This window comes from Eumetopias jubatus, unplaced genomic scaffold, assembly GCF_037043125.1.
Source record: "Eumetopias jubatus isolate StellerSeaLion01/CBP00866 unplaced genomic scaffold, mEumJub1_p1.0 scaffold_7, whole genome shotgun sequence".
In the NCBI taxonomy this organism is placed as follows: domain Eukaryota; kingdom Metazoa; phylum Chordata; class Mammalia; order Carnivora; family Otariidae; genus Eumetopias; species Eumetopias jubatus.
This window is the reverse complement of record NW_028274813.1, coordinates 8,367,654-8,489,549: the sequence shown is the minus strand read 5'-3', so window position 1 is coordinate 8,489,549 and position 121,896 is coordinate 8,367,654. Positions and strand designations below refer to the sequence as shown.

General features: G+C 44.3%; 1 protein-coding gene across 6 annotated transcripts; it reads left to right on the top strand.

The window, feature by feature from the left end:
• Positions 1-8,393: 8,393 nt before the first annotated feature.
• Positions 8,394-66,489, top strand: PAPOLA (poly(A) polymerase alpha). Of its 6 annotated transcripts, none has more exons than XM_028099043.2 (22): positions 8,395-8,609; positions 23,149-23,322; positions 23,727-23,793; positions 27,321-27,402; positions 29,213-29,322; positions 29,771-29,824; positions 32,757-32,868; positions 33,567-33,656; positions 33,747-33,885; positions 35,420-35,492; positions 36,818-36,938; positions 37,892-37,976; positions 42,928-42,981; positions 43,500-43,619; positions 45,129-45,238; positions 49,212-49,333; positions 53,254-53,396; positions 56,064-56,161; positions 56,390-56,610; positions 60,263-60,325; positions 62,187-62,261; positions 64,328-66,489. In XM_028099043.2, the coding sequence occupies exons 1-22, from the start codon at positions 8,602-8,604 to the stop codon at positions 64,421-64,423; spliced, it is 2,217 nt and encodes a 738-aa protein (XP_027954844.1). In that variant the 5' UTR covers positions 8,395-8,601; the 3' UTR covers positions 64,424-66,489. The 6 variants fall into 6 exon arrangements, with proteins under 6 accessions (XP_027954875.1, XP_027954844.1, XP_027954835.1 ...); XM_028099034.2 differs by having other exon boundaries at positions 56,061-56,161; XM_028099060.2 differs by lacking the exon at positions 60,263-60,325.
• The last annotated feature ends 55,407 nt before the right edge of the window (positions 66,490-121,896 follow it).

The following is a 121,896-nucleotide window of genomic DNA, read 5'->3' as shown; positions in this document are numbered from 1 at the left end:
GGGAGTGTGCTGGGGTACTGAACATTTTCTGTCTTGATTCAAGTGCTAGTTACATGAGAGTGAGTGTGCAGAGGAGAAAAATCCATACAGCTCAATAGGCAGTATTATGGGGGGTAAACACAAAAGCCTTCATGCTTGAACACGTTACTGTATAATTGTACTTTAATAATCTTTTAAAAAGGAACTGGTATTCTACCTTAAAAAAATGAAATATACCATGTACCCTAAACTAAAAACAAAACAAAAAGCTAAAAACAAAACAACATAACTCCTTAAAATGTGGACCTGTTCATAGCCATAGAGTTCCTGAGATCCACTTTGGGAAAGAAAAATACCATTTGAATTCCCATTAAGAAAAATTAGTCTTTTATGTTAAAAAATGGAAATTAATCAAAATGCCATTCAAATTATTTAGAGTATTTTGGGGTATGACACAGTATTAGGTGTTAGATACAAAGTCAGTTTGGTTGAGAAGGAAGGCAGACTCTGCAATGGCTCCCAGTGATCTCCGCCTGATGGTATTCATGCCTTTTGAGTGTGGGTGGAACCTGTGATTGGCTTCTATCCAGTGGAATTCGGCAAACCTTAGGTTACCTAAGACTGTATGAGGTCATGCTAGCAGAATCTTTTGCCTTCTGTTCTTAAATACTTTGATGAAGCAAACTGCTCTGTTGGAGAGACCCACATGGCTAAGAACTGAGAGGGCCCTTAGCAAGCAGCCAGCAAGACACTGATACCTTCAATGCAATAGCTCTGAAGACCTGAATCTTGCCACCAAATGTGTGTGGAAGTTAAGTCCTTCCACAGTCGAGCCCTCAGATGAGACCCCCTCTTCTCCCAGCCCACCATAAACGTAGCTTTGCTAGAGACCCTGAATCAGAGGACCCAGCTAAGCTGTGTCCAAATTCCTGACCCCCCAGAAACTGTCAAAAAATGCGTTTTTTTTTGTTTTTTGAAATGTGTTTTAAATAGTTTGAAATTTGTGGCATATTGTTACACAGCACTAAATAACTAGTATCATTGAACATGCATCATTATTTTCTAGGAGTTAGCAACCTGAGATGATCATTGTTATGGACTGAATGTTTAAATGTCCCAAAGTTCGTATGTTGAAGTACTAACCCCCTCCATGTGACTGTATTGGAAATGGGGCCTCTAAGAAAGTAATTAAGGTTAAGTGGAGTCTTAAGGGTGGGGGCCATGACCCAGTAGGATTAGTCTCTTTAAAAGACACCAGAGAGCTTGTTCTCCCTCTCTGTCCCTCACCTTCCCTTCCCTCCCATCACCTCTCCCTCACTCCCTCTCCCCACCATGGGAGCACCGTGAGAAAGTCGCCATCTACAAGCCAGGATAAGTGTCCTCACCAGAAGCTGGTCATGCTGGCACCTTAATCTTGGACTTCCCAGCCTCCAGAACTGTGAGAAATACATTTCTATTGTTTTTTTTTTTTTTAAGATTTTATTTATCTATTTGACAGAGAGAGACACAGCGAGAGAGGGAACACAAGCAGGGGGAGTGGGAGAGGGAGAAGCAGGCTTCCCGCGGAGCAGGGAGCCCAGTGAGGGGCTTGATCCCAGGACCCTGGGATCATGTCCTGAGCCCAAGGCAGATGCTTAACGACTGAGCCACCCAGGCGCCCCTACATTTCTATTGTTTAAGCCACCAATTATTCTGTGGTATTTTGTTATGGCAGTTCATGCTAAGATAATTACCGACCGTTTTTGTTTCAGCCAGATTAATTATAGAATTGAAAGTAACTGAATGGAAAAAAAATAACTGAACGGAACTACTGGGCAAATCTAAGTTGCCTTTAAGGAATCAGAAACAACTTAATTCTTAAGTACCAATATATGCCAAGCATGGTTTTGTGCTTTGGGCTTAGAATAGTTTGAACAATACGGTTAGGGTTCCTATCTTCATGGAGCTTAGATTTTAGTAAGGATGACAGAATAAGTAAAAAAAAAAAAAAAATTAGTGAGGAAGTTCTGGTTATGTGATGAGGATTATAACGCAAGTAGTTTACATAAGGTGGTCTGGGAAGGCATCTGGGAGGCAGTGACATCTGAGCTTTGACAGGCTGAGAACAAGCCAGCCATGGGAAGGGCTAGGGCAGCAGTGTAGAGGGGGACAAGCATGGAGGCTCTGAGGCAGCAAGGAGCTGAGCATTTTTTTTTTTTTTTAAGATTTTATTTATTTGAGAGCATGCAGGGGGGAGAGGGAGAAGCAGCCCAGCTCCCCCTCCCCCACCCCAGCCCTGCCAGCGTGGGGCTCCATCCCAGGACCCTGGGATCATGACCTTAGCCGAAGGCAGATGCTTAACCTACTGAGACACCCAGGTGCCCCTAGGAGCTGAGCATGTTTAAGGAAAAGAGGCCAGTAGGGCTGAAAACACAGGGAGGAAAGGGGCAGAGTTTGAGATGAGGTTAGAGGGAAAATCAAGAGTCAGATCACCCAGGCCTTGTAAGCTACTGTCAAGTTTGGCTTTCTTCTTCTTCTTCTTTTTTTTTAAAGATTTTACTTATTTATTTGACAGAGAGACAGTGAGAGCTGGAACACAAGCAGGGGGAGTGGGAGAGGGAGAAGCAGACTTTCTGCTGAGCAGGGAGCCCAACGTGGGACTCGATCCCAGGACTCCGGTATCATGACCTAAGCTGAAGGCAGAGGCTTAACGACTGAGCCACCCAGGCGCCCCTAGTTTGGTTTTATTCTAAGAGTGATGGGAAGCCATTAAACTGGGTTTTATTTATTTATTTATTTATTAAATATTTTATTTATTTATTTGAGAGAGAGAATGAGATAGAGAGAGCATGAGAGGGCGTAGGGTCAGAGGGAGAAGCCGACTCCCTGCTGAGCAGGGAGCCTGATGTGGGACTTGATCCCAGGAGCCTGGGATCATGACCTGAGCTGAAGGCAGTCGCTTAACCAACTGAGCCACCCAGGCGCCCTAAACTGGGTTTTATGTGAGAGCATGATAAAATCTGAGTTTATGTTTTCAAAGTCCAGCTGCTGTATGGAGGATGAATGGAAGGAAAGCATAAACAGAAGCAGGAGAAGAGCACGGAGGCTGCCCCAACCACCCAAACTAAACAAGACAGTGGCTGGGACTAGGGTGGTGGCAGAGGAGATGGAGAAGGGGGTGATTTCTGATGGATTGTGGAGGTGCAATTGACAGGAGTTGACGGTGGTTTGTCTATGGGTAAGCGAGAGATAGGAAGGAATTGAGGAGACTGACTTGCTGTTTTGGCTTCAGTCTGGAAGACCTTTGTGTTGTTGACCTAAAGGCAGAGACCAGAGGAGGCTCAAGTTTGGGCCACTTCTCATCAACATGCTATTGAGCTTCTTCCTTTCATGCAAATGGTAGACACATTCTTTTTTTTTTTTTCTTTTTTTAAGATTTTGCTTACTTATTTGAGAGGTGGGGGGAGAACACAGAGGGAGGAGCAGACTCCCCACTGAGTGGAGAGCCCGATGCGGGGCTTGATCCCAGGAACCTGAAATCATGACCTGAGCTGAAGGCAGACGCTTAACTGACCGAGCCACCCAGGCAACCCTAGTAGACACATTCTTTAAAACATAAACTAATAAACATCTAAAGGGAATTTAAAAGAATTTAAAGAAAAGATAGCTCAAGGGTATAGTACTCATTAGATGAAAGTGCATGTGCTACTGTTTTTACTTGAGGGACTCATAAATCTGGTAAATCTTGGCTAAAATTTTTTTTCCAAATTTTTATTTAAATTCTAGTTAACATATAGTGTAATATTAGTTTTAGGAGAATTTAGTGATTCATCACTTACGTGTAACACTCAGCGCTCAACACAGGGGCCCTCCTTAATCCCCATCATCCATTTAGCGCATCCCTGCCCACCTCCCCTCCATCAACCCTGTTTGTTCTCTGTATTTAAGTCTCTCGTGTTGGGTAAAAAATTTTAAAACGTATGCATCATTAGTCGCCAAATGAATCACTGTAGTTTATTACTGGGATAAAAATCTCTATAGCAACACAGTATCTCCAAGTATCACCTCCTAAATGACAGACTGAAGCACAATCTAAGCTAGTTCCAATATGTGAAGAGGACCTGTTCTGAAAAACATTTCTGTCCATTTCTTAAATTTAAATGCACTGTGGACCTATGAGAACCAGCTTAGGAATTTTCCCCCCTACTTATGACATTGTTCTGTGGAAAATGCAATCTGAATGATCCTTAAGATAGCAGTAGGAAATGTCTTCCCCCATGGCCACAGTCAGTAGCACACAGGCACTGTGGTAGGGCGAGGGCTGCGGGGATGGGGCGGCAGTTGGAGGGAGTGGGCTGAGCTCTGGGGACAAGCAAGGCAAGGCTAACAATAGGGATCCTGTCTTAACCAGTACACTCACTGGTCACTGGCTTTATCTCATGCTCCACTTTCCTTGGCTCAAGTTATATCCTTAAGTGGATGCTAAACGTTGGGGATACGTGAACACCTAGCTCATTACGCACTCGTGAAGTTTGGGTTGGATTAGACTGTAGTTACCGAGTGTATGGAGGGCCTTTCCTTCTGTGCTGAACTGAAACATGACTCCAAGATACAAATCTTGTTTCCAGAGTTTTAAAATCTCTATCTCCAGGGACGCCTGGGTGGCTTAGTCAGTTAAGTGTCTGCCTTTGGCTCAGTTCATGATCCCAGAGTCCTGGGATCGAGTTCCACCATTGGGCTCCTTGCTCAGCGGGGAGTCTGCTTCTCCCTCTCCCTGCTCCTCCCCCTGCTTGTGCTCACGCTCTCCCTCTGACAAATAAATAAAATCTTAAAAAAAAAAACCAAAACTCTATCTTCAGGAGCTGACTTCTCAGCTCCTGAAACATGTTTTCCATCACCTGACAGGCATTTCTAAAGGTCCCACAGGCACTTCAAAGAACCCATACCAAATGACTCTCATGACCTCATCCACTCACCTAGTTAGTTAGCCTTCTGTTTCCTATTTACTGGTAGCTCCCTCCACTCTGTCGCCCTCCCTAGAACCTTTGAAATCTTGTCTTCTTCCTCTCCCTCCTCTCTCACATTCAGGATTAACTACATCTCCTAAATCTCTCTGAAATCAGTCCCTTTCTTCATTTCAAGCGTCATCATCTCTTACCTGAACCACAGCAAGAGCTAACCTACCCTCCAGCTTCAAAAGCTCTCCCAGCTCAAATTCGTTCCCTACCCTTTTGAGTGATCTTCCCAGAAATGCAGATGTGATCTTATCACTGCTGTCAAACTTTCGAGGGTTCCCCCATTCACAAAAAAAAGATAAAATCTGAATCTTTCAATGGCTCCAGGTCTCGAAGGCCGGTCCTTCGAAGGGAGGCCTTGTTTGGCCACCTTACCTAAAGTTGACCTCCCCCCGTAATTCTATTACCTGGTTTATTTCATTCATGGTTCTTAATTCCCTTGTCTGTTTATGGGTTTACTATTTGCCCCCCACTTCCCAAGAACATAAGGTCTAACTGGGGCAGGGATCTTGACTGTTTTTCATAGTGGAGAGCAACCTCCCAGCTTGAGCACAGTGATGGTGTGTAGCAGGTGTGCAACATTCTGCTGGACAAAGGCCCCTCATTGTCCGCCTCCCACTCCTCTGCAGTTTCATTCCCACCGCATATCTGTGGTTTAGTTACTTCAAAAGTCTCCCTGTTTCCAAATAAACTTTAAATTATTTGTACTTTCCTTCTTTTTGAAAAGTTGTTTCCTGTTACGCCCTTCTCCTCCTGTCCTCTTACTAAGTCCTAACTTTTTTGTCAGCGTTTTTTTAATTGTTAAGCTTTTTTTTTTTTAACATTTTTTTTTGCGGGGGGAGGGCCTGGGTGGCTCAGTTGGTTAAGTGTCTGCCTCCGGCTCAGGTCATGATCCCAGGGTCCTGGGATCGAGCTCCTCGTCAGGCTCCCTGCTCCGCGGGGAGCCTGCTTCTCCCTGTGCCTCTGCTGCTCCCCCTGCTTGTGTTCTCTCTCTAATACATAAAATCTTTAAAAATAAAATAAATAAAAATTTTATTTTATTTATTTATTTGAGAGAGAGAATGAGAGACAGAGAGCACGAGAGGGAAGAGGGTCAGAGGGAGAAGCCGACTCCCCGCTGAGCGGGGAGCCCGATGCGGGACTCGATCCCGGGACTCCAGGATCATGACCTGAGCCGAAGGCAGTCGCTCAACCAACTGAGCCACCCAGGCGTCCAAAATAAATTTTTTTTTTATTGATTTGTAGTTGACAGTGTTATATTAGTTGCAGGTGTACAACATAGAGACTTGACATCAAGACATTTCTATCCCTATTTTTTAAAAGATTTTATTTATCTGTTTGAGAGGCTGAGACAGAGAGAGCAACAGACAGCCTGAGTGGGGAGAAGAGGGAGAAGCAGGCTCCCCACTGAGCAGGGAGCTTGATGCGGGACTTGATCCCAGGACCCTGGACCCTGGGATCACAACCTCAGCTGAAGGCAGACACCCAACTGAGCCACCCAGGCATCCTATACGACATTTCTAAAGTCACTTTGGGAAGTCTACTTTGATTCCAACAAATATACTTCCTTTAACTGTCTTCAGAAAGTAATATGGCATCTAGCACATTCTAGGTACTAAATAAATATTCGTTAATTGTGCTCTCTAGCTGCCTCATTCTAGAGAAGGCGGAAACAAAATCGGTGTGGAGCACCTGGAGACTGAAAGCACAGAGGTCTCATGACCATGTATCCTTCACTGCCTTTTGAGATGCCAGGCAGAGGACAGCCACGAGCTCAAAAAGTTCCCATTCTTTAATTCCTAACATACATCATCAGTGCCTAGCTTTATGAGCAAATTTTAAGACCACAGCCTTAATGTATTTTATTGATTTCTCTGGATCTCAGATTTTCACTTTTAAGGGCAGGCCTGCTACTGGGCCCCCAACCAAAACCACCTTGATGACAAGAGGGTAAGGGAACAAGTAGAAGATCTGAGAATCAAGGACAAGTCTGTCTCCCAATCAGTGCTGTTCAACAGAAATGAGGGCCATACATATAATTTAAAATTTTCTAATGGCCACATTTTAAGAGAAGACTGATGAAATTAACTTTAGTGAATTTTTTTATATATCCCAAATACTATTTCAGCATATAATGAACATCAAACGCATCAGTTAGGTATCTCATTCTTTTGTTTCTACTGACATCTCTGAAATCTGTATTTTGCACTTACAGTACATCTTAAATGGACTTAGCCTCATTTCAAGTGTGCTCAAAAGTCACATGACAAATGACTATTGTACTGGACAATGCAGGTTTAGGTCCTGTGCTTCTCCCATTGAGCCTTTAGTTCTAGACCGCTTTGTCCTACTAGATGTTCTGTGCAAACAGGTAAGTCCTTTGCCAAATTTCTTGAGGCTAGACACGTCCATGTTAATCTACTTAAATAATTTAGAACTGGGAATTTATCCTTGCCGTATTTATTTCCTTCCCGCCCCTCCATAAACCTTGTGTGACACTTTAGAATGCGTTCTAATTAGCAGAGGGAAGGAATGAATTATCAGAGTCGGGCTCAAGCATGAAGACTCCAGCTTTTGCTGAGGGTGGGGAGTACACTCCTAGGACCCACCCCAGGGATAGATCAGGGCTGCAAAACACAGCCTTTGCTAAAATCCCAATGGTTACTGCCATCGATCGTTCTACGTTAAGTGCAGCTTTACCAGGAAGTTCCAGGGCACCACCTGCTAGTAAAATCAGCTCGTGTTCCAGAACTCGCTGTCATCACAGTGCTGCCCCGCAAATCTATTCATTCAACCATCACTTCTTGAGCGCCTCCGTACACCCTTTGGTGGACAAGTCAGCCGAAAGCCCAAGAGGGGGAACCTCAGTCTAACAGGGGAGGGGGAGTCCCAACAACCAGCCCGTGCTAAGCACTCCTGCATCAACCAACCCATACAGCAGTCGACACGACCCCAGGGAGCAGGTCTTACTCTCACTTCGCAGAAGAGCAGGAAGAGGCCGAGTAACTTGTGGCCACCGAAGGCACCGACCCGAGCGGTCGCGTAAGCCCCGCGTCGGGCGGCACACCCGGCACGCATGGGCGCCTCGGTCCCCGCCGAGCGCCTCCACGGACGCCGTTCAAGGGGAAGCGCGGCCGCCGCGACCTCGGGCGGCGAGAGCGGCGGCGCATTGTGAGGTGCCGCGTGGTGCTCACCGGCGACAGGAGCGTCCCCGCTCGAGGAACAGCCAGCCGTCCGCCGCCTCTCGCACCTCTCCTGGCAGACACCTGACATCCACCGCGGAAGCGCTACGGCTTTGGGGCGGAAATTGTCGGAACGCCGGCCGCCTCAAGAACTACCGTTCCCGTGAGGCTGCGCGGCGCCGGGCGGCCTTTGCGCAGGCGCGCGCACGGCGTGCGTGGCGGCGTCAGCAGTTCTAGAACGTTGCTGTGGTAGCGCTCGGGCGCCATGTTAGGACGAAGGGGAAGGAGGAGAAGAGCTTAAAGCGGCGGGAGCGGTGCGGGAGTGGGGTTGGACCCAGGGCTGAGGCAGGCCCCCCCCTCCCTCCCGCCTCAGTGGATCATGCCCAGGGCGGCAGCGGCGGTGGTTGCGGGGGGGAAGTGACTGGGCGGTGCCGGCGCAGGAGACGATGCCGTTGTAAGTGATTTGTATTCTGTTTTCTCTCGCACGCCGGCGGGGCCTTGGGGGCGTCCGGGGAGGGGGGGAGGGGGTGGCGCGAGAGCCGGGCCCTCGCCCCGTGGGGGAGGCAGGCGGGAACGGGGCTCTTCCTGTTTCCTCACCCGCTCGCCGCCGCACTTCCCCTTGTGCTCGGTTCCCGCTTCCCCCCACCCCTTCCTGGCTCCGCGGCCGTCGGGCCGGGGGCTTCCCCTTCCGGAACGGCCAGGGGAACCTGAACCTTAGTGCTCCCGCTTCTCTGCCCCGTCCGGGGAAAAAAAAAAAAAAAAGAAAAAAAGAAAGAAAAGAGAAAAAACAACGCCCGGCGGCGGCGGGGAAGGAAGGCCCCGCTGGTTGCGGGGTCTGCACACGGCGTTCAGGTTCACTCTCGGCGTCTCCCCGGCTCATTTCGATGCTTCGCTTCCTGGTCTACCTCCGCTGCGTCCCTCTCTTCCTCCCGTTTCCAAGCTGCCCAGATCGTGCGGCAGAGTTAACCCACTTCCACCCCCGAGCTTGCACGAGCACTAGCTAAAAACCCAGTTTTGAGCGTCGAGCCCCGCTTCCCCGCTTGAACCAGTCCTCCCCAGGCTTCCCACCGTCAGCAGAGGGACACTTGCCAGGGTGTCCTTCGCAACGCGTTGTGTTAGGTATTGCTGTCTGTTCTGTTTTGAAAAGATAGTCGGATGCGTTCCGCTTCCTTCCCCCTCCCATCTCTAGTGGTACTTTTCATTTTTCTGATTATAGACTTAAAGCTAGTGCATCCTTGCCTTCTAATCTCGCTAGGTCTGCGTCTTATACTTTCCCTTGTAGCGTTTTTAAAAAGTTTTTCTATTCTGTCTGTTTCAAAGAATGAGATGTAATCTGAGAACTCATTGTTGGGATCGAAAGTAGATTACAGCTTTTTTTTCTGCGTGTATCCAGCAGTGTAGAGGCCTAAATAGTGAGACTGCATTTCTTCCATTTTTTTTGAACATTCCAGTGTAATAGTGCTCTTTTGAGACGGGGGACCGAATTTTCTTCTTTGAAGGCCCCAAACGAACTATGTAATTGACACTGGAAGTTTTACTTATGTGCAAAATAAAGGTTTTGTGATTTCTAGACACCTAATCCAGCACCTCAGATTTATCTTTTTTTTTAAGTAAAAACAGTTTCTTTTTCGCAAATATTACTGATTACAGTTACCTATGTGTATGTGCATGTGTCTCTTTACAGGTGAGGCTCTAACTTTGACATAGGCTTCAAGATACCTATTGCTTTTTACACAGTATTTTTGAAAAAAATTTCATGCTCCTCCTCACCCACTCCTGTCATTTTTAAGAGACCTATCAGCAAATTTCTGTAAATGAGACTATTTCCTAGTTTTAATTAAATATGCAGACCTAAAATCTTAGAATCTGCAAGATCCCTGTTAATTGATTTATTCATCCTTTTATGAAATGGTAGAGACACTAGAAGCACTGATTTTGGGGGCATTTTTCAGTTCAGCAATTAAAATGTTTTAGTGATGCCATGTGACTTCTTTGTGTTAGCTCACATATTATTGCTGTGCTTGAAAAGCAACTTTGTGATAATCATGTCAGTATTAAAATTTGATTAGTGATAGGAAATGTACAATTTAAGAGGTTTTAATTAAAAATAACATAATTGTATCTTTTTGTCTAGAAAATGAAAATACTTTTATACCTACTTTCTCCCAGCTTTCTTTGAGGAAGGGAGGTGTACATTTTCTTTAAAGACCTAAGCATAAATTTTCTTGGAAGTTCAAGTATATAAAATGGAAGACAGAGTTTTGGCTTTCCATTGTGTTTTTTGACATGTGAGCAATATGCCCAGTTTTTCATTATATCCCTCTCATTTTTAACTCTTAAGTGTACTATACTTTTAAGTAAACAACAAAAAGACCAGACTGCCTAGTTAAATAGGCCTATTTCCTCATTGATTGGCTTTCTTTGTTTTTCATATTCTGGTGTCACAATTGCCTTTCATTTTGTTTCTTTGAAGTTTTGAATTGTGATTTCCAGGCTTAATGTGCTCGATTTCCACTTGCACCTTAGTATGCTGTCCTGTTAAAGTTGGGTGGGTGGGATTGAGTTGAGCTGTCAGAATGGGTTAAATCCAAATAGGTTATTGACGTTTAAGTCATTACAACATTGTGAACAAGTGTTAATATTTTGTCTAAAACTCATATGTAATATACGTATAATTTTGAAAGGCTGGTATGATTTAAGAGCCATGGTGATCAAGCTTCCAAAAATATTGGTAGTCTTTAGGATCCATTAATACAGGGTTTCTCTGGTAGGTACTGTTGACATTTAGGGTCAGATAATTCTTTGAAGGGGGCTGCTTGTGTGTTGTAAGGTGTTTAACAGCATCCCATCTCCTTGTTGAGAATCATTGCATTGATAAGAGTATAACGCCTTTCTGGGAACTGTATTCTGCTTTCTGCCCTACTCTGTGCTGGACAGATCCATTATTTGCATCAGCTCAGTTCTGGCTATCACAAGTGTAGTGAAAAGATTTTGAGGAGAGTAACCATCATCACTGACCTAGTGTTCATACCATATTCGTAGAATGTTGTTAAAAGTTAGTGGAAGAGATAGTTAGCAAGACTTGGGGGAGGCAGTAGCTTTTCTCCCAAATATTTGGGGCTGTCAGAAAAAAAATAGTTTCATGAAGTCATTCATAGCAGGTAGAACTGGGACCTCTTGGTGGGTTGTAATGGGTACCAGATCACATTGTGATCTGTGGAACTCCGGGGATCTCTAAGGAGTACATAAAATTCAAACTATTTTCATAATAGTGCTGAAATGTTATTTCTTTTTTACTCTGTGGACGTTTGCATGATGGTGTGAAAGCAGTTGTGGATAATGCTGTTCTTGCCTTAGGAAAAATTGAGGCAGAGGCACCATATTGTACTAGTAGTCATATATTTCTTCATCACAAGCATAACACATATTTTAAAAAGTTCTTGATGAAACAGTAAAACACATTAATTTTAATAAATCCTGACTCTCGAATTTATGTCTTACATAAGCCATGATAAAATGGGAAGTACACATAAAGTGGTCTACTAAAAAGGAGCATGGTTGTTTTGAGAAAAGCACATGTCTGACTGATTTGTGAGCTAAACTAGTGTTTTTCTCGTAGAGCTCTTTTATCTGAAAAAAACAAATGATGAACCGTGGGTATTGACACTTGGACCATTATTTTCCTGAAAATGAAGTGAGCCTGTCTCTTTAAGGAAAACAGCTGACAGCATTGGTGGCCAAATGATAAATTTGAAGATAAAAACTAGAATTTTGGAAGGCTTGTTTCTGTCATTGTGAGCTTGACAGCTTCCTAGTAGTTAAAAAATGTTTCTGATAAGATTGGTAGTGATATTGATGATACCATTTTTTAAAAATAATTTTGTAATAATGTGTCAACATTTGGAAGATAAGCTTAATTTTGATGTAATAAAAATCATACATCGGTAAAAGGTACATTCGAAGTGCAGTGTTGATCAATGGATTTTTTTTTAAGATTTTATTTTTAAGTAATCTGTACACTGAACATGGGGCTTGAACCCATAACCCTGAGATCAAGAGTCACAGGCTCCGCCTGCAAAGCGCCCCTAGACCAGTGGATTTTAATGCAGCAGTATAAGGGGTTTATTGATGGGGTTTCAGCTTTGATACTGTAACTAATCTTTAATAAAACACTTGTGGAGTTTTGGTGTAGTATCATAGAAGAATATCCACAATTATTTGAAAAAGCTATTGAAATACTCTTCCAGTTAGGATGGTGTGATACCAGGTTTTCTTCATATGTGTCTACCAGAACAGCTTGTCAAAAGGATTCAATGCAGAAGCAGATAGAGGAATAGAGCGATCTTTGATAAAGCCATAATTAAAAAGATTTGCAAAAATGTAAAACAGATTAATGTCACTAAATTTTTTTTGGAGAACAGTTTTAAAAAATTATTTATGTTAACATGTAATAGATTTCTTGTTACTCAAATACATAAACATTTAAAAATTTATCCTAGTTATAATTCCAATGCAGTAAATATTGGCAGATATAATCCATATAAGCAAAAGATCTTTGGGTTCCTCAATAAAGCTTAAGAGTTGTAAAAGGAGTCTGTGACCAAAAAGTTTGAAAACTTGAGAATTGCCGCCTTACAGGAACAGCTAACTGCTGTGCCAAGCTGCTATTTCCAGTGGTGGTAGCGTTTCTGGGTGGTTTTTGGACAGTCTGGATGGATGGACACACATGTGGTTTAAAGATTTTTGTTGTTGATGCAAAACAATGCATTGGATAATCTTTAGGGAAGATAACTAATAACAGCGATTTTGGTTTTCAGATTTTAGGATTTAGAGATTTTGTAATGAATTGCTTGCTGCTAAAAATATGTTGGCTATGGTTTTGGAATGTGGTGTATTACCTTAAGTCTGTTCTCAGTTATGCTTTTTTGATGGAGAAGTTAGGAGATAAGGTATTGGAATTGAATAAATTTATGAGCTAATTCAGTTCCTATTCCCTAGTCACCCCCATCTCCTACCTCGCCCCTCCCAGGTGAAAGCCTTCTGGCCAGAATGAAGCCATTTGGATTCTTAGTATTTCCCATTTTGGTGGGGTGGGAGGCATGTTTTTTTGTTCTGTATGTTCATTGTTCTGATTATTCAGCAGCTTTTAAATAACTGCACATTCCCAATTTATGATATACAAAACAGCAGCATTGCAGGAGGTATTCGTTCCCTTGAAAGGTGGTTAACTTGAGGGGCACCTGGGTGGTTCAGTCTGTTAAGCATCTGCTTTCAGCTCAGGTCATGATCCTGGGGTCCTGGGGTAGGGCCCTGCATTGGGCTCCCTGCTAAGCGGGGAGTCTGCTTCTCCCTCTGCTGTTCCCCCTGCTTGTGCTCTCTCTCCCCCCTCTCTCCCCCCCTGGTCAAATAAATAAATAAATAAAAATAAAGTTGGTTAAATTGAGGCTTGAAGTACTCACTTTCCAGGGTCTTAAGGGTGCTTAAGTTGTAGATTGGGGCTTAATTCAACTATGGGTTCCATGTTCCCTTCTCATTCTAGTACTATACCATCTCCTGTGGACTTTGTTGGGAACTATGTTTGATCAGCTCAGTTGGAGTCTGTTTAAATGTCTTAAGTAGAATTAATTTTGAAGATCATATTTCTTGTGTGTAGAATATTTGAATCTCAAGGTATTTTTTTTTTTTTACTGGTGACATGTATTATATACGTATAGTATATGTAAAGCGTACTATACTGCAGAACCTAAGATCTTAGAATGTATTTTTAGCTTTATTTATTTAAAACCATGACCAGATTTATCACTCTGTACTCTCATTTTGTGACCACTGCCTCTGTGGAACGTGTAATTTTTTAATTTTGGGGTTGTAGGTCTGCAGAATTATATAACAACTCAATTGTGGAAATTAAAGATTTGGGAAAGGAAAAAATGTAGGGATTTTGCTAGATATCTTTATTTTCTACCTCTTCTGTTACAGAATTGTCTTTCAAATTTGTATCCCCTCTGTGTTTTGTCCAGAAACCAGCTTCTTGCATTTTATGATGGCTTTTATAGTTTTGGGGTTCTTAAAGAGTAGTGTTCTTGTCATTTTAGTCATCAGAAACATCTTGCATTTCCTGAAGTTAATGTGTTGTAATACTATGACAACATATTTTTGACTATTCTTTTCTAATACATTTTTATACTTTTTCAGATTCTCTATTTTATTTACATTTTCTTTTTCTTTTTTTTCAAATGAAAGTATTTATTTTTATAAATGTTTTCTCCAGCCAGTTTATCTCAAATTGCACAAGAAACAGGAAAAAAAAAAAAAGAAAATCTGTATTTAATCTTGTGAAAAGTTAAGAGAATAACCAGTAGCTTCCATTTTTGTTTTAGGTTATTATTATCATTAAATTATATTCTTTTTATAAAAATATGTTTTAAAAAACCCCACACACATAAACAGGCCACAAACTACCAACGTAGAAATGCAAACACAGCCAACACAGACACCTCAGGTGACACAGGAACGGGGTTCCTGGGGGGTCAACAGTGAAGGACAGTAGGCACTGAAAGGAAAACGGTGCCTCAAACATGGTCGATCTGCATTTTTAGCACAGGATAACCTCCCATCCCATGGTACACATTTCACAAGATCGAAAAGCAACACCTGACTTTACTTGATTAAAACCAGGGCGGGTGGGGGGGGGAACGGACAATGTTTATGGGGACAACAACTTACAGACAGTGCGGGGAATGGGGCCCTTTTCCAAGTCTGCCGCAGAAGGCGTGACGACCAGCTGCCAAACCTTTACCTCGCCCAGGTACCAAGAATTTACATGAGTGGTGAACGTATGTCCCTCTGTGTTAAACATGCTCCAGCGATGGTCAGTTTGGGCGCTCCTCCCGAGCCGCGTGCAGGAACGGTTTCCAGATTCAATGAAACGGCCGGCCGCTTTTCAGGTTGTACTTGACAAACTGATAGATGAGTACTGTAGTCTGGCTGGTTTTTTACTTCTAGCCCTTTGGGAGAATGAGGGCAAGGGGGCAGTTGAAAGTGCCCTTAGGAAGGAAGGAAGAATAACTTGGTCATTTTTATAACTGAGTAACAAGTACCCTTCCTCTGCATAATCAGCCTTGCATTTCCAAAGTTTGGCCTTGGGATTCATCATAATTTGGTCCCCTTGAGCATAAATTATTACTGGGCCCTCTGCTGCTGCCTACTAAATACTGGCTGATTGACCTGGAATACGTATTTTAAGAATATAGCGAGATTGTAAATATGTTTGGTACCACTTACACAGAACACATGGCTGGTGAATTAGTGATTCTTTGTATAATTTCTTAGTGATCAAATACATTCTTTTTTTTTTAAGATTTTATTTATTTATTTGTTTATTTGAGAGAGAGAGAAACAGCATGAGAGAGGAGAGGGTCAGAGGTAGAAGCAGACTTCCCGCCAAGCCGGAAGCATGATGTGGGACTCGATCCCAGGACTCCAGGATCATGACCTGAGCCGAAGGCAGTCGCTTAACCAACTGAGCCACCCAGGCACCCCAAATACATTATCTTGTTATAGCCTGGACTAAGCTACTAGTAAAATTAAAACATCCTATGTTAAACTTCTTGTGAAAGAGATTATATTTCTGTTAAGAATTAATACTGAATGCACATTCAGACCCTTATTCCTTTTCTGTCTGGTGTCCTTTCTTTCCTGCTTAATCCCAATGGGCACATTATGTTTAAGATTAAGACCTCTTTACAGCAAATTATATTGTGGTGAATTGTTACATTAAATATGTTTTTGTGCTTTATCTGATTGCTTCCAAAGAAGACTATCAGGCAAATTAAGCTTTCAGTTTTAACTTGAATAAAACTAGGAAGAAATGATAAAGTGTTTTCAGTTGGCTGGTAGCTATGAGTTTTGACTTTGTTGATAGCGTTAGGCCACAACATATTCCATATGCCCAATATGAGGAGGCAGGGATTCATCAACAGTATGGGCTTTGTTTAAATTGGGATGCAAAGTCATTAAACATTCACTGTTTGGGAAAACACCATTGGTGATTTGTTGTCCTTTCCTTATCTGTGTTTGTCATCTTCCTAGACTGCCCTCCCTTCCACCCCCCCCCCATCAAAATCGTTTGGAGTACATACCTCCTTAATGATTTTCTTTGGCATAGCCTTGATTCTTTGTTTCTGTAGTATTTATTTTAAGCATTTACTTAGCACTTACTTGTTTTTTAAGGATCTGAATCCCAGACCAAATCTGAAATTGTCAGTGAGAGCAGAGACTATCTTTGTATTCCTGATTTTAGTGTTGGCTTTCATACATATTTAGGAGTTCAGTAAATTTCAGCCTAATAAATGCTATACTTTCTGGCAAAATTAAGTTAAATGAGAAAAAGGTACTTTTAGAAAAACTGGATTGATGAATTTTGATAACCTTGAATGCCTTAGCAGTTTTCTGGAGCAATAAATAAAGCATGGTTTGCTACTATTTCTTTTTCTTTTTTTTTTTAACATTTTATTTATTTGACAGAGAGAGAGCGAGAGAGGGAACACAAGCAGGGGGAGTGGAGAGGGAGAAGCAGGCTTCCTGCTGAACAGGGAGCCCAAGGCCGGGCTCATGATCTGAGCCGAAGGCAGACGCTTAACGACTGAGCCACTCAGGCGCCCCATGCTTTACTACTATTTCTAATTGCAGTATTGCGTGGAAAAAAAATCCATTTTTTTAAAGTCTTGTTTATTTCACTTTAAGATAATGTGCTTTGATTAGCATAAACTGATCTTTTAAATCTAATATTTAAAAATTTTTTTAAATCTTCATTAAATCTAATAATCAAAATGTTAATTTGTTTTGAATTGAACATTTATTTGGTATCCCTTGCTGCCAGGGAGTAATTTTAGGGCATGATTTTGGCCTCCTTACTATCCTTACTAATTTAATGGTGAATAAAAAGTAGAATTAGATGATGTTCACCTTTAGTATGACATCATTAATATTTAATTAAAAATAATTAAACAATTTGAAACAAACCTTTATGAAGTACAAAGTGAAAATTGTGTTTTTATGTATCTGAAGACATAAAAATAAATAATTTTTAAGTATATAAAACTATGTATTGTGGAAGATGTATAAAGGCACTTCAGCATAGAGGTTAGATGCCTGGGTTCTTATCCTGGCCCAGTGAACTTAGATAAGCCGTTGTTTCTCTACTTTATTCATCTGTAATATGGAGACAGTTAATAGAGTTGTTAGGAACAATTGGGAATATTGTAAAGTGCTTGACATGCTACCTGGAATATGTTGGGGTTTCAGTAAATACTATTATCATAATTATATTCCACAGTTCTTTTCAGCTAGTATATTATGGGCATCTTTCTATGCTACTACATGTAATAATCCCCTGATTCTTTTTATATGGCATAGTGCTATGTTGTAAGAATGTACTGTTATTAACCAGTCCTATATTATATTAATGGATATTTAGGTGGTTTCCAGTTAGTACATTGTATACAGTGCTCCAGTGAACAACCTTGGGTATCTTTTTGTATTATTCCTGTGAGAAGGGTCATTCTAGAACCTGCGGAATCACAGAGGTATTTACGAATACCAGGCATGTCCCCCAACTCCCCATAGGGGATAACCCTGGGATAGGCACTGCTCATTTCAAGTTTATGGTTGCTGTACAGGATTTTGGGCCCATATTTGACCTGTCTTATTGTACCCCTATCCCACAAGCGGCTGGGAATTTGGATTTTTGTGTTATATTTCATATATTGAAACTGTGTTGTGAATTGAAAAGAACATGTCTCCCAACTTCAGGGCCTTTGGTTTGAGTTCTGTGTCTTAGTATTTCTTTAAGATAGATTGCTAGAGGTGAAGTTGTTGAACATAAACTTTTAAAATTGATACATGCATTTTTAATGAATATTGCCAGATTGCTTTTTAAAATTATGTTCATTTCCATTGTGATGGATAAGAGTGCTCGTTTTCTTATGCCATTACCAATACTGTAGGTTTATAATAGATCTTTCATTTTTACCAGATGTATATCAACTTTGTTTTTCTGCAGTCTGACAGGAAAATAGTTGTCCTAGTTTGCTTGCCTGATGTGCAGTGAAACTTTTTTTTAGTTGATTTGAGAACTCTGTGCATTGAGACTATTAATTTTTTGGGATAGGTTGCATGTATTTTCCTCACTTATTATTTGTTTTAACTTTGCTTATGATATATTTTTGTTATATAAAAGCTGGAATATTTTTATGTAGGTAAATTTTTCTGTATGGCTTTTGAGTTTTGTGTGTTACTTAAATATGGTTTTGAAAATAAGTGTTAATATTTTGAAATACCGTGGCATCTGGAATTTAGATTTTACAATGGATAGCCAAACCCATTTGAGTGTTCTGTACTTTCCTCAGTGATTTGAAATGGTTATTAGTATAATTTATCCAAAGATTGATCATACTTTGGATATGTGGCCACTAAACAACAGTTAACAAATCATGGGAACTTATACTATACTATTTGAGTTAGCCTTATAATTACTGTACCAGAGTGGTTCTCGATATTTCAGAGTATACTTACTAAGTTAGATGCCTAAACTTTTGAAATATAGAGCTGACATGAGCAACCTGCAGTCATATACTAATTTCACAAAAATGTGCTATTCTAAGTACCTAAATATTTAGCCTAATTAGGGTCATGTTATGCACAGCCTAACATTGGGAAGGGATGGACTTTGAGTATTGGATTAAAACTTTTATTATTTATTATTACTATTTTTTTAAGATTTTATTTATTTCTTTGACAGAGAGAGACAGCGAGACAGGGAACACAAGCAGGGGGAGCTGGATGGTCACCCAGTGTCACTCTGTTCATGAGATGAAAATAAACTACTCAGGAAAAGTACAAGTGTTCTTCATAGTAAAAACCTGAAATTTTAATAAATCACAAGTACTGTAGCTCTGTATCTAGTCTGTTTTTTCTTTGTTTTATGTAATTATAAAATTTTATTTTTAAAATAGAATAATGTCTGAAGAAAACTAAATGCCGGTAAAAAATGTCTCTAGAAAGTGATAGAGGATGTCTGGGTGGCTCAGTCGGTTAAGCGTCTGCCTTCTGCTTAGGTCATGATCCCAGGGTCCTGGGATCGAGTTCCACATCGGGCTCCTTGCTCAGCAGGGAGCCTGCTTCTCCCTCTCTCTCCCTCTGCTTGTGCTGTCTCTGTCAAATAAATAAAATCTTTAAAAAAAAATGTGATAGATACGGGCAGACGTGTAATGTGTTCGAGAATGGAAGAACTCTGCATTCTTGGGATTGATAGCTATCTGGTGTATTGTTCCAGGAGAGGGTCTATAAAGCAGAATCCTTTAAATTGCTCGGTATTGGAATGTGTATTTTTGTTTTGTTAGAACAGCAAATAAAGATCCTTAAGTTGCTTTTATCACTTTACTTGATTTTTAATATTAAAATTGAATGGAAAACTTGACTTTCTCTGTTTAAAGTACAGTTATGGTTAGCGTTTCTACTTGGGACATTTTGGACATTCAAAGCATATGGCAGCGTGGAATTTCTAGTCATCTATTTAAGCTAAGATTAAGGCATTTTTATTGGAGGCACAGGTATCTTGTAACTTTCAGAACATGTATTTCTTTCCTCTTAACTTGGTTTTGATTGATTTTTTTTTAAAAGGATTTATTTATTTATTTATTTGACACAGAGAGAGACAGCAAGAGAGGGAACACAAGCAGGGGGAGTGGGGGAGGGAGAAGCAGGCTTCCCACGGAGCAGGGAGCCTGATGTGGGGCTCGATCCAGGACCCTGGGATCGTGACCTGCCAAAGGCAGAGGCTTAACGACTGAGCCACCCAGGCGCCCCATGATGTTTGTTTTTTTATATGTGTTCTTGAATTAGTATATGTTCTTTTTTTTTTTTTTTAAGATTTTATTTATTTATTTGAGAGAGCATGAGAGCGAGATTGAGAGAGAACGAGTCGGGGGAGAGGCAGAGGGAGAAGCCGACTGCCCGCAGAGCAGCGAGCCCAAAGCGGGACTCGATCCCAGGACCCCAGGATCATGACCTAAGCTGAAGACAGCCGCTTAACTGACTGAGCCACCCAGGCGCCCGAATTAGTATATGTTCTGTATGTGTACTTGAGTTAAATATATGTTCTATATGTATACATGTATAGACATATGCTGTAGATGTTTTTTCCTGAATTAGACGGGACAAATAAAAGTGATTTTATTTTAGATGATGTAATGATATTTTGAATAAAGTAAATAAAAAGCTGTAATTTGCATCTGATTTGTTTCCCCATCAAAATGTTAATGTGGGAACTCATAGAAATCAACATTTTTCAAATTAGGGTGAACAGACTTGGTGTGAATTTAGAAATATGAATTGGTATCCTAATATTCTGGTGATTATTTTTGAAGTAGACAGGGCATTTCCAAGCATTGTTTTTTGTGTGACAGTGAAAAACCTGAATATTTGACAAAGAAAAAAATGGGAAAGATAAGTGAGCCTTAACCTCACAGAGAGTGAGTACTCATATTTTGTTGATGATCCAACTAAACTGGTAATGGATTTAAACCCCTTCAGAAAGGAATGAATGCAGAGAAACGTATTACTTGCTCAAAACAAAAAAAAATCCACTAGAGTGGATTATTTTACCTGAAATTATTACCTGAAGTTATGAAAACATGAATTCAGTTCACACTTGACTTGAAATCTCGCCTTGCTTGAACCAAGACTAACTGGAATGAACTTGCACTTGTTTTCATTTCTGGCTCTACTCATGTTAGAATCATTTATTAAAGTATTCATAATCCAGTGGTAGTCATGAAGGGTTCTAGTTTACTTGGAGAAACTCATACCGAAGCAGTGAAAAATAGGAGAGAATATAATCAGTGTGCTGTTTTCATTTAATATCTAATTTATCTGAAGTCAGAGTATGTGTGGTGTGAAGGGGTTCTCAAATGGTTAGGCAGTTTTCAGGGCTAATTTTTTTTTTTTTTTTTAAGATTTTATTTGAGAGAGCACAAGCGGGGAGTGGCAGGGAGAGGGAGAAGCAGGCTCCCCACTGAGCAGGGAGCTTGATGCCATGTGGGGCTCTGCCATGCGGGGCTCTGCCATGCGGGGCTGATCCCAGGACCCTGGGATCATGACCTGAGCCGAAGGCAGACGCTTAACCGACTGAGCCACCCAGGCCCCCCTAGGGCTGCCTTTTTGATGTCACTTTTATGGAACCTGATGATAACTGTTTATTGACGAGAATATGTTCTAACCAAGACATGAATGCATTTACATTTAGGTTAATTTGTATATTTTAATCATAGAAGATGCTACATAAATTTGAAAAATAGAACATTAATGGAAGATATTTAGTCTGAGACAGTGCTTTGTGCTCATGTGGATCCCCAGCTCTGGGAATTAACATAGCCTTTGTATAGCTTTGCAGTTTAGGTTACAGGAGTAGGAGGAAGGATCTGACATGAATTAATTGCTGAAACAGATAATATATCTGACATTTATTTACTAAATGTTAATATAAAACCTGGATTAAAATTGAGAGAGTGCATAACTGGACCAGGAAACATTGACTAGAGAATATACAGACCATTGGCTAACTTAGAAACAAGCAGTATGGGTTTCCTGGCATTCTTAGTTCTATGTTGTTATCAGAAGACAAAATATCGAACACTGTCCAGCAGTCACTGTATAAACCAGAATCCAGTGGATAGGTATTAAATGCATAGTGGGACTTCCCTGCATAGGATTCTTGGATTTGGACGTTATTGCTTAAGTAGATTATTGCACTTCAATTTTTTTTTCCTCCTCAGTATAAAAAAAATACATACTTGGAAAGAAAAGTAGGTGTGTGTGTGTAAAACAAACGCTTCAATTTTTTTAAGGAACAGATTTGGGAGAAATAAATAGGTTCTTAGCCCATTCTTCATTTTTTATGGTATTTGACTTGTTAGTTTTTATATAATAATTGTGCTGCTTCTCTTTAGAGGTCTTGTCCATTGACTTAAAATTATTTTAACAAAGAGGATGAGAAACATGAATGAGTTTCATCAAAAAAATACTCGAGTCAAATTAATTTCCTCTAAAGCATTTCAAGCATGCCATGCCTTTTTGTATTTAACCAGTTACAGTAAAATCCTACTGATTGTAAAAATCTGGAATTTCTCTTAAAATGGGGGAAGAAAAACCTTTTAGACTAGCATCACTGTTGAAGTGTGAATCTCTCACCAGGAATGTGTAATAAGCTTAAGTGTGTGACTATAGTGCCCCGCATTCCGCAAGTTATCTTTGTTATTGGCTCTGTATTTTATGAATTTTATTCACTGTGAGTAAGATATTAAGTTCTGTTTGTGGGGAGTCTCTTGTATTGGTTAAATAGTGTTTATAGCGTGTTTATCATTGCTTTAGAAATAACAGTATAACAGATTTTGGCTCCTTTTCAAGAAGTAGTTTCTCAGTTCACCGTATTCTAAGTTGTGTTTTCTCTACCATTATATTTGATCTGGATTCTTATAGTTTATTTAGATATTTAGGTAATGACAAAGGTAAAATCCTTGGAGTGGGAAGAGTTACAGAGTTTTCTTTTTGGTCACTTGCTTTTGGTTGGTTACTTTTTGCTGTAAGATGTCTTTTGAAAGGAGTCTTTTTGGATATGGCAGGAAACCAACTGTGTTTAAGATTTATCTATTTATTTGAGAGAGAGAGAGAGCACATGAAGGAGGGAGGGTCAGAGGGAGAAGCAGACTCCCCGCAGGGAGCTGGATGTAGGATGTGGGGATGTGGGATGCTGGACTCGATCCTGGGACTCCAGGATCATGACCTGAGCTGAAGGCAGTCGCTTAACCAACTGAGCCACCGGGCACCCCCCAGCTGTGTTTAGAAATGCATTTTACTAAAGCAGTTTTTCTAGTCAAACGATTTGTTTCAAATTGTAGAAATTCTTTGGCAGTAATTTTATCTAATTTTGTTTGTAGTCCAGTTACAACGCAGGGATCACAACAAACACAGCCGCCCCAGAAGCATTATGGCATTACCTCTCCTATCAGCTTAGCAGCCCCCAAGGAGACTGACTGCCTGCTTACACAGAAACTAATTGAGACTCTGAAGCCCTTTGGGGTTTTTGAAGAGGAAGAGGAACTGCAGCGCAGGTGAATATACACATATGTATTTTTCTTTTAATTTAATAATTTTTTATCAGTGTAATGAAAATTTTTGAGGCATTATCTGCTCAGTCAGAATTATTCCCTGAAATCTGTATTGAACAAGACTGATGCTTAGAAAAAACTTTTTTTCTACAATGAATTTTATTCCCTTTTGATTTTTGATGCTTTTGGTTATTACAGTACAGAATTGTCAGAAGGGGAATGCTTACTCAGCTAAAGAATGCCTTACCCAGTGTAACAGTGCCTACATATAATAAACTACTGTGTACTTACTTTCTGATAACTTAAAAACTGGTTGAAATTTAGGGAACCACCTATCGAGAACTGATTTTCATTTTAATTAGGAATGAAACAACTTGATACTTGATTGATATTTGCTCTGTCAACAGGATTTTAATTTTGGGGAAATTAAATAACCTGGTAAAAGAGTGGATACGAGAAATCAGTGAAAGCAAGGTAAGGTGACTTATTTGTATATGAAATAATTTGCCATCTGAACAGCAGCAGTCTTAAGTAAGCTGTTCTTATTAGAGTGGATTTAGAGTCTTTAATGCAAAGTCCATTTTAGACTATTTGATAACAGAATTTATATTTTGTTTCTAGTTATTTTGAAAGCAGGGAAAACAACTGAATTCAGTGATTTTATAAGTACTTTTGTTACAGTATGTATGTATGTATTTATTTGTTTAAAAGATTTTATTTATTTTTCAACAGAGAGACAGACAGCAAGAGAGGGAACACAAGCAGGGGGAGTGGGAGAGGGAGAAGCAGACTTCCTGCCGAGCAGGGAGCCTGATGTGGGACTCGATCCCAGGACCCTGGGATCATGACCTGAGCCGAAGGCAGACGCTTAACGACTGAGCCACCCAGGCGCCCTGTTGCAATATTTAAAGCTGAAACTCAGTAATTACTTATGCTTCACAGAAAAAAATATTTTCCTGAAGAGGTGCTTTAAAAGTGTATATTAAATATTTGAGAATCTTGTTACCTTTTAAGCAATCCTACGACAATGAACAAAGTTTTAGGTTTTCAGATATTAGACTCTCAAACTGAGTATCTGTTTAGTTTTTTATGATATTCTCTGAGTTCCTAAACCTTATTCTGAAAAATTATACATACAGTTGATGAATCTATGACTGGGCTTCTGGTAATGGGAATGTATTCTTAGAGTTGTGTGTGGAATTCATTTAGCCCATTTTTAAAAATTGCATAGGGGCACCTGGCTGGCTCAGTCTGTAGAGGGTGCAACTCTTGATCTTGGGGTTATAAGTTTGAGCCCCGTGTTGGGGGTAGAGATTACATTAAAAAAACTGCTTAAATAGTGGCAGTTTCGCCGGGACAGTATAAAATGCATATTTAATTTATAATACAATTGAAAAATTGGTGGAAAGAGAACCAAGGATTGAAAACTTGAGAGAGGGGATTAACATAGAAGAAAGTCTCTTGGTTTTAGTCAAATTTATATTGTTTTCTTAAAACAGCATATATATATTTTAAGCAACTGATTAAAACTTCAACAGTGGGAGTGTTCTAAACGGGGGACTCCGTGTGCTGCATGTTTCTCACTGATAGAATTCCTGATACGAATGCGATTTATTCATTCATTTATTTATTTATAAAAATTTATTTTAGAGAGGGGGGGAAGGGGGTGGTGCAGAGGGAGAGAGAGAATCTCAAGCATACACCCGCGGAGCCTGGATGTGTGGCTTGATTCCAGGACCCTGAGATCACGACCTGAGCCGAAATCAAGAGTCAGACCCTTAACTGACTGTGCCACCCAGGCGCCCCGTGAATGAGATTTTAAAAAGAAAGTTCTTTTTGAGCTGAGCAGCAGATGTCCAAGTTTAAGTATTTTTTACTTATTTATTGAACTTAGGGTTTCCTTAACCTTCTGTAGGAAATACAGCCTTGTTTTAATGGCATTTTTTAAATGTTTAAGTTTAAAGCCATAGTCAAGTAGACAAAGCCAAAACCTAGATCTACTTAACGTGAAGTGTGAGTACTGCCTCATCGTAGTTTTGTTTCAGGTATTTACTTCAGTAAGTTTCTTTAACCAGTAATTCTTGATACAGTTCTTCCTGCTGGTTTTACTGAGGGTAAGAAAATGTGTTTGGATGAATGAAAGTAATGCTCATTCCTATTCGGATTTATCAGTGTCCTTTTCTTTATAGCCTAACCGTAAGTAGTAAGTTGGTTAGAGAAAGGGACGGAGGTTAGGCTTCATACGTTTTGATCTTTTGTGTCTGCCTTTTGTAGAGAGAATTTCTTCTTCAGCTGGTTAGTTTTAAGACTTGATACAGGATTTCTTGATGTTGACACTGTTGATATTTTGGGATCAGATAATTATTTTTTAGGGTGTTATCCTGTGCCTCGTAAGATCTTAAGCAAAACACATCCCTGGCTCTCTCTTACTAGATGCACTGCCCCTGTCCTCTGTGTCTCCAAATTATGACCAAAAAAGTCTCCAGACATTGCTGTATGTTCCTGGAGGAGTAGAGTCAGCCCTGGTTGAGAAGCAGTGATTAATAGATAGTTCCAATGAATTTATTTATGGTATTTGGGGGGGGAATTATATAAAATTTGAATTTTACTTCAGTTGTCTTGTTCGCTAATATTCTGAGACTTAAAAAGATTTTGCAATTTATTTTTCTGTGACCTGAATTAAGGAATCTTAATTTCTGGGTTAAAATTATTAAAATAGCTATAAACATACTAATGTGTAAACATGTGCCCATATACAGTAGCCATTAATGACATGTGGCTGTTTCTGTTTAAATGATCTAAAATTAAATATCCAGTTCCTCAGCCTAGCTAGCTATATTTCATTATATGTACCTATATATATTTCACACTATAGTGGACAGTTCTTTAGAGTGTACGTATCCAAAAGATTTGTTTTATTAGAAAAGTCCGTAGATCATTGATCTCAGGTAGTTTCTTCCTAACTCCCTTTGTAGGCCTATTCCTGCAACATCTTGCTGGCTTAATTTAAATAACCAGGACAACTTTGCAATTGAGGTTTTTAGATTTCTGAATGTAGGAAGACAAATGTTATATATCTAGATGGTCCTTTTTGTATAAGTGATGATTAAATGTGCCCTCAAAAAACAAGGGAGTCCCTGAATCTTTATAATTTATTTTTAAGGTTCTTGAAGTATGAAGTAACACTTTCATTTATGTTACCTGGGGGAGGTGAGGAGGAGTGATTGGTGTTTTGGTACTGAATAAGACTTTACTGAGGAATTAGAAAGTGAAGAGAAACATTGACCAAGCACACATTAAAATTGTTTTTTGTTTGGACAGGTATCATCCTTACCACCAGTGGCATTAAGTACTCACCATAGTACTTTACAGTAGTACCAGGGTCAGGAAGATGATTTTTAAATGCTTTCCTTTCTCCTTTTTCTTGGTGTTTCTACTCTAAGAAACTATCAGTAAGTTTTAGTTCTGTTCAAAGTCATCCCACCAAAGCCTTTTGGAAATCTAAACTATTATGTAGCAGTATTGGCCTTAAAGTCACTTTTGATGTGGTAAAATTATATCTAATGTACTGTGAAATATTCAGTATAATCATTGAATGTAATTTTTTAAGCAATCAGAATATGTGTTTTTGTTATAGTCTAACATTCGTGATATGTGCAGCATATTGGTCATGAATAAAATCTGCTTCTAACATTACTGCTATGGAATCACATGCTCTCCTGTATGATAGTCCTCTTTTATAGCAGTTTCCAGAAATGGCAAAATTCTAAAATGGTGTGGGTCACTAAAGAACGTTCACTAAAAGTTGGAAATTGCTTTTATTTCAAAATTGGTTGGTATATGAAGGCCTGGTATTTGGTAAAGCTTACAGAGTTTGTTTACCCTCCATAAATTTGCACTGAATTCTTGTTTGTTTTTTTTTAATTATTATATAGTGCTATTTGAAATAATTTCTTTTGTTCTCCACTGATATAATATCCATTTCTTGTTTGTTTAAACAGAATCTTCCACAATCTGTAATTGAAAATGTTGGAGGAAAAATTTTTACATTTGGATCTTACAGATTAGGAGTACATACAAAAGGTAAATACTGTTTTAATTATCTTGAGAAGGAATACTCTTTTTAGTTCTTAAAAATCATAATGACCCATTCATTGCAGTTACTTGCGTAGCATACAGCTTAGTGAGTTTGTGTGGAAGATAGAGTACTTCAAGGAGCCTAAAGTTGGTTAAGAAGATAAAAAAGATGCCTTCTTAAACCTGCACTGACCAATATGGTATTTTAATTTACTTAAATTAAAAAAGGCAGTTCTGTACAGCACAGGGAATATAGTCAGTAGTACGTTAACGACCTTGTATAGAAAGAGGTGGTAACTGCACTTAGAGTGGTGAGCAGAACATAGTGTATAGACTTGTGGAATCACCGTGTTGTACACCTGAGGCTGATACAACATTGTATGTCAACTGTACTTCAGCTTAATTAAGAAGTAAGTCAGTGCCTCAGCAGAAGTGGTCGCATTTTTAGATCAGTAACATGGTGGCTGGTGGTTACTGTGCAGCAAAGTGCAGAGAGAAAACCTTTCCCCTTCCCCCTTCCCCGGTGGAGAGCTCTTTCGGACAGTGCTGCTCTCTATCATTTCCTCTACCTGAAGAATGTCAAGTCAGGAAAGCAGAACAAAAATGAATGCAAGCCTCTTATAAAGACCTGTGGATTTTCTTTTCCCCGTGCTTTTTTTTAATAGTTGTAAAATACAGTTGAGCAAAAACCACACCACAACAGTGTATCTGCAGCCATTGGTGATTACTGTCAGTGTTTCCTTGCTTTGTACTTATCTTAGGCAAATAAATACACAGTGAAAATGTTAGCATGGCAGAGAACATTTATTGGACTTTTTTGCTGGGCACTGAGCTAATAATAAGCTTTTGGTCTTCGTTATCTCATTTGTTCCTCAGTTTTCTTATTCTCATGTAACATAGAAGTCTGAGACTTACAGAGGCAGTAGGCTTGAACAGTGTCTCCCAGCCATCTCTTGGCAGAACTAGGATTCTTCAGCCATTAACCACTGACTTCCTTGTTAAAAGTATCTGTCAGGACAGTGTTCTCTCTGTTCTGACATTTTTCCTCGTCCGCATCCCCCACTGCCCCGTGCCGGTAGTAGTTAGTGCATTTGCTTTTGATGTGTCCTGTGCACTGTGTGCTGGTCTCCCTTCGCGTATATGCTGACTGTACAGCCTTCAGAGTGGTGCCTTAGATGTTGAGTCTTCTAGGGAAGTGACTGTGTTGACCTGATTCCACATTGATCTCTCCCTTTTATGATCCCAGTTATTGATTTACATCGTCTTTGTTGTGTTCCCCCTATGCACTCAAGGCTGGCCTCCTCTCAAGCACTAAATTAGTAACAAATATCTTACCATGGTGTGCCTCTTTGGGTTCTTGCCAGTGATCCTTTTTGGAGTTTATTCTGTAGGTCCCATTTAGGGGCCCAGATAGACGCCTATAAACACTACTCACATAATGTGTGAGGAAAAAAAACACTTTCTTTGTTTTGGTTTGCTAATGAACATGGCTGTGACAATGACATCAAAATGTTGGGTATATTCTTGAATAGTTCCCTCTCTTTAACATAAAAGTCCTATCTGAGTCACTTTTCTCTGACTCCCAGGTCACCTGGGCCACTACAAATAGAGGATGCTGCAGGAAAAAAGATATCCCGTCAATTAGTATCATGTTTTTCCTATACTGACCAGTAATGTTTTTTAAGGGGAAGGGCACATTTTTAGAGGCTCACTATATAATGTTAACAGATTCTCAACATCAAGTACTGCCATGATAAGATGCAAAATAATTTTCTTGTAATAGTAATTAGTGGTTGATGGGCTTAATTTTTTTTAGGTGCCGATATTGATGCGTTGTGTGTTGCACCAAGACATGTTGATCGAAGTGACTTTTTCACCTCATTCTATGATAAGTTGAAATTACAGGAAGAAGTAAAAGATTTAAGAGTGCGTAAATGTTTGGGGTGAAAGGGGAGGAGTTATAAAAATTAGTGAAATTGAGCAAATTTTATGGTATAGCTGTCATTTATTGAACTATTGCAATTTGCCAGACCCTTTCAAGGGCTTAACATGTATGCTTGCATTTTATTCTTTACAAGCCTAAAATAAATTTCATCTCATGTTCAGAGTAGGAAATAAGGCAAAAAGAATAAATACTAAGCAGTGTGGCCACGAATTACATCTGAGTGGCAGAAATCAAGGATTTAAACCTAGGTTTGTCTGATTCAAGAGCCTAGTGTGTTAAAGCTAGTTGTTGAGAACCTAGTCTGTGTCAGGCATTATGCTAAATTATGTTTAAACAATTTCAAATGTCTCATTCACTTAAAAGTACTAAAACTAGTATAGGTCTGATCTGTAGTTTCAGAGACACTGAACTTACTTAATTTTCTTACAGGCTGTTGAAGAGGCATTTGTACCAGTTATCAAACTGTGTTTTGATGGGATAGAGGTAAGATACAATTCAAATAGACAGTTCTTGTTCTGTGTAATGTTGATTGATGTAGGTTAAGAAATTATTTTAATTGGTAAGTTGATGTGATATTAACAAGTTTTTTTAATAGAAGTGACTCTGTTCTTTGTAGAATATCAGTTCTAGTCTTTTTTATTTTTTTAATTTTATTTTTTTAGAGGGAGTAGGAAGGGAGAAAGAGAATCCTAAGCAGGCTCCATGCTGGGCTCAGTCTCATGACCCTGAGATCATGATCTGGGCCAAAATCAGGAGTTAGACGCTTAACTGACTGAGCCACCCAGGCAGCCCAGTTTTAGTGTTGTGTGTGTGGGGGGGGTTTTTTTGTTTTTTCAAAGAGATTTATTTATTTTAGCGAGAGAGACGTGCTGGGGGAAGGTCAGAGGGAGAGGGAGAGAATCTCAGACAGACTCTCAGCTGAGCCACGGACATTGGGCTCGATCCCAGGATTCTGAGATTAAGAGTATGATGTGCAACCGACTGAGCCACCCAGCTGCCCCTTCGTCTTTTTTCAAAGAGCCTCATGAAATTAAGAGCTAAAATATAGACAGAAATAATTAAACATTGACTATGAAATGCTGTTACAAAACTCTTTACTCAGTAGGTTTTCCATTTGCAAATTTATATACTTTTAGTCTTATTAAGGTAGTATTTTTTGCACATGGAACTTTGCCTTGACATCATTTAAATTAAATATTTAAGAAGTTGAGAGAAAACTGTGACCTGATAGTGTGTATGCTGAGATATTTTCTGGTAGGGGAGGATTTATGAGTTCAGATTCTTGAGATGATACTCATTTCTGTCTGCTGTTCTCCACAGCAGTTGTAGTGAAGGCAGTTGGAACAAAGCTGATAAGACAGTAAAGCAACTTCACTTATTTATGTTATTTCTGTCATATATAATAGTTCTGGAAAGTCACTGATAGTGAAGATTGTAAAATTTTGGAAACTGGAAGAATAATACTTCATTGTTTTGCAAAAAAAGGCGACTTCTTTAACTGCTGCATAAAGATGCCCAGCTCTGTCTTCCTTGAAAAGTCGATGAGTAACCTTAATTAAGTAGACATAAAATGTTAAATTTATTTATTTATTTTTATTTTTATTTTTTTTAAAGATTTTATTTATTTATTTAATTGACACAGAGAGAGAGACAGCGAGAGAGGGAACACAAGCAGGGGGAGGGTCAGAGGGAGAAGCAGGCTTCCCGCCGAGCAGGGAGCCCGATGCGGGGCTCGATCCCAGGACCCTGAGATCATGACCTGAGCTGAAGGCAGTCGCTCAACCAACTGAGCCACCCAGGCGCCCCAATGTTAAATTTAGTAAAGGATTGTCAAGTTCAGGTAGATTTTGCTGTCAGTGCTTAAATAAATATAAAACAATCTGTAAGGTAAGGCAATGTCCTGCTTTCCCCAAAAGAACATTACCAAAGAAGGGGGGATTGGTTTTTTTTGTGGAAGATCCAACTGAATTGTGTGAACTTTTCAGGATGGAGATGAAAGTCAGATGGTTACTTGAAATATTTAATGTGTTAGTTTCCTGTCCATACATTGTATATAAAAATAACACTTTTAGGGAATGTGTTTACATTAGAACATTTGAAAAATCACTTTATCCTACTTAAAATGGCAATCTCTGTTGACTTGCTTTTGAGTTACCTGTTAAGCACATAATTTTTATTTCTGTCTAAATTGGGGGAGCTACTGGACTTTGGAAACTTTCATTGGAACATTTTTGCTATACCTCAAGTTAATTAATTATTTATAAAAGTGTACAGCTGTTTTTCTATTTTGTAGGTGTATGTTTTAAATGATTTTTCACAGTAAGCTCTTTTATTTTTTATTTATTTATTTTTTTAAAAGATTTTATTTATTTATTTGAGAGAGAGAGAGAATGAGAGATAGAAAGCACGAGAGGGAAGAGGGTCAGAGGGAGAAGCAGACTCCCTGCTGAGCAGGGAGCCCAATGCGGGACTCGATCCCGGGACTCCAGGATCATGACCTGAGCCGAAGGCAGTCGCTTAACCAACTGAGCCACCCAGGCGCCCACAGTAAGCTCTTTTAAAATACTGCCTTCTAAAGTGATCTTCTAAAAGGCTTACTTCTGGCAGCATCCAAAGTTTTGGAACCATGAAATCATACCCTCAGGAATAATGACCAAATCCATGCTAAGTTTGTTCACACTCTCACCTTTCCTTGGAAAAAAGGGAGGGGCACCTGTATAGCTCCGTTGGTTGTGTCGGACTCTTGGTCTCAGCTTAGGTCTTGATCTCAGGGATAGGAGTTCGGGCCCTGCATTGGGCTCCTCACTGGGCGTGGAGCCTACTTAAAAGCAGGGTGGGGGCGGGGGGTGGTTTGTCAGTTGCATTCTGTAAGCCTTCAAGATTAGCTAGTGTTTATTTTTGTTTTGTTCCTATTTTGTCAAAACTAAGTTGGGAGTCCTACTGTAATGTTACAGATATGTAAGGTCTTAAATGTTAGGAACCCCCTTTTTACTGGCAGGTATATTTGGGCTAAATATAAGGATGTTGGCCTTATATTTGGGCACCTTTTAATATATAGTCAATTCATAATTTATATAGATGGAGAACTAAACAGTTAATTTTAAATAGTCTAGTAGTAGATACATTAACAAATTTAGTATATCCAGTAGATGCATTAGTAAACTTAGTAAATCAAACTTAGTAAGCCTGATTAAAATGACAAGTAGGTATTTATTCAAGTTCTCTTTCATGGTGCCATGTTTTAACATCTGATTAAAATACCTATGATACACATTATTGGACTTTGGACTTTTGGAGGCATTGTCGTGTTTATAGTTGATGAGAAGATCCTGGCTTTAAAGAGTATTCTTTGTTAAAGAAATGCCTTAAAAATAGTTTGATGGATATGGAATATTAAGTTTTGTTTTTGTTTTAGATTGATATTTTGTTTGCAAGACTAGCACTGCAGACTATTCCAGAAGACTTGGACTTACGAGATGACAGTCTGCTTAAGAATTTAGATATAAGATGCATAAGAAGTCTTAACGGTATGTTAAAACCTACTTCCATTTGCATAGTAGCAGTTTTTGTCAAATAGGAAATAGTTTTTAACTCAGATTTTATAATGGAGCTTTTTATAGCCACACTGTTTACCCATAGTGAGTCAAATAAAATATGCTTTACTTAATAGTTAAGACTGCAGAGGGGTATATGGTAATTTATTTTACTCACCAGTTTCTTGCACGGTTATTTCTTTTCTTCCTGGGACATTTAAAGACTAACATTTGTGCTCTCTTACTAGTGGTTTAGGTTTCACGGCATAACCCTAATTAATTGTGATCATGATATTCTTTGTAACCTTTTCAGCTGTTGTATTTAAAGGGGTTACTTCTGAACACTCTTGTATTTACATTGCTGTTGCCGTGCCCTGGCAAGAACAATTCTTGCAAACTTAAGTGGATTAAACCCTTGTCCGTATATCCCGACTGGAAGAAGTTTTAATTATATGATGAAAATTTGAGATTAGGCAGATTACAGATTCTTTGTGATACATTTGTGATAGGAGATAAAAATTTTAGACTTTTTATTTGCAATAAAAGTTTTAGATTTTTTATTTTAATGTTACTGATTCTATGAAATAAGTTTTTATTTAAGTTTGACATCAGTCTTAGAAAATTGAAAAGAAATATTATCATTAAACTTTTGATGATTTAACGTTCTGTTTTTTTCACTCCCTGTTAATCAGGTTGCAGGGTAACCGATGAAATTTTACATCTAGTACCAAACATTGACAACTTCAGGTTAACTCTGAGAGCTATCAAACTGTGGGCCAAACGTGAGTTCAGAATTTGTTGGCTAGCTTATTAAAGATGTTTCAGCTTTTGTTCAACACTAACTTTTCTTTTTGCTTTTCCCTTATCAACAGGCCACAACATCTATTCCAATATATTAGGTTTCCTCGGTGGTGTTTCCTGGGCTATGCTAGTAGCAAGAACTTGCCAGCTTTATCCAAATGCAATAGCATCAACTCTTGTACATAAATTTTTCTTGGTATTTTCTAAATGGTATGTGTTTAGATTATATTAAAATAAAATTGATTGTAGACACTGAAGTTTAGTCTTATTTCTATGACATTTCTGCAGCTGGTTTCAGATTCAAATTTTAGTTCATAATGTAGCCATTTAGGTAGTTTTGGGGAGATCATGTTGTGTATAAAATGGCAAACCTAAATTCCTTTCCTTTTCCCTAGCTTTCCCAGGGTAGTAAGGCAGGTGCTTTTTTGTGCTTCCTTATCCTCTAAATAAACCCTGAATTTTAGCTGTCATGTCTGCTAAAATCCAATGAACTTATATCAGTTTTAGGAAGTTTGGATAAAACTTATATATACCACTTCTTATGCTCTTTGGATTTTTCTAAATCTACAGGTCATTAGTTTCTTGGAATTACTTTTTTGCTTTCAGCTGCCCATTTATCTTTGGTAAAATATTAAAAATGTAATTGTATATAAAAAGCTTTTAAGAATAACTAAGTGTGAAAAATAGCAATTTTGTCATCCCTTTGAGGTCAGTCCTTAACTCAGGAGAGTTTGTTTTTTAAAGCTTCCTCATTTCAGTATGTTCACATTTGTCAATCATTATTTCTTTTAAGAAAAGTAAGATAAAAAATTATTGCCAATTCATATTAGTTGCTTTGGCCTAAAAGGTTTCTTGGTTTTTAATCAAATTGATCTTAGAGATTTTTCTTCCCGCTCTATACCTGCCAACCCCTGTACCTCCTCCCACTGCAAAAATAGTTTTTTTAGTGATTTTATACAAATTTAAATTATTGGAAATAATTTTATAATTTAGAACTCTGCCCCACTTTTCAGTACACATTCTCTTATTTATAGATTTGGTAGTGCTTAATCATATATAATCAGTTTTGATGAGATTGACTAAAGGATGTCAGAATTTCTGTAATGCTACACATACATAGCAAATAATATTTCTGAGAAGCTAAGCTTGCTACTAAGGATGGAAAATATTTTCCAATTTTTAATCTCTTCCATAAAAGACTGAGGTAGCTAACTTGAAGAATGCGTCTTGAAAACAATGTTATTCACGTCACAAAGTTTCATCACACATATTCATGTTAGAACCTTTAGGTTGTGAGATAAAATTTTCCTAATCAGTCTCTAATTATTCATACTCCTTTGCCTAAATGAGTTAACTTTTTCACCCTCACTTGTCTTTGGATGTAGCCAGTGTGAGAATAGGATTTTTGTCTTTCAAGAAGGGTTTATCCTGTTGAAGGTTGAGGTGAACACATTGGGTGTCTTGGGATAGTACTTTTTTATTTAAATAGTGCTTTATCAGTTCTTTGAGAGGCAGAGAAGATGTGTGACTTACCAGCCTGAGAAAGCTGCCAAATGGTTTAAGTATAGTTAGAGGAAAAGTACTTCGGGTAGTATTAACATCAACAGATAGACATAAAATATATATATCAAGAGGGCAAAATGAATGAAGAAGGCTCACATTCACAAATGCTGTATGTTTAACAAAATACGTTTAGATGGTAATATCCAATAGTCTTATCAAGTGCTACAATCTTTTTAAACAGGGAATGGCCAAATCCAGTGCTATTGAAACAGCCTGAAGAATGCAATCTTAATTTGCCTGTATGGGACCCAAGGGTTAGTGTATTATTTTTTCCCCTACAAATTCGCACTGTGCAATAACAAGTAAAAATCATCTGCATAATCTTCAGGGAGACTTCCCATCCTTTTATGTATGAGTGGACATGTCCGTATTACACTTTCTTTTAGATAACCTCAACTATAATTGTCCTCTGATGTGAGAAGCATAATTATGTACCCTGTAAACTCCTTTTAATTGTACATAGTTTATACTATCAAGTTCACTAACATTTTAATTTATTCTATATAGAACTACCTTGTAAGTCAAAGTTTGTGTGGGCATTTGTGCTTAAAAAAAAAAAAATAAAAGGATACTCAAAATCCCTGTATTTTTTTATTTGATCTAAATATTCTGTTAAAATTGGGTTGTGTTAGGAAAACTGTTTAACGTTTACATGTGGCAGATAACTTCTAAGCAGTATCACTCTAATTACTATGATGTAATTGTAAAAATTGGTTTGGATATTTCAGATTACAAAAACCTGGTTGGGATAAAAGAAGAGCTTCTGTTCCGCTTTTTGGGAAGTTACGACCTTTACCGCTTACTCAGTTTAAATGTTACCAACATGCACTTTATTAATTGATAAAAGAAATAACAGGTTTCAGTAAGGCTTTTTTTAGGTCTATAAAATTCTATTTTTCTATTAGTTTCCTATCTTACTGCAGTATTGAAAATTAAGTCAGTTTTAAGTCTGTTAATTACATCAAGCTATCTGTTTTCAAGTTTTCCAAACCTCAGGCATTTAATTTTGGAAGGATTTGAATTTACAGTTTCCTTCGTGGAAATATGTCACTTATCATTAGTATACAGATTAAGTTATTAAATCATTTCATTTTTTCTTAAAATAACACGGATAATATAGCCTCAGCATGTGTTAAGAAGCTTATACTTCCTATAAGTCAATGGTATATTAAAACTGTTTCCATCTTGTTTAAAATTTGTTTTGGAGAGAACACTATTTAGTATGACATTTCTGAAAAGTGTAATTGTGTGTGCATCCCCATTTCTGTTGTTGAAAAAAGAAAAACTAAACATCAATAGATGCTCAACTAGAACCTTTTTTGCTTGACAGGCACACTATTTCTAGTAAGGTTGCCAGGAATAGTCATGCCCAAATGATCAAATCTTCAGTTTAGACCAAATCTCTGATTCTCTGAAGAATTCCTATAAAAACAATGTCGCCTTACATGGTTTTTCTTTCTCAACTCCAGCTATGAATGAAATAAAATTTAATCATTGGTTCAGTTTAACAAGGGATAAAAAGTCCAAGTATCTGTTGCATATGTACTTGAAGAAACTGATTGGCTGTTGTTGTATGTAGGTAAACCCCAGTGATAGGTACCATCTTATGCCTATAATTACACCAGCATACCCACAACAGAACTCCACGTACAATGTGTCCGTTTCAACACGGATGGTCATGGTTGAGGAGTTTAAACAAGGTAAGTGTTTATCCTTATGCTCTCCTTTATACACGAAGGATCTACATACCATTGTAGACCCAGTAGTTGGCTATGCAGTTTAAAATGAAGAAAGCATTCACTGAAGTGGGTTTTGGTGTTTATTGATTGATTACAGTATATATTTGAGAATTGACTTGAAAAACTCAGTTTAATTCCTTTGAGGCAAAGTATTTTTGGTTATCTGCTAGAAAGCTAACCAGTTTAAAGCTATCCCCTTAGCTGGCCCTTTATGGGCTGCCTTAGTGCTGTACAGTTGCCATGTAAAGTTTTAAAATGCTACCAGTTTGTCTCCACTGGGTGACCTGAGAGATGCTTTTAGCAAGCTATATACTTGAAGAGAGCTTTGAGCAGGATTGCCTAAAGTGCCTATTATTTTGGAAGAACCTCTAAACTTTCTGAATCCCAGTAGTACTGTTCTAATTTTTTTGCCAAAAACGGTCTTTGAGGGAAGTAGCTGAAACAGGATTATTTGATTTGATTGATAATAGTCATGGAAACAGAATTAGCTGTACCACTACCAACTTCAAACTCAGTGTAAAATTCTTTTCTGTAGTCTGAAGAGGCTCTTCATGGGAGAATGTTGCTTAGAAACATCAGGAAGCTTGTTTTTAGAAAGGCAAGACTCAGCTTATGGGAAATTTTTCTTTCTCGGTTAACTCCAGTGCTTCAGTTTTTGGAAAGAGTCATCCTATGAGCATGGCATTTAGAGTAATGGTAATTTACCAGAAATTTGACTCTCAAAAACTCCAGCTTTTTGAAAAGTGTGTATGTATGTAAAAATCTCTGTGCTCTAAAGTCATAGGCTGAAATTGCTATTTGTTAAAATTAATGATTTTAGGATTATAGTGAATGCATGTGGTATGTTTAAGATCTTTAAAATTCTAGATTGTTAGACTGAAGCATGCCAACATTTTAATATGTTTTTAATTTAGGTCTTGCTATCACAGATGAAATTTTGCTGAGTAAGGCAGAGTGGTCCAAACTTTTTGAAGCTCCAAACTTCTTTCAAAAGTACAAGTATGTATTTTAAGGCATGTCAGACATGTTGCTCTCTTAAGTAATGGTTTCATGGTAGCATATGTGACATCTCCTCTTGCTAGACTAATGTAGTTTTTAATTTTCCTTTAAACATCTTCCATAGAATTTTCCTTCCTGTCACAGAGGGTGTACTGTTTTTAGTAAACCCTTTCTTTTTTCTTTGTCGGGGTGAAGTGTAGCCCTTATAGTTTCCTGCCTGGTATAACCAAACTCCTACGTTTGTAGCAACATCACTTCTGTAGGCGTCTTGTCATCACCAGAACTCTCAATCCGTATGCCTTGGCAAAGGAGTGAGCAGTTAAAATCTGCAGTTACTGTTCTCTCTTAGGAAACGAAGTATTTTCAGCCAGTTCTGGAAACTTACTGTTGAGATTCTATATAACCATAGGCAGAGCTTATAAAATGTCAACATAGAGTCAGTAAAGTGTTTCCAATAGTTCTAGCACATGATTGGCCTACCATTTTACCCTAATGTTAATAAAGCCCCTTCAGATATTTCTTGGAATCTAAGTGGGTGTAATATTTTTTACTAATGATTTTAATATAATGATTTAATACCTTAGTACAGGTTAAACGCCTGATTGTGTTGGTTTTGATGAAAATTGTAAGTTATAATAAATCTTACTTTTTAAAAAAAAAAACGGACTTGCACTTTTATTTGCCCTGAGCTGAAAACTTGCCAAAGTCCCACTTAAATTTTTTTTTCTTTAATGCTTGAAACTTTCCTGACCATTTGATCTTGTGTTGGATTGTGTTTTGTAATAATCTAAGCAAGATTGCTTTATGCTATTTCCCCAATTAAAAACAAGAATGATGACCTTCATGATGTCTCTGTGTTTTGTTTCTGTATCTTTTGCATGAAAAAGCAATATGGAGCCAGCTTAATTGTTGTGTTCTGGGAGCACTGCACTGTCAGTTAATATTTAAATAGCTTAACATTGAATGCTCTTGTTTACTACTTACTCCCCATAAGTTGTGCTTTTCCATTTGGCAGATAATTTTTTGTTTTTTATTTTAACCGATGTTGAGGAAGTACCTTTGAACATTTAAACTAATAAAACATATATTCTGATATTTAAAAAGAAACTACAACATCAAAGTACATAATTGCTTGTATGGAGAATAAGGAAGAAACTGGTTTTATAGAAAAATATCAGCATCTCTTAATCCCTGAGAATCAAAGACTAAGCTAGATTCATTCTTTTTCCTGTTTCACTTCCTCATAGGACTAAGGTGGGTAGAATGAAGTTCTTGAAAGTACTTAAGTGGCTTCCTTCACTTGAAGAAAGATTAATTGTTGAAACCTTGATAGTGTCATCTATTTGAATAAATTTGCATTACTAGAACTTCCGAAGGTTTTTTTTTTTTTAAGCTTAATCTTTTGTCTTTTAGAAGTTTTAAGCTATCCTTTATGCCAAATAGTACCTATAAGGGCTTCAGTGGACTGAGTAAAAGGTCATAGATTATTGTCTTTACTGAATTCTCTTGAAACAAATCATTGTAGATGATCAAAAACGACTTCAAGCATGATTAGGTATGAGGAGGTAACAACAAGAAGAGGAAATTATATCAGAAAAATTTAAGTTTTAGCTGTGAGTCCTGAGAAAACAGATTTGAAAACCTGACAATAATGGGCTAGTTTTATCTATACCGAATCCTATTTATATTTTTAACTTCTCCAAAAGTTTTCCTCTTTATAATATCTAGTGCTTACTATCATTAGAATGTAGAGGTAGTCACAGGTTTGAATTTTTCTTTTAACGTATCACATGTAATACTCCCCAAATTGGCTGTACAACTGAATTGAAATGCTTCGTTTTCTCTTGAGTCAAAGTTGGTTTAGCCTTATTTGAAGTATATCCTGAAAGTAGTGCCATTTGTTATGTATTGGATTTTAAATTGTAATATGCCTGCCTGTCATTCTTGGAAGGGAGGGAAGCATGGGGGAAATTCCATTTTCTTAAAAAGTAGAAAAGTCATCTAACAGAAGATCTCAGTGTTCCTTAAGAAAAAGGGGTAACATTGCTTTGTGCAATTTTAAATAACTATAAGAAGACATTTTTCATGTTTTTCCTTTAAGATAATTCGAGTTGACACGTAGCAATGAAGTAAATCATTGACATAGGAAATGGTGAATACTTATTTCAGGTATTCCATTTCACTAGGAAAAGAAGGAGGAAAGATAATAGCAAGAGGCCAGCATGTTCTCTAAGGTGTAAGATTAATTATAATTTCAAGGAGTATGTGTGAATAGAATAATTTAGCCTTCAAATGTTTTAAAAACTTAATAAAATACTGAACTTTAACTCTTGGTCCTGAGTTAAAGATGGAATTATAAGGATTTTTCTCTAAGATAATTAGATTTTTAGTGAACATATCTGAGCTATAATCTACCTAGGTAAAATATTAATGTGATGAAATGGCCAGGAAACCTACTTATATACTGTTTTTTGGGGGTAAATAATTTTTAGGTAATAAAAGCAACTAAATTGTTCTTAGGAATTTTTAAATAGGTTTTAATTCATTGGGGATACATTTTTATAGTAAAATTTTTTATTGGAAGCTGGAAATCTTTAAATTTGGGGAAAAGTTAATGACTGTTGCATTGACTTCAAAGTGTCTCCTGAAGGCATTTGAGTATCTTGAGCAAATAAATGGTGGTGGCAGTTGGAAATTGGAGATCCCCATTCTTTGGGGCAGCAATAAAAAAGATATGTAGTCTAAATTTAGAAATACTTCTTTTGGTCTCTTATGTTTTCTGATAGGGATCTTAGGAATTGAATACCAGTTCTGGTTTTTAAAACTTAACAAACTCGGTTGGTATTTTGGTTTCAGTTTCTTAGCTGGATGAGTATAAATGGATTCCATTTTATAAATGGATTCCTAATGGCAGGTTATTTCTATTAAGCTTAATTATTGTATTTTATATCTCCTTTTTTTGCTTAAATGTGGCTGAGTAAAGGACATAACCACGCCCCCCAGGCTCCCCTCTTTGCAATAAGTGCCAAAGTTGAACTTTTTAAACTTCAAAACTTTAAACTTTGAATTCCAACAAAATTATGTTCAAATGGATTGTATGTTTTGCCTTTGTAAATAGAGAACATTTGTGCATCATTTGTTGAAGACTCAGGTGGTAATTAAGAACATCCATTTTAATAGTGTGGTAAAAGTAGAGACTGAGAGTCTTATCCCTGTCCTAGGTGAATGCAGACAACTTTGCTTTTTTGTTTTTGTGTACATGCCTGCTTTTTATAGTTTGTTGTCTCCTGTTGTAAGTTGTTACACTTCTGTCGAGAGAGCTCTTCCTCCATCTTCCTTCGCCCCGCCCCCAGCTGCCCATTTCCAATCTCCCAGGGACTGGAAATCGGGTTACTGAGCTTGTTAGGATTTTGGTGCATTTAAGAGAATTTAAGGGCTCTCAGAGTGGGTTTCTGTGTACGTAAAATGCATGAGCTTTTAGTGCTTTTATGTGACTTTTATTTATTTGAGCCATCTGTTTGTTCTGTATATTTGGTTTGATCCAAATAATGCTGAACAAATTTAAACTGGTGGTAAAGGAAGTACTGGTCTGTATGGATTTGAGCTGCATATTCACATATCTGTCTACATGTTTTCATATTTATACATACTACCTCCGTTACCGTAAGTTTGATAAGTCCTTGAAGTTAGCTCATTTGAGCCTCACTTTTCCCCTGCCAGTTAAGAGGCATTACCCTATATTACAGATGACGTATATATACAAGTCTCATACCTGGGTTACATAGTTATGAAGAATCATAACCATTTTTCAGATACTTAATGAGCATAAATAATAAGTAATCAAATGGAATAGTTTAAGGAAGAATGGTTAAAAATGCTTTAACTTGCCAAATTTTCACTGTCCCTTGCCTAAATATCTTCTCTCTCTCTCTCTCTCTCTCTCTCTCTTTTTTGATGGCTAATTTAAACTGGGGTTAATAGTTTTTTCCTGGCCTATGTCAGGTATTTGGTTTTGGTCCGAAACCTCATTTATAAGATGTGAAAGATAAGGGTTTCAGCCCTTTTTTTTTTTAAAAGAGTAAACTAATTTAAAAATTTTCATCATACTCTGGTTTTTCAGACTAGTATCCATACTAGGTAATGTCAGTTTGCTTTTTTGTGAGGTAGGTTCTGGTGAGAAGTTTGGCTTCCAGCACCTCTGAAATGGGTTCTGTGGAAGAGTATATTGGACTGAACTTTTTTAGTATCATAAAATTACATGAATTATATTTTAGTTGTAAATAGTTTTAAAAAGATTTAAAATAGTATTTAGTTTTGATAGCATTTTGTAAAATGAAAACTTGTCTTTAATGGGATTGGATTCTGCATAAAAATCAGATTTCTTCTTTGCTCTCATGTTAGTCATGTCTGCTTTTTAATAGAAATTTATACTGTTACTTGAAAAAAATCATGAGGCCTGTCTTCAGTATTCAGTTTAATTTTTGCTACCTATTAATTTGAGCTAAAAAGCATGGTGTGTTTGAACTATTTTTGAGCTTACTGATGTAATATGTATACTTAGTGATCCTGTTTTTGTGGCTAAAGCCTTGGTGCATTGTTATTAAAACAACTTTGTTATAGTAGATTATATTTTAGTGAGCAGCTTATAGATATAAAGCATTCCACCGGAGTCTTTGAACCAAACTATCAATTAGTGTTTATTCATTGTTCTTGAATTAAGCTGCTTTGGGATAATTTATAAAATCACTCTTTTTCAGAAGAATTAAACTCACCAATAGTTAGAAACTTGTGGTATTTAGCTTTTATGATTTTATGTACATTTTGAGATTGCAATCCCCCTTGCTAAACTGTTGCTGATCTGTAACTGTAACAAAGCTATTACATTAGGGTGTTAATATCCAGCACAAAGCAGTTAAATAAAATAAATAGCATGTTGTCTTTATCTCCAAAGGCATTATATTGTACTTCTAGCAAGTGCACCAACAGAAAAACAACGCCTAGAATGGTGAGTATAAGATTAGACTTTACAGAGAAAATAAGCAAAAATCAATCAGATAGCTACAGAACACAGCAGATGGGAGAAAGTTTGTCCTCTCATCCAGTCTGGTTTTATTCATAAATGGAACTTTACTACTTGTAATGGAAGTGTAGGAATTTGGGGATCCGTATGCAACTTTGTTTTTTGTTTCCCTTACGGAGATCCATTTATCATTAACTATATTTAAAGTGCTTTGTTTTAGCTTACTGATTTTTTTCCTTTAAATATTTGCAGGGATGTCTTTTGTAACCTTCTTAGTTTGAAATGTGGCTTGATTATCCTTCCTCAGTTTTTGCTTCAGCATTTTTGTTTAGAGCCTAAGACTGGTTTTATCTATGGGAGTTCAGATGGTTGAACTGCCCTCACATGTATTTAAGTATGATCTTCATATTACTGCTTTGTGTAACATATTTTGACTTTGTGCATTTTATTTTATTTTTTAAATTAACCAGAATTTTCATTAATACTAAGTGACATTTGTTCAGGGTGGGCTTGGTGGAGTCAAAAATCCGAATCCTGGTTGGAAGTTTGGAGAAGAATGAATTTATTACACTGGCTCATGTGAATCCCCAGTCATTTCCAGCACCCAAAGAAAATCCTGACAAGTAAGCAGTCTTCTAATTTAATCTAGTTGCCTTCTCTCCTTTTTAACTTTTACTCATAGAAGCTTTCTATAGGCAGTTTTTAATAACTAGAGTCACCATTCTGTTGATCACATATGGCACAAAACCAATTTGAGATTAGTAGATTAGGTTTTCCAGATCAGAAACACTGAGGAGACAAATTATTTCTTGAGAAAAATCAATACTAAAATGGTTTTCTCTGGTAATAGTCTAATGATGGTACCTATGAACTAATTAGAGTTCAAATTCTGCATATCTGCCTTTTAGCATTTCTTAAAATTTCTTTCTTCTCACCCATATTATACAGTGGTCGTCAGAATAGCTGCTATCCCAAACATGTCTTGCCTTTCATCTTAACTTTTTGAAAGAGAGAACATGCTTTCAATTTACCTTGCAAAAAATCTGATTTGTGATAGATTCTGAAACACTGGGAAGATCTGTTAATAAAAGGCTCACATTATTCTTTTAAGGGTCTTTCATAGGTCAATTTCTGGTTCAGTTGCTGTATTATTATTTATGTGAGATTCTACTTTGCCTGTACTTTGTTGCATTTGGAAGGTGAGGGGAGTTTTAGTAATGAGCTTTTTAAAAAAAATAAAGTAGCATTAAAGAAAGATTGAAAAATATAGGCGAATCGATCATTTGAGATTGTACTGCAGTGGTATAGCCGTTACTCTGATTTGTTGATACAGATTATTTCCTTTTGCAGTCCTGTAAAAAGTGTTATTTGAGCTTTTTATAATTTTTTGTTGCTGCAGTCTTAATTATTAAGACTGATCCATTCAGCACATAGATGATTAAATGTTCAAAAGTAGCTGAATCACCCATTGTTCCTATTATTACGCTATAGTCAAATTACTGTTCATGTCATCTTTTCTTCTTTTTCTTTTTTAAAAAAAAGATTTATTTATTTTAGAGAGAGAGCAGGGGTTGGGGGAAAAGGAGCGGAGGGAGAAGGAGAGAGAAACCCAAGCAGGCTCCGTGCTGAGTGCTGAACCTAACACGGGGCTCAATCCCACGACCCATGGACCCATGAGATCACAACCTGAGCCGAAACCCAAGAGTCGGATGCTCAAGCCGACAGCACCACCCAGGCGCCCCTCATGCCACCTTTTCAACTGAGTTTTAAAATTTTAAGGAATATATATTAAGTTCTAGTTAAAATTTTATGGCTAGAATAAATTTTTTTTCAGATTTTTCTAAAATGTGTTATTCCTTTTCCCTTGTTAGTTTGAACATAATTTTTGTTGTGCCTTTGGTACTTCTGGATCATCATTAACATTGGCTGTCAGTACCCTGTTTAGTAATAGGACTATGAAGGGCAGGCATGGGGGAGAACTTGGAGTTTTGATGGAGTTTTGGTTTAGAACTTTACTTAGTTTGCTTATACATTTGTATTCCAAGTTTTTCCACATACCTCAGGTTGTCAACCACATTGATAATGTTTTCATGAAGTCTTGATAAACTAGTAACACTTTTCTTACTTTGCAGGGAAGAATTTCGCACGATGTGGGTGATTGGGTTAGTGTTTAAAAAAACAGAAAACTCTGAAAATCTCAGTGTTGATCTCACCTATGATATTCAGTCTTTCACAGATACAGGTATATCTCTCCTTGGATGATCAAAACACGTAACTTGCATATTTGAATTTGTCTTCGTGTGACATTTGCAGTAACTGTTAATTGGGAATATTGAACAGTGATTATCAGAATAATTTTAATGTTTTGGATTAGATTAGTTTCAGTCATGTCTAATAGATAAATGGGTTTTTTTCCTTTGTGATTTTATTAAAGCACAGGGACGGGACCCGTGGGCAGAAAGAGCTGCCACAAAATGGTTTTGGTGTTGTTTTGTATTGTAGATTAAAGTTAAGTAGGACCATTTTAAATTGGTTCACAGTTATTTATGAAATTAGAAACCATCTGAGTATTTGATTGTGTAAAAGACTGAGTCTGTGTCTGACTGCCTCAATAATCTTGGGGCTTAGACGTTTACACAGCTAGACTTCTGGTGATGTGAGGAAATTTTATCTCTGTGTCAAATATAGACACGTGTTGATTTACGGGTATAGGGTGATTAGAGCTATATTTCAGATTGACCTATACCCTGAGAGAGAAAACTGAGTTATAACAGTTTATCTAAAGAACAAATGGGCGTAGTTCACAGGAGTGAAGGCTATAGATAGAGACAGTGATGAACACACAGGCCCAGTGACTAGAAGGCATACTTACGTAGTCGGGCAGCTGCGCCTGTGCGTGGAATCACTAGCACTGTCACATCTGGGAGCTGCTCCTGATCGGGTGCTGTCTGTTGGGATTCTGACCATCAGCAGCCTTGCTGTTGGTGATTCAGTAGCAGTTAAAGTTTCAAATGAAACAAGATGAACTCTAAATGAGACACATGGCAGTTGCCTTCTTGGAAAATTCAGATTAAAAATATTCTGTTTCTTACGAAAACTTGAGTTGCTTTCTTTCAAATAAGTGATAATTGATAAGTAGGTTTTTCATTTTTAGGAATATAAGTGGAATATGGCACAGTTCTTTATGGTGAGGAACATTGAAAGATAGTGTCCCTAGCAAGTAGTAACCCTTAATAACCGTGACAACAAAAACACTCATAGATTTTTTAGGATGTGATTTGGAGGGTGGTAACTCCACTTGCTGAATGCCACAGAAGTGTTTTTTTCCAGAGTAAAAATTCTGATATCAACTTAAACTATAAACTAAGAAATCATGTAGAGATACTTGAATTAGAAAATTGGTTCTGTGCATTTCATCTCAGTTGTTTATCAAAGATTGTGCTAATGAGCCATCAAGATTTTCAAGGAGCTTTTATTTTGGGAGGGAAATGTTTAGTTGTCCTGGACCTTGAAACATTTTAATGGAATACTTTGTGGGATTTTCTTTTTTCTTTCTTTTTTTTAATATTTTATTGGAGAGAGCCAGAGAGAGTGCTCATGCGCATAAGCCCACACAAGCCGGGGGGGGGGGGGGGGGGAGGTGCAGGGGGAAGGGAGAAGCAGGCTCCCCACTGAGCAGAGAGCCCCACTCGGGGCTCCATCCCAGGACCCTGAGATCATGACCTGAGCGGAAGGCAGATGCCTAACCGATTGAGCCACCCAGGTGCCCCCTTTGTGGGATTGTCTTTTTCTTTTTTTTTTTAAATTAATTTATTTTTATTTAAATTCAATTAACATAATGTATTATTGGTTTCAGAGGTAGAGGTTAGTGATTAATCAGTCTTCTATAACACCCAGTGCTCATCACATCATGTGCCTCCTTAATGTCCATCACCCAGTTAGCCCATCCCCCTACCCCTCTCCCCTCCAGCAACCCTCAGTTTGTTTCCTATGCTTAAGAGTCTCTTTTGGTTTGTCTCCCTCTCTGATTTCGTCTTGTTTTATTTTTTTTCCTCTCTTCCCCTATAATCCTCTGTTTTGTTTCCTAAATTCCATGTATCAGCGAGATCATCTGATAATTGTCTTTCTCTGATTGACTTATTTCGCTTTAGCATAACACCCTCTAGTTTCATCCATGTTGTTGCAGATAGGAAGATTTTATTTATTTTTTTTTTGGTGACTGAGTAGTATTCCATTGGATATATATACCACATCTTCTTTATCCATTCATCTGTTTATGGACATTTGGGCTCTTTCCATGGTTTGGCTATTGTGGACATTGCTGCTATAAACAGTGGGGTGCAGGTGCCCCTTTGGATCACTACATTTGTATCTTTGGGGTAAATACCCAGTAGTGCAATTGCTGGGTCTCAGGTAGCTCTATTTTCAACCCTTTGAGGAACCTCCATGCTGCTTTCCAGAGTGGCTGCACCAGCTTGCATTCTTTGTGGGATTTTCAATTCTCAAATTCTTACTTCCAGTCTCTTCCAACTTCAGATCTTTCCGATCTCAGGTATTGGTAGCTATATCCCTGTAGTTGTTCGAGCTAGAAATCTTGGAGTCCTCCTTGACTCCTGTTTTTCTCATAACTTGATGTTAATGCGTTAAAAAATCCTTTTGCCTCTACTTTTGCTATCCATTGAGATTCCTGCTACTAATTGCTATTTCTACTGCTATCACACTAGTCCAAGCCATTTGTCATTGCTCTGTTGTATTACTCCCATTACTAGTTTCCCTGGCCTGTCCTAGCCCAGTTATTAATGGGATAATAGTTATTCTCACCCAGCATCCAAAATGATACTAAGCCAAATCATGTCTTGCCTGCTTAAAACCTGTAATGGCTACCAATCTCATTTGGAAAGAAGTTGAAGTCCTTCCTTACTGTGGTTTGCAAGCTTTTAACTAATCTGGCCTTCTCATTATGTCTGTGGCCTCATTTCCTGTTATAAGTTCAGAATCCTTTATTCCATATGTCTTGGGGCCAGAAAGTAATAAAGTTAGTAAGTAAAATTCCTAGTGGGGCTTGGAGCAACATTTGGTAGTCAGTGACGGTAACATTTCTTCAGGGAACTGTTCAGGATTCACATTAAGCAAAGGTAGAGACCAAATAGCCACAAATAGGTGAGATCAGGGTTTGTTTTTGTCAGATGAGTTTTGGTGCCAATTATAGGAGGAACTTATGTGTCGGGAGCATTTGGGATTTTAGAATTGCTCTTAAGGGATTATGGATCTTGACTTTTCCTTCTCCTCAGTGGCCTTTTTGTTTTACTTAGATATTCCAGACATGCTCTCAACTGAGGACATTTTGTCCTTGACCTTGGATCTTCCTGGAATGCGGTTCCATCAGTTATTTTTGCTTACTTCACTTTCACTCTCCACTCTGATGTCCTCTCAGTTTCTATGCTGAGCTTCTTGTCTTCTTCCCTACTCAGTCTTTCTCCATAGCACTATCATCATCTGATATGAAATATATTTTACTTTATTGTTTCCTCTTTATTGTATTGTCCCTACTAGAATGTAGACTCTGAAGTTCTTTTGGTCTCTTATTCTCTGCTCTATCCCCCCGTGTGATACAGTATTGGTGCTCAATAAATAATTTGTCATATGACTGAGTGAATGGATTTTTCCATTTGGGGATTCTCTGGAACTTACTTGGATGAATTTATCTTTAGCATTTTCTTTTTGTTCCTGTGACCTCTATTATTTGAGTTATTCTGTAATAGAAGATGTTAACTACTTGTCTTAAATTTTTATCCTATAGGTTCTTGAAAAGGTATCTTTGGGTTTAGTCAGTAAGTTTGACTTTTGCTGCATTTGTTACATAATTGGGCTAGAATTTTAAATAATAGTGGTAGCACAAAAGGGTATGAAGAAGCCCTTTTTTTCCCAGTTCTGCTTCTTAAAGAGTTACTCTTCAAAGTTATTATCTTAAGAGTAATTAACTGGAAGAGTTAGTATACTTTGTGCTTTTATTCATTATATAGACCTTGTGGTAAAAGGTGCTTAGAGTTTGCTCAGGCAATGGATTATGTCAGATTAGAGAGAATATTGGCCTGATAGTTTTATGCACAGGATTGCTAGAAAAGGATCCCTACTTAGAATAGCTTCTCCTAGGTGAGTTTAACTGCCTTTGTTAAAATGTTTCTATTTCTTGTAACAATTTCCTAATTGTGTAGTTTATAGGCAAGCAATAAACAGCAAGATGTTTGAGGTGGACATGAAAATTGCTGCAATGCATGTAAAAAGAAAGCAACTCCATCAACTACTACCTAATCATGTTCTTCAGAAAAAGAAAAAGGTAAATTTAGAAAGTACTTACAAAAGCATTACTAACGTAGTGTTTTTACTGTATTCAGTCTGTCAGTACTTCAACATTTAGACTCAGTTTAAGTCATGCTTGAAGTAGATCACAGCATTTTAAAAAAATCTGTTCCAGGGAGCAGTTCCATTATGTGAAACCTTGCTCCCAGTCGCGTTTCTTGCATGTACTTGCAGACCTCAGATAGATTAGTGGCGATGCTTCCTATCCTTATTTTATGTAAGTTTATAGTCTCTTTCAGAGTCTTATGTTCTTATCCACTCAATACCCACATCAGTATTTAATTTCCTTTCCTTTAAAAAGTAAACTAGGTAATATGTGGATAAATTAATTATGTGACTTTTTATAAAAATGGCTTTGTTAAGAATTATAGATGGGTATTATTGAAAAATTAAGTTATTGAATATAAAGATCACAAACAGAGGTGATCAGAGTTAATGTTTTGTAGAATGTCGTTCTGGTAATAGTGCTTCCTGTTGAATAACTTACAGCCATATTCTTATTTAGACTTGCTATAAAGGACATATTAGAATTTTAGTGCATAGGTGATAATTACATTTTTACTTTATGTGACTTCAAGAATAGGTGGCTTATTTCTATAATGGAATATACACTGCAGTGAAAATGAATGGATTAGAGCTACATCTATTAATATGTTCATTTAAAAGGTTCTGATGAATATGTACTATTTAATTTTATATAAGGTTTACAAGTTTAAAAGATGTAAAACAATATATTATTTAAGAGACTATGAAAGAAAAGTATAGCATATATTATGGTACAAGTGTCTTAAGTCAAGGACAAGAACTTTGGAGTAGATAAAGCTGGTTCAATTTCAGGTTCCACTGCTTCCCAGCTGTGAGACTTGGGCCAGCCATATCATGAACATCATGTTCTTGATTTGCTTCTTCTCTAAAATTAGGATAATATATTTACCTACCTCATTAGATATTTTGTGAGGATGACAATGAGTTAATACCTATAACAAGGTGGTTTTGGCTAGTGCTTGGCACATTGCGAATGCGCATTTGTTTCTGTTATCACCATAACTTGAGGTAGAGGTACTTTTTTATATTGGTCTAAAATGCAGTTTTAAAAGGCATTTTTGTTTTTAAGGTAACTTAGTACATTAAAGCTTTTATGTGACTTGTTTTCCTCTCAACCTAATGCTTTTGTGAGTTAACCAAATAATCTAGAAAGTGGCAAAAAGGTACTGATCTTTTCTCAAGCCATTTTATTTATTTGTAATAAAATATACATAAAGTTTGCCATTGAGTAATTTTATTTTTAAATTAAAATGTCAAGCCAGACATTTGTCTTCTGATTGTCCCTTGGTGTTATTAATAAGTTTAAGCAACCATACTTAAATGTGTATTTACTACATGTAAAAATACATAACCATTTTATGTGTTTTCGGAAGTCAATGTAAATAGGTTGTTATGTTCTTTAACACTTAACCTATTTCTATTTTATTAACACATTTATTTATAACTGAGGTTATTAGATTTTCCAGAACCCTTGATCCTCAGATTATCTTTTAAAACCCCTACATATATGGTATTGTTGATTTTTGAAACAATGGAAGTATAGTTTAAATACATCTTATTTTTATTCTATTAAGGTATTATCTTATCTAAATATAATCTCCTAGAAATAAAAGTTATTAGTGTTCAGAAATAACTTTAAACATTGTATTTATCAAATAAAGCTTAACTGTACTCTTATCACCCTGTAATAGCTACTTTTCACCTCTCAGTGTGTGTTTTTTAAGTTTTTTTATTTATTGAGAGAGAGAGAGAATGGTAGAGAGAGAGCACGAGAGGGAGGAAGGTCAGAGGGAGAAGCAGACTCCCTGCCGAGCAGGGAGCCCGATGCGGGACTCGATCCCGGGACTCCAGGATCATGACCTGAGCCGAAGGCAGTCGCCCAACCAACTGAGCCACCCAGGCGCCCTCAGTGTGTGTTTCTACATAGACTGTTTGGTGCCTATATGTAACCACATATCATATGTATTTTTAAAAGGTTTTTGATGGTACATACCCTTTTGTGACCTGCTCTTTGGATGTTTATTATGTGTCCAGATTACATTACATTACAGATACTATGTGGCTGCTTAGTATTTTTTTACATGGCTACAGTATGATTATATCTGTCCTTATTTGACATCATTTGGACTGTTTCTAAGTTGCTGCTAGTAAAATAGCACTTTCTTGTTTTTAGTAGTAGTAGTATCTAGAAATCTAGATCCATGAATCTTTTCTCTTAGACTCTCATTAATAGCTTCCTTTTATTAACTGCTATTTGCAAAGCCCGGTACGAATGTTTTTCTATATTTAATGATAAAACAACCCACAAGTATTGTCTTTTATAGAAGAAACCAAGTGGCTGATAAACTTGCCCACGTTTGTATAGTAGGAGATGTGAATTGGACCTAGGTCTCAGTGCAAAGCGTATGTGTTTATTTCTCTCTGTAGTATGTTCTGTCTTTATCTTTTATTTGAAAATGTGGATAAAACATTTATGATGGCTTGGCATTGAAGTCTCTTGTGCCAAACTTGATATAGACAAAGGCAAAGCAGAGCAACTCTTTTGTGTTCAAACCAGCTAGTTAAAACCTTCAGTTTCATAGATCATCCTCAGCAGTGGCCTGTTGTCTCACAGGTGTTTGATCACCTGGTCAGGCAGGTAACTGTAGAATTAGTATAACTTACTTACTGTACAAATCCTTGTCTGGCGGAGAGTGAAATTGGTAGCATTTTTGCATAGGAAAGAAGCTCATTAGAAAATTCATTTCACAACTGACTTCATAAACAAGTGGCATTACTTTCTCTTCCTCTCCATCCTGCCAAATCTCATCTTCCCCATTTGATCAATATTGATTTATGTACAAAAGTAATGTCTGTAGTGCTAGATAAAGAATGTCTTGCCATTTGGGGAACTAGAGTGCGCACACGCACACACACACGGGATGTGGGTTTTTGTCAACAATGCAGTCATTTCCATTAAAATGTTTCTGTAGGTAAGTGGAGCACCAAGGCTTAAAAGTATTCTGGAAAAAAAAACTGAAGAAATCAATTTGATATTGCAATACTATTGGTTGTAGAAACAGAAACTAAGTTCTTTAGAAATCAACTTTCATCCCATAGAAACATAGTTTAAGCTTTATTTTGGTTTTCCTATATTAAGTAACATTTTGAGTGCTTTGATTTTTAAGAAGCAGGACTAGCATTAGGATTTACATGTGGATATTAGATTTCACTTTCAGGAAATTATTTCTGCTTCTCTTTTCACAGGATAATTTATACTATTAGATGTACCATGTTAAAATTCTAAGTTGGCAGTCAGAGCACCAGAAATTCTTGGTTTTGAGAGAGCCTCATTTATTTATAGATTTTTAGAAGTGGTACTATGCTGTACTTATTTGATGGTTGTTTTGACATTACACAATTTTATGTTCATTGTAGAATAATTAAAAATTGATTTAAAAAAATTGGTCATAATCCCAAAAGCCAGATATACTCATTGCTAGTATTGGGTTTATCATTAAGACTTTTTTCCTAATATTCCTAATATATATGTGTATGTGTCTGTATATATTTATAGTTATCTGATTTAAGATCCGTGTGTTTTCACATTACAGTGCTTTTTAGCATGCAGTGTGTCTTGTGGAAAATGTGTACGTTTAATATAGCATTCTTTTCTCCTTTTTTCTCCCATGGAAGAACTGTAGTGTAGTCAGGCCTCTTAGAAGTCTTTACCTTGTAAGTCACCATGGCACTTCTGAGTTTTCATGATTTATGCTTTGTAGTAGAAATCATATATCAAAGTAAAATATGTTCATGTTTCAAAGATGTGGGTAAAATAAAGATATATTTGACTAAATATCTTATTAATTGCAGCATTCAACAGAAGGTGTCAGATTGACGCCTCTGAATGACAGCAGCCTCGACTTGTCTATGGACAGTGATAACAGCATGTCTGTGCCTTCACCTACTAGTGCTATGAAGACCAGTCCATTGAACAGTTCTGGCAGCTCTCAGGGGTAAGGAAAGCGAGGGAATGAAGTGGAGTGGCTGTTCACTAAACGTATTTGATGAATTCTCTTGTTAGAGTCATCTATTTAGAATATTTATTCCCCTTTTAATTTTTTAAAAATAGCAATTAAACTTATTTTGGGGGGAAAATAATTTTTATTTTTGTCCTATTGTGTCATACTTGGATTCCGTTTTGGGGACAGGTGTACCTTAATTCAGATACGAATGAATGTTAGCACCGTAATCCCTCATTTCGCATACAGATGGTCCCTGACTAACATGGTTTGACTTAAGATTTTTTTACTTTACAGTGGTGCAAAAGCAGTACACAGTAAAACCATACTTTGACGTTTGAATTTTGAGCTTTTCTGGGGCTAACAGTATACCGTACGGTAGTCACTTGTAGTGCCTGGCAGCGAGCTGCAAGCTCCCCGTCAGCCCTGCGCTCATAGGTCAACAGCCGCTACACCGACACCCATTCTGCACCCATACAGCCATTCCGTTTTTCACTTTCAGTACAGTATTCAATAAATTACATGAGATAGTCAACACTTTATTTTGAAATAGGCTTTGTGTTAGGTGCTTTTGCCCAATTGTAGGCTAATGTAAGTGTCCTGAGCATGTTTGAAGGAGGCTAGGCTAAGCTGTGATGTTTGGTGACTATGTGTATTAAATGCATTTTCGACTTAAGATATTTTCAATTTATGATGGGTTTAATAGGATGTAACCCCATCTTAAGAAAGCTCTGTATATTGAGGCTTCTGCTGCCTCCAGTGAACTGTATGGTATGCTAGGGAGAATGGACAAGAGGGATAAAATCACCTTTCTGTTCCGGAGCTGCTTACATCTGTGTAGCAGGGGAACAAATCTGTGGACATGTTAGGGGTCTGCTAAGGAAGGTGAAGGTCTTTGTGGACTGGTCTTAGTTATAGGGAACTTTTTTTTTTTTTTAAGAATTAAGTGTCTTTAAAAACATTGAACACAGATAAACATTTTTGTTATGAAAGAAATACATGGCTATGGTGGCAAAAACTAGAACACAAAAAGCCATATTTATGTTTAACCTTCTATAAATTTTTCCAGTGTATCCTTGCAGAATCTTTTTTTTTTTTTTTTAATGGAAATACTAGGGTATCTTCAAAGGGATTTGTATAGAAGCCTTTTGTACTTTGAGTTTATGCACATGTATGTAAAATAGTAACTATGTATTAAGTAACTTCAGAAATTTAAACAATGTTAGTTTCTTATGTAATACTAAATAACTTCTGTAAATAAGACTTCCGGATTTTAAGTTTACAACTGTATATTTGCTTAGCAAATTTTGAGTATTTATTATGCACTGGCCATTTTGCCAGCTATTTCTGGTTTTCTTCCTGCATCTGTGGTTGTTCTCTGGCCAGCTCTCCCTTTCTGTTGAAGTCGTTAGATGCGTGTGCCCTTGAGGGCGCTCTCCTCGGTACTTGTCCCTGCTTGGTATTCTCCCTTGGGGGGGAGTGGGATCACCTGCCCTTGTTGACTTCATTTACTTCTATGTACCAGTGAACTCCAAAGCTTTTTCTTTCTTTTTAAATTTTTTTTTTTTAAAGATTTATTTGGGAGAGCACGAGAGGGAGAGGGAGAGAGAGAATCAAGCAGACCCCGTACTGAGCACAGAGCCCAACATGGGGCTCAATCCCAGGACCCGGAGATCATGACCTGAGCTGAAACCAAGTGTTGGACACTTAATCGACTGAGCCACCCAGGCACCCTGTGAACTCCAAAGCTTTAATAAGCTGATTGCCCTGGTTACGTGCAAATGTCTTGTAGGCACCAAAAGTCTTAAGTCCTTTCGTGTCGCCTTGTCATGGCGTCATTGTTCCACAGTTGCAGAGTGTGAGCTATAGCTGAGGGAGCGAGAATAACCACAGAGGACTTTTTGCTTTTATTTTTCTTTCAAGGGGTAATTAAAATGAGATATTTAACTGCGATAGGATTTATCTGAGACAGAAGAGTTGAAGAAACAGGAGACTAAAGGATGGATGATTTGAGTTTCCTGAAATGACAGGAGGGAGTGGGATCCAGAACATAGAAGAGGAGGGATGGCTTTGAAAGCCTTTGTTGTTTATCTGGGCCACTGGGTGGTTTTTTAGGGTGTCACAAACCCTTAGATTTTGTATGCAGAAGCTTATTTCTATTTCTCAGACCATTTTCTTATTTATAGCCTTTGACGGAATTTTCTTATACCCCAAATCCATTAAGTCTATTCCCCCAAATCAGATACAGATTGTTTTTAAAACTGTCCTGTTTAATATGCTAGTCACTAGCCACATGCGGCGATTTAAATTTATTAATATTAAATAAAATTAAATATTCAGTTTCTCACGAGCCGAGTAGGTGCATCTGTATAGTGACTTAACCATACTGGATAGCACAGCTATGCGACGTTGTTCCAGAGGGTTCTGTCGGACAGCACTGCTTTATAGAGTGTGTGCTTTGGGTTGTTGGTTATATTTCAGCATATAAAGTCAGTTACTAACATATACATAGAAGTAAAACCAAAGAATCGTTTCCTTTAGAAAATAACTTCCATATTAAATTTTGTTATGGAATTTTATTTTATACTTTTCTGTTTGCTTTTTCACTTTTTTCTTTTTTTCTTTTTCTTTCTTTCTTTCTTTTTTTTTTTTTTTTAGCAGAAACAGTCCTGCTCCAGCTGTAACAGCAGCATCTGTGACCAACATACAGGCTACTGAAGTTTCTGTGCCACAAGTAAATTCCAGTGAAAGCTCAGGGGGTAAGGAGATTGGGTTGACAGACTTGAGAATCCTTACACCGTATTTGGTGTTAGCCTTCATTTTGAAAGATGGCTTTATTGATTAAGTGGTTCGAATTCAGTTTTTTAATGCTATTGTATAATTATCAATGAAATAAAATAAAATTCAGAGACTGAAAGCTTTACTTGTAACTTTCTGTTGACAGGATTTATTGTAATTTTTATGTGTTCATGTACTTACCTACTTAGGTACATCGAGTGAAAGCATTCCTCAAACTGCCACACAACCAGCCATTTCACCACCACCAAAGCCTACGGTCTCCAGAGTTGTTTCTTCAACACGTCTGGTAAACCCACCACCTAGACCTTCAGGAAATGCAGCAACAAAAATACCTAATCCTATAGTAGGAGTCAAGAGGACATCCTCACCTCATAAAGAAGAGAGTCCTAAGAAAACCAAAACGGAAGAGGTATCTATATATTAGTTAGCCTTGGGAATACCAGCCTGCCTATTTTAAAGTCCAGTAGAAGAAAATCTTTGTGAGCCAGAATTGAGAAGCAGCAAGGAAGAAAGCTTTTAGAAAAAGTTTAGGTAGTACTTTAGGGCCATAGTCTCTTCACCCTTCTACTCTTCTCAAAGCGACTACCTCTTCCATAAAGCTGTGCCTCATTTAAACTTAGCTTGTCTAGTCTATAACACAGTTTAGTATGTCATCCCAGTTTCTTATTCTCTCACAGCTGTATCTTTTATGTGTACTGATTCTTTGATAGCCTCTTTGGACACAGTTCTGTGATCCAAATGGAGTTTTGGAGTTTCTTACACTGTACTTGTTATTACAGGGTTACTGAATATGAGGTTTTCAGGGAATTCTTACTGAATAACTGGCCGTAGTTGCAAAGTCAGATTAATTTTGAGACCTTGAATGATTACTTACTTCCTCCAACCCTTCAGGAAAATTTCTAGCAATACTTTCACTTTTTATAGTGGCCAGTTTACCTTGCCAAAGTCTCAGATAGTTTTAGGGAAACCATTAAAAGTGTATATTGATTTTGGTGGTGGTTTTAAAATACAAAACAGAAGTAAGTAGCCTTGTTACACAATTTGCTCCCTGGAATCACTCTCAGGTTGTTTTCCTGTTAGTAGAACAGTCATTGTTGCCCCAGAGATTACAGTCCAAAAACTCCAATTTCATTGTGATTTTTGGTTAAAAATTTGTTACTTAGGAGTTTACTCATTTTACCAAAGTTTCTTTAGAAAAGGAAAAAAAAATCTGGATTTTTCTCATGGGAGTGTTTTGATCTGTAATAGTGAAATATTATTATCTTTAATTTGTAAGTGTTCTGTTCCCCAGCTTATTCTGAAGCCTTTGGGTTTAGATTTTTTTGGATATGGTCACTATTAACTAAATATGAATAATTTTGATGAATTTTGTCGCTTTAATGATGCTGAATGAAGAATGATTATATCATATCACGCTTTATAACACATGTTCTGAAAACCTGTCTGCGTAGTTATTTCTTAAGGCAGTGATTTTCAGCCTTGCTTGTACATCAGAATTTTTCAGAGTGATTCCCCCCACCCCCAATAGAGATTTTACGGCCTCCTCCAGATACATTGAATCAGAGACTCCAGAAGTTAGGCCTGGGAATCTTTTATTCAAACCCCCCAGTGCTGCAGGACTCTGTTGTGCAGCAACCTAAAAATGTGCTGATTTTGGTGGAACTCCACATTGTGTCTATTGATACTTGTTTGGAGTTGGCAAAGCATTGCAGAATTCACATTTCTTTTTATCTCAGTAAGTATATGTAAGCATAACTGGAGATGCCTATTCATTCTGTTTACTTCTGTTAATGGTTTAATCCCTTAATGTCTCCGGAGAGCTCTGACTCACGGTGTACCGGCATAATGCTGGTAGGTTCATTTGCACTTACTTTGGTAGAAAACACTCCTGGTTCCTGTCTAGATAGAGAGGCAATAGGAATATAGGATTTTTTTTACTTAGTATGGACAATTTTAAGTCTATACACAAGTAAAGAGAGTCATTTCCTATGCTTGCATACCCACTGTGTAGCTTCGGGTGCAGTGGGCTCTGCCAGTCCCTACATCCTTCATTCTTTTGGCCTTTTCCATCTTCCTCTGTCTGGACTATGGAGATTAACAATCCAGACATCATATCATTTCGTCAGTATTTTTAAAATCATGTATCTAAAAGATAAGGATTACAAAAAAGAAAACATAAACAATAAACTTATCCCGCTTAGAAAAATCAAATATCTAGTTAGTGCTCAAGCGACCCTGATTGTATCATCATTGATTTTTTTTTTTTAAGTCTTTTGTTTGTTCCATTCTGTAACTACATAAGATCCCTGTGTAGCTATTGATTGATTTCTCTTAAGTATTCTTTAAAACAGATTTCCCTTCCTTTTTTCCTTGCAATTTTTGTTTTGTTTTTTAATGTTTTCTCACAGTCTGGGTTTTGTTTATGGCGGCTTCATGGAGTTGACTAACAAAAAACAGTTTTATGATATAGAAGAGACCTGAGGATCTTAGGTATCGTACAGGCTGATCTCCTCATTTCCCAGAAGGAGGACCTTGAGTTTCAGTGGTTTTTCCATTTATAAAGCTAATTAAAGTCAGAGTCAGGAATAGAACCCAGGCCTAAATCTCATGGTGCTAAAGGAGAAGATCATCATTTTGGAGCTCTCCTAAACCGGATCTTTTATTCTCTGTTAATGAGTACTTGTTATTAGAAATTTTAACAAACCAGAAAGAAACACTGGTCTTAATTAATCATGCACTAACGTGTATAGACAGGAGGGGTTCAGGGGTGGTCAGGGAGGTGTACTGCTGCTTAATTTGCATCATATGAGAAAGATGTAAAATAAAAATAGACAAATGTTTGCCCTGGATTGTATGCTTAAACGATGCTATATATCTATTTTTAAACTTTTTCTTATGGAAAATTTCAAACATGTACAAAATTATAATGAACGGTCCTGTTTGCATCACTTAGCTTCCGCAGTTAACAGCTCACGGCCAGCCTGCTTCATCTACACATCTACTTCCTTTCCCCTTGTTATGAAGCAAATCCCAGGCGTGTCATTTCAGCCATAAATATTTCTGTGTGTATCTAAAGATAAAGACTTCTGAAAACACAACTGTAGTTTATTATCACCATATATGTGTGTGTGTATGTATATATATGTGTGTGTATATCAGTATATTTACCAGTATTAGCAATAATATCTTAGTGTTACATATCCAGTCAGGTTTGATATTTGCCCTGTTACCATTACTGTTTTTGAAGTTTATAACATTTGCAGGATACAAATAAGATCCTTATTAGACTTGGTTTATATTACTGTTAAATTTCTTCTACTCATAGAAACATGGTTTCTATGTCTTGTTATAAAGCTACATTTAAAATTATAATTTTCCTTAGTAAATACAGCAGAGAAATTAGGGTTAAAATAGTTTTTCTTAGAGGGTGTTAATTGCAAGTCACTGCAGGAATGGGAAAGTACAGCCATCTTTGGCTTCTCTTTGCTTTCTTTACCGAAAATGAGTTGTTTTGAATATAATAAATTAAAAAATTAAGACTGGAAGAGAGCATTTCTCAAACCTCCAGTTCTTCAGGATGTTACTAAGTTTTACTAAGCGGGGGGAGTCTGGTTAATTAAGTTTGGGAAAGTTAAAGAGGTGTTCTTTATAGAACTTCTCAGACCCTTTTATAAAAAGTGCTAATATGTATGTGAATTTCCCAGAATGGGGGTCTATCTCTAGGATTCCAAGTTTCTAAATTGTTTGATCAATGAACTTTTTTTTTTCTCTTCCTTACAAAAATATTTTATGAACTTAGTGGTTTTAGGAATGTGATTTAGGTGGTGTTGATCAACAGTAACCGCTTTCTTCATATTCTTTGGAAGATACTGAAGCCAAATTAAATATGTTACATTAAAATTTTTTTTTTCAAATGAATGAGTGATCTACTTTAAGGCCATAGTTGATCTTACAGGTTAAATTATTTTATAATTTAAAAAATTTTTGTCAATTAAAGCATTGATTGGCAAATAATCTAAATTTTTCATTTTAGAGAATAAAGCTTTTTTTTTCAAAAACAGGATGAAACAAGCGAAGATGCTAACTGTCTTGCTTTGAGTGGACATGATAAAACAGAAACAAAGGTATACTAATTTAGCCTTGGAATACATACACAATTAAGAGTACGGAAGATGTGATAGAAATGTCTCTAGAATTTTGTACTGTCTTTTGTTCTATAGGTTTTAGGTTGTTTTCAGTATAGTTTTTAGAGAAGTGTTCGTCCCTTTTGAATGTTAATTTATAATGCTGAAAGTGAATTTCTCAAATGTTTGAGGTCCTACTAAATGCAAGGTAATCTGGGTGGACACTGGACGGAATAAAGTGATGAGTGAGGCATGTTCTGTGCCTTTAAAAGAACTTACAATTAAGTAGAGAAGATAAGAGGTAGAAGCAACTAATTATATTATCAAAGAAGATCAAAGTAATTGAGGCTGCTGGGGTGGTGAGGGGCAGAAGCAGTGGGATGTTATTTCTGACTGAAGAAACAGTAAGAGGCTTTGTAGAAAGACCATGTCGTATTTGACGTAGTCCTTGAAGGATATGTAGGATTTGGGGCAGTCCAAGATAAGAAGGTCATCTTACTCTTGGGTGGGCGTATTGGTATGTTTTGAGAATCAGTTTTTGGCAGAAGGTTCTGGCGAGAGCCTTCTGGAGTGCATGGGGCTTGAGATGAGGTAGATGAGATGAGAGAGAGTGGTTTCGCCAAACCGTATTAGACTCTCAACATCATTTTTTCAGAAATTGAAATGTACTGAAGGCTTTTACCTTCTTCCTCTTATTTAAGGTAGAAAATTTGGAAATCCTCCTCCAAAATTATTCCCATAATCGACATTTGAGCAAGTATTCTTTTGGTGTCTTTATAGATTTTATTTGGGCATACATACCAGTGCCTTTGCTTTCAAATCTTTATTCACTCTGTAAACCAGGAAAAATTGTTCCTGTGATTATATAATTTACAGAATATTAATAAGTTATCTTAAGGCTGTAACCCTATTTTATTCAACCAGTTCCCAGTTGTTTCTATTAAAAAAAGAAAGTTCTTTCTTACCGTAGTATTGACTGTAGGTAAATACCTGCCATCCATTTATATTTATTAGAATAAACTAATGAAAGAGGAGTTACCGAGGCAAATAGTATGCTTACTTTTAAAACTTGATACGTAACTCCCAATTTGTGCTTCAGAAAGCCTGAACTTCCATTTCTGTTACCTGCATCCTGTTTACCCCGTTCTTTTTCATAAGAGAAAAATTGACATTTCATTGTTTTATTACTGTATATGTTGTTTTATAGAAATTCAGATTTTTACATATTTATTTTCATTTGTTTGTGTATATATGTAGTATTCTGTTTTGTGCACAGCTTTAAAAACATTGAGAGCAGTGGCATGACCTGGTTCTCCCTGTATTTTCTGATAATATTTATAATAGATCCTTGCATTGATTATTGAGGAGGGGAGGAGAAACAAACAAAAAAATGTTTTAGGGACTTTTTTTTTCTACTTTTAATCGAAGGTGTGGGAGCAGCTTTTATCCTTTAGAAAAGGTAATTTTATTTAATAATATTAACGGGGTTTTGTTTTTTTCACATAGCTAGGGCTTAGGTATGTAGTGTGTTAATTATTGTCTGGGCAGCATTTCATAATGTGCCTGTGCGTGTCTTTAATTATTATTTGCTCCAAATGTCCAAGTTGGAGGTAGCTGGAAAGTCAGGAGATACTCTGACCATGCCCATAGAAATGCAGTAGACAAATAGAAACGTATGTGTATGTGACAAGGGCGAGGTGGCCTGCGGCCAGGCTCACTACATGATTTTGTGATGTGGTCCCATCTTTCTCTTGATCCTCCTGTCTTCCAAGTTGTCTTCTTTATTAGCCACCAAACCCAGTCATGTTCTTTTATTCTTTTTTTTAAGTCTCTTTCCTCCCCCGTCCTCTTTGTCTCACAGGAACAACTTGATACAGAGACAAGTACAACTCAATCAGAAACTATTCACACAGCGGCTTCTCTGTTGGCCTCTCAGGTACTAAGTGCAAAAAGCAAGGACAGTTTGTAAATGTTGTTAAGATTAGTGTGGTATAATGAATTAAAATGAGCATATACAGAAGACAATTAAAATTCTCTCTGTAACAGTAGTTACTCGCTAGCCTATCAATGTGTGTATCGTAGTTTAAAGGTAGAGCATCAGATTTGATAGAACCATTGTTTTGCACTGTCAAGATGCTAACTCATCCCCTTATATATTATTTGATATTGCAAATTATTTAAATCCTCACTAGTCACAAAATGCAGTATTCATATAAAGGTTTTCTCTACAGATCAAAGAGTGAATTTTAAATCATGACAACTAAAAAACATTCTTTGTGGATCTTTTTGTGAGGTTAAAATGATTTTTTTCTTTTTAAAATGTGTTTCTGTCTCACATTTTACTTCTGATTTTCAGTTATTAATTTAGTGTAACCCATAATTCTTTCAAATTATTTTTCATTTGTCCTAGAAATTCTGTGATAGTCCCTTGTTTCATACAGTAGGCACCTAGAATCTTTTCTTTCTTTTTTAATACTGATTTGTGAACCTTCATTTTGTTCGTGAAACATTGATTTTCCTTTTGAACCCTTTCAAAAATTGAGTATACTTCAAAGTCTAGGTCATATTCTGACACAAAGTAAATATTTTCTTTAAGTAGATGTTGAACTGGTGACCCTCTGCAAGACCACTGAGATCATTGATGCTCGCAGTGAGGCTGCTGAACTGAGGCAGTGATACTTTGCTGCTTTGTGGCTCAGAGTTATTTTAATGTGATAATTTTAAGATGTGTTTTTGCTAACTATTAACCCACATGGCCTCTAAAGAGAGAAATATCATGTTGACTTTCTGGAATGTCATTTATTTCCATAACTTTTATCTAATAAAAATTTGGGGTGGAGGAAGTAACTAAAACAACATGAGGAAATGTGCTTGGCATTGATACATGGACAAAGTAGTCTATCGGTCTTAAGCTCCTGTGATGTGACTGCATGTCTTTTGGCCTGCCACATTACTCTGGGGAACTGTTTTCATAGTTTTATCTTTTATTAAGTTCATCCCTATGGTGATGAGTACTCATGGGTATTTGCCTTTTTGTATTTTAATGGGGGAGGTAGAACTTCATTTCTAATGTAAAGATTTGTAGAGCCACTGAGAGAAAAATCACCCAGTTAATAAAAAGAGTGATGATGTTGATTACAAAAAAAAAAAAATCCCAATATTTGGTGATACAAGGGGTGTATTTCTTTCTGGGGAAATGATTATAATATTGTGGCTGTGTGTAATAAAGAATCCTTATTGTTTTGATATAACTTGAGATACAGACAAAATGGTAGCATCTCTGGGATTTGCTTCAGAGTAAGCTTGGGAGTGAAGGTGGGGGGACGGTGGATGGTTCTGGTTGGGCCGCTGGCGAAGCTCGGTAATGGCTACATGGGATTCATCATAGAATGCGCTCTACTTGTGTGGATGCTTGGAATTTCCCATAATAAAACATTTAAAAATTTCTCTCTGTTTTTGAATGCTAAAGAAGGCTTGTGATTTAATCTTTTTTAACATGAAGTTTTCCTAAAATTTAGAATAACTAAATTATTGCTGAGTTGTATAGATTTAATTTTATAATGTTTAGGGGTCAGAAAATAATGTCCTGGTTAACTGCCGCTCCTGTGTGTGTGTTCTCCCACACGGGGGCGCTCCAGCACCAGTTACCATCACAGCTGTTCCTGTTACTACAAGTAGATACAGTTTAACATGACTTTAATAATTATATGACAGGTCATTCTTAGAGGAGTGTGTCTATGAAAGTTGTATTTTAAAATTAGGAGTTTTCTGTGTATTGCTAAAACATTCATATTTTATTATTTGAAAATTACAAGTGTAGAACAAATAGTTTTATAGTAATAGTCATGTTTATTTGCACTTCATTCTTGTTTCTCTTTAAATTTTTAATACTTCTGTCGTAAGGTCCCATCCATTTCTTAGAAAGTAAAGCAGTGGAAAGTAAATCTCATTTTTAAGTTACAGTGCTTTGAACAATGTTGTGTTCTTTGCTTTCGTTCTCAGAAAACATCCAGTACAGACCTTTCTGATATCCCTGCTCTCCCTGCAAATCCTATTCCTGTTATCAAGAATTCAATAAAACTGAGATTGAATCGGTAAAAACAACCTCAGGGGTCCATAAACAATATCTGCCAACTCAACCTGTTGTCTTCAAATGCTAAAAAAGGAGAATGGAGGGTACAAGACTAGACATGACTGAAAATGGATTTAGGTTTTTTTTGTGACCTCCCTTACTGGGCTAATCAGCACTTGATCGGAAGTCCAGGTTAGTATGTGAAGCCAGGAGTACTATTATTATTGTGTTAGCAACAGTTGCATTAACTATTTCAAAAAATTACTGCCTTTAAAAAAAAAAAAAAACCTCAAGCTATATTTGTATCCATAATTGACATCTGGATTGGGTTTATGTTTGATGCATTGTTTGGAAAATTTGCAATACAAACTGGCATAAGAATTCCTTGTTCGATGATGCACTTTTATGTATTTTTTTATTAGAAAGTAGAACTAATTTTAGATTTTCAGCTTGATGGATTTTCATTTTTTCCTGAAAAATTTCCTTTACCATTAGTCTTCAAATTGGATACCATTGTGCGGTGGCGTACTGTTCTACTTCAGAGAAAGGATGAGAGGACATCTAGTTCAGTCCCTGTGCAGTAGCTGCAACCCTTAAAAATGAAATGTCAACTCTAGGGGTATATATTTGACATTGAAAGAATAATTAGGAAATAGTTGGTTTTGATGGGGTCATGATTAAGAAATGATATATTGGTTTTATTTATAGAATTGTTTAGAGTGCATACAAATCAGCAATCAGCCAGCAAATATTTTTCTTTGAGCTTATTAAAGCTCCATATTCTTTTGCCTTCAATCTGTTGTCTTCGAAACAAAGCTTTTTGCTCCTTCCCCCTTTTCTTTTTCCTTTTTGCTTGTATGCATAAGGTAGAACTTAATTTCGTAAGAAACAAAATGCCAGTATTTTCTTAAGCCATGATGTGAAACCAATGATCCTGTGGCCATGTGGCACAGAACACTAAATTTTGGTCCTGTGGCTGAAACTTTAGGGTGACTAAAAGAAAAATGCATGATGCCCTATCCGGGACGGCCATTTGATCTCTGGACATGCGGAATTTTGTACACTCCACAGAACTCCTCTCTGTAGTAAAGTTGATTTTCAATTTTAAATGTGGGCAAAAAGGCATTTTCTCCAAGAATTTTAAACTAATTTTTATTTTTAAAATGGTTGACCAAAATTTGTCAGTAAATTTTACATGTAGAAACATTTTAAAAATCATTTCTAGCAAGCACTTGGCATCTAGTCAGCTCTCTACTCCTTTTCATTTTGTTTTATCCGATCAATAGGTTAGGAACTCCTTTCTGCAAAGAAAAGAAGTCCTCATAATTAAGCAGCAGAGCATCCATCTTCACGAAGTATGAGGGGTGCCAGATGTTGATAAACTTAGTTTATTCTTTCCTAATCTGGACAAAGCAGACCTAACAGATTTTCTGATGAGCATGTTTATGAATCTTCCATTGTGCTCCATTCTTATCACATGTGCATTTTTCATGTTAAACTGCAGTTACTTAAACTCTTCCCCTGTCCTTCTAAATTAATTTTCCAAAGTTGGAGTGTAGTCTTTCCCCTTAGGCTATGCATTAATTGAGGCTTTCTTTTCACCGTACCTTATGATGTCTAGTAGACAGTGTTTCCGCTTCCCACATCTTCGCTCCGCACACTCACCTTGCCCTTCCTCCCACCACCTAAGAAAAAAAGATGGTCATGCTAACAGGTGAAGTGTACAAGGTGTCTGTGTGTTTTGTATAGCTTCAGAGTTAGATTGAAATTGCCAGGCACAGATTTAGTCTTGTCATTTTGTTTACACATTGGGGAAAAAAAAATTCAGTTTATTAAACGTTTCATGTAACTGCACCCAAGTTTTGCCAAGCTGGAAACTTGGACCTTTTCTGTGTAGTGACTTTTTAATTCTAGTTTTCATAACCTGGAGATCAGACTGTTGCTTTCGCATGATGTATGTAGTGTCTCATGACTGGAGTTTGCTTTGTTTTATAGTATCTGTACTCCTTGTATTTTTCAAGAGCTATTTTGTAAACAGATGATGTATTTCTCCATTGAAAACACAATAAAAAAAAAAAACAGCACAATCCCACAGTTGGCTGGTTTCTTTTGACTGACTTTATTTCTCTTGTTTTTTCAGTGATAAATTGGTTCTACTTTTAAGTTTATGGTATGGCCATAAGTGAAGATTTGCAAAAGAATTTACTTTGCTTACATTTAGAAAAGATTTGCTTCTGGTTAATTTATACTGTTAGTGGCAGCCTAGTATTAATTGATATCTTCCTGATCACTATTTTTCATATAAATGATCATTTGGGAGGAAAACGTGAATGTAGTTACTAATAATTCACTCTCAGCTGTCCCATTGTCTACAGTATTTTGTGTATGTAGACTATATGCCTTTTCTGTATATTTGTTTCGTGCACATAGACAGTGTACTGCTGATTGGTTTCCTTTTCAAAGTTGGTTTTCGGTTATTTCTATGTCAGCAGGTGGCACTGTTGTTTTTCAGTGGGTTTAGGATTATAGACCACAAACCAGCTAGGATCTTCTCTTTCTCATTTTACCAAACCCAAATCAGATAGTGCTTTTCTTAAACCCCCAGATGCTCAACATTGCATACTAACTCATGGGTTAGGAGAGAACTGCTTTGTATGTTTGTAATGGCCAACTCCTGAGTATGGCTCTCTTAAGTACCTTGAGTGGAGGGATGGACCTCCTGATGTTAAAGTCATTATTCTAATGGACGTGCAGTCTTGTGTATTTCGTTCCTGAAATTCCAAATTCTAATACCTTTATTATATATAAAACAATATACGACTGCAACATGGGATGACTTTTCATTAAGCTTTCGGGAGTATTAGGAAAAGGGAAGATACTGTACAAATTACCCTTGGCCTCCATCGTTCACACCTACAGAGTTGAATTTGCGGGACTTCCTCTACCTCGAGAGACACCTAAACATGGGACTGAATAGCCCACTTTCTGACTTTGATCACCCACACGGTCTTTTGGCTTTTCATGCATCTTGCTGAATTAGTAAAACAAGTAAAGGTGTGTTTTGTGGATCTGGGTATATTCTGGAATAAAGTTTGTATTTTTCTAATTAACACCTCTGTTTGTTTTTTTTTTCCACACAGAAAAATGTTTTAGAGCTCTGCGTAGTATTAATTCTGGCTGCACTCAAGGTGGCAATAAGTGATCAGCAGCTCCAAGTAGTAATTGATGTATGAAAGGGTAAATCATTAACGTACATAAGCTTGTAGAACAAGCCTTGGGAATGCTGTTTGTGCACTTAAATACATTTAAGCAAAAAGAGAAACTGTTTATCTAAAAAGGCATTGAATAATCCTTCGGATATAGTTTTTTCTATTTTAATTCTAATAAAAGAACAGCACAAGGAAAATTAGTTGCTTTTAGCCTGAATTGTATGTTTTGGTATTTTTTTTTAATTCTCTGTTTTATTCCTTTACTGTTAGTTTTTTTTTTTTTTTTCCAAACCAGAATCACAAATGGATGCTGTCTTAAGAGCTGAACTTGCTGGTACATGAAATATTAAATGTGTTCTGTAATAAACACGACTTTCAGTCATGTAGCGACAAGTGGTCTGTTTAATTCCGTGTAGTGTTTGTTTTTTATATTTGTGTAATCAATTCATCCTTTCTCTATACTTACCAGTTTAAACATCCTTGTGACATCTTATGTAACTTTATTGGCACCAGGAAAGATGGCATCAGTATTTCTGAGCCATGTATTTTAGAAGTGGTTGCATATACTTGATCCTAGAACTGATTTTATGTACTTGGGAAGTCATTTCAACTTCTCTTCCTCAGAGACATACTTCTGTCTCTGTGCTCTGCAGACATCACTGTAGCTGATCAGTGATCAATCATACATGGATTTTCCTGAACGGGATGGAATTTTAAGTGCATTTTTTTTCTTTCCTCATCTCCCAATTCACAGGCCTTTCCTCAAAAGGGTAGAATTAAGGCTATGCTCAAGTTCACATTTCAGAAAGCTTAGGTTTGTGTGAAAGGTGGTGATTTCAGTTATTATGCTTTCTTCCTGCAATTACCTTTTTAAAAAATGCTTCACATTTACAGATAGCTAAAAATCATATCTAAAAAGGGCAGAGTATTGTTTAGATTTTATAGCTTAACCACCAACTGTTTAAAATGTTAACTTTGAAAATATACTTTAAATAAGACAGTGCATTCACTTTCTGTTTTGGGTATCTTTAAATTGCACTGGTAGGATGGGAAATGGATCCTCTTTCAAAATGAAAAATAGAAGTAGTCTGTTGTGTGCTTTCATCAAAGCTTTATATTTTTTGCTGTGATATTTCTAAGGTACAGGATAATCCCTTAAATCACAAATAGTTTCCTCCTTGCCACCCAGCTTAGAGTTTTGTTTAGTATGTATTGTTCTTGTTTTTTACTGGTGAGAATGGATTTATGCTACACCCTCAACCGTCCCTCTTCCTTAGGTGCCAGAATTGACCAGGGAAAGCCTAAAGGCATGTAGATTTTGTTTTACAACATGGAATAAATGATGAGGGTCTAGGAGCTCCCAGAGCTGATTAAACCTGTGCTTGAACTTGCCACTGACAGTCTTAGCAGCGGAGTTGCTTTTTTCCACCAGAGCACAGACCTCGCAGCCATAAGACCAGTGACCTGAGACATACTACAGCAAAAATACATTATTTGGAACAGTATAAATTCAGTTACATACTGTCACAGTCTTCAGTACATTTTATAAAAATTGCTTTACCTATAGTTGAATATTTTTCAAACCATTGCATCAATGGATAGAAATATAAACAGATTAGAGGGAAAACCATTAAGTTTAAGTCTCAGGTTGAGTATAATGTAATTAACAGTGAAAATGATAAATTATCACCTAGTGTGAATCTCATGCATCTCAATATGTGGAAGTATCCAGACTGTATACTCTTGTTTTCACCTAACTTGGATGCTTTTAATTTCATATTAGGTGAATATGACCCAATTAAAAAAAAAAAGGAAACCCAAGTTTCTTAAAAAGACTGTAAGCCTTTTAGAAGTGTTTCATTTAATTAATTTGTAAGATGCTATTTTCTGATTCAACAGATTTCAGTCTGAAAATATGTATTTTGAATAATTCAAGAATTTTAGTTTTATGGGTTTCTTATAGCTCCTTGCAGACAGTTCTCTCAGTCTTGTGTGTTTTCTAATAATGTCATATAGTCCTAAAATCGTTAAAAAATTTTTTTTGGTATAATACAATTTTTGCTTTAAGAAGACTTATGGAAATGCAAAATAGCAGTTATTTCTGGGGAGTAAAATGATCTCGTGCCACTGCTGTTCCCCTCTAAATCCCCATATATACACACATATGTGGATATTTGGGTTCTTTTCAAATTTTAGGCATAAGAAAGTAGGTATATGTATTTTACTGTAATAATGCAAAATGTCCCAACTTTGTGCTTGTTCCTTGTGGATGCTGTCTCTCTCTTGGCACAACACCCTCCTTACAAACTTTCACACTGTGTGGTGCCTGGTGCTATGTGATTTCCAGAAATCTGGCATGAGAATTGGTCCTTGTTTGCGTTTTCTGACTGCAGTGGAGCTGTTAATAAAGAGATTGATGATAAAGTTGTTGAAAAGAGACAGTTGGGCAGAACTGCTCCCCATGAGTGACAGAGGGCATGATCTGCCTTCACAGCCAAGAAAGCCACCCCCAGCAGAGAACCGACAGTGCCTGGACACTGTGCCAAGACTAATAGAAGGAGCTTTACTGCACTATTAGCTGCACTATTAGACTACTACGTCTCTTTAATTTAATCTTGCTTCCCATTCCCATTTTTATCCTTAGGTTCACGGAATGAATGCTCAGGACGTATTATTTGCAAATAGGACACACTTCCCAACTGTACAGTAATTATTTTTGCAGATTCTTTTTTTTTTTTTTTTTAAAGATTTTATTTATTTGAGAGAGAGAGAGAATGAGAGATAGAGAGCACGAGAGGGAAGAGGGTCAGAGGGAGAAGCAGACTCCCCGCTGAGCTGGGAGCCCGATGTGGGACTCGATCCCGGGACTCCAGGATCATGACCTGAGCCGAAGGCAGTCGCTTAACCAACTGAGCCACCCAGGCGCCCTATTTTTGCAGATTCTTAAAAACACTCATAATTCATCCTAATTTGGTTCAGTAAATTGTTTTATTTAGAGAATATGACTACAATTTCTATAGAAAGCCTGTTTCTTCTAGACAGCAGCCTCAAAATCTTAAGTTTGACAATCTCAAGAAGCATTAGCTGTAGTTAAGTATTGGTTTATGGGTTGTTAATGATCTTAGTCATAATTAATGTAATTTGTGTATTTTTCACCTATCACTGCTAGAAGCTTAGGCTGCTATCATTCAATTAAGCTGTTTTTTGTGTGGTCTCCTTGAATGGTCCACTAGAATTTTTGACACTCTAATACTGATTTTAAAAGATAGAGATTTTGCCTAAAATTTTTTTTAACTCTCCTAGGTTATATGAGAATTATGTTATTGGTTAGATGTCTTTTAAGGAAACTATATCATTGTGGCCTTTGTCTTGTAAAGTGACCCAGATGTGGACACTGGTTTCTTGATAATGAAAATTCTTGGTAATTTTGCAAGTATGATTTTTGCCGTCTGCCAAAACTGTTGGGTGGGTGGATATAACACACACACACACACACACACACACACACACACACACTTCACGAGGTATTTTTTTTTAATTTTAAAAATATGTCCATAAGATCTCAAAGTTGGAACCTAATGAAACATCTAGTTCATTATTACCCATGACTGCCTCAGCCATTTCCACTGAGGGGGAGGCCAAATTTTATCATTTCCATGGCTGGGCCCTATTTAAAATTGTAGATTGGGCTCAAGGTGGTTTCCTTGATGCCCAATAGTAGTCTTGCTATACCTTTTAGCAGCAAGTTCTGACTAGTGTGTACTTCCTTTAACAGGAAACCTTTAAAACAGATTGCTGAATTTTCAACCCCCCCCCCCCCCGCCCCCCGCCAAGTAAAATCATTTGCTGGCAGGTGTTTTATGGCCGGGTGCAATAAGACTGTGAAGCCAGACCAGACCAGAGGACATTAGCATATCACTCGTTCCTTAAACTTTGATCTAACCCTTAACGTGCATTCTCCAGCAACTGGACAGCTAGAGGGGAATTAGCTCAAACTCCTGCCTTTGAGTATATCATAATCAAGTGAAGTAGTACTTTTGGGAGTAATGGGGCAACTTGTCCTTAGGGTTATATCAGATTCTTTTTAGTAGGCATTCTTGAGGTTAATGGTTAATGTTAAGCTGGGAATGCACTGATACAGGCAAAAAGAGCATGGATGTACACCAGTAATTTACAATAGACAAATTAGCTTAAATAATTTGTCAAAGATCGTAATTTCTCTCCATGTCTGACCCTAAAGTTTTTTTTTTCTCCCTGCCATTCTACATTGTTCTCGACTTGCCTTGATTTAGAAGGAAATAAAAGGGAACATTTGCAGGACCGTGGTATAGTGAGCCTTGTTGGTGTCCTTGAATTGTATAGCACGGTTCACAGACTATTGTTTGTGGCCAGGTTGGTTGTTAGTCCTCTGGACCTCCCAAGAAGTTTATTGGACACACTCCCCCGGTTGGTTTCCCAGAGTTGGTTCTGTTCTGTCACAGACTGGTAACCTAATCCCTACAAAGTAGACTTGGATGCTGTGGTGGGTGGGAGAAAGATGAGCTGCGAGGACTACTGGTATTTTCCATCAGCTCCCTCTTGCCCTTGTAGTACTTTTAATGAAGAGTTTTAGATTTGGCTATTGTTAAGCAAACAGGCTATAGGAAAGCATGAAAATTCTCCATTTCCAGAAGGGTTTGAAATGGCTTAGACTTGAAATGGCTAAGAATGAAACTAAAAAAGAAAAAGAAACTCTTCATAGTTACACAATGTTACATTAGTTTCAGATGTACAACATGGTGATTCAACTTCTCTGTAAGTTACTTCGTTTTTTTAAAGATTTTATTTATTTGACAGAGACACAGTGAGAGAGGGAACACAAGCAGGGGGAGTGGGAGAGGGAGAAGCAGGCTTTCCGCAGAGCAGGGAGCCCGATGCGGGGCTCGATCCCAGGACCCTGAGATCATGACCTGAGCCGAAGGCAGACGCTTAATGACTGAGCCACCCAGGCGCCCCTCAACTTCTCTATAAGTTATGCTGTGCTCACCACAAATGTAACTACCATCTGTCATCATGCAGTGCTGTTCCATATCCTGGACTGTATTCCCTGTGCTGTACCTTTTATTCCTGTGACTTACTCATTTCATAACTGGAAGCCTGCCTCTCCCACTCCCTTTCACCCATTTTGCTCATTCTTTCTCACTTTGGCAATCATTAGTTTACTCCGTACTTATAGGTCTGATTTTGCTTTTTGTTTACTCATCTGTTTTTTAGATTCCACATACAGATGAAATCATATGGTGTTTGTCTTTCCCTGACTTATTTCTCAGCATAATACCCTCTAGGTCCATCCATGTCATCCCAAATGTCAAGATCTCATCCTTTTACATGGCTGTGTAATATTCCAGTGTCTATGTGTATGCACATCGTAAGAATGAAATTTTTAAAGAGGGTAATGCATTTGGGATAAAGGGGGAAATAAATGTAAAGTGAGGCCAGAAACCCAAAGAAAATAATACCACCCTCCCCTTGTTTATTTGACAAGTATTTTCAAATTCTGTGTTTACACTTGTCTAGTTGTTGGCTTCATGGAATTTACATTCCAATGGACGTTAATTTTTTTTGTTAACCTTTTTCTTAGTAATGGCTGGTTGCTAAACCACAGAAATTATGAAAACTTTACTTAGAATTATTAGGGAATTCTTGTTGTAATTTTTGGTCACCACGGAAGATTGTAACATCCAAAGCAACGGAGTTTCCATTAATGAAGGATTAGAAGTAGAAGCATTTAAGGGGCTCTGACTTGTGTTTTACTTGAAACCTGCTATATTGGTTACCGTGGGGAGAAGATGGGAAGGAGAATCCCATCTGGGTGTTTGAGGTGTGAACAGACACAAGCCAACTGGAAGGTTAAGGCCCTATGGAGAATAAGAGCTGAGGTCTAGGCTTTTTGTTCAGTGAAAGTCTTGAGTTGCTGCTTCAGGGGGGAGGTGGCATTGGGGTAGGGATGCCTAGTCCCTAGTGTACGAATTCCATAGGATACTGGGTCTGTGCGGGCTTGGCATATGCTAGAATTTGTACGTAGCAAAATTGCCCATTAAGCCATCCATCTTGACTGCCATTTTATCACATTAGGTAATTTGAAACATTTAGCAAACACCTCTTCTGTGTGGCAGTGGAAGGAATGCTTGTTTTCACGTCAGAGGTGCTTTCAGACCTAGGCTTTAGCATTTCAGCCTTTGCCCTGGAAAGCTCATCAGCCTTAAAGTTTTAACTAACAATTTTAGTTCTTGGTTGAGTTAGCCAAAACGGTCTGTGGTGATTTGAGCTTTGGTCCAAGCTAAGATTTAGGAAATCCAACGTTGGGAAGAGGTTGTGTTTTAGATTCCACTAAAGTTTAAAGTTTGTATCAGATCAACTTGGTGAATTTTATTTGTAAATAATTATTTTAGCCAATTACTGTCACTGATTTCTTCAAATTTTGTATCCATTAGTTGGAGCAAGTAGCCTAAAACCTGCCCCACTGAAAGTTCCTAGGTAATAGTGGGAGGGGAAAAAAAACCCCAAAACTCTGTTATTTTTTTTCTGATTAATAGGCTGGGTATTGCCCAACCTTGGCCTTTGGGTTCAGTTTTATACTCCACTTTGCATCAGTCTTGAGCCTTATGCTTCTGAGACCATCACTAGTGTGTGTGATGCTTTTAATTAGCACTAAGAAGTGAAGCTGGTGCACTGATTAGAGGAAAAAGCTCCAGTCTCAGGAAGGACAGATCCTATCTTTCTGTCCACCAGGTCCTGGTGATCATGGGCAAGTTGTCTAACACTGAGTTTCTGAGTGAAAATGTAATGCGTTACTTATTTTTTTAAATCAGCTTTTAAAAAGCATTAAAAAACATTCAGCTTTTATTTTTTTCATTTTAAGAATTTTGTTACGCACATATAAAATGTTTATGAGTCTCAACAAATTTATATTAAAATATATACTCAGAGAATCACTACTCCAATTCTGTCTTATCTTTTTCCTGCTCTCAATCAGGAATCATTTATATTTTTTTGCAGTTTTATATTTCATTTTTATTTTACTTTCTAATTTTTAAAAAAGTTATGGTATAGTTAACATACAGTGTTATATTAGTTTCAGGTGTACAATATAGTGATTCAACAGTTCCATATATTACTCAGTGCTCATCATAAGTGTACTCCTAATCCCCTGCACCTGTTTTACCCATCCCCCCACCAACTTCCCGTCTGGCTACCATCAGTTCTCTGCAGTTAAGAATCTGGTTTTTGGGGCGCCTGGGTGGCTCAGTTGGTTAAGCGTCTGCCTTCGGCTCAGGTCATGATCCCAGGGTCCTGGGATCGAGCCCCGCATCGGGCTCCCTGCTCGGTGGGAAACCTGCTTCTGCCTCTCTCACTCCCCCTGCTTGTGTTCCCTCCCTCGCTGTCTCTCTCTCTGTCAAATAAATAAAGTCTAAAAAAAAAAAAAAATCTGGTTTTTGGTTTGTCTTTTTTCCTTTGTTCATTTGTTCCTTAAATTCCACATATGAGTGAGATCATATGGTATTTGTCTTTCTCTGACTATCTCGCTTAGCATGATGCTCTGTAGATCCATCCATGTTGTCACAAATGGCAAGATTTCATTCTTTTTCATGGCTGAGTAATAATCCAGTGTGTGTGTGAGTGTGTGTGACATCTTCTTTATCCATTCATCTATCGATGGACTGCTTCCATAATTTGGCTGTTGTAAATAATGCTGCAATAAACATAAGGTTGCATATAACTTTCCGAGTTCGTGTTTTCATAATCTTTGGGTAAATACCCAGTCGTGGAATTACTGGCTCGTATGATAATTCCATTTTTAATATTTTGAGGTTGAGGAAACTCCATACTGTCTTCCACAGTGGCTGCACCAGCTTGCATTCCCACCAGCAGCACATGAGTGTTCATTTTTCTTCACATCCTCGTCAACACTTGTTATTTCTTGGGTTTTTGACTTTAGCCATTCTGACAGGTATGAGGTGATATCTCACTGTGGTTTTGATTTGCATTTCCCTGATGATGAGTGATGTTGAGCATCTTTCCATGTGTCTGTTGGCCATCTGGATGTCCGCTTTGGAAAAATGTCTCGGATTATTTGTTTTTTGGGTGTTGAGTTGTATCCGTTCTTTATGTATTTTGGATACTATCAGATATGTCATTTGCAAATATCTTCTCCCATTCAGCAGGTTGTCTTTTAGTTTTGTTGAGTGTTTCCTTTGCTGTGCTTTTCATTTTGATGTAGTCCCAGTAGTTTATTTTTGCTTTTGTTTCCCTTGCCTCAGGAAACCTCTAGAAAAGTGTTGCTATAGCCAGTGTCAGAGAAATTACTGCTTGTGCTCTCTTCTAGGATTTTTATGATTTCAGGTCTCACACTTAGGTCCTGATTAACCCATTTTGAGTTTATTTTTAAGTGTGGACCACTTAAGAAAGTGGTCCAGTTGCATTCTTTTGCATGTAGCTGTCTAGTTTTCCCGACACCACTTGTTGAAGAAACTTTTTCCCGTTGCATATTCTTTCCTGCTTTGTTGCAGATTGATTGACCATATAATCATAGATTTATTTCTGGCTTCTCTGTTCTGTTCCTTTGATGATGTGTCTGATTTTGTGCCAGTACCACACTGTTTTGATCACCGCACCTTTGTAATATCACTTGAAATCTGGGATTGTGATGCCTTCAGTTTTGTTCTTTTTCAAGACTGCTTTGGCTATTCGGGGTCTTTTGTGGTTCCATACAAATTCCAGGATTATTTATTTCTTTGTTTCTTATTGGAATTTTATGTAGATTAGCAAGTAAGCAATGTGTAAAGAGAATCATAGATTTTTCTTTTTTAAGTGCTAGATTAAACGTAATTTGAATTTGTTAGAGGGCAGACACATAGGCCAGTTGCAGACTGCGAAGGAGTATCTGCAAATCGTCCCTTCTAATTCCCAAAGCTGTCTTCTGGATAAAAAATTGGGGCAGGACCAGAGTAAGGGAAAAAAAAATCTAGAGTCAGGCAAAACCCTTTTTATTTTTCAAATTGCTGTGACCTCTTCATCAGAAAACTTTCTCTGCTTTGGTGCCAAGACAGATGCAGTGCACAGCTTCTGAGGGGACAGTGGGCAGGCCTGTCTGCTTCGGAGAGCTCCAACCCTTCTGTCAGGAAACTTCCTGACATTTGCTGGTGTCATGCCATTGGTCTTATTGTCACAGCAAGCTGGGACGTTGGTACTGACACGGTAAATGTCCCCATTCACAGATGAGAAGACCAGGATTAGTTTGTGACATCCCTTGCCGATGGCCACATAGTAAACTGGAATTTGAATGTGCTTTACTCCAAAACGTAATCCTGAAATATCACCTTGTGTTTTCCTATTCTACAATGTTGCTTTTTAGTATTTCTCTTTGGAAATCAGCACTGGAAAGGCCAGGGTCATTCACTCTTTTGTGTAGGCTTCTAGTTTGAGAACAGCTCAAAGTTCTTTCTGCCGATCGGATGCCCTTGAGGATGGCCTGCCACAGGTGAGGAGGGGCAGAGATCTGCAAGGGTAGGGGGTGTGTTTGTTAGTACCGGGAAGGTTCAGGCTGTGGCTAGTTCGGGTAAACTGACCCATTCACACCCAATTCACTTAACAATTGGTTTGCCTAAAATGTGGATTTTTAAAATATGTTAATTTTTCATATTGGCTAGGATGCTTACTTTCGTATAAATATTTTTCTTTTTAAACCAATGAAGACAAGTTCCTAGAACAAAAGATTAAAAAATTTAAAATCATCAATAGAGCAAATAGAAGTATTAATACTGATACCCTATCGGTTGCTCAGGAGGTGCTATAACTATTTTACCTGAAGGTATTTGAACAAAAAAATCTGATTGAAAACACAAAATTAAGGAAGAAGTACCCTTGGAGGGATTAGATAAAAACAGTAGTGTAATGTTTAAAAAAAAAAGTAAAAATAGGAATCAGTATCTAAAAATGAATTTTTTGTGCCGAGGGCTTTGTCTATCACGTTGTATATAAAATGCCAGGACCCTGGTAAACCCTGTCCACAGAGCGGATTGTGGGTGAACATGTCAGGTAGCAAATTCATGATTAGGTGAATTGGATTTTAGGCAAATTTGATGCTATCTAGAATTTGTTAGTTTTTTTTTTCTAATCATAATAGTAATATCTCTTCATTGCAATGCTCAAAAAGTAAAAGAAATTATAAAGAAGAAAGTAAAAATCATCCATAATCCTACCTCTCAGAGTTTTGTATTTTTTTTAAAGATTTTATTTATTTATTCATGAGAGACAGAGAGAGAGAGAGGCAGAGGGAGAAGCAGGCTCCCCACTGAGCAGGGAGCCCGATGCGGGACTCGATCCCAGGACCCTGGGATCATGACCTGAGCCGAAGGCAGACGCTTAACCATCTGAGCCACCTAGGCACACTCTCTCTCAGAGTTTTTTAAATCACTTAGATATTTTCTTTCTTTTAGAGACTTTTTTTTTTTAACGTAGTCGAGCTCATACCATTTAAGCAGTTTAATGTCCTCAGCATCTTCCCTACACACAGTCATGCCTGTTGAACAGGCTGAGTGAAGAACCCAGGAACATGTCCCCAGTGCATCCCAAGGAGCCACCCTTTGGAGTGTGGCCTTAAGGACTGCAGAAACGTGGTGGTGTCTGGACCCAAGAGGGTAGCGGAGAGGAGGCCAGGCTGTGCAGTGGTCAGGGGCTCCGGAATTCTCCCGGGGAGGACCGGGTTCTGGCTGCTCCCCGTGGCAGCTGACTTCCTGCTGAGATGAATACCCCTATCAGATGGTTGGAAAAAGCAAGGAAGTTCAGAAAATCTTCCTCCTTAGCCAGCTCTTCCCTCAGTCCCTCTCTGCTTTGTCTTTGCTGTGTAGTAAGGTCATTTTAGCGGATGCGGTTCTGCTTCCTGGGAGGGTTCATTCCTCGGGCGAATGGTCACCGGCCCCCTGTGCCCTGGGTGCTGCCACAGGAGGGACTCAGGCCAGCAGGGACTCTGCTGAGACTCACTGAATGTCCAGTGACGTCACACTTCACTGCTTTGACAACTCTTCTGAGTCGAGGAGCCATGGAGCCAGTAAGAAATAGGTGGACACTCTCTGGTTCCAAAGCCCTGGCCCTTTTTTGTTCAGCAGTTCTGCAGAGGCCCTGACCTGAGTGTATGTGGCAGATGAAATGGGCAAGAGCCGTTGTCCTGTGGCCGCCTACACTTCAAGGGAGTGGGGTGGCAGACAGATGAGGTGCACGTCAGTGCAAGGCTCCGAAGGACAATACCCCAGTGCTTCCAAAGGGACAGGAGTGTCCGAAGTCTGGCGGCATGAGCTGGGTGCAGAGTGAGAGGGGCAGCGTGTTTCCCGAGGTAGCAAGGAGCTCGGTGACTGCAGAGGAATGGGAAGGGGCCAGAGTTTGGGGAGCTCAGGGAAGGAGGGGGTAGAGAGATGCAAATGCCCCGGTGTGTCACACAGTGTGACAACAGGGGCCCAGAAGTGCCGAGGGAGCATGCAGCTTCCTGGTGGCCTTGGGGAGCATGGAGGAAAGGAGGTGAACGGGAAGCTGGTGGTGATGGTGGAGCGGGAGGGACCGGAACAGCATGGACACAGTGCTGCTAGGTTCACCGGCAGAGGTCTGTAGCTCGACCCTGGAGGCTCATGAGGGTCATGAAACATTTCAATGGACCAAGACGTGGCCCAAACTCTTAGCAAGGCTGTGACCTAAGAAGGGGGCAGAAAAAGGAGCACAAATGAATTAACAGGTGGTGGTGGGGGGTGCTCAGTCCCTCTCGGGCTTGTACCTGATCCTGCCTCCGAACTGCTTACTACGTGCCTGTGTTGTGCTTAGGGTCAGTGGGTGGCCAAGGGCACCAGCCCTGTGGGGACACTTGGGACCCTGTCACTGCCATGCCCTCCCTCGCACTCCTCATTTCATCCCGGATCCAGCTTCAAGCCCTTTAGCTCGCTTCTTGCTCAGCTGTGCTCCTGGAGCATTCAGTACTCCCGGGGTTTCCCTAATCTGGGTGTGTGGGGACAAACCCCCTGCCCTATAATAGGGAAAAACACCGATCTTTTGAGTGCCAGGCTTGCACTAAGTGCTGTGTGGACCCCACCTCCTTGGATCCTTCCACAGTTCCATGAAGGTGGCTGTTACATATCCCACAGTCCTAATGGAGACTCTGGTCCGTTCGGCGAGCTGGGGCATGGGGCCCAGTGCGGAGCTGCAACACTTGCAGTTGGGTGCTCGGGTGCTGCTCCCCCTCCTCGCCTGGGCTATGACCCCCAGGACTCTGCTGGCAGCACCTCTCCCTGGCTGCTGTGGGCCCCAGGTCCCTGAAACACAAGTTTATCTGGCTTGCAAGGCTGAAGGAGCAGTTGGTCACTGAAGCCAGCGGAGGCTGTGAGCAGTGTGCCCTTTCCATTCCGACACGTGTGTGGGGGCCATGGTGTGACCTCCTCGGGTACGGGCCCACATCGCTGCAGAGTCCCCCCCGGAAAACCTTCTAGTCCTGGACATGCTTCATTGCGGGGGCTCAGCTTTGCTAGGCTGAATATGTGTGAGTCTTTATTTAATTAAGGCTAGAAACAGCTCTTCCTATGTTCATAAACACAGGCACCCCCTCTTGCCCTCACCGCCACCTTCCAGCCACCGGCCCACAGCCTGCTTGCGGCCCAGGCTCTGCTGCTCACTGACCTCCAGTCCCTGCCCACCCCCACCCCTGTAGTCAGAGAGGTCAAGCCCGGATTCCTCTCAGTGACCCCTGAGTCTGTGGGTGACAGGAGAGATACCTGCACTCACCCCTGGTGGGAGACAATACAGTTTGACCAAAGGGCACCCCAGTCCCAAGGCATTTGGCAACTTGTAACCTGAATGGAAGACACTGGAAAAACAACCTAACAGGCATTTGGGGACGCGCCCATCCTCGATGCCGTCTGTCGGTTCGTCTGCTGGTTCTAATTACAGCCCTCGCTGGAGGCTGAAGCGGAGGGTACGGAGCGAACAATGAACATGTCAGCCAGGAGAGGAGCTCCAGGGGGTGTGCTGTGGGAGTCAGGGGCAGGGGCCGGCGGGAAGGGGAGAAGGGAGGACAAAGCTCTGGGCACCTTTGCCAGAAGGAGGCATTGGGAGTGTGGCCGGGGCAAGACCCTGCACCTCCTGGCCCCTGCCCCCCCCCAGGTATGCACCTCCTCCCCCGCCGCCTAAACACCCATCCCAAACCCAAGCCACTGAGGCCCTGGGCATGTGTGTGGCTCCGAGGGGGGCTGTAACTCTTTCCCACAGCAGCCTGGCCTGGTATGTCCAGCGAGGCCCAGGCACGGCTACCCATTTGCTCACACACCACCCTAGGCTCTCTGTGGGCTGGTTCTGCTCTGCTTCTACTTCTGCAGGGAGGGCACCGCATCTCCTCCCCGGAGACCTGGAGCCACACCTCTGCGGGAGGGAGGATGTGCGGCAGGCTGGCTGCTTGCCCCCTGACCACATCCCGAGTCCCAGGGCCCTGGCAAGAGTCCTGGGTGTGTCAGAGGAGGGAGACAGAGCACACTCCATCCCACTGGCCACTGCACACTCTTCCTTATGCCCGGAGACTCTTGTCTACCTGCTCACTGTCCATCCCTTTTGTGCCTGGCTGGGCTGAGATGGCTTATTCTCCACGAAGATGGTTCAGGCTGGGGTAGATCCTCCACCCTCAATGCCCTCCAGCTAAGTCTCTCTTAGCACCTGCTGTATTGCCTTCCCGCCCCACCCGGAAACTGCGCTCTTCAAAGCTGGGTTCATGTCTTGAAACATGTCTGTAGCCACATCCCATGATGTGTGGTAGATGCTTGCTGGTGCAAGTTCAGGGATGAAGGACTGATCAGTTCCTGCCCCGAGGAGCTCCCGACGTGCTGGGGGAATAGCAGCTAACATTTATGAAGACTTGATGTACTAGATGCTGCTGAGTGCCTGCAGCCACAATCCTGGAAGCAGAAAATATTAGAGTCCCCATTTGATGGACCGTGAAACTGAGGCACAGAGCAGTTCAATACCTGTCCGAGGTCCCACACCTTCCAGATGATGGAGCCCATCACCATGAAGGGAGCCGTTAGGGTGATGCAGTGGGGAAGGGGGATACTTTCCGTAGCTCCCATTCAGTTCTCAAAACGGCCCCGTGGGAACTGCCTGGAACCTAAGCGTTGGGGGAAATTCGGTGTCTTGTTCAAGGGCACCAGCAAAGAGGCAGTCAGGTCAGAATTCAAACCCTCTGGCCAGTCCTGAGCAGACAGACCCTGAGGAGAGGACCCTGGAAGCCAAGGGGGCCCCTCAAGGCAGGAGCTGTTTCTGCCTGTGGTCGTCTCTCCCACCTGACTGGGAAGAGGCTCTGACGTGACAATTCTTATTGTCATTTAGTGAATGAACCCTGACCGGGAGCCCAGCTAATGGGGTGGTGGGTGGTAACTAGAAGATCCTTCTAGATCTCAGGGGTCACTGTCAAAACCCATTCCTTGGATTAGGACTAATTGCCGGTTCCCCAAAGTCTCCCAGTTCACCATCTCCCTGGGTACGGCAGTGTTTGTGCAGTAAAATGACAGGGTCTAAACAGGCCTGCGAGTAGGGCAAGAGAAAACACAGCCCGGGGCTGACCAATGCGGTCAGGGAGGTTCAGCTGTAATTTATGTGATGCTAAAAAACCAACCCTATCTTGGCCTGTGATGCATGTTTAGAAAAAATGATGCTCATTTCTTTAGATGCTGAGCGTGTTCAGGAGAGAGCAGTGACGGACTCACATGCAGCCTCGGCAGTTCGTCCTTCCCAGGAGCACAGCTGACTTCAGAGTAATCCCTGTGATCGTCCTCGGTGGAGTTGGCATGAGAGGGTGCAGACTCAGGAGGGAGGGCGGACCACCTCTGCCACAGGTGGAAACTGTGCACCTGGGCATCTGACATGCGAGCACTCTATCCCTCTGGATCAGCCCTGAGTCTCTGAACGGAGCCGTGAGCAGAAAGGGCAGAAACGTCGCACGGCCCATGCACCAAGGTGGCCCTGTCGTCTTCAGGGGCATAGCCAAGCTCTCCATGGTTCCCACGTGGCATTGATGGCTAACATCCGCCAGATTATCCTAGAGGCCTTTAACGTTTAAAAACGTCGTCCACACCTGATCCCCTGTACTCCTCACGGAAAGCCTGTGAAGTAGGCCTTGTTACCTGCATTTTACAGGTTAGGAAATTTGTTCGGGTAAGAGGTGTCTAGCTTGTAGGTTGCATGTATCTAGCACACATAGCTGCTTTGCTAATGGATTTGCTAATTTTGGGGGAGGAGGGCTGCTTTGGGCTTCAGTAGCCTTTTTAAGAGACAAGCACTTTGAACCATGGGAGCTTTGTCTTTTCTCTGCATCCAGCCATGCGGCCCCGGTGAGCTTTCTGCACATTTCTCCCAGAAACCCAACGAAGGGGAATTGGAGAGGAGAGCCAGAGGGGGCTCAGGGTGAAGTGGAAGGAAGGTAGATGTGGGGTGTAGCTGTGGGGTGGCTGACGGCTCTCCACCCCAGGCCCCGAGATGCTTCGGACCCCACGGCTCAGGGATCCCACAGACCTGGCGGGTCCATGTTCACGTGACTTCCTCTGAAAACATGCAGCGTGTTTCTTATTTTAAGTTCTTCTTCCAGGTCGCTTTGAGTTGTTTGCTAACTGTTCTGAACAGGAGCATTCTTTTTATTCCCAAACAGTGCGTATACATCTTGGGGGCAAGGACCACGTTTTAGACTTCACTTTTTCTCAGCACAGCTCATAGCACAACAGCACAGCCCTGACATGGCTGACTTTCTCAGGATCTCCTGGATCTTTCTTTACCTCTCTGAACAAAAGTTAAAGGAAAGGCAAATCTATTTGCATGGGAACCCCTGCCCCCCACCCCAAATTAAAACCGGCTTGTGTGTCTCTCAGAAAGTTATTTCTCCTCTCTGGGCCTCAGTTTGTCCATCAAGAAAATGAGGCTGTTTGACTGGGGTGCTTGGGGGTGCTTGGGGGAGCTTCGGGCTCCAAGCTCCTTTGGATTCTAAGTCTCCTTTTCCATCAAGAATGTTTTTCCTCCCAAAACTGTGATTTGGTGAAGACTTGGCCTCTCCTCCCGACCCAGGGGCTTCTTTCCTGCCTGGCTCTTGCCTGCCTGCCTGCACCCCCCTGGCGTGCCCCACCGGCCTCCCTTTGTTTGCTGGCTCTGGAACTGGAGAAGGAGCCGGCCCCTCCTGGCTTCTCAGGGGAGTCCTCATGAATACAGATCCTGCCTTTTTTTGCATATGAGCACTGGTGCTGGTCTGAACCCAGCTGTGTGCAGCGTAAGGTGACATATAGATTCCGCACCCCGGCCACGGCTCCTCCACGCGGCTAATCGAAAAGCTTTCTGAGTGGGCCCACGTTGCATATGCATAAGCTCTGCTTTGGCTACGGGGTGGGCAGAGGGTGGTTTCACTCTCTTTTCCACAGGCTCTCTGTGCTTCTTTGGGTTTCCTTCGAGTGCAGCAGGCCGGCTGGGCTGAACAGCTTCGAAGTGACGTGGGATCTCTGGACCTCTTGGGATCTTTGGGACTTGAGTCTGGAACGGGAACTGAGCTCCTGCTCACCCACTCGGCCTGGCAGCAGGAGCCCCGGTTTGTCAGCGGTAACCTGCGAGAACAGGCCCAAGGGTGCCCTTCACCTCCTGCAGGACACAGATCGAGCTCCCTTCCTGGAGCCGGAGGCCTTTCCCTGCCTGCTCCCCCTCCCCGCCCCCCAGGGTTTCCCATGACCCCTGTCCTCCCAGCCATCCGGACTTACCTACCAGCCCCAGACAGGCCAGGCCTCCGTGTGCCTCGGAGCCTCCACACCGCTGGCCTCTGCCCTGTCCCTGGCAGGCCTGCGGGGGCCCTTCCGTGTTCCTGTAGCTCCAAGGGTCTGCCTCCAGCACGCACCTGCACTTGGAGCTCCCATCGGTCCCCACTGGTCCTGGGCCCTCATTGGCTCCGGCCCAGGGCCTGCACACGGTGAAGAAGACCCAGGGCCAATGCTCTGGTAACTCGCCGGATCAAGAGTTCAGTTTTAAAAGCTTGCTGGATCTCACCACAAGTGTGTCTTCTGCAGAGGCCGAGAGGAGGAAGAAAAGCCGGTTTGTGGGGACCATCCGGGCCCCTTTCACAGGAAACGACTGAATAGAGAGGCTGGGACCCTGCAGGGTGGAGTTGCTCTTGCTGCAGCCACCAGCAAAACTGCTTTCCAGGAAAGCCTCCGATGCCCCTGTGGGAACGGCCGGGAAGTTGCCGCCCGTCACCCAGAGGCGGTGGGCGCTGCCTCCCCGCCTTCTCCCCTCCCTGCCCCGAACCCGCCCCTGCGGGCTCTCCTAGGCGGCCACTCTCCCCACTCCTCCATTCGGATAGCTGGAAGAGCGGAGGGGCTAATGGAGTTTATATAGCTTCCCCTGTATATATTTAGAGATAAGAAGTTCATTTAGGGATTAGGGGCTGCTTCTTGTCTATGCATCATTAAGCATACCACATCTGCTACTGAGCTAGCAATCAGCAGAATATTGAGAAAAGTTATAAAGAAATCTTTGCGACGCTTCCTTTTCCTTCCCGGCTCCCCGAGTCCTGGCTCAGACTTCTGCGAGGGAGCGTAAGGGAGAAAGTGGAGCCCGGGCTCAGAGGAGCCAGCCTCAGGACCAGGCCCTGGAATCGGAGCAGTGACTCCTCCGACGGAGACCCGCCCCCCTCACGTGCGCACGCGTGCGTGTGAGCATGGAGGGTGGACAGTGGATGGTGGCAGAGAGATGACCTCTGACAGAGCTCCATGTGCATTTTCCCGTGGTGGCCACACCAGGAAAGACAGGGGGCCCGGTCGAAAGCCGTGGGGCCTCGGCGGTCCTGAGCACTGCTCTGTGGTCAGAGGCTGGAGACCAGCCTTAGGTATCATCCCTCTGGGTGACCTTGATCAAGGGTCTCCCCTCTGCGGTCCTCAGTCTCCTTATCTGCGAAATGAGTATGGAGGCAGAGAGCTGCTTGCTGGCATGGTGGCCCTGGGCAGAGCAGAGGCACCCACCTGGGCATCCTGGGTTCTGAAGGCACTCAGCCGGGAACCGGGGGCAGCAGGTGCGTGCCCAGCCTCCCCGGCTCCTTCAGCAGGCCCAGAGAACTGAGTCGCCTCACCCCCATTCCCTGGGGTCCCCTGGCCTGCCTGGCCTGTTTGGCCCCGGGGCTGGAGGAGTTGCAGCCCGTCTGTCCGCGTGACATGTGGCGCGTTAAACTGCAGGTGTCACTGTTAGCCCTGCAATGGGGGCTCGGCTCTCCGGCCACACGGCGGCCACAAAGGAACCTGCTCGCTCCCGGCCCGCGGGCTCCGTCACCAGCGGCTCGGCCAGGGGCCCGGAAGCGCGACGCCCTCTCCTGCGGCCGCCGCCCCTCGAGCTACCGCCCCCGGGAAGTGGAGGCCCCCCCACCCCGCCGGAGGCCGCAGCACGTGCGCGCGGAGCCGGGGCGGGGGGGGGGGGGTTAGGCGCCCCCCGCGGGGCTCGTGGGCTCGGTCTAGGCCTGGCGGACCTCCCGGGCAAGAGAGGCGGAAACGGGCCGGGAGGCCGCTCGGGGCGGGGGCGGCACGCTGCCGCGTCCATCCGGTCAGCGCCAGCGGCCGGGGCCGGGGCCGGGGCCGGGGCCGGGGCCGGGGGGGGAGGGGGGGGGGAGCATGCACAAGGTCGGGGCGCCGGGAGGCCTTGGGGACCTGGGGCCCGGGCTGGGCGGACACCCTGAGCTGCAGAGACCCAGTGCGTTTCCCTTTATTGAGCAGCCACCAAGGGAGGAGAGACCCGAGTAAAGAGGGGTGCCCCCCACCCCGGTTCCTGGTAGCTCAGAGGGCGACCCCGCCCCCCTCACGCACCGCCAGGGACTTAGCGCTTCAGGCTGTAAAAGGCCCCTTCCGAAAAGTTCGTTTTTCAGAAATGACCAGGTGGCTGTTTTTCAGGGCATTTACCCCAGAAACCACATGCTCTGTGCTGCGCTGGCGGGGACATGCCGTCCGCCAGCGGGCACCCCGGGCATGGAGCCCTGCTCAGGCGGCAGGCGCCTGCAGGGGCCCGGCGAAGCCCGTCCACTACGCTTTAGGGTCTGCTGAGCCCCAACCTGCCCTCCCCCATTTGTTGTGCTCCTGTTTAATTCTGCATTTCATCCTGGACACGCAAATACCTCCTGGAACCAGATTTGGGGGGGGCCTCTATCTGGGAGCTGGGGGGGGCCCTCCCCCAGGTCCAGTGGCTGCAGGGGAAGGGGCTGCGGGGCTCCGGGGCTCCGGGCTCCCTTCTCTTAATTTCTGTTTAAAGAGAGCGCAGAAAGAAGGGCGCGCGCCTGTGTGGGTGTTGGTGGGGAGAGAGGGCACGGAATATTTCCAGGCCTTGAAAAACGAAGAAAAATAAATTTTTGAATAAGAATGGTCCATGTACTGTGACCGCAGGGCAAATGCAAATGTCTGTTTTCAGACACAGACTCGTGAATTCTTATTATGAGTTCGTGACGGCACCTCCAAGCCGGACATTTCATATTCATCAGTGTGAGACACCTCGGCTCCCCACGTCAGGTGTGGCCTTCCCAGCACCTGTGTCCCTTTAATCACGGGGTTGGGGCTGGTGTGGAAAAGAAGAGAGAGAAAACAAGGAAACCCAGGGCCGGCCACATTTGGTCTGTTTCCTTCAGTCCTTAAAGTGTTAAGGGAATACGAGATAAAAAAGATGCGCGCGGAAGAAGCAGCAGCCAGAGATCCTCCACAAAGATCTTTTTAGTGTCAACTTAAATGTACACAAATAGCGGATGATGATCTCTTTTATTGGACTAACATTTATCCAGTAATATCCACACACTTTTAAAACCATTGAGGCCCCCTCTTCAGGTGTTCATTTGAATAGAAATAGCTGAATGAGTGTTTTTATAATTGATCCCCTGAGAACTGAATGTCTAGTGCTGCATAACTAACATTTTCCCATTGCTGGTTTTTTTTCCCCCCCAAATTGCCACTCTGCAAAATTAAGATTTTGTACAGTTTTGATAAGAGAATTAACCTCCCACGTGCCAAACTCCCTGAGTGTGAGAGGCTCCTGGGGAGTTGGCCTGTGCAGGGTCAGCTCCGCGGCTGGCTCATTTCTGGGGGCTTTGCTGCCTCTTGGTTCCAGGCAGAACCTGGATCGTGGTGGGAGGTCCATCTGATGGAGGCTCCTGGGCCCAGGAATGTGGGCTTCTTACCTTCCCCTTTGTATGCAGCAGCTCCCGGATGGATGGCCCGCACTGGCCTGGGGGTGCTCAGAGCCCCGGACCTTGGGGGGAGAGCATAAGACTTTTCTCTCCTTCCGGTGCTTTCTCCAGGCGCTGCCAAGTACTTTTAATGTTCCACTAGTTTGGGAGTCATGATCATAATATATATTCGCTGCAGAAAATTTGAAAACTATTTAGAAATATAAAGTTGAAAACAAATTTCACCCCAATTCTACCACCCAGGGTGAGACATTGTTGGATTTCCTGCCAGTCTTTTTTCCTTCAGTCGTGTATTAAGTATATGTCTATGAAATTGGGATCATGCTGTACCTACAGTTTTGTCTCCTTTTTTTCCCTTTGAGTGGTACGTACAAAGCATTTCCTGCATCTTTGAGCACGTTTGTCAGCATCAATGTGGCCATCAGACGGCTGCAGTAGAATGAATTTAATTGCTCCTATTGATGGACAGCGAGGTGAGAGCTCTTTTTTTTGACCACATACAAAAGAAGTGTCCCTGGCCCTTCAGAGGGAGGCTGATTTAAACCAGAGCAAGGAAGTGACTTAGGAAAAAATTTCCCTTTGAGGCCCAGAAGGGATAAATTCTTCCCCTGAGCGGTGCAGGGTGTCCTTGGTAAGACACGCCCCTGGTGACTGGAGCCCCGCGACAGTGGCCAGGATGCCTGTGAGCAGGGCCTGGGGTCCCCGTCCCTCCTGGGCCTCACGTGTCCCTTCCTGTTCTGAGTCAAGTTGCCCTCAGTCCTGGATTTGGTAGGCTGCTTCCAGCTGGAGGGAACAAAACCCCAGCTCAGCTAGCTTCAAAGGCAAGGACGGAGACTCGGTCACATGACAGATTCCCCTAGGTGGCAGCTCCAGGTTGGCTGATTCAGCCACTGTGCAATATCTCCAAAGGAGCCCAGACTCTCCCTGGCCACCCTCAGCATGGTGGCTCCGCCCAGCCTGCCTCCCCCCAGTCAAGGCATGCCATCCAGACATGCTGAAGGCCAACGGTGGGAAAGGGACTGTTTGTGCAAATGGGATTTTGTTGTTGGTGGTGGTGGTCAGCAAGGACATCTTGTTCCGGAAGGCCAGGCCTCTTTCCCTGTCCAGCTTCCTTCGCCTCTCATTGGCTAAAACCACATGCCCATACCTAAGCCGGTCTTTGGCAAGAAGGGGATTCATCCTTCCCGAGGCCGAGGCTGACAGCTACCTGGGAAGGGGTGGGGGGCCCTGGGGGTGCCTTGGGACGTGCACTTTGCCCTTCTGAGTGTAGAATCCTGAGCCCCTGCACCCCAGCTTCCCCAGGCCCCTCTAGGCTGCGGGCATTGACTTCATCAAGCTGCAGGTTCACTCAGAACCCAAGGCAGCCTCACCAAGTGACTAGAATGTTACCTACCCCAGCCTCAGTGGTTGGTGGGGGCACTAGGGATCCTGGAGCGCACTGTGAGACCTGGGGCAGCCCCGCAGGTGGTATTCCCAAATTCCAGTGTGCCCCAGGAGCCTCCGTGGTGGTTCTGCTTGGGTGGGCCCCAAGAGGCTGCCTCATTGCTGTAGATCCCCTCCCCTGCCCTCTGTGCTCTGCTGCCCTACTGTGTGCTTCTGCCTTCTCAGGTCCAACCCTCCCACTTCTGGAAACAGAACACGAATTGTCCTATGGAGAATCCCTACTCCACAGGCAGCTCATCTGGTTTGAGAGGGGCCGACCTCACCCCCACCCCAGTGCCGTGATGGGTTCAGGGTGCTGGATAGCCAGTCATGGCATTATGCCCCCAGATCAGTCTGATAGGTTATTATGGGGATGGGCATGTGACCCAACATTGTTTCAATACAAGTTGATCTCAGGATGCCTGCTGATCAGGGATCACGGGAACGGAGTGTGCTTTCTTTCCCCTGACGTCTCCAGGATGTGAGCCCGGAGCTGGTGCTCCCCAACTCACTACCACAGGGGAGAGTCTGCCTGACAAGGAAGCCAACAAAGAAGAAAGCAGAGTTCGAAGATGGAGAGAGACCAGGTCCTGATGGCGTCCATTGAGCCCCTAGATCCAGCTACACCTGACGTAGTACTACCCCTGAAATGATCATTTATGGAAGCCAATAATTTTTCTTTTCACATGAACCAGATTGAGTTGGGTTTTTGTTGCAACCAAAAAGAGTCTTGATTAAGACACCCACCCAGTAGGGTGTTCTTCCAAGACCAGGATCTCATGACCATGTTTTGATAACCGTCCCTGATCCTGGGGCAGGCCAGTCAGCTGACCCTGACTCTGGGTGCTAAAGCCTGAAGCCTGGTCAGATCCCTCTGGGGGCCCTTTCCTCCAGTCCACAGAGCTGCTTCCCTTGTGCCCTCCAAATGATCTGGTGTCCGCTTTTGAGAAGAAGTCAGGCAGAAACAGGAAAGGCATTTCTTTCCCTCTCCGCATTGACTCCTCCTCTGCCCGGGCTTTCACGACTCCAGGGATAGTTTCCTGATAATTCAGCTGAAAATTTCCGTGGCTCAGGTTCTGCGTCTCTGAGTTGTCCCCTCGGGCTCCTCTAACAACCCGGCTCCTTCCTGAGGTCCGCAGTCGGAGCGCATCTCTGGCCACGTCACTGTTCAGCCAAGCTCGGCACATTTCCTGTGTTCATCCTTCTTCATAAATCATGTCTCCAGCCTGCTAATCACTGTGTACACATTTCAAGGGATGCTTTGCAATTTTCATCGGCTCTGGTGTTGAGAGGCCCGGCTCTTTTTCCGGGGCAAGTGCCTTTCCCTGCAAAAGGCTGCGTTCCCTGTGTCCAAATGCTCCTGGGGCCAGTAGGGAAAGGAAACGGGGGGCTGTGGGGTGCAGGCCTGGTGTAAGTTGTGGATAATGGGGCGTGGCAAAATCGTGCCTGTGACCTGCCCCCAGGGGGCGGTGGCCTCTCGGGGACTGCCAGGTGTCACCTTGTGGGAATCCGGCTTGGCGTTGGAGAGGTTATGATCTCTTGGGGGAAGGTGGACATCCATGTTTTTATGTGAAATTTCCTCTTTTTTAAAAAAGCTGCTGGTAACAAAATGAAACAATTTAAATGCTGTGAAAACCAACTGTCTCTTAGACCACCAGCTTGTGACTTCTGTCCGAGCAGATGAATAAAGCGACGGGATTGTCAGACCAGAGAGAGCAGGGTGGCCTAGCAGACGGACACTGGGCTGGGGAGGGGAGGCCTGTGTTCGGGTCCTCCCCCACCCGCTGTGGAACCTTGTCCACGTTATTTAGTCTCTAAGCATTTCTAGCTGTGTATGTACATTTTCCTAACCTTTGCAACAGTCTTATAAGATGGATCTCGTTTTTCTCATTTTGCGGAAGAGAAAACCCAGCCCGAGTTGGTGAGACATCCCCGCCAGAGGGCAGAGCTGGAAAGGGGCAGAGCCCGTGTTCCTGGTGCTGGGCTGTTTATTGGGTCACATCTCCCATTCATGGCTCCAGCCCCGACACATCTCCTGGGTGTCCAGGAACCTGCCATGTGGTTGAGGAAGAGCCTGGAATGTCTTCAGTGGCTCAGGCTGGTTGCAGAATCCGAGACCTTCCAGGCTCATAGGTGGCTTTGCTTGCCGTGGACGTGACCTTGCCCTAGCCCTCCACATCCTCAGCATGCTGTGCTCTCTAGTCCCATTTTCTTTCCATGTTCTTGGTTCTGGGTCATGTTTCAAAGACTGTTGGCCCTGGGTTAGGATTTCGTGATCTCAGGACAACTCCAAAAGGACCCTCGTGTGTGAACGGGTGCTCCCGTGAGCTCCCTTCTGCCCATGGCTGGGACCGCGATGGTTTGGTCCTCCTTGCCTTCCGACCCTCACTGTCCCTTCCTTCACCCGGGATAGTGGCTTCTGAGAGGAGGGAGCTGCGGCGTGTCTTAGTTGGGGCTACTCTAACAACATAACACACAGTGGGTGGCCACAGCAACAATTTATCATATAAATTACATATAACGATGAGATTAGCCTTTCCTACACATTCGTGACACTCCTAAGTGTGGTGATCACAGAGGCCTCACCACGTGCTGGCCACCGCCCTCCACACTTTACATCTGAAGCCTCCTCAACCTTGTAAGCTGCAGAGACAAGACTCCACCCCAGGCCGGCAGGCCGTGAAGTCCTCTCCCTTAGCACCGTGGAAGCCCCTGGAGGGCCTGCCGCTTCTCCCTCTTTGGGAGCGACTTTGGGACCTCGAGCTCAGACCACCCCCCGGGAGGACGGTCTGTGCTTATGCAGCACACTAGGACCCCCAGCTCTTCTTCTGCTCTGTGGACGCTGGCCCAGATGGGTTTGGAGCCTGGATTCTCCGGCCCAGGTTCTCCTTTGTTCCCTCTGCTATGAACGGGGAATGGTCATCCCCACGTTGAGGCGGCCGCGTGCCTGGTCCACACCGTGTGCTCGCGCGCACCCGCACACCAATGAACAGTGTTTCTCGGGACACCAGGCCTGGTCCCGTGCAGGCTTTGACCCCAGTGGCTGCTCTCCAGGCCCCAGCAGGCCTGCCTACCATTCTGGCCCAACTAGCGTCCTCCCAGTGCCAGATGGGGCCTCCTGTTTTCTCTTGGTCTGGGGGGCCCAAGCTGCAGAAGCATGGAGTCCAGGACTCGTCCCCGGGGCTCTCAGGCTGCCCCACACAGCGAGGCGGGGCACAGGAAGAGGAGAGGGGCGGTGCGAGCCATGGGGGAGTCCGCCAAGTCCCAGAGCCAGAGGCAACGCTAGGTTCATCACCCCTCTTCCGGCTCCAGACCAGCCTTGGATCCTGCAGTGTCCTGCCCAGAGGGTGCCGTACCCAGCTAAGACGTGGAGGGAACCTGTCCAGGATCAGGACCCTGACCGAGGACCGGCTGACCGGCTGTGGAGACGCGACCTCTCCTTCCAGCTCCCCTGGTAGCCAGGCACACCAGACCTCACCTTCCTGTCGACGGGCCTCTGGTTTTTAGGTCAATTCTCAGGACAGCTCACCCAATCCATCTGCCTTCATAGCCTTTTCCAGGAGCGTGGTGATGCTTCTGTCCACCAAGGAACTGGGAGAACAGTTCTCTTGGTGTGCAAGGAGCCTCACCTCCATGGGAATTCCCTCCCGCGTTGACTCCCTTGCTCCTGTCACAGGGGGGTGGTCCTTTGCCGAGTCGAAGTTTCAGGTTTGGGGAGGGAGATGGAGCAGAGTTTGAGGGGGCGGGAAGGTGCTCAGCTGCTCCTGAAAAAAATGGGAGGAAGAAAGTGTGGGTGCTCCTAAGAGGCAGGAAGGAGGCGCTGGCCCCAGGCACAGATTGCAAGGGGGCCCCCCCGAATCTCAGTAATCAAGGGAAATAGTATTTTAACGCCCTATTTTAAAACTCAGAATTGCCGGGAAAAAACCCACGGTGAACAAAATATCAAAATTTCAAAGCCAGGATCAACCATGCAGAGCCATATTGGCACCTGAGGCAAAAGGAAGAATCAGTAAGAATCATCCTGTCTCTGTTTAAAATGTTGATTTTTGTTCACCATGGATTTTTTCCCCAATACTTTTTGCATTAAAATATGACTTATCTTAATTTGGGGGCACCCCCTTCAATTCTGTGCCCAAGGCAAGTGCCCTGTTTGCCTCGCCCTGATCCCAGCCCTGGGACAGTGGTCCCCGAGCACAGGGGGTCCCCGAAGGACTTCTAGCTCTTTCCCTGCTCCTGGGATCCCTTGCAGCCCCTGACTTGGGTAGAATCCCTCACTCAGACAAAGGCCTCATGCGGTGAGTGTTTTCCTGCAGAAATTAAGGGGAAGCACTGCTTTCGAGGACATCTAGATAGATGCCAGTAGAGCCCAGGGGGCTCGTGTGAGATGACCCAGGGACGGGGCAGATGGAGACAGAGGTGGACGTGGATCTTCCTCGGGCAGGGCTTGGGACTGAGCCCCTCTGATCTAGGGTGGGGTGGGCTGGCTGACTTCTTGACACAGTGGTAAAGCCAACTCCCTGGCTGCCCAAGGCTGAACCTCTGTCTTCATCCCTGCTGGGCATCGCTCACCTCTGGCCGTGGCCGCCCCGCCTAACAGGGCCCCTAGAATCCCAGCTCCTTGACAGCTGGAGGGCATGTGGGTCCGGTCACAGATCTCAAGCCAAAACTAATTTTTGTGGCTGGAGGGTTGTCCTTCTGGTTTGCCTCAGCTTTTCCAGGGGCTGACAAATAACCTGCCAGGGGAAGCTGCCTCTCTTCCTTCCCCGGGTCTCGGGCATGCATTGCGGACAGAGCTCAGCTGCCAAGCCCAGAGGCCGGTTCTAACACAGGACCTCAGGCCTCACAGCCGACTTATGGGAGACGGCCCCAAAGTGAAATTTGTCACTGTTGGCTAAGTTGTTTCTTCTCTCTTTCCTCTCCTTGGTGGTGGTGGGTCTGTGCTTAAAATCCTGCTTCCTGGAAGGGGGACTGGGGGTTGAGGAACTCATGGGGATATATGTATTAAGGCAGCAAGATCACAAGTGAGACTGAATTTGTGGATGTACAGTTGACCCTCGAACAGCACGGGTTTGAACAGCGTGGTCCACGCATACGCGGATTTTTTCCAGTGAATACAGCACAGCACTGTTGAATGCATTTTCTCGTCCTTATGATTTTCTTTTCTTTCTTTCTTTTTTCTTTTTATTTATTTATTTAGAGAAAGAATGTGTGTGCTGGAACAGGGGGAGGGGCAGAGGGAGAGAGAGAATCCTAAGCAGGCTCCATGCCCAGCACGGAGCCTCCCTGAGACCATGATCTGAGCCCAAACCAAGAGTTGGATGCTTAACCGACTGAGCCACCCAGGCGCCCCTTCCTTATGATTTTCTTAATGACATCTTTTTTCTCTAGCTTGCCTTATTGTAAGAATATAGTATATAATACATATAACATACAGAATGTCTGTTAGTCCACTGTTTATGTTGTTGGTAAGGCTTCTGGGCAACAGTCGGCTATTAGTAGTGAAGTTTTTGGGGAGTCAAAGTTATAGTTACACTCAGATTTTGGACTGCGAGGAGGGGTTGGTGCCCCTAACCTCTGCGTTGTTCAAGGGGCAACTCTAAACATATATTTATATAGTAAAAGAACAAGAAACCCGAGCAGTCTAAAGAGACTACCAGAGACATTTGACAGGTTGTCATTGGTCGGGAAGCGTGCCGTATAGGTAATTTCCAGGTACTGGTCACGTGAGAAGAGTTTCAGGTTCACCGATGCCAGGAGTTTCAACGGATCACACAGGTTCCCTGGGCCTGCCCCCCCAGCTCCCGTGCACGTTGGAGCGCATGCTGTGCAGGCGAAGCTTGGTCCCCAAAGCCCGCGGGCCTGATCTGGGGTCCCAGCTCCACTCTGGACCGCTCACGCCTTTGGCGCCCAGACTTCTCTCACCTGCCGATGGGAGGACGGCTTCTCTCAGGTTGTTGGGAGGATCGAGTAAGATCATGATTTCAGGTGCTGAACGTGGTGGTGCACACACATCAGGCGCTTAACGAACGCCGACCCGCCCTTCCCGTTGCCCTCCCTGCCCTTCTCTGAGGGATCCTGTGTCCAAAGCTGATGCCTTTCTGATTTTAAGACTTGGCCTCTGCCAGTCCCACCTGAGACTTACTCTTGATTTCAGGGTCCGGAGCCCAAACCTCTGTGTGGATGAAAAGGTGTGGAAACTCTACACCTGGGGCAGATCCAGGTTTGGGGGGGGCGTCTGGAGCTTATACAATGTGGGGTGTCCTCTCATAAAACTCTGCGTTCTGAATCGGGCTCAGGACCATGGAAGAGGCCTGGGCAAGTGAGGGGCCCGAAGCTGAAGCTGCATTAGCTTCTCAGTAAATCCCCACTGATCACACATCAGAATTTGAGCAGCGAGTGGGGCTCAGGGCCTAGACGCGATCGCCTCCTCCTTGGAGGCTTCCTTCCTCCCTGGGGAGGGGGAGGAGGTGGAGGAGGGGTGCCCTGACCCCTCTCAACCACGCCTAGGTGGCCTGCCCTTGAAATTTGGCCGAAGTCCTTCCAGGAGCTCCCCTGCACAGCCGCAGCCCTGAGGCTGAGAGGCTGCCGGGCACATCGGCTGCACTCGACAGGCCTGAAGCTGCGATCCGGCCTGCGCCCTGCCTGCCAGGCCCTCCTGAGCGTGCCCGGCTCAGAGATGAGGCTTCTGCACCAGGGCCTGGGCCTCCACCCATCACCCCTCCCTCTCCTCCCCTCCCCCTCTCCTCCCTCCCTCCTCCCCCAGCCTTCCTCCTGCCCAGTCTCTCTGGCTTCCCTCCTCCCCTTCCTCCTCCTCCTTGGGCCTGCCCCTGCTCCTGGGTGGCTGGGCTCTGGAAGGCTCTTCTCCCTCCGGAGGTGTTTGCTCAAGTCTGCAGGCCCCCTCCCCCTCCCCAGCAAGGGCCCAGTCGTTCAGTTGCCTGGAAGGGGCTGACAGCAGACACAGCCCTGGTCGGGCAGAGCAGGTCCCCAGCCAGCTGGCGAGGGGATGGGCCCGAGCCAGGTAATTATTGCCGAGTGCAGGGGTCAAGAGCCGCAGAGCGGCGGATGTACTAATGAAACACAAATGGGACATCTGTGTTCAGGAGTTCAGCAAACCATGGAAAACCCAACTTTGCCAGGAGTTTATGTCCTCCTGAAAGCAGCATCACTCCTTCCGGCTAAGGGAGCAGTAAACACACCAGAGGCCATTTCCCTGCTTCTCCAAGCTTCTGCATCTGGGGGTGTTACAGCTCCCATCACCCCCAGGACATGGCTGGGCCAGGAGGCGCGTTGGCACGCCGAGGGCCTCTCCCGGTCGGCTCGGAGAGCCCCTAGGCGGGGGCTCCGAGGAGGGGACGGGAGGTGGTGAGGCCGTGTCCTTCCCCACAGGCTCTGCAGCCTCTCGGCCTTGTGAGGAGCCCGGTCGGGCCCTTCCTGCCTCCTGCAGCGCAGTGCGCGGGGTGCAAGGGCCGCGGAGGCCTGAGCTTAGGGGGCCCGGAAGGTGCCGAGGTCCGCGTGACTTAGGGGATGTTAGGGAGGAGGGGTGGTACCGAGGAGTCCCATGGCCTCCTGGGTCTCAGTTTTCTCACCTGTACAGTCAGGGTGTGGCTAAGGAGCCCGTGTCCGTGCAGATTCTTTGGGTCGTGGACACTGATTCTGCCTGTCTTACCCATCAAAAGAACTCTTCCTGCAGGAGGGGGGTGTTTTGTGCAATGGGGGGGAGGTGCTGGCTCAGGAAAAACAGGAACCAGGGCAGCCACGGGGACCTGAGCAGCAGGAGGTAGGGGGCTTGTCCTTACTCCACTTACTCCGGTCTCCCCTGCCCCCAAGTCTTGGCACCACTATTCCTCAGTTTCCATATCCTGGCGGGGGCGGGGGCAGAGTCTTCGGCCCAGACACCCAGGTGTCTTTCCTGGGGGAGGGTGGGCACCACAGGATGTGACCCCTCAGGGTCAGCCCCTGTACAGGGGTGCTACTTCCGGAAGGAGGGAGCCACAGAGCACCAGCGGCCACGATGTGGCAGTCGCAGGCTGAAACACGCAGTTCTGAAGAGGGTGCACCTGTCCTCTTATGGCCGGAAACCAGGACAGCCTGGGGCCCGATCTCCCCGCTCCCAACTGACACCGGGCTCCCGACTCTTGGCCCCACTTCTAGCTTCTCACTCACCTCCGGGACCACCCCCTGAGCAGGTCCTGTCGGGAGCACACCCTGACTCCTGTTGATACTTGCCCTTGGGATACTACTGCTGCTTCAGTAACCATGACGTCCCGTAAGTACTGGGTCCTGACTTGGTGCCGAGCCCTGGAGCCGCCCAGATTGTTCTCTGGGTGATGGCCACAGAACGGGGGCCTTAGCTGGCTGTGGCGGGGCGGGGGCACTAGTTAATGGAGGCCAGGCAGAGGTGGGAGTTGGGTCCTGGGCTAGGACCAGGCGGGGGTGGCTAGCTGGGTCCTGGCACCCTGCCCAGGCAGGGCGGCCCCAGAGCCAGGCTGTCCCACTAACCGAGGCTGTAATTTCAGTGAGGCCCATGCAAGAGCCTGTCTTAAGGGGACGGAGAGTGGACCTCAGTCAGGGACGCGGGGCTGAGAGTGAGTCGTTGGGGGGTGAATCAGGTGCCAGGAGCAAGCTGGGTGGGGGGAGGGGATCCCGGAAGGCCTCGCCCTCCCTGGCGACTCCGTTCCCAGTCCGTTGTAATCCCTGGGCTGGAGGAGAGGGATTCACGGAGACTCTTAGACATTTTCCAGGACGACAACTTTGCGAGGCCCAGAGTGTGACTGGAGCCGTGGGGGGTAAAGGCTGCTTCCTTTGGAGCTGATGTGAGCCCGTGGCTCTTGGGCCTGACGCATCCTGTCCAATCAAGGTTTTACCAATTGATAGGACTCATTTTCCCAATGTCATGAGGAAATGTCGAGAGTGCTTTGCCAGCAGATGAAGACCTTCACACTCAAAGCTCTGGTGTGAGCAGGTGTGGCCCACCCTCGTGCTGTTTGCCCGGAGTCTCTTCCTCGTCTCTCCCTGCTGGTGGATTCTGATTCGTTCAGGGCCCACCTTCACCACCAGCCACGGCTTGGTGAGTTGTGATTGGTCCAAGGTTCCCGAGCCCCTCGACCGCACGGCCGCAGCCCTGACCTACCGGGGATGAAGCTGGGGCCGCCTCAGGCTCTTTTGTACGTGAGGCCACATTTCTGTCATTTGCACCCCGATCATCCCGGCCAATCCTGCACGGGGAAAGTGGCCTTCTGCGTTTGTGGAAGACGAGTTCTGCAGGCGTGAAGCCCTTCACAGTACGACAGGTTCCATGGAGGCCCTGAGCTGGGCGAGGTGTGGCATCGGATGAGGCCATGTTTCCGAGTGAGGACAACCAAGGCCAAAGACGGAACTCAGACCCGGGAGGGAGGGCTTGGAGGACAGCAGACCACCGAACGAGGCCATCCTGGGACCTGGCAGCTGAGAGTAAGAGGGACGCCATAGGTCTCAGGGCAGCATGACATGGTCGGTGCGGCCCAGCGCTGGGGGCAGAGAGGAGGGGCTCCCTTCAGCAATGACCACGAGGGCAGTGCTCAGCAGCGGCCGGCTTTGTGCAAAACACGATGCACGATCTCACGCACTCCGCAGTGTCCCTTGGGGAGTCTTCGTGATTCCCATTTCCGCGTGAGAAAACGGAGGCCCAGAGAAGTGGGGGCCTCTGAATGGGAGCTCGGCGCTGCAGAGATCTTCACCCTTGTGCTACACGGAAATCATGGCCTCCGCCAGAAAGCAAGCCAAGGAAGGTCATGGCCTGGAGCGGTGGCCAGAGCAGGGCTGAGAGGGCAGACGCGGGCTGGAAGTTGAGCTGCACCTCACCAGGGAGCGCCCCAGGTCCTGGACTGCGAGCGGCTCCCGGCGGCACCCGCAGCACCCCCAGGCCTGGCCCAGCACGGGGCATGCAGGAGCTGCCCCGCTGGTGTTTGCTGAGTGAATGAACGAACATCTGTATTAGTGGCTGGATTATCCAGTTGGTTAGAATGAGAAAACCAGTCCTGGAACCACAGGGGCCTAAGACCAGCCGGTCTCAGATGATAGAAACAGCTCGGAGAAGATCTAAGAGCGTGTGGCCAGTTGGGGACAGTTGGGGCCTGAATTTAGAGCTCTTGCCATCAGGTCCACCATAGCCTGGGGGCCTCATGTTTTATTTGCAAGGGCAAGTGCATGGTCAGCGGGTGTGTGGGGGAGGGGAAGGAAGCTCAGGGTATGCATGTCTGTCGGAGGAGAAAGAGCACGTGAGTTCCCAGCACAGCAGGGCAGGTGCCAGGAGCTGTTGTCCCTCTGGGGGCCTCAGTGAGGGCCAGTGATGGCAGACGGAGTCCTTCCCTGGGCGGCTGAGGGTGGCTATACCGTATGAGGAGCTGCTGTCAGGGGCCAGCCCCTAGGGCAGGTGAACCAAGGCAACGTCAAGAAGAGGAACATTGACTGGACTTCTTTCTAGTCCCATGGGGCCAGGCTATAGGGGTCTTGGGGTTACAACTGGAATTGAAGAGATGTCTTGACAGTCTTGCCCTGGGGGAAATAATGGGGGTGCTGGGACCGTGGTCCATGGGTTTTCCCTGCCCTGGGAGCCCCCCCAGCACCCCTATGAGTGGGCAGGAGCCACATGAAAGGCTCCATGGGCCGTGGCTTTGTACTGCCAGGGATGAACTGTGCTCAAAAGTGCTCTGTAGGCAGAAAGAGGAGTAGCAAAAAGGCTTTCATGCACTATTTCAGGATTGCTGGCCCTGAACATTTATCACTTACTGATGCATATAATTTGCCTGATGACTCAGTTTCATATATTTTAGTTTCCAAAGATAAACAGTTTTTGCATATTTCCTGCAAATGGGAGTTATATTTAATAATCTCAGGGTAGGAGGGTTTGGATGCTGGGGACAGGGAGTTCGAGGAAGGCAGAGGACTTGAGACAGCCTGGGAAGAGCGGTCTGGGGGCCCGGCACGGGCTTAGAATTTGGATCGGAGGTTGGTTCAGCCCCGTAGACCTACAGGATGAGGTGCAGAAGGCTGGCCCAGAGAGGGGCTGGTTTTAGAAGTGGTTGAATTGAGCGCATACAGCCTTCTCGTGCCTGTTTTCAAGGACCAGGGGTCTTTGGTCAAGGGGGCAAGCCAGGGCTGGGCATTGGGATGGGAGCCCTAGGGTTCTGAGCCAAGGCAGAGAGGCTCACCTGCTGCCCACAGAGTCCAGACTGGCCCTGGCTGGTCTCCTCGTTGCCCCTGGTCACAGCAGGCCAGCCTGGGAGGCATGACACATCCGCTTTATGGCAGCCAGAACCCCGAGTTGGAGCATAAGGAGGTGGAACGGAAGCCCCAGGAGACAGTATGACCAACAGCTCCAGCTCTGTTACTGACTCGGGAGGGGCACGAACAGAGTTTAACCACTTTGAATCTCGACAGTAATATTTACCTGACAGGTTTCCTCAAAGGTTGGGATGATCTATGTCATGTGAAAGCACCTTGCACAGTGCCCGGCACAGAGTATGTGCCCCGTAAATGCTTCTCTCCCCAGTGTGTGCTTAGCTGTGTGTTAGACACTCAGGGTGACTAAAAATATGTGCCGTGGGTTTCTACCCTGAGGAGTTCATGTTAGAGATGCAAAGCACACCCTCAGACAAGTTCAGCTGTTGTCGTGGAAGAGCGGGTCTGAGTAGATTGCGTTCTTCATCAGGACTCTCGGTGCCAAGTGACAGAAAGCCAGCTCACACGGCTCCAGCACATTCCTGTGACCGAACACACCGAGGGTGGCTTCCTCCACAGGTAGCTGCAGGATGCAGGTTGTCCTCACGGGGCGTGCTGTGGGGAGCTCCAGGCTCACACCCGCCTTCTCAGCAACTCCAACGGGAATAAGTGCTTCTCTTTCTCTTCAGCCTGAAAAAGAGGCTTAGAGATGAATCTTGTTGACTCGGGCAGCCTGGCTCAGGTCATGTGCCCATCCTTGAACCCAGCTATGGAGAAGGGGTTACGAGGCGAAGTGGGTGGTAGCTTGCATCGCTGCCCCTGCCCTTTATCATCCTTGCCTGTCGGAGGATCATGCATCTCCTCCTCTGCCACCTGCTGGCAGTGTCTCCCACCCCACTGACCTCGAGCCCGGCATGGGGCTGGCTCTGGTTAATGCCACGTGAGCAGATACGATGCTCGCCATGCCTGAGCAGAAGCGCTAAGAGCTTTCACCTTACGGGTTTCTGCCAGCTCTCCTCTTCTTTTCCCTCTGCCTCTGGTAGGGGCCGTCAAAAATAGAGGCTGGATCTGAAAATAAAGAAGACACACAGAGCAGAAACAAGGAAGAGACGTGGAGCCGTCTGTGTGAAATAAATGGGAGAAATGAATGTTTGTTGTTGTAAGTCCCTGAGATCTGGGGATTGCTTGTTACCGCAGCACCGCCCAGTGAATGCTGACTGATACAAAGAGACTGAGTGCTGGGCAGGCAGAAACCACAGCCATGTCCCCGAGAGGCAAGAAGGTGATAGAAACCCAAAGCTCTGTGAATTCCCAGAGAAAGACTCCCTGACAGGCGTGGGGTTTGAAACAGTGGTGGCCCGCTGGCATTTGGTGAATTTATAGAACCACATGAGATGGCTGGGTACCTGGTTCCCTCGGCCATGACTACCCAGGTCAGATTTTTTTGTCCTAAATTCTGTATTCTCTGATGGTTTCCTTTAAAACACACTCCTGATCACATTTCTTCCTGGCTTAGGATCCCTCAGCAGGTCCCTGCTGCCCCAGGGTAAAGTCTAGACCCCCAAACACATCATGCATAGCCCCCCTTGACCTATCAGGGTTGGGTCAGTGTATGAGCCAATAAACAGAACTGTGTGCATTTCCTGGGGTTCCCCATCTCCACTGCTGCACCAGGGCAGAGCCGCCAACATCCCTCGGCTGAACTATGGCTATAGCCTAATGGCTTCCTGGCAGCCCTCCAACTCACTCTCCCCCAGCAGCTCACAGGATCTTCTAAAAATGCAAATCCTGGGGCGCCTGGCTGGCTCAGTCGGTTAAGCATCTGCCTTTGGCTCAGATCATGATCTCAGGGTCCTGGGATCAAGCCCTGAGTTGGGCTCCCTGATCAGTGGGAAGGCTGCTTCTACCCCCGCTCATGCTTGCTCTCTCTCTCTCTCTCAAATAAATAAATAGAATAATAAAAAAATGTAAATCTGGTCATATTGTCATCCCGCAGCATGCTGTCGTCATATGTACAGTAAGACCCAAACTCCTTGCCAGCATGGGGGGCTGGCATTTTCCCAAACTGACCATAACCGTCTTATCCACCCCCCACACTTCTTCCAAGGTGACCCAAACTTCCTCTCCCGAGAGGTGGGGCCTCTGTCCATTTGGGTGAGCTTTGGACTACGGTGGAAAAGACACTCCTTCTGGGGCTAGATCGTGTACCCGGTAGCATGGCTTCTGTTTGGTTTTCTTGGGATGCTCACTGTGGGAATGCAGCCACCACCATGGGATGAAGCCGGGCAGCCTGTGGAAAGGCTCACATGGAAAGACACAGCCGAAGCAAGCCTTGCCAGGTGTCTTGGAGGTGAGCTCTCCAGACCCCAACCTCCTGGAGCCGAGACAAGCCTTCCCTATGAGCCCTGGTCAAGCAGCATATCCATGAGCAAAATCAACGACTGTTGTTGTTTTAAGCCACCAAGCTTGGGGTATTTGTTAGGCAGCGCCAGTGACTAATGCACATGGCTCAAGGCCCTGAGGGATGTGACTCCTCCTGGCTCCACCTCCCTCCACTCATTCTCACGCCCCAAGCTCTGTTGTCTTCTTTTCAGACAAGCCAGGCACAGTCCTGCCTCAGGACCTTTGTGCTCTTTTCTCTGCATGGTGCCTCCTTCCCGCATTCCAGCTGCCCGGCTCTGTCTCATCCTTCGCGAGTCTTGAATGTCACCTCAGAGCCTCCCTGGCCACCCTGGCTACCGTCACTCCTGACCCCCACCCACACCCACTGTCTGGTGACCATATTTGTTTTACCTTTTCCAAACCACTTATCCCTGTCTGAAATGATCTTGCTTGTTTGTTTCCATATTGTTTGTCTCTCCCCCTCTTCTATAAGCTGCAGGAAGCAGGGCAAGTCCTTCTTTTTTTTTATTGAGATATAATTGACATACGACATGATATATTATTTCAGGCGTACGACCCCGTGATTTGATATTTGGATGTCGTGTGAAATGGTCACCACTCTAAGTTGCTAACGTCCATCAGCTCACAGTTACATTATTTCCCTTACGATGAGATATACTCCCTTAGCAACTTTCCAATACGCAAACAAGTCCTATAGGCTGTAGTCCCCATGCTGTACCTGACATCCTCTTGACTTCTTTATTTTATAATTGGGAGTTCGCACCTTTGGACCCCCCTAACCTATTTGGCTCACCCTCCCCTCTCACCTCTGGCAACCGCTGATCTGTTCTTGGTGTCCATAAATTCTGTTTTTTTCGTTTTAATTTTTTAAGATTCCACATATGAGATTATACAGCAGTATTTGTCTTTCTCTGGCCAACGAATTTCACTTAGCATAATGCCCTCAAGGTCCACCCATGTTGTTGCAAAGAGCAAGATTTCCTTTTTTTTAATGGCTGAATAATATTCCACTATTTATACCACATTTTATTTATCCGCTCACCTGCTGATGGGCACTTTGGCTGGTTAGGTCATTCTTGTTTACCACGTGGATGGTTAATTTTATGTCAAGCTGACTGGGCCCGAGGGTGCCCAGATTCAACCTCAATTCTGCGAGTGTCTGAGAGTGCGCAGCTGGATGAGGTTAGCAAGTGAACTGATGGGCTGAGGACAGCAGGCGGCCTCCCCATGTGGGTGGACCTCACACTCTCTGTTGGAGGTCCCGAGTCGAACAGAAAGGCGGAGGAGGGGGGAATTCACCCTCCCCGCCTGACTGCGGAGCGGGGACATCAGCTTCCTGCCCTGAGCAGAGTCAGGCTGCCCCAGACCCTCCTCCCTCCTGCCCCGCACCCCCTTTTGTAAAGGCTCTGCTCAGGCCCCCTCCCCCCACCGCTGGGGACTCTCTGCCCTCCTATCGGGGCCAGCTGCTGTCCCAGCACCTCCCAAATGCTATGGGTCTCCATCTCCCACAGGCTGTAAGCTCCCAGGACACGGAGCATCCCAACCTGGGGTGGGACCAGGTAGGACCTATGGAATAGCACTCAGACAAGGGAGGTGGAGAACATGAGGGTGCAGCCAGCTCTCTGGGGTCAGGACCCTGCCCTGCGTTGGATGGACCCGATTCCTGCCCCTTGGACTCTGGTGCTTATTTCCCTCTTGTCCTCTCTTAGTGGCTAGAGCTTTGGGGAAAGTTTTGGCAGATTTCCGGTGTGATCAGGGAAGCAAGGGAAGGAACGAAGTCTCCCGGAGTCCCCCGTGGTGGGCAGTGGAAGGCAGGCGAGAGACCTCCAAGGTCAAGGGCAGAGGGTCAGGGGTCAGAGTGAGGGTTACTTGGTCTCCCAGACTTTCCCACTCGGACATTGTTTTTTTAGGGGTGAGTGTGGGGCTTCTGGGGTGTGCTGCGATTGCAGCCATCCGCCTGGTGGAAAGCATGGGGAGCAGTAGGCCCCAGGCCGCTGGGGCCCCGAGGGCAGCTGGGAAGGTGGCACTGCCCCTCCTCCACCTGCCCTCTGGGCGGACACTCCCAGTGTGTGCCAGGCTCTCGCTTCTCATGCACCTTCACCACGCTGCTGAGCACAGTTTAACCAGCACTCGGCACTCTGGTAAACCCGCCTTCGCTTTTATGTCTCCTCCCCACGACACCTTGCTGGTGGCACCATTATCCCCGTGTCTCAGAGGAGGGACGTGAGGCTGAAAGGACCTGCCAGTGGAGACAGACGCGGGACGGCGGCCAGGCCTGGCCCACTGCTCGGGCCCATAGCTACCCCCTCTGGCTCCCGGTCTGCAGGCTCCGGGCCCTTCCTCTCTGCGGGGCCGGGCCTCTCATCCGTGCCACAGGGGGATGGTGGGGTGGCGGCCCGCTTCTTCCTCCAGTGCTGACAGCACGTCCCCGCGACTCGGTGCTTCATTCGCGGGATGGAAAGAGCGACCGTGCTCACATCTCTTTGACACGTGAGGACATCGAGCCCCAGAGAGACGACGAAGGATTTCCCAGGGTCACTGGGTGACCACAGCTCCTGATTGCAGACCCCAGGGGACACAAAGCCCAGATCGTCCGGGCCCAGGTCGGTCTCTCCCGCCTGGTTCCGGGCTCCTGGCCCTCCCTGGCGGGACGCACCGCCAGAGTGCAGTTTCTTTCCTTCTGTGGCAAGCTCTTTGCACCTGAGAACATCAGCGCGCCCTCCCCTCTCGTTGCCCCGTCCTACCCTCTGGCTGCTCCGGGGGGCTGGGGGGTGGGGGGTGGGGCTGCTGTCCGTGTCACTAATTGTCACCTGCTCTGAGCCTCCTGCCCCGGCTCCTCCAGACCAGAACCTCTGGTATTTTCCTTTAAAGCCCTCATCACGAGAGCAATTACCTGGGTTATGTCCGTCCCGGCCCCCTTGTAGGTCAGCTCCATGAGCGCAGGGACCAGCATTGCGGCGGCCACCTCTGTCCTCACACCTGGCCCAGGTGGCTCTGAGAGGTGATCAGCACTGCTGGGAGGGAGGATGGATGTTTCCATTCTGTTAATGAGGCCTTGAAGCCAGCCATGGTGGGGTCGGTGCCAACACATGGGCCCGTGATCCCAGGAGGGTCCCCCAGAAGCTTCCTCAGCCCTGAGGAGAGAACCTTCTTCCTTCTGCACCTTGCTCATTCATGCTTCAGAAGCCACACTGGATGAAAGGACCCGATGTGCCTAGTGCCATCCGAAGGCTAGTCTGACAAGTCTGTGTCCCCTCCCTGGGGTTGGGGGGATGTGCAGAAGAGAGGCTGTGAGGGGCCCAGGAGCTCAGAGGGACAAGCAGAGGCCGTGGCTCGGCTCTCACTTGGAATGTGCCCGTTGTTCCTTCATGAGCCTGCCGTCAGCCTTCGTGTTCACGGGATGCCCCGGGAGTTGGGGGAGGGTGCCCGCAAGTGCGGTCAGCCAGAGGCGCTGGGGGTGCTGGAGCTCGGTGGGGGGGGGCCACGGCCCGGTCTTGGCCCCTCTCAGAGCACCGGGACAGGGTCAAGGACAGAGTGGGGCATGGTCAAGAAAGGCTTCGGACAAAAGCTGCCTTTGGGAAGGCAGAAGATGGTGGGGGCCGGGGGGGCACAGAGCAGCCTTGGCTATGCTCTTACCGCGTGCTGGGCAGCTTGAACGCGAGATGACTTCCTCATGAGAACTCCAAGGGGCCAGCGTTTTTCTTTGTGGCCACTGAGCTGCTGAGAGGACACGAGAGGCTGGGACGATGAAGAGAGACGCCCACGAGGGAGTCCAGCAGGTCCTGCTGCACGTGTGTCAGACCCCCTCTTTCTGCCTGTTCTCGCCCTTCCCTTCCTTCCTCTAGAGACCCTGGACCCAGAGAGCCTCTCAGCTGTCTTGTTAACTAGCGAGTGTCTGAGCTGACCCCTTTCCTCCAGGAACCAAATGGACTCTTTCTTCTTGGGGTGTTTGTGCCCACAGGGCCCCATGGTGGAGGGCGCTGTGGTGGGACACATGGGGATGCTGGTCAGGGTGGGGAGACCCGCCAGCCAACCCAGGCCGCACTCACGTTCCTGCAGAGAGCGGGGGGCGTGCGTAGTCTCCTCAGGAACGGGCTCTGGTGCTCCGGCTAGGACCCGGAGTGTGAGGTAGAGGAAGATCCTGGGGTCCAAGTGTCTCCCTGGCAGCAAGACTATTGAGGAGTCCCGACGGCTCTGGAGTCCCCGTCACTGACCTCTCAGGGAAGGGGAGAGTGGGCTGGCTGGAGAGTCCCTTGTTCACCCCATCTTCACTGAGCAGCTCTTCCTCACCAGGTACTGTGTTGAGCTCTGGGAATCCAAAAGGAACTAAGACCCATTGCTGCCCACACGGAACTCCCAGTCTGGTCCAGGAGGCACATCACAGTGGGATAAGGAGGTGCTCAGGGGCCATGGCAAATTACCCCCACCCACTCTGGTCATCCACGAAGGCTTCTCGGAGGAGAAAACTCTGGGGGTCTCGGGAGCAAAGTTCAGAGAGGGATTCTGGGCTGGCAGGAGCCATCTGGCCCCTCAGGATCTGGACAAGGTGTGATCTTCAGCCCCAGACTTGTGCCTACAGCTCCGTGGACATCGGCAGACCTGAAAGCTACGTCTGTCTGCAGTGGTTTTCTGCTATTGAGAAAAGCCCCCAGCAGGAGAGACCCTCGGGATCCACCGGGCTCTCTGATTCCAGCCCGTGTCAAAGAAACACGGGGACTTATTAAGGGCACATGGGCATTCTGCTCGATAGATTGATGCTTGCTTTCTGGGACCCTGCTTCTGCCTTGCAGATCCTCAAGGCAGGTGGGGTCTGCTTCTCTCCTCAGAGACACCTGGCAGAAATGGAGCAGAAAGCCCCGAATGGAGGCAGTGTGGCCTCCTCACTTCTGGCTTCGGTTGTCCCACGGACGCGGTGGGGCTTGGGGGTGGGCGTCAGGCTGGGTGGGCACTTGGAGCCTGGGGAGCCGTGAGACAGGGCAGAAGAAGGGGCACGGTGTCCCCTTTCACCCCCGGCGGAGGTGAAGGTCTGAGCATGTGTTTCCAGACTAACGTCTACTGTCGCCATCCTCCTGTGGCCTCTGTGGGTCATTTGTGAGGTCCCCGAGGAACAGCGGTGGTGTGGAAGGCTTGGAGGCTGGCAGGTGGGATGTAGCTGGCCCGGGCGGGGAGTCCGTACTTCCTTCACAGCTGGGCCTCCCGGGCCAGTTGCCTCCACTCTCTGAGCCTCAGTTTCCTTATTGACTGGTGGAGGTTGGAGGGGAAGGAAGAGAGGATGACTGGCCTCCAGGTGGCTCTGAGAAGCACGAGGGCGCCTCTACCATGGTCTTGCATGGGCACCGTGACCCATGGCAGCCAAGGTCACTGCTGCCTTCCACCTTGGCAGTTGTTCTTAAAATACCTGCTGGCCTAAAGGAACTGTCAGAGGAGCTGAAGGCCCCTCCTCTCCCTTCCTGGGCCCCCCGCAGCTCCTGCTCAATGCCGGTGAGTTAGGGTGCCGGGGGCTTGGAATGGGGTCCGCCCAGCCTTCCGCTTGGGACTGGGTTAATCCCTGCTGGATGAGTTCGGGGACAGAAGTCTCCCAGCGTGGCGTGAGATGCTACACCTTCCGCGCTGACCTGGAGGCACGGCTACCTGTCCTTCGCACTTGGCAGGTGGCTCCCGAGCACGCATCTTGCTTGGTCCTTTGTAAACACAGGGAAAAGTGACCCACCTCATGGTCCCCTGTCAGTGCCTGCCCTCCCCGCCTCCTGGAGGCTCAGCCCGGTGGTGGGGGGCGGTGGCAAGCTTCGGGGAGCCCTTTCCCCTGCTGCCCATGGGTCTGGGGGCCCCACCCCAGCCCCTCCCGGCCCCCCTTCCCTGAGCAAGCTGCCTATTGGGTGATCACAGGCTTTTGACTGTGGCATCTTTATATATTTTTTCTTCTGACTATAAAATTCATATGTGTCCATGGTGGGGAATTTGGAAAACGCACAAAATGACAAAGAGGAGAACGGCAGCTCCCCTTTTGGCTCCCGCAAAATCGGATTCACCCCAGGACTCCCTCCGCTTCTCGCGTTTCTCTTGTGGTTTCCTCGACTGTGACCACTGAGTTTAGCGTGTCTTCAGCCGGATCTTTAACTTTCGGGGCCCCTCTCTTGTTCCCTGGTCGTTCCTTTTGTTGTTGTGCTAGCAACCAGTTTTATTCAACAGATGTAGCCCTGTCGATGGTTTCTGTGGCTGTTTCCGTAGTCTTTTTCCTTTTTCTACCTTTCTGTTGAAGGCTCTTCTCCAGTCTGGCGCTCGAGGGTGGCGCTCCTCAGTGTCCATCCGTGTTGAAGAGCAAGGCTCTGGGTGCAGGGGCCGGGCCTGCGAGCTGATGGCCGGGTGGCCTTCCGGTCATTCTCCTGGGGAGTTCCCGGATCTCAGGGTCTGTTGGACCTCGAAGGGAGCTCTCCAAACCTCCTGGGATGGGGCTGTGTGTGGAGTGGGGCTGGGGTCTGAGCCCAGCTGCTGAGGTTCTACCGAGGAAGGAGGGGGGGCCATGGATCCCACCATACACTCCGGGCAAGCTTCCTCTTAGCCCCCCATTTTTAGTAGGGTCTTCACCGTGTCTGGTGTTGTCGAATATACCACCTGGTTCGTTTTCCCCACCGAGTAAATTTTGTTCCCGTCTTTCTCCGGTTTCTCCGGGGGTGGGAGGGACAGTTCCGTAGGAGCACAGAGGGGTGGGGGTGGGGGGATGGGGAGGAGACCTCGGGGTCGAATGACCGACTGGTCTGCCTACGACCCGAAGTCCCACATCCCCAGGGGGCCCCTCAGGTCCAGGTGACCAGGACAGCTGGTCCTCCCAGCTGGTGGTCTCGCCGTCCTCACGCCAGCTCTCCACCAGTCCTGTCTTTAGTCCTGTCTTAGCCTCCAGCCTTCAGATGTCCTTGGGCTTTCTGGCTCCTGAGCCTGGCAAGCCTTCTCTGGGGCGGGGGGGGGGGGCAGGCTTGCTTCTTGTTGGCTCCCTCGTCCTCCCCACCCTTTGAAATCAATTACATTTGAGCTCTCTGGTGTGCTAAGTCAATTACCGCTGATCCATCAACTGTCTATCTTCCAAAATTTTGTTGACATCTCTCATCTACGGTGTGATCACTGCTGTTTTCTTTGTTCTTGTGGGTGCGTAGATATTTTATTCTGTTACCACTATTCGGGTGAGGGTCCGGAACCGAGTGAATGCATGTGCTCCGGCTTTCCCGCTTAGCCCTTCCATGCTTCCATCAGTCGGACTCCCCACTCCGAGGCTGACTCTCACGCAGCCTCCGATCTCCACCCCCAGTTCTGTATTTATAATTCTAAATCTCTTTTAAAATCGTAATTCCTCAGTTGTTGAATTTCAGTTCTATATTTAAATGGGTCCATTCCCCACCATGGGTCTCTCTCCATACTTCTTCCTTCCATGGTTCTTTATTTGAACTGGTTGATTTCAACAAGTCTCATTCCCAGAATTTTGTCATGTTTGGGAATAGCTCTGGTTTCCATTATACTCAAATAACATCTTTTCAGGTTATAATTCTCTTGGTGTTTCTAGAACTCCAGAGCTAGTGGTCTAGTGCTTCCTGACATTGAACATGGCTGCAGGCAGATCTTGGGCCAACTCGATATTTTTCTCCTGGTAGGTGATTTGCCTTTTCTGTCTTGGTCTCCAAAGGGCTCATTTTTATCCTTTATATTCCAGAATTTAATCATGCAATATTTTCATATTGATGGCTCTAAGTTAAGCTTTTCCCAAACGCTGTATATATATTTTTGTGATCTGTTGAAAAATCCATTTATGGGAAATTTCCCATTTATGAGAAATTTTCTTGTGTTATTTCTTCAAATGCATCTTCAGTTCCGTTTGCCAGATTGTTTACTTGAAGGACACATTGCTTACATTGTACCATCTTCATCTGTTTTCGATATTAACTTATTTCTAGTTATTTCCGTCTCCTGATTTCATCTGCATTCACGGACTTTTCTCAAGCTTTTCCATTATGGCACCAGTTTGGGTTTTACGCATGTCTCCTGTTCCTTGTCTAGAAGTTAGTTACTACTCCGTAGCAATGTTTTTGCTTCAGTCTTTTCCCTTAGAGCTGAGCAATATCCATTTTCATCTCTCCCCATTGTTTGATTATCTCGCCCCTCTGCTTTTGTTTGGGTGAGTTACCGAGCTTAGCAGTTGTTCATTCCTGAGGGATTTCCTTCTCTTCGTGGAGTGGTAAGCTTTCTTGTAGGTCTGGATCTCTGTCTCTCTGTCTCTGGTCTCCTTCCCTTCCCCACTCTTCCTCCCCAAGGACTGCCACATGGGGGACGAGTTAATATCACCAGGCTGTTTCTACTGGGGCAACTCTGCCCAGGCATCATGTGTTGCACTGGAACGGACTTGGGGAGATACTCCTGGGTTTGGGGGTGACTTCCTGGCTCCTTCCCCATCGACCTTGAGAGCAGTTTGTGTTCCCGCCCAAGCTGCAGTGTGAAGACATACGGTATTCTGGCCACTTTTCTATGACTGTGGGATGGTTGGAGGTGGTGAGGGCGGCTCAGCTGAGAGGCTGGGAGACCTTTGTCAAGACGCAGGGGCTCCACTCCGTCATCTGAGATTATTCATAGGTCCTCTGCTCGGGTTTGCTTCCTTGGTTGTGGGACAGACGCCTTCCCATGATGCTTCTCCGGTGGGGAATGGCCCTGAGGACTTCCCTTCTGTTGAGCTCTCGGCCCCTTCTGACACTGTTCCCTGTGGCCATTAAGGATCAGGGCCAAAGAAGGGAGAAGCATGTGGGGTGAGGCTCTAAGGAGAGCTGGGGACAGGGACAAGATGAGGGGCCTGGGGCTGGGCATTTAAATGTTTGTGCCGGAGGTGATGTCCAGTTGGCAGAAAGCATCTGTTCTGACTTCAATATTTTCAATATTCCCCCTCCTTGGGCCCCCTTGCTGAGCATGGTCCGTGGGTGGTCAGTGGCCTGGCATGCTCCCGATCTAAGAGGAGAATTTTCTTGGGGGGGATCATTTGGATGCTGGGGAGCTCTTGGGGAGCAGAGGGCTGACCGTAACCGGCAGCCAGGGGATGATACGATGTGCTGGGTCGGCAGTGTGTGCTCTGAGACCTGTCCTCCACAGGCCCCTCTCCAGGAGCTCTCAGCCCTCAAGGGTCACGACCCCCATCACCCTGTGAGACCCATACACTCCTCTGAAACCCTGAGGCCTTGCAGGCCCAAAGGGACAACGGGTCCCCAGTGGTTTGGAGGAAAGGACTGCCCATCCCCGCTGCACTGGGCAGAGGGGAATGGTCACCCCAGGTGTACCCCATTACAGATCCCAGCTGCCCAGAGTGGAGAGGGAGGTGACCAAGGCCACCCCCCCGCATCCTCTGAGAGCAGAGCCTGGGCTTAGGTGCTTCTACTGGGAACTGATTCCAAACCCTCAAAGTGAAGGGGATGCCCTCCTCAGGGTCGCCTTGCCTCCTGTTTTTATCTACTTCATAGCACCTATTGCTCTGGGCTGTAACCACCTGTCTATGCGTCTACCCCTCACTTGTGTGTGAGCTTCTCGAATGCAGGTGCCGTACCTCACTCACTTAGGGCCTGGCGCATAGTAGGTGCTCACTAAATGCCTACTGAACGGATGAAGGGTTTTCCTGAAAATAAATAGACCTCATCTTCACCGGTGCCTCTCCCCCCCGCCCCCCACACCAGAGACCACATACACAGGGGTGCACCTTTAGCGAGCGAGTGGGTGGTTTTAAGGCTAATAGGATTCATTCATAATTACATAGTTAAGTAAAATTTATGTTTGGCAGAATTAGCCGAGCTCCCTGAGGGCAGCATAAACCAGAGAGACGCTCCGTTTCAAAGTCCCGTCTTCCCGTGGAAAATTCCCGTTTGTCATTCTTTTGTGGCAACGGTTAAGAGCTCCTGGAGGCCCACGGACGCTTATTTACTGATCCACAGATGACGGATGGTACATCCCTGCTTTGTTTGGAAGGGAAAACTTGAACAGCTTGTCTGCACCTCTCCACTCGGACATTAAATCAACATGGCTCTATTAGTGGCCTTGGGACGCCAGCTGAGCTGTCTTCGAGCCTGTCACCGTGATGTCTTCATCCGTAACCAGAGCAGACGTGAGCTCCTGGCAGCTTCAGGAGGTGACAACAAATCCAATTAGCTCCTCTCCACGGCGCCGCAGTACCACCGCGAAACGGCCTGACAGCAAGGGTGCCTGCCGTACCCCGCACAGTGGGACGTGGCATTCCCAGGAAGGCGGGGGAGAGAGGGGAAACAAAGGGACCGAGCTTAATTGTTGGGGGACGTTCTGCGCCAGTGGCAAGAGCTGGTGCCAGGACGGCCTGACCCGGGGCCAGCCCCTCCGGGTCCCGGACAGTGGGAGAGGCCGCCGGAAGCGCAGCTGACAGAGTCAGCCCCTCCTTTGGAACCTTGCTCAGCTCTGATGTGGGTTATCTCGGGGGACCATTCAATACCCCATCCCCTTCCTCCCTTGCCTCCTTCCCCACTTCTCTCCGGGTTCCTGAGCTCCATGCACGCGGTCCCGAAAAAAACCAGAACTTTGGGTGCTGGTAGGTGGTGAGGCCTTGGTATCTCTCTCAGTCAAGGTGGGTGCCCAAAGACCGCTTCTGTCTCTGGGAAGCAAGGGGCGGTGGGGCCGAGTGTGTGGGGTGAGGGTGGCAGGGTGGGGATGGTGCAGCAAGGAGAGAAGCTGCCTGGAGGAGGCATTCGTGGACAAGCCGCAGTGGGGGAGGAGAAGCTGGGTGGCAAGTCCTGGCTGTTTGCTTGGGGTGGAAACACTGGGGGTGGGGGGTGGGGTGGGAGGGGGAGAGAAAGGGAAACAGAAAGAGGAGCAAACCACCTTCGTAAGAAGCACAGGCTGAGAGCAGCTCCGGGTCTGAGAGTTCACGAAAGTTTGCGCGTTCCTGAGCGGATCACAACATGAACGGTTTCTTGGGTCATTTATTTCCTAAGAACGAGTCCCTTGCTGGCTCCGAGGCCTTTTCCAGCGCCTGCCAGGCCCAGGTGCCCTTTCTGGAGTCAGGCCTTCTCCTCACTCGGAGTCGCCAGGGATGGACAACCAGGACATTCGCCCAGGGGGCCCCCTGAGGTCTCGGGCCCAGAATGCGAGGGTTTGGAGGAGAGAGGCCAAGAAGAGTGGGGAGGAGAGGAAGAGGTCAGCGGGCCTCTGAATACTGTCCTGGATGCAGAGACGCCAGGCCTTCACGGTGCCCCCCACCTCCGTGGGGCCCGGGGATGTTCTTTCCCACTGACGCCTCTCATCTTTCCGGGTCTTTAGGGGGCCGAAGAGGGGGAAACGGGTCCCTGCCTGCAGAAGCCAGGCCTCGGGAATGCCTCTGGAGTTTCGACCGCATGAAACGGGCCCAAGTCACTTCCAAGAAAGGGCTCAGTGCATGGACTCCTTCCCGGGAGAGGCCGTGAGCAGGAATCTGCCCGCCGCCTGCTGCGGCCCGTGGGACCGGAGGCTGCGGCTAATGGCTGGCAGCGTGCGGGGGGGCTCTGCTGCGGGCTCGCCAGCGGGGCTGCTTCTTCCTGCCACAGCCTGCTGCCATCTACCTTGGAGGGGCCGGCCCTCGGGTGAGCGGAGGTCGGCGGAGAGGCAGGGAGAAAGGCAAGAGGCCGGCAAGAGGCTCTGTGGTCCATCTTCCCGAAGCAGGTTGTTGGGAATGTACATGATCAGAGTCCAGCTCATTCCAGATTAATTGGGCAGGATACGGAGGCATCTGGCTGTTGCCGAGATCAACCGAAGATCCCGCGTGCGCTGGAGCCCCGGACCGCTTTGGGAACCAGCCCAGTGCTGCCAGGCACAATTATTTTCAGCAATGTCTTTCTGCCACCGAAACTTAGGACTGTGGACTTTGGCAGGCAAGCTAAGTGCCGATTTGCGAGCTCACAAATTGACATGATCCTTGATGCAAGATGTTGTACCGGGGCCCGAACGGCAGGGAGACAGACCCCCGCCTGCTGCCATGGGGTGGCTGGGCCTGTTTGAAGCCAGCTCTTTGTGTTGTGTGTGTGTGTGCGCACGCGTGTGCAGGTTTACACGTGTGGTGGGGGCAGAACGAGGCTGGGCGGAGCCGTAGGCCAGCTCCCAGAGGGTCCTACAGGCCAACAGGAGAGTTTGACTTTAACCTGTGACAGGGAGGAGGACCTCTTGTCACCTGGGCCGGCAGACCCTCCAAAAAGCGCGTGCAGCAAGCCCCCACCGTGCCGATTGCTGGTGTGGTTTGTAGTCTGTGTGGCAATGCTTCCTTTACTTGCTGCTCTTTGAGGTTGCGGAGAGAAGATCCGTGTTCGGTCTCGCCGGTTCCCCGGCACCCAGCACAGTGCAGATGCAGCTTAGACCCCCACCTGTCAATGGCAGAATGGGCTGCCCTTGGTCGGCGGAATACGACCAGGGCCAGGGTGGGGGACCCGGACTAGGAACACTCCCCGCCGGGATAGAACCGCAGTGGTCCAGGGAGAGATGAGGAGGCTTCGCTTAAGTAGAGGAGATGGAAAGAGGTAACATGTGAGAAAGGTGTTTAAGAAGTTGAGTAACAGGATTTGGCCACTCTTGCCATGTGAGGCATGAGAAGGAAGGAGGCCAGCATGACCCCAGATTTCCGTTTTGCGGGGGGTGGACGGGGCATACAGACCGGAGACTCTGGGCAGACGTCTGGGAGACAGAACAGGTCAGCAGCCCCGGGCATGCTAAGGAAGCAGGGGTGTCTGTGCGCATCCAGGCAGAGCATTTCCATTGCATGCAGGGGTCTGGACCTCCAGGGAGGGCCTGGGTTGGAGTCCCATGGGTCAGGAGCTGTGGCTGTGGGTGAGCATGGGCGAGAACACCCCGGGGAGGCCGAGAGTCGGGGACGGGGGCATTGGGTTTAGGCAGCTTTGCAGGTTGTGGAGAGGAGCCTGAAGGCAGTCCGAGGAGGCATCTCGGGAGAGCCTGCGACGGCCACTCGGGAGCCGAAGAGCCGCGGGCTCAAGGGCAGTGGGCGGGAGAGGCCCGGACAGCCACCTCTGGGTTTGGCCATGAGGTGGTCCCTGGAGGACTAGGTGTGAGCCGTGTGGGTGGGGGCCAGGTGGGGCACAGCCAGATGGCAGTGGACTAGGCAGCGCAGGACACCTCTTGGTTACCAGTGAGCTGCCACTTACAGCCACCCATCACAGTTGTGTTCGGAGGCATGCCTGCAGCAGAGGCGGCTCCAGGGTCTGCCTGGGGGAGGTAAGGAGGGCCGGTGGTGGCCCTTCCTGGGACCCCTCCTTTCCCCAGCTCCGACAGAAGAGCTGGGTCTGAATCCTGGCTCTTCCATCTGCTGGCTGGAGACCTTGGCACCTTGTCACCTCTCTGAGCCTCAGTTTCCCACAGGCTGGGACTTAAACAGGGATTAAGGGAGATAATGCACGTAAAGCAAAAAGTCAGAGCTCCGCTGATGTGGGCTTTTGTTGCTCTTCAGAAAAACCAGTGGGTTGGATGCTGGTACTCCTTGCGCTTTCCAGGCGAGACCCTGAGGCTCAGAGAGGTGAAGTGACTGGTCCACAATCACACAGCCAGGAGGTGGTAGGATTGGATTCTAGGCAGCCTGACTCCAGAGCCCAGCGCTGAACTAGGTGAAGGAACCCACCCAGGGCCTTGGCTGTGCTGTTGTTAATAAGTGAGTATTGAATCAGCAATATTCATAAAATCCACAATATTGAACGTGTGAGCGGGAAGACTGCCCATAGCGTTCCAGGGAGGGCTGGAGTGTTGCACGAGCCACAGGATTCAGGCAGAAATCTCTCTCTCCCCCGAGCTTTGGCATGCCCTTGGTCCTGCAGATAGAGCCGCCCAATCTGCTCTGCCTGAGGGGGCCTTGCTGCTGTGACCATATCCCGGGATGTCAGACGGCCTGACCAAAGAAATCACTCCGTGGGTTGGCTCTCAATGCACCGATTGGACCCTTCTATTCACTCACCTTTCTCTTGGGTTAGAGACACATGTCACCATTGGTCCAGCCTCCCCTCTGTGCCCATTCTTCTCCCCGCAGCCACCAAATCTCATCCAGTTAGCGTGTATCCCTTTGATTTCCTGCTATACTTTTAGGTGTGTGTGCACAGGCACATAACCTATGGTATTATCTTTGCATTTTTAAAAATTTCCCTAGAATCGTACCATACTCTACATTTAATGCCACAAGTTATTTTTCTTCCAATCAGCATGATTGTTGATTCATCCAAGTTGTCAGTCGAGACCTCGTTCATCTTGTAGATTGCTGTATCATCTTCCAATGCATGAACCTGCCATTTTTCATGGCTGTAGTCTCCCAATGATGGGTGTTTTTATTTTTGATTTTGCCATCACAGACGATGCTGTCATGAATACTCTTGTGCCTGTCAGCTTATAGATGAGTCTCTCCAGGTCTAGGGGGTACACTGAGAGATTGAGCCACTGAATAGTGGAGCATGTGCAGATGGGAAAACATGGCCACATGAGTTCACAGCTCCTCCTACATCTTGTCTCTTGGTTGGCCTTGTGACATGCTTTGACCAACAGAGTCTACCTCTGTCCAGGAGCTCCTGAAGAACATCAGGCTGTGTCTGCCACACGTTCCTCCAAGTTCATGGGAGACCCCAGGCTCAGATCCTGCACCCTCCAAGTAGGCCTCACACCTCGGCTCTGTCCGGTGTCCCCTCCAGACAACCCCACCAGACGTGGTCATGCCATCTATAGCAGGCAATCATGTCACCACTGGGCCAGTGGTATTGTCCAAGCAAAACACGATCCACAGCATGAAATGCCAAGATAGCAGCCCAACTTGCAAATAGGGCCCTTGTGGTTCTCTTCTGCTTAAAGGTTGGACAAGGTGATCCATCCCTTGTCTTTTGAGATTGCTTTGGAGAAATTAAAATCATGACGTGTGCACAGTCTCTGTCCTTGGTGTTCGGCCCGGTTCTAACTACAATGTGTTTGGGTGGGCATCTGTCTGAGCCTTGGTCTCCTGGTTTCTGTCCCAACTGATGAAGCATCTCCCTACCCCACCCCCTGCCTGCCTCCTCAGGGTCAGGTGAATGAGGGGTGAATCTGCTTCCTCTCAACTTGGCTTTCTCCAATTTCAAGTCCAAGGGGGAGGGCACTGCCTCTCCCCACCCGACGGCCCCCCATAGTCACCTCCAAGCATCACCTCTGCCCAGTTCCTGGGCATTAAGTCCTCCTCAGGGCACCCGGCCGGCTGTGCTCTGACTGACAACTGGACCGAGAGCCAGCAGGGCCCCTGGAAACCATGTGCCTCAAGTCAAAGCAGAGTGCTCAGTGCCCCAGAGTGACCTACTTTTGGTGGCAGTCTAGACCTTTGGTCATAGAGACCAGATTTTTCTAGTTGGTGTATCTGGGAAGGGATGAGCATATTCAGAGGAGCCGGATGTGGTCGAGCTGTCCTTGGCTTCTATGCCAGTCCTTGGGATTGCCATCTGTGAGTCTTACATGCCGTTGGGGGGGGGGTTTCTCAGCAACAGATTGATTTGGGTTCCCCGACCCCCTTCGGAAAGATCCCAATGCCTAGGGGAAAAGCCTCCATTCCTGGAAAGGAGCTTCCAGGACACTTGTATCTCCCGGAGGAATTTAGGACTCTGTAAGTTGTGATCACCGACTTTCCAGGCGCGGGCCGAGGCCCTCCCCACTGTTTGTGCTCATTCACTCTGTCGCTTCTCCCAAGGGCCGGTGTCCTTTGTCTTATTTTCCTGACACATGGATCCTTGATGGAGGGCAGGTTACCATTTCTCCCTGGGAACCCAGTGCTCCATTGACCTCAGGCCACTCAGCAAACCTCAACCGAGCACCTGACCCTCCCCACCCCTGCCCCTGCCTGCTCTCCTAGTGTCTCCGGTGGTTTCCCACCCTGGTGGGAGTCCTGCACACCGGCCCATCGCTCCGCCTGCTACTGGGTTTATAGCCAGACTTGTGCTCTTGCCTGCAGGGGACACTGCTTCCCTCCATCCCCTGTGGGCCTCATTGGAAGCTGTGAATACCCTTCGTGAGTCAAGCCTGCGCTCTCAAAGTGCTTCCACTCTGCCGGGCACCCCTTTCCCTTCTCTTCACACCTGCTGCCTCCTCCCTGCAGTCTTCCAGCCCCAACCTTGCGGAACTTCTGCACCCCGTGGGAGCCCCCGTGGCCCAGCACCCTCACCTCTCTCTCAGGCCCCAAGCTCTGGCCCTGCCTTCCCACGGTGCAGGCCCTCTGTGGCTCCACGAGGACCACCCCCCCACCGGCTGGGAGGACTCCAACCCCCACCTGATCTCGGGCTGCCTTTGTGTGCTGGCGCTTTCTCTCTCCCGCAGTCCCTGGACTGCAAGATGCAAAACTTTTGAGCTGACTCCATGTTTCCTTGAGTTTCTGGTGATCCCCCTGCCAAAGTCAAGACAGATTCTTAAGCTGCAGTCTTCTGTCTCCTCTCCCTGTCCCTTCCCCGTAGGCTTTGTGCTGACTGCAAGATATACACTTGACTTTGAAGCTTCCTGCCTGCATTTCTGACACTTTCCTTTCAAAGCCAAGCCCGCATCTCTAGTTAGGCTGCTTCCTCTGGCAACTGATGTGGCTGCAGACAGAGTCAAGGTCACATGTCTCGCCCTCCCAGCCGCCTTCTCAATCTCCCACCCCCCTGTCTGGTGCAGGCAAGATGCCCAGAGAGCGGATCTGGATCAAGTACGGGAATGGACAGGGAAGACTGTGGGAGCGTCTCAAGGAGGAAGGGATGCGGGGTGTTCTGGCCCCTGCGCCCACTCTCGTGAAGACATGGTGGGCAGGGACCGCGGGCAGGGGCTGTGGGTCAGTTGGGGAGGTCGGCCTGGCTCTGGCCGGCTCTGTGCCCCCTGCCCGCTCTCGCCTGAAGCCCGAGCAGCTCCAGCCGTCGGGGCTGGAGCCCATCCTGAGCTGGGGGAGGAAATAAAGAGGATCTCTTGCCAGCGCCTTCTTCCCTTTTACGGTTTTTGGCCCTGCCCCCTGGTGCTCACACAGCCGCCATCTGGCTTTCTGTGCTGTGGCCCAGCCCCCGCAGGCTCCCGGGCCTTCCAGGGAGGGGCTGTTTGCTGTGAAAACCCAAGGTCTGGGGGAGCGGCATGGCATGCCAGGCTGGAATTTCTGAAATCCTGGGACCAGCTCCCTGGCAGCTCCTGCAAGGGCGAGGCCTCTGTTTCTTTCCCAGAGCCCTGCATGGAGCAGGTGGGTCCCCATCTCACGACTCAGTCCAGGGGGAGCAGAACACTCAGAGCTGTATTTGGGGGACGCTGAATGCTACCTCTGGGCATGCAGTCTGCCGGAAGCCCACCCAGAATCCTACTTCATGGGCTGACAGCTTTTGTGAACAGCCCCCTCGCCCTCCCCCCACACACATCACCCCCCCCCATTTTATTTTTAAGGAAATAACAACAGCAGTTAGCTATTCCTTTGTATGGTTCCAGTAAAGGAGTCATTTAAAGGGGCCGGCATGTTGGAATTGCCCCTCTCCTCCTCACTGGGAGGCAGAGGGAGAAAGCCCGGGAAGGAAGACAGCCCGCCTGGCAGGGACTCGGGGCTCACCCTGTGCCACTGCTCCAAGGCTGCCCACCTTCCCACCCTGAGCCCCGGTGTGGCCGCCCTGAGCCCTGGTGTGGCCGGGAGGGGTTCAAATGCACATTCCAAAGGTGCTAAAACAAAAATTGACAGACAAGCTAACAGATCAAACACGACACTTCAAAGAGAAGAAAAGCCACAGGATGAAGCCGTGTGGCACTCTGGTCCCCACGTGCGGGGGACACAAAGGCTCCTCCCTGCCCAGGGCTCGGCCGCATCCGAATCCCAGCCCAGAGCGCTGGGGATGGGTCTTCAGGGACGACATGACCAGTTACTGCATTCTCCGTGCTCAAGCACTCGGAGGGGCTAATTAGTGCTTTTAATATGCAAATCAGAGCCTGGGCAGATTAAATCCAGGAAAAAAAACAGCTGGTGAATATGTTATTTTAATTATTACTCCAAAGGAAATATGGGCCTAGCTTAAGAGGATAGCAGGCGGGTGGGTATGAAGTTCTTGTGGAAGGATCCTTGGTGAGGGGGGAGAGAGCCGGGGCAGGTGTGAGGGCACAGGGAGGGGCTGGAGCCCCCCCTGGCTGTGCAGTCTGGGGCAAGTCGCTGTCCTCCTGGGGCCTCAGTTTCGTCATTAATAACCACAGGAGCTTGTAGAGATGATCTCACTCATTCATTCATTCATTCAGCAGATACTGACTGGCCACCTACCAGGTGCCAGGTGCTGCATCAGCAGTAAGGTTCCTGCCTTAACCGGGTGGGCTTTTCAGTGGGGGAGCCTGGCAATCAACAAGTAACCCACAAGTCCATGAAACAATCCAGATTGATGGAGGGGCGAAGAAGGAATGAGGCAGATCTACCATAGGGAATGATGAGGAGGACCTGTTTGTCCGCATGGGGCGGCGAGGGAAAATTCTCTCCACAGATGCCAGGGAAGCTGAGACCCGGCGGTGGGCACAGAGCCACGGGGTGCGAAGGACAGTCCCCATCCCGTGGGGGCGGCCCTGAATGTCCCCATGGTGCTCCTACTGGACTCCGGGATAATTGATCCAGTCGCACAGAACCGGGTCCTAGTTTGGGAAATGGAGGAGCAGGGAGAACTGTGACATTCTCGGGGTAAACGGAACACAAATCGAGGGGAGCTTAACGTGGGGTTGTTGTGCATGACGGCCAAGGAAGAATTCTCAAGACGTTTCACGGTGCAGTTTTGGTCACATTCTTCCTGCCTTTGATTTCCTCATCAAGCTGGTCCTGGCTCAGTTTTTCTGTTGAAACTAGAGCAAGGAAGGGAAGCTCACCAGGGCGGCGTCTGTTTCTGTTTTCCCCTGGTCTTCCTCCTGGTACTGGCTCCGGGGACTCAACAACCTGATCCACTTCACGTGTTTGTCAGAGAGGCAGGTGAGACCTGCACACCATCTCCCTTCAGCGTGCGCCTGTGTGTGCACGTGTGAGCATGCACACGTGTGTGAGTGTGCACACAGC

What these genes read in the sequence shown, in the direction of transcription:
- PAPOLA (XM_028099034.2), top strand. An exon ending in TGCCTGTATGGGACCCAAGG is followed by an intron (nt 35,493 to 36,817) that starts GTTAGTGTATTA and finishes TGTTGTATGTAG; the next exon opens with GTAAACCCCAGTGATAGGTA. An exon ending in AACTTCTTTCAAAAGTACAA is followed by an intron (nt 37,977 to 42,927) that starts GTATGTATTTTA and finishes TTATCTCCAAAG; the next exon opens with GCATTATATTGTACTTCTAG.